Genomic DNA, 144,179 nt, shown 5'->3' with positions numbered 1-144,179 from the left:
AGTTACTATGTAGGAACAAGTTTGTATAGGTATTTCAAAGATGCCCAGAACTGAGCTAAACTTGGTATGTGTCCAACTCCTAGAAATAACTTCATGCCCCATCTCCCTTATTTCCAGCTAGTAAGGATCACATAATTCCTAACAAAGTTTTGACACAGATTCCCAATTCGGGCATTCAGAACATATAGCACGTTGCTGTAAGTAAGCACATTCTCATTCAAAGTGGCAAGTTACTATGTAGGAACAAGTTTGTATAGGTATTTCAATGATGCCCAGAACTGAACTAAACTTGGTATGTGTCCAACCTCTAGAAATAACTTCATGCCCCATCTCCCTTTCTTCCAGCTAGTAAGGATCACATAATTCCTAACAAAGTTTTGACACAGATTCCCAATTCGGGCATTCAGATCATATAGCACGTTGCTGTAAGCAAGCACATTCTCATTCAAAGTTGCAGGTTACCAGGTAGGAACAAGTTTGTATAGTTATTTCAAAGATGCCCAGAACTGAGCTAAACTTGAAATGTGTCCAACTCCTAGAAATAACTTCATGCCCCATCTCCCTTACTTCCAGCTAGTAAGTATCACATAATTCCGAACAAAGTTTTGACACAGATTCCCAATTCGGGCATTCAGAACATATAGCACGTTGCTGCAAGCAAGCACATTCTCATTCAAAGTTGCAAGTTACTATGTAGGAACAAGTTTGTATAGGTATTTCAAAGATGCCCAGAACTGAGCTAAACTTGGTATGTGTCCAACTCCTAGAAATAACTTCATGCCCCATCTCCCTTACTTCCAGCTAGTAAGGATCACATAATTCCTAACAAAGTTTTGACACAGATTCCCAATTCGGGCATTCAGAACATATAGCACGTTGCTGTAAGCAAGCACATTATCATTCAAAGTTGCAAGTTACTATGTAGGAACAAGTTTGTATAGGTATTTCAAAGATGCCCAGATCTTAGATAAACTTGGTATGTATGTGTCCACCTCCTAGAAATAACTTCATGCCCCATCTCCCTTACATCCAGCTAGTAAGGATCACATAATTCCGAACAAAGTTTTGACACAGATTCCCAATTCGGGCATTCAGAACATATAGCACGTTGCTGTAAGTAAGAACATTCTCATTCAAAGTTGCAAGTTACTATGTAGGAACAAGTTTGTATAGGTATTTCCAAGATGCCCAGAACTGAGCTAAACGTTGTATGTCTCCAACTCCTAGAAATAACTTCATGCCCCATCTCCCTTACTTCAGGCTAGTAAGGATCACATAATTCCTAACAAAGTTTTGACACAGATTCCCAATTCGGGCATTCAGAACATGTAGCACGTTGCTGTAAGCAAGCACATTCTCATTCAAAGTTGCAAGTTACTATGTAGGAACAAGTTTGTATAGGTATTTCAAAGATGCCCAGAACTGAGCTAAACTTGGTATGTCTCCAACTCCTAGAAATAACTTCATGCCCCATCTCCCTTACTTCCAACTAGTAAGGATCACATAATTCCTAACAAAGTTTTGACACAGATTCCAAATTCGGGCATTCAGAACATGTAGCACGTTGCTGTAAGCAAGCACATTCTCATTCAAAGTTGCAAGTTACTATGTAGGAACAAGTTTGTATAGGTATTTCAAAGATGCCCAGAACTGAGCTAAACGTTGTATGTCTCCAACTCCTAGGAATAACTTCATGCCCCATCTCCCTTACTTCCATCTAGTAAGGATTACATAATTTCTAACAAAGTTTTGACACAGATTCCCAATTCGGGCATTCAGAACATATAACACGTTGCTGTAAGCAAGCACATTCTCATTCAAAGTTGCAAGTTACTATGTAGGAACAAGTTTGTATAGGTATTTCAAAGATGCTCAGAACTGAGATAAACTTGGTATGTCTCCAACTCCTAGAAATAACTTCATGCTCCATCTCCCTTACTTTCAGCTAGTAAGGATCACATAATTCCTATCAAAGTTTTGACACAGATTCCCAATTCGGGCATTCAGAACATATAGCACGTTGCTGTAAGCAAGCACATTCTCTTTCAAAGTGGCAAGTTACTATGTAGGAACAAGTTTGTATAGGTATATCAAAGATGCCCAGAACTGAGCTAAACTTGGTATGTGTCCAGCCTCTAGAAATAACTTCATGCCCCATCTCCCTTACTTCCAGCTAGTAAGGATCACATAATTCCTAACAAAGTTTTGACACAGATTCCCAATTCGGGCATTCAGAACATATAGCACGTTGCTGTAAGCAAGCACATTCTCATTAAAAGTTGCAAGTTACTATGTAGGAACAAGTTTGTATAGGTATTTCAAAGATGCCCAGAACTGAGCTAAACTTGGTCTGTGTCCAACTCCTAGAAATAACTTCATGCCCCATCTCCCTTACTTCCATCTACTTATGATCATATAATTTCAAAGTTTTGACACAGATTCCCATTCGGGCATTCAGAACATATAGCACTTTGCTGTAAGCAAGTACATTTTCATTCAAAGTTGCAAGTTACTATGTAGGAACAAGTTTGTATAGGTATTTCAAAGATGCCCAGAACTGAGCTAAACTTGGTATGTGTCCAACTCCTAGAAATAACTTCATGCCCCATCTCCCTTATTTCCAGCTAGTAAGGATCACATAATTCCTAACAAAGTTTTGACACAGATTCCCAATTCGGGCATTCAGAACATATAGCACGTTGCTGTAAGTAAGCACATTCTCATTCAAAGTGGCAAGTTACTATGTAGGAACAAGTTTGTATAGGTATTTCAATGATGCCCAGAACTGAACTAAACTTGGTATGTGTCCAACCTCTAGAAATAACTTCATGCCCCATCTCCCTTTCTTCCAGCTAGTAAGGATCACATAATTCCTAACAAAGTTTTGACACAGATTCCCAATTCGGGCATTCAGATCATATAGCACGTTGCTGTAAGCAAGCACATTCTCATTCAAAGTTGCAGGTTACCAGGTAGGAACAAGTTTGTATAGTTATTTCAAAGATGCCCAGAACTGAGCTAAACTTGAAATGTGTCCAACTCCTAGAAATAACTTCATGCCCCATCTCCCTTACTTCCAGCTAGTAAGTATCACATAATTCCGAACAAAGTTTTGACACAGATTCCCAATTCGGGCATTCAGAACATATAGCACGTTGCTGCAAGCAAGCACATTCTCATTCAAAGTTGCAAGTTACTATGTAGGAACAAGTTTGTATAGGTATTTCAAAGATGCCCAGAACTGAGCTAAACTTGGTATGTGTCCAACTCCTAGAAATAACTTCATGCCCCATCTCCCTTACTTCCAGCTAGTAAGGATCACATAATTCCTAACAAAGTTTTGACACAGATTCCCAATTCGGGCATTCAGAACATATAGCACGTTGCTGTAAGCAAGCACATTATCATTCAAAGTTGCAAGTTACTATGTAGGAACAAGTTTGTATAGGTATTTCAAAGATGCCCAGATCTTAGATAAACTTGGTATGTATGTGTCCACCTCCTAGAAATAACTTCATGCCCCATCTCCCTTACATCCAGCTAGTAAGGATCACATAATTCCGAACAAAGTTTTGACACAGATTCCCAATTCGGGCATTCAGAACATATAGCACGTTGCTGTAAGTAAGAACATTCTCATTCAAAGTTGCAAGTTACTATGTAGGAACAAGTTTGTATAGGTATTTCCAAGATGCCCAGAACTGAGCTAAACGTTGTATGTCTCCAACTCCTAGAAATAACTTCATGCCCCATCTCCCTTACTTCAGGCTAGTAAGGATCACATAATTCCTAACAAAGTTTTGACACAGATTCCCAATTCGGGCATTCAGAACATGTAGCACGTTGCTGTAAGCAAGCACATTCTCATTCAAAGTTGCAAGTTACTATGTAGGAACAAGTTTGTATAGGTATTTCAAAGATGCCCAGAACTGAGCTAAACTTGGTATGTCTCCAACTCCTAGAAATAACTTCATGCCCCATCTCCCTTACTTCCAACTAGTAAGGATCACATAATTCCTAACAAAGTTTTGACACAGATTCCAAATTCGGGCATTCAGAACATGTAGCACGTTGCTGTAAGCAAGCACATTCTCATTCAAAGTTGCAAGTTACTATGTAGGAACAAGTTTGTATAGGTATTTCAAAGATGCCCAGAACTGAGCTAAACGTTGTATGTCTCCAACTCCTAGGAATAACTTCATGCCCCATCTCCCTTACTTCCATCTAGTAAGGATTACATAATTTCTAACAAAGTTTTGACACAGATTCCCAATTCGGGCATTCAGAACATATAACACGTTGCTGTAAGCAAGCACATTCTCATTCAAAGTTGCAAGTTACTATGTAGGAACAAGTTTGTATAGGTATTTCAAAGATGCTCAGAACTGAGATAAACTTGGTATGTCTCCAACTCCTAGAAATAACTTCATGCTCCATCTCCCTTACTTTCAGCTAGTAAGGATCACATAATTCCTATCAAAGTTTTGACACAGATTCCCAATTCGGGCATTCAGAACATATAGCACGTTGCTGTAAGCAAGCACATTCTCTTTCAAAGTGGCAAGTTACTATGTAGGAACAAGTTTGTATAGGTATATCAAAGATGCCCAGAACTGAGCTAAACTTGGTATGTGTCCAGCCTCTAGAAATAACTTCATGCCCCATCTCCCTTACTTCCAGCTAGTAAGGATCACATAATTCCGAACAAAGTTTTGACACAGATTCCCAATTCGGGCATTCAGAACATATAGCACGTTGCTGTAAGCAAGCACATTCTCATTCAAAGTTGCAAGTTACTATGTAGGAACAAGTTTGTATAGGTATTTCAAAGATGCCCAGAACTGAGCTAACCTTGGTATGTGTCCAACCTCTAGAAATATCTTCATGCTCCATCTACCTTACTTCCAGCTAGTAAGGATCACATAATTCCTAACAAAGTTTTGACACAGATTCCCTATTCGGGCATTCAGAACATATAGCACGTTGCTGTAAGCAAGCAATTCTCATTCAAAGTTGCAAGTTACTATGTAGGAACAAGTTTGTAAGGGATTTTAAAGATGCCCAGAACTGAGCTAAACTTGGTATTTCTCCAACTCCTAAAAATAACTTCATGCCCCATCTCCCTTACTTCCAGCTAGTAAGGATCACATAATTCCTAACAAAGTTTTGACACAGATTCCCAATTCGGGCATTCAGAACATGTAGCACGTTGCTGTAAGCAAGCACATTCTCATTCAAAGTTGCAAGTTACTATGTAGGAATAAGTTTGTATAGGTATTTCAAAGATGCCCGGAACTGAGCTAAACGTTGTATGTGTCCAACTCCTACAAATAACTTCATGCCCCATCTCACTTACTTAAATCTAGTAAGGATCACATAATTCCTAAGAAAGTTTTGACACAGATTCCCAATTCGGGCATTCAGAACATATAGCACGTTGCTGTAAGCAAGCACATTCTCATTCAAAGTGGCAAGTTACTATGTAGGAACAAGTTTGTATAGGTATTTCAAAGATGCCCAGAACTGAGCTAAACTTCGTATGTGTCCAACTCCTAGAAATAACTTCAGGCCCCATCTCCCTTACTTCCAGCTAGTAAGGATCACATAATTTGAGAATGTGCTTACTTACAGCAACGTGGTATATGTTCTGAATGCTCGAGTTACTACGTAGGAACAAGTTTGTATAGGTATTTCAAAGATGCCCAGAACTGAGCTAAACTTGGTATGTGTCCAACCTCTAGAAATAACTTCATGCCCCATCTCCCTTACTTCCAGCTAGTAAGGATCACATAATTCCTAAGAAAGTTTTGACACAGATTCCCAATTCGGGCATTCAGAACATGTAGCACGTTTCTGTAAGCAAGCACATTCTCATTCAGAGTTGCAAGTTACCTTGCAGGAACAAGTTTGTATAGGTATTTCAAAGATGCCCAGAACTGAGCTAAACTTGGTGTGTCCTCAACACCTAAAAATAACTTCATGCCCCATCTCCCTTACTTCCAGCTAGTAAAGATCACATAATTCCTAAGAAATTTTTGACACAGATTAAGAATTCGGGCATTCAGAACATGTAGCACGTTGCTGTAAGCAAGCACATTCTCATTCAAAGTTGCAAGTTACTATGTAGGAACAAGTTTGTATAGGTATTTCAAAGATGCCCAGAACTGAGCTAAACTTGGTATGTCTCCAACTCCTAGAAATAACTTCATGCCCCATCTCCCTTACTTCCAGCTAGTAAGGATCACATAATTCCTAACAAAGTTTTGACACAGATTCCCAATTCGGTCATTCAGAACATATAGCACGTTGCTGTAAGCAAGCACATTCTCATTCAAAGTTGCAAGTTACTATGTAGGAACAAGTTTGTATAGGTATTTCAAAGATGCCCAGAACTGAGCTAAACTTGGTATGTCTCCAACTCCTAGAAATAACTTCATGACCCATCTCCCTTACTTCCAGCTAGTAAGGATCACATAATTCCTAACAAAGTTTTGACACAGATTCCCAATTCGGGCATTCAGAACATATATCACGTTGCTGTAAGCAAGCACATTCTCATTCAAAGTTGCAAGTTACTATGTAGGAACAAGTTTGTATAGGTATTTCAATGATGCCCAGAACTGAGCTAAACTTGGTATGTGTCCAACCTCTAGAAATAACTTCATGCCACATCTCCCTTACTTCCAGCTAGTAAGGATCACATAATTCCTAACAAAGTTTTGACACAGATTCCCAATTCGGGCATTCAGAACATATAGCACGTTGCTGTAAGCAAGCACATTCTCATTCAAAGTTGCAAGTTACTATGTAGGAACAAGTTTGTATAGGTATTTCAAAGATGCCCACAACTGAGCTAAACTTGGTATGTCTCCAACTCCTAGAGATAACTTCATGCCCCAACTCCCTTACTTCCAGCTAGTAAGGATCACATAATTCCTAACAAAGATTTGACACAGATTCCCAATTCGGGCATTTAGAACATATAGCACGTTGCTGTAACTAAACACATTCTCATTCAAAGTTGCAAGTTACTATGTAGGAACAAGTTTGTATAGGTATTTCAAAGATGCCCAGAACTGAGATAAACTTGGTATGTGTCCAACTCCTAGAAATAACTTCATGCCCCAACTCCCTTACTTCCAGCTAGTAAGGATCACATAATTACTAACAAAGATTTGACACAGATTCCCAATTCGGGCATTCAGAACATATAGCACGTTTCTGTAAGCAAGCACATTTTCATTCAAAGTTGCAAGTTACTATGTAGGAACAAGTTTGTATAGGTGTTTCAAAGATGCCCAGAACTGAGCTATACTTGGTGTGTCTCCGACTCCTAGAAATAACTTCATGCCCCAAATCCCTTACTTCCAGCTAGTAAGGATCACATAATTCCTAACAAAGCTTTGACACAGATTCCCAATTCGGGCATTCAGATCATATAGCACGTTGCTGTAAGCAAGCACATTCTCATTCAAAGTTGCAGGTTACCAGGTAGGAACAAGTTTGTATAGGTATTTCAAAGATGCCCAGAACGGAGCTAAACTTGAAATGTGTCCAACTCCTAGAAATAACTTCATGCCCCATCTCCCTTACTTCCAGCTAGTAAGGATCACATAATTCCTAACAAAGTTTTGACACAGATTCCCAATTCGGGCATTCAGAACATATAGCACGTTGCTGTAAGCAAGCACATTCTCATTCAAAGTTGCAAGTTACTATGTAGGAACAAGTTTGTATAGGTATTTCAAAGATGCCCAGAACTGAGCTAAACGTTGTATGTCTCCAACTCCTAGAAATAACTTCATGCCCCATCTCCCTTACTTCCAGCTAGTAAGGATGACATAATTCCTAACAAAGTTTTGACACAGATTCCCAATTCGGGCATTCAGAACATATAGCACGTTGCTGTAAGCAAGCACATTCTCAATCAAAGTTGCAAGTTACTATGTAGGAACAAGTTTGTATAGGTATTTCAAAGATGCCCAGAACTGAGCTAAACTTGGTATGTCTCCAACTCCTAGAAATAACTTCATGCCCCATCTCCCTTACTTCCAGCTAGTAAGGATCACATAATTCCTAACAAAGTTTTGACACAGATTCCCAATTCGGGCATTCAGAACATATAGCACGTTGCTGTAAGCAAGCACATTCTCATTCAAAGTTGCAAGTTACTATGTAGGAACAAGTTTGTATAGGTATTTCAAAGATGCCCAGAACTGAGCTAAACTTGGTCTGTGTCCCACTCCTAGAAATAACTTCATGCCCCATCTCCCTTACTTCCAGCTAGTAAGGATCACATAATTCCTAACAAAGTTTTGACACAGATTTCCAATTCGGGCATTCAGAACATATAGCGCGTTGCTGAAGTAGGCACATTCTCATTCAAAGTGGCAAGTTACTATGTAGGAACAAGTTTGTATAGGTATTTCCAAGATGCCCAGAACTGAGCTAAACGTTGTATGTCTCCAACTCCTAGAAATAACTTCATGCCCCATCTCCCTTACTTCAGGCTAGTAAGGATCACATAATTCCTAACAAAGTTTTGACACAGATTCCCAATTCGGGCATTCAGAACATATAGCACGTTGCTGTAAGCAAGCACATTCTCATTCAAAGTTGCAAGTTACTATGTAGGAACAAGTTTGTATAGGTATTTCAAAGATGCCCAGAACTGAGCTAAACTTGGTATGTGTCCAACTCCTAGAAATAACTTCATGCCCCATCTCCCTTACTTCCAGCTAGTAAGGATCACATAATTCCTAACAAAGTTTTGACACAGATTCCCAATTCGGGCATTCAGAACATATAGCACGTTGCTGTAAGTAAGCACATTCTCATTCAAAGTGGCAAGTTACTATGTAGGAACAAGTTTGTATAGGTATTTCAATGATGCCCAGAACTGAACTAAACTTGGTATGTGTCCAACCTCTAGAAATAACTTCATGCCCCATCTCCCTTTCTTCCAGCTAGTAAGGATCACATAATTCCTAACAAAGTTTTGACACAGATTCCCAATTCGGACATTCAGAACATATAGCACGTTGCTGTAAGCAAGCACATTCTCATTCAAAGTTGCAAGTTACTATGTAGGAACAAGTTTGTATAGGTATTTCAAAGATGCCCAGAACTGAGCTAAACTTGGTATGTCTCCAACTCCTAGAAATAACTTCATGCCCCATCTCCCTTACTTCCAGCTAGTAAGGATCACATATTTCCTAACAAAGTTTTGACACAGATTCCCAATTCGGGCATTCAGAACATATAGCACGTTGCTGTAAGCAAGCACATTCCTCATTCAAAGTTGCAAGTTACTATGTAGGAACAAGTTTGTATAGGTATTTCAAAGATGCCCAGAACTTAGCTAAACTTGGTATGTCTCCAACTCCTAGAAATAACTTCATGCCCCATCTCCCTTACTTCCAGCTAGTAAGGATCACATAATTCCTAACAAAGTTTTGACACAGATTCCCAATTCGGGCATTCAGAACATATAGCACGTTGCTGTAAGCAAGCACATTCTCATTCAAAGTTGCAAGTTAGTATGTAGGAACAAGTTTGTATAGGTATTTCAAAGATGCCCATAACTGAGCTAAACGTTGTATGTCTCCAACTCCTAGAAATAACTTCAAGCCCCATCTCCCTTACTTCCATCTAGTAAGGATCACATAATTTCAAAGTTTTGACACAGAATCCCAATTCGGGCATTCAGAACATATAGCACTTTGCTGTAAGCAAGCACATTCTCATTCAAAGTTGCAAGTTACTATGTAGGAACAAGTTTGTATAGGTATTTCAAAGATGCCCAGAACTGAGCTAAACTTGGTATGAGTCCAACTCCTAGAAATAACTTTATGCCCCATCTCCCTTACTTCCAGCTACTAAGGATCACATAATTCCTAACAAAGTTTTGACACAGATTCCCAATTCGGGCATTCAGAACATATATCACGTTGCTGTAAGCAAGCACATTCTCATTCAAAGTTGCAAGTTACTATGTAGGAACAAGTTTGTATAGGTATTTCAAAGATGCCCAGAACTGAGCTAAACTTGGTATGTCTCCAACTCCTAGAAATAACTTCATGGCCCATCTCCCTTACTTCCAGCTAGTAAGGATCACATAATTCCTAACAAAGTTTTGACACAGAATCCCAATTCGGGCATTAAGAACATGTAGCACGTTGCTGTAAGCAAGCACATTCTCATTCAAAGTTGCAAGTTACTATGTAGGAACAAGTTTGTATAGGTATTTCAAAGATGCCCAGAACTGAGCTAAACTTGGTATTTCTCAAACTCCTAGAAATAACTTCATGCCCCATCTTCCTTCCTTCCAGCTAGTAAGGATCACATAATTTCTTACAAAGTTTTGACACAGATTCCCAATTCGGGCATTCAGAACATATAGCACGTTGCTGTAAGCAAGCACATTCTCATTCAAAGTTGAAAGTTACTATGTAGGAACAAGTTTGTATAGGTATTTCAAAGATGCCCAGAACTGAGCTAAACTTGGTATGTCTCCAACTCCTAGAAATAACTTCATGCCCCATCTCCCTTACTTCCAGCTAGTAAGGATCACATAAATCCTAACAAAGTTTTGACACAGATTCCCAATTCGGGCATTCAGAACATATAGCACGTTGCTGTAAGCAAGCACATTCTCATTCAAAGTTGCAAGTTACTATGTAGGAACAAGTTTGTATAGGTATTTCAAAGATGCCCAGAACTGAGCTAAACTTGGTATGTGTCCAACTCCTAGAAATAACTTCATGCCCCATCGCCCTTACTTCCAGCTAGTAAGGATCACATAATTCCTAACAAAGTTTTGACACAGATTTCCAATTCGGGCATTCAGAACATATAGCGCGTTGCTGAAGTAGGCACATTCTCATTCAAAGTGGCAAGTTACTATGTAGGAACAAGTTTGTATAGGTATTTCCAAGATGCCCAGAACTGAGCTAAACGTTGTATGTCTCCAACTCCTAGAAATAACTTCATGCCCCATCTCCCTTACTTCAGGCTAGTAAGGATCACATAATTCCTAACAAAGTTTTGACACAGATTCCCAATTGGGGCATTCAGAACATATAGCACGTTGCTGTAAGCAAGCACATTCCTCATTCAAAGTTGCAAGTTACTATGTAGGAACAAGTTTGTATAGGTATTTCAAAGATGCCCAGAACTGAGCTAAACTTGGTATGTCTCCAACTCCTAGAAATAACTTCATGCCACATCTCCCTTACTTCCAGCTAGTAAGGATCACATAATTCCTAACAAAGTTTTGACACAGATTCCCAATTCGGGCATTCAGAACATATAGCACGTTGCTGTAAGCAAGCACATTCTCCTTCTTAGTTGCAAGTTACTATGCAGGAACAAGTTTGTATAGGTATTTCAAAGATGCCCAGAACTGAGCTAAACGTTGTATGTCTCCAACTCCTAGAAATAACTTCAAGCCCCATCTCCCTTACTTCCATGTAGTAAGGATCACATAATTTCAAACTTTTGACACAGATTCCCAATTCGGGCATTCAGAACATATAGCACTTTGCTGTAAGCAAGCACATTCTCATTCAAAGTTGCAAGTTACTATGTAGGACAAGTTTGTATAGGTATTTCAAAGATGCCCAGAACTGAGCTAAACTTGGTATGTCTCCAACTCCTAGAAATAACTTCATGTCCCATCTCCCTTACTTCCAGCTAGTAAGGATCACATAATTCCTAACAAAGTTTTGACACAGATTCCCAATTCGGGCATTCAGAACATGTAGCACGTTGCTGTAAGCAAGCACATTCTCATTCAAAGTTGCAAGTTACTATGTAGGAACAAGTTTGTATAGGTGTTTCAAAGATGCCCAGAACTGAGCTAAACTTGGTATGTCTCCAACTCCTAGAAATAACTTCATGCCCCAAATCCCTTACTTCCAGCTAGTAAGGATCACATATTTCCTAACAAAGTTTTGACACAGATTCCCAATTCGGGCATTCAGATCATATAGCACGTTGCTGTAAGCAAGCACATTCTCATTCAAAGTTGCAGGTTACTATGTAGGAACAAGTTTGTATAGGTATTTCAAAGATGCCCAGAACTGAGCTAAACTTGGTATGTGTCCAACTCCTAGAAATAACTTCATGCCCCATCTCCCTTACTTCAGGCTAGTAAGGATCACATAATTTCTAACAAAGTTTTGACACAGATTCCCAATTCGGGCCTTCAGAACATATAGCACGTTGCTGTAAGCAAGCACATTCCTCATTCAAAGTTGCAAGTTACTATGTAGGAACAAGTTTGTATAGGTATTTCAAAGATGCCCAGAACTTAGCTAAACTTGGTATGTCTCCAACTCCTAGAAATAACTTCATGCCCCATCTCCCTTACTTCCAGCTAGTAAGGATCACATAATTCCTAACAAAGTTTTGACACAGATTCCCAATTCGGGCATTCAGAACATATAGCACGTTGCTGTAAGCAAGCACATTCTCATTCAAAGTTGCAAGTTAGTATGTAGGAACAAGTTTGTATAGGTATTTCAAAGATGCCCATAACTGAGCTAAACGTTGTATGTCTCCAACTCCTAGAAATAACTTCAAGCCCCATCTCCCTTACTTCCATCTAGTAAGGATCACATAATTTCAAAGTTTTGACACAGAATCCCAATTCGGGCATTCAGAACATATAGCACTTTGCTGTAAGCAAGCACATTCTCATTCAAAGTTGCAAGTTACTATGTAGGAACAAGTTTGTATAGGTATTTCAAAGATGCCCAGAACTGAGCTAAACTTGGTATGAGTCCAACTCCTAGAAATAACTTTATGCCCCATCTCCCTTACTTCCAGCTACTAAGGATCACATAATTCCTAACAAAGATTTGACACAGATTCCCAATTCGGGCATTCAGAACATATATCACGTTGCTGTAAGCAAGCACATTCTCATTCAAAGTTGCAAGTTACTATGTAGGAACAAGTTTGTATAGGTATTTCAAAGATGCCCAGAACTGAGCTAAACTTGGTATGTCTCCAACTCCTAGAAATAACTTCATGGCCCATCTCCCTTACTTCCAGCTAGTAAGGATCACATAATTCCTAACAAAGTTTTGACACAGAATCCCAATTCGGGCATTAAGAACATGTAGCACGTTGCTGTAAGCAAGCACATTCTCATTCAAAGTTGCAAGTTACTATGTAGGAACAAGTTTGTATAGGTATTTCAAAGATGCCCAGAACTGAGCTAAACTTGGTATTTCTCAAACTCCTAGAAATAACTTCATGCCCCATCTTCCTTCCTTCCAGCTAGTAAGGATCACATAATTTCTTACAAAGTTTTGACACAGATTCCCAATTCGGGCATTCAGAACATATAGCACGTTGCTGTAAGCAAGCACATTCTCATTCAAAGTTGAAAGTTACTATGTAGGAACAAGTTTGTATAGGTATTTCAAAGATGCCCAGAACTGAGCTAAACTTGGTATGTCTCCAACTCCTAGAAATAACTTCATGCCCCATCTCCCTTACTTCCAGCTAGTAAGGATCACATAAATCCTAACAAAGTTTTGACACAGATTCCCAATTCGGGCATTCAGAACATATAGCACGTTGCTGTAAGCAAGCACATTCTCATTCAAAGTTGCAAGTTACTATGTAGGAACAAGTTTGTATAGGTATTTCAAAGATGCCCAGAACTGAGCTAAACTTGGTATGTGTCCAACTCCTAGAAATAACTTCATGCCCCATCGCCCTTACTTCCAGCTAGTAAGGATCACATAATTCCTAACAAAGTTTTGACACAGATTTCCAATTCGGGCATTCAGAACATATAGCGCGTTGCTGAAGTAGGCACATTCTCATTCAAAGTGGCAAGTTACTATGTAGGAACAAGTTTGTATAGGTATTTCCAAGATGCCCAGAACTGAGCTAAACGTTGTATGTCTCCAACTCCTAGAAATAACTTCATGCCCCATCTCCCTTACTTCAGGCTAGTAAGGATCACATAATTCCTAACAAAGTTTTGACACAGATTCCCAATTGGGGCATTCAGAACATATAGCACGTTGCTGTAAGCAAGCACATTCCTCATTCAAAGTTGCAAGTTACTATGTAGGAACAAGTTTGTATAGGTATTTCAAAGATGCCCAGAACTGAGCTAAACTTGGTATGTCTCCAACTCCTAGAAATAACTTCATGCCACATCTCCCTTACTTCCAGCTAGTAAGGATCACATAATTCCTAACAAAGTTTTGACACAGATTCCCAATTCGGGCATTCAGAACATATAGCACGTTGCTGTAAGCAAGCACATTCTCATTCAAAGTTGCAAGTTACTATGCAGGAACAAGTTTGTATAGGTATTTCAAAGATGCCCAGAACTGAGCTAAACGTTGTATGTCTCCAACTCCTAGAAATAACTTCAAGCCCCATCTCCCTTACTTCCATCTAGTAAGGATCACATAATTTCAAACTTTTGACACAGATTCCCAATTCGGGCATTCAGAACATATAGCACTTTGCTGTAAGCAAGCACATTCTCATTCAAAGTTGCAAGTTACTATGTAGGACAAGTTTGTATAGGTATTTCAAAGATGCCCAGAACTGAGCTAAACTTGGTATGTCTCCAACTCCTAGAAATAACTTCATGTCCCATCTCCCTTACTTCCAGCTAGTAAGGATCACATAATTCCTAACAAAGTTTTGACACAGATTCCCAATTCGGGCATTCAGAACATGTAGCACGTTGCTGTAAGCAAGCACATTCTCATTCAAAGTTGCAAGTTACTATGTAGGAACAAGTTTGTATAGGTGTTTCAAAGATGCCCAGAACTGAGCTAAACTTGGTATGTCTCCAACTCCTAGAAATAACTTCATGCCCCAAATCCCTTACTTCCAGCTAGTAAGGATCACATAATTCCTAACAAAGTTTTGACACAGATTCCCAATTCGGGCATTCAGATCATATAGCACGTTGCTGTAAGCAAGCACATTCTCATTCAAAGTTGCAGGTTACTATGTAGGAACAAGTTTGTATAGGTATTTCAAAGATGCCCAGAACTGAGCTAAACTTGGTATGTGTCCAACTCCTAGAAATAACTTCATGCCCCATCTCCCTTACTTCAGGCTAGTAAGGATCACATAATTTCTAACAAAGTTTTGACACAGATTCCCAATTCGGGCCTTCAGAACATATAGCACGTTGCTGTAAGCAAGCACATTCTCATTCAAAGTTGCAAGTTGCTATGTAGGAACAACTTTGTATAGGTGTTTCAAACATGCCCAGAACTGAGCTAAACGTTGTATGTGTCCAACTCCTAGAAATAACTTCATGCCCCATCTCCCTTACTTCCATCTAGTAAGGATCACATAATTCCTAACAAAGTTTTGACACAGATTCCCAATTCGGGCATTCGGAACATATAGCACGTTGCTGTAAGCAAGCACATTCTCATTCAAAGTTGCAAGTTACTATGTAGGAACAAGTTTGTATAGGTATTTCAAAGATGCACAGAACTGAGCTAAACTTGGTATGTCTCCAACTCCTAGAAATAACTTTATGCCCCATCTCCCTTACTTCCAGCTAGTAAGGATCACATAATTCCTAACAAAGTTTTGACACAGATTCCCAATTTGGTCATTGAGAACATATAGCACGTTGCTGTAAGCAAGCACATTCTCATTCAAAGTGGCAAGTTCCTATGTAGGAACAAGTTTGTATAGGTATTTCAAAGATGCCCAGAACTGAACTAAACTTGGTATGTGTCCAACCTCTAGAAATAATTCATGCCCCATCTCCCTAACTTCCAGCTAGTAAGGATCACATAATTCCTAACAAAGTTTTGACACAGATTCCCAATTCGGGGATTCAGAACATATAGCACGTTGCTGTAAGCAAGCACATTCTCATTCAAAGTTGCAAGTTACTATGTAGGAACAAGTTTGTATAGGTATTTCAAAGATGCCCAGAACTGAGCTAAACTTGGTATGTCTCCAACTCCTAGAAATAACTTCATGCCCCATCTCCCTTACTTCCAGCTACTAAGGATCACATAATTCCTAACAAAGTTTTGACACAGATTCCCAATTCGGGCATTCAGAACATATAGCACGTTGCTGTAAGCAAGCACATTCTCATTCAAAGTTGCAAGTTACTATGTAGGAACAAGTTTGTATAGGTATTTCAAAGATGCCCAGAACTGAGCTAAACTTGGTCTGTGTCCAACTCCTAGAAATAACTTCATGCCCCATCTCGCTTACTTCCAGCTAGTAAGGATCACATAATTCCTAACAAAGTTTTGACACAGATTCCCAATTCGGGCATTCAGAACATATAGCACGTTGCTGTAAGCAAGCACATTCTCTTTCAAAGTTGCAAGTTACCATGTAGGAACAAGTTTGTATAGGTATTTCAAAGATGCCCAGAACTGAGCTAAACTTGGTATGTGTCCAACTCCTAGAAATAACTTCATGCCCCATCTCCCTTACTTCCAGCTACTAAGGATCACATAATTCCTAACAAAGTTTTGACACAGATTCCCAATTCGGGCATTCAGAACATATAGCACGTTGCTGTAAGCAAGCACATTCTCATTCAAAGTTGCAAGTTACTATGTAGGAACAAGTTTGTATAGGTATTTCAAAGATGCCCAGAACTGAGCTAAACGTTGTATGTCTCCAAATCCTAGAAATAACTACAAGCCCCATCTCCCTTACTTCCATCTAGTAAGGATCACATAATTTCAAACTTTTGACACAGATTCCCAATTCGGGCATTCAGAACATATAGCACTTTGCTGTAAGCAAGCACATTCTCATTCAAAGTTGCAAGTTACTATGTAGGAACAAGTTTGTATAGGTATTTCAAAGATGCCCAGAACTGAGCTAAACGTTGTATGTCTCCAACTCCTAGAAATAACTTCATGCCCCATCTCCCTTACTTCCATCTAGTAAGGATCATATAATTTCAAAGTTTTGACACAGATTCCCATTCGGGCATTCAGAACATATAGCACTTTGCTGTAAGCAAGTACATTTTCATTCAAAGTTGCAAGTTACTATGTAGGAACAAGTTTGTATAGGTATTTCAAAGATGCCCAGAACTGAGCTAAACTTGGTATGTGTCCAACTCCTAGAAATAACTTCATGCCCCATCTCCCTTACTTCCAGCTAGTAAGGATCACATAATTCCTAGCAAAGTTTTGACACAGATTCCCAATTCGGGCATTCAGAACATATAGCACGTTGCTGTAAGTAAGCACATTCTCATTCAAAGTGGCAAGTTACTATGTAGGAACAAGTTTGTATAGGTATTTTAAAGATGCCCAGAACTGAACTAAACTTGGTATGTGTCCCACCTCTAGAAATAACTTCATGCCCCATCTCCCTTACTTCCAGCTAGTAAGGATCACATAATTCCTAACAAAGTTTTGACACAGAATCCCAATTCGGGCATTAAGAACATGTAGCACGTTGCTGTAAGCAAGCACATTCTCATTCAAAGATGCAAGTTACAATGTAGGAACAAGTTTGTATAGGTATTTCAAAGATGCCCAGAACTGAGCTAAACTTGGTATTTCTCAAACTCCTAGAAATAACTTCATGCCCCATCTTCCTTCCTTCCAGCTAGTAAGGATCACATAATTTCTTACAAAGTTTTGACACAGATTCCCAATTCGGGCATTCAGAACATATAGCACGTTGCTGTAAGCAAGCACATTCTCATTCAAAGTTGAAAGTTACTATGTAGGAACAAGTTTGTATAGGTATTTCAAAGATGCCCAGAACTGAGCTAAACTTGGTATGTCTCCAACTCCTAGAAATAACTTCATGCCCCATCTCCCTTACTTCCAGCTAGTAAGGATCACATAATTCCTAACAAAGTTTTGACACAGATTCCCAATTCGGGCATTCAGAACATATAGCACGTTGCTGTAAGCAAGCACATTCTCATTCAAAGTTGCAAGTTACTATGTAGGAACAAGTTTGTATAGGTATTTCAAAGATGCCCAGAACTGAGCTAAACTTGGTATGTGTCCAACTCCTAGAAATAACTTCATGCCCCATCGCCCTTACTTCCAGCTAGTAAGGATCACATAATTCCTAACAAAGTTTTGACACAGATTTCCAATTCGGGCATTCAGAACATATAGCGCGTTGCTGAAGTAGGCACATTCTCATTCAAAGTGGCAAGTTACTATGTAGGAACAAGTTTGTATAGGTATTTCCAAGATGCCCAGAACTGAGCTAAACGTTGTATGTCTCCAACTCCTAGAAATAACTTCATGCCCCATCTCCCTTACTTCAGGCTAGTAAGGATCACATAATTCCTAACAAAGTTTTGACACAGATTCCCAATTGGGGCATTCAGAACATATAGCACGTTGCTGTAAGCAAGCACATTCCTCATTCAAAGTTGCAAGTTACTATGTAGGAACAAGTTTGTATAGGTATTTCAAAGATGCCCAGAACTGAGCTAAACTTGGTATGTCTCCAACTCCTAGAAATAACTTCATGCCACATCTCCCTTACTTCCAGCTATTAAGGATCACATAATTCCTAACAAAGTTTTGACACAGATTCCCAATTCGGGCATTCAGAACATATAGCACGTTGCTGTAAGCAAGCACATTCTCCTTCTTAGTTGCAAGTTACTATGCAGGAACAAGTTTGTATAGGTATTTCAAAGATGCCCAGAACTGAGCTAAACGTTGTATGTCTCCAACTCCTAGAAATAACTTCAAGCCCCATCTCCCTTACTTCCATCTAGTAAGGATCACATAATTTCAAACTTTTGACACAGATTCCCAATTCGGGCATTCAGAACATATAGCACTTTGCTGTAAGCAAGCACATTCTCATTCAAAGTTGCAAGTTACTATGTAGGACAAGTTTGTATAGGTATTTCAAAGATGCCCAGAACTGAGCTAAACTTGGTATGTCTCCAACTCCTAGAAATAACTTCATGTCCCATCTCCCTTACTTCCAGCTAGTAAGGATCACATAATTCCTAACAAATTTTGACACAGATTCCCAATTCGGGCATTCAGAACATGTAGCACGTTGCTGTAAGCAAGCACATTCTCATTCAAAGTTGCAAGTTACTATGTAGGAACAAGTTTGTATAGGTGTTTCAAAGATGCCCAGAACTGAGCTAAACTTGGTATGTCTCCAACTCCTAGAAATAACTTCATGCCCCAAATCCCTTACTTCCAGCTAGTAAGGATCACATAATTCCTAACAAAGTTTTGACACAGATTCCCAATTCGGGCATTCAGATCATATAGCACGTTGCTGTAAGCAAGCACATTCTCATTCAAAGTTGCAGGTTACTATGTAGGAACAAGTTTGTATAGGTATTTCAAAGATGCCCAGAACTGAGCTAAACTTGGTATGTGTCCAACTCCTAGAAATAACTTCATGCCCCATCTCCCTTACTTCAGGCTAGTAAGGATCACATAATTTCTAACAAAGTTTTGACACAGATTCCCAATTCGGGCCTTCAGAACATATAGCACGTTGCTGTAAGCAAGCACATTCTCATTCAAAGTTGCAAGTTGCTATGTAGGAACAACTTTGTATAGGTGTTTCAAACATGCCCAGAACTGAGCTAAACGTTGTATGTGTCCAACTCCTAGAAATAACTTCATGCCCCATCTCCCTTACTTCCATCTAGTAAGGATCACATAATTCCTAACAAAGTTTTGACACAGATTCCCAATTCGGGCATTCGGAACATATAGCACGTTGCTGTAAGCAAGCACATTCTCATTCAAAGTTGCAAGTTACTATGTAGGAACAAGTTTGTATAGGTATTTCAAAGATGCACAGAACTGAGCTAAACTTGGTATGTCTCCAACTCCTAGAAATAACTTTATGCCCCATCTCCCTTACTTCCAGCTAGTAAGGATCACATAATTCCTAACAAAGTTTTGACACAGATTCCCAATTTGGTCATTGAGAACATATAGCACGTTGCTGTAAGCAAGCACATTCTCATTCAAAGTGGCAAGTTACTATGTAGGAACAAGTTTGTATAGGTATTTCAAAGATGCCCAGAACTGAACTAAACTTGTTATGTGTCCAACCTCTAGAAATAATTCATGCCCCATCTCCCTAACTTCCAGCTAGTAAGGATCAGATAATTCCTAACAAAGTTTTGACACAGATTCCCAATTCGGGGATTCAGAACATATAGCACGTTGCTGTAAGCAAGCACATTCTCATTCAAAGTTGCAAGTTACTATGTAGGAACAAGTTTGTATAGGTATTTCAAAGATGCCCAGAACTGAGCTAAACTTGGTATGTCTCCAACTCCTAGAAATAACTTCATGCCCCATCTCCCTTACTTCCAGCTACTAAGGATCACATAATTCCTAACAAAGTTTTGACACAGATTCCCAATTCGGGCATTCAGAACATATAGCACGTTGCTGTAAGCAAGCACATTCTCATTCAAAGTTGCAAGTTACTATGTAGGAACAAGTTTGTATAGGTATTTCAAAGATGCCCAGAACTGAGCTAAACTTGGTCTGTGTCCAACTCCTAGAAATAACTTCATGCCCCATCTCGCTTACTTCCAGCTAGTAAGGATCACATAATTCCTAACAAAGTTTTGACACAGATTTCCAATTCGGGCATTCAGAACATATAGCGCGTTGCTGAAGTAGGCACATTCTCATTCAAAGTGGCAAGTTACTATGTAGGAACAAGTTTGTATAGGTATTTCCAAGATGCCCAGAACTGAGCTAAACGTTGTATGTCTCCAACTCCTAGAAATAACTTCATGCCCCATCTCCCTTACTTCAGGCTTGTAAGGATCACATAATTCCTAACAAAGTTTTGACACAGTTTCCCAATTCGGGCATTCAGAACATATAGCACGTTGCTGTAAGCAAGCACATTCCTCATTCAAAGTTGCAAGTTACTATGTAGGAACAAGTTTGTATAGGTATTTCAAAGATGCCCAGAACTGAGCTAAACTTGGTATGTCTCCAACTCCTAGAAATAACTTTATGCCACATCTCCCTTACTTCCAGCTAGTAAGGATCACATAATTCCTAACAAAGTTTTGACACAGATTCCCAATTCGGGCATTCAGAACATATAGCACGTTGCTGTAAGCAAGCACATTCTCATTCATAGTTGCAAGTTACAATGCAGGAACAAGTTTGTATAGGTATTTCAAAGATGCCCAGAACTGAGCTAAACGTTGTATGTCTCCAAATCCTAGAAATAACTACAAGCCCCATCTCCCTTACTTCCATCTAGTAAGGATCACATAATTTCAAACTTTTGACACAGATTCCCAATTCGGGCATTCAGAACATATAGCACTTTGCTGTAAGCAAGCACATTCTCATTCAAAGTTGCAAGTTACTATGTAGGAACAAGTTTGTATAGGTATTTCAAAGATGCCCAGAACTGAGCTAAAGGTTGTATGTCTCCAACTCCTAGAAATAACTTCATGCCCCATCTCCCTTACTTCCATCTAGTAAGGATCATATAATTTCAAAGTTTTGACACAGATTCCCATTCGGGCATTCAGAACATATAGCACTTTGCTGTAAGCAAGTACATTTTCATTCAAAGTTGCAAGTTACTATGTAGGAACAAGTTTGTATAGGTATTTCAAAGATGCCCAGAACTGAGCTAAACTTGGTATGTGTCCAACTCCTAGAAATAACTTCATGCCCCATCTCCCTTACTTCCAGCTAGTAAGGATCACATAATTCCTAACAAAGTTTTGACACAGATTCCCAATTCGGGCATTCAGTACATATAGCACGTTGCTGTAAGTAAGCACATTCTCATTCAAAGTTGCAAGTTACTATGTAGGAACAAGTTTGTATAGGTATTTCAAAGATGCCCAGAACTGAACTAAACTTGGTATGTGTCCAACCTCTAGAAATAACATCATGCCCCATCTCCCTTACTTCCAACTAGTAAGGATCACATAATTCCTAACAAAGTTTTGACACAGATTCCCAATTCGGGCATTCAGAACATATAGCACGTTGCTGTAAGCAAGCACATTCTCATTCAAAGTTGCAAGTTACTATGTAGGAACAAGTTTGTATAGGTATTTCAAAGATGCCCACAACTGAGCTAAACTTGGTATGTCTCCAACTCCTAGAAATAACTTCATGCCCCATCTCCCTTACTTCCAGCTAGTAAGGATCACATAATTCCTAACAAAGTTTTGACACAGATTCCCAATTCGGGCATTCAGAACATATAGCACGTTGCTGTAAGCAAGCACATTCTCATTCAAAGTTGCAAGTTACTATGTAGGAACAAGTGTGTATAGGTATTTCAAAGATGCCCAGAACTGAGCTAAACGTTGTATGTCTCCAACACCTAGAAATAACTTCAAGCCCCATCTCCCTTACTTCCATCTAGTAAGGATCACATAATTTCAAAGTTTTGACACAGATTCCCAATTCGGGCATTCAGAACATATAGCACTTTGCTGTAAGCAAGCACATTCTCATTCAAAGTTGCAAGTTACTATGTAGGAACAAGTTTGTATAGGTATTTCAAAGATGCCCAGAACTGAGCTAAACTTGGTATGTGTCCAACTCCTAGAAATAACATTATGCCCCATCTCCCTTACTTCCAGCTACTAAGGATCACATAATTCATAACAAAGTTTTGACACAGATTCCCAATTCGGGCATTCAGAACATATAGCACGTTGATGTAAGCAAGCACATTCTCATTCAAAGTTGCAAGTTACTATGTAGTAACAAGTTTGTATAGGTATTTCAAAGATGCCCAGAACTGAGCTAAACTTGGTATTTCTCCAACTCCTAGAAATAACTTCATGCCCCATCTTCCTTCCTTCCAGCTAGTAAGGATCACATAATTTCTAACAAAGTTTTGACACAGATTCCCAATTCGGGCATTCAGAACATATAGCACGTTGCTGTAAGCAAGCACATTCTCATTCAAAGTTGCAAGTTACTATGTAGGAACAAGTTTGTATAGGTATTTCAAAGATGCCCACAACTGATCTAAACTTGGTATGTGTCCAACTCCTAGAAATAAGTTCATGCCCCATCTCCCTTACTTCCAGCTAGTAAGGATCACATAATTCCTAACAAAATTTTGACCCAGATTCCCAATTCAGGCATTCAGAACATATAGCACGTTGCTGTAAGCAAGCACATTCTCATTCAAAGTTGCAAGTTACTATGTAGGAACAAGTTTGTATAGGTATTTCAAAGATGCCCAGAACTGAGCTAAACTTGGTATGTCTCCAACTCCTAGAAATAACTTCATGCCCCATCTCCCTTACTTCCAGCTAGTAAGGATCACATAATTCCTAACAAAGTTTTGACACAGATTCCCATTTCGGGCATTCAGAACATATAGTACTTTGCTGTAAGCAAGCATATTCTCATTCAAAGTTGCAAGTTACTATGTAGGAACAAGTTTGTATAGGTATTTCAAAGATGCCCAGAACTGAGCTAAACGTTGTATGTCTCCAACTCCTAGAAATAACTTCATGCCCCATCTCCCTTACTTCCATCTAGTAAGGATCATATAATTTGAAAGTTTTGACACAGATTCCCAATTCGGGCATTCAGAACATATAGCACTTTGCTGTAACCAAGTACATTTTCATTCAAAGTTGCAAGTTACTATGTAGGAACAAGTTTGTATAGGTATTTCAAAGATGCCCAGAACTGAGCTAAACTTGGTATGTGTACAACTCCTAGAAATAACTTCATGCCCCATCTCCCTTACTTCCAGCTACTAAGGATCACATAATTCCTAACAAAGTTTTGACACAGATTCCCAATTCGGGCATTCAGAACAATAGCACGTTGCTGTAAGCAAGCACATTCTCATTCAAAGTTGCAAGTTACTATGTAGGAACAAGTTTGTATAGGTATTTCAAAGATGCCCTGAACTGAGCTAAACTTGGTATGTCTCCAACTCCTAGAAATAACTTCATGCCCCATCTCCCTTACTTCCAGTTAGTAAGGATCACATAATTCCTAACAATGTTTTGACACAGATTCCCAATTCGGGCATTCAGAACATATAGCACGTTGCTGTAAGTAAGCACATTCTCATTCAAAGTTGCAAGTTACTATGTAGGAACAAGTTTGTATAGGTATTTCAAAGATGCCCAGAACTGAACTAAACTTGGTATGTGTCCAACCTCTAGAAATAACATCATGCCCCATCTCCCTTACTTCCAGCTAGTAAGGATCACATAATTCCTAACAAAGTTTTGACACAGATTCCCAATTCGGGCATTCAGAACATATAGCACGTTGCTGTAAGCAAGCACATTCTCATTCAAAGTTGCAAGTTACTATGTAGGAACAAGTTTGTATAGGTATTTCAAAGATGCCCACAACTGAGCTAAACTTGGTATGTGTCCAACTCCTAGAAATAACTTCATGCCCCATCTCCCTTACTTCCAGCTAGTAAGGATCACATAATTCCTAACAAAGTTTTGACACAGATACCAATTCGGGCATTCAGAACATATAGCACGTTGCTGTAAGCAAGCACATTCTCATTCAAAGTTGCAAGTTACTATGTAGGAACAAGTTTGTATAGGTATTTCAAAGATGCCCAGAACTGAGCTAAACTTATTATGTGTCCAACTCCTAGAAATAACTTCATGCCCCATCTCCCTTACTTCCAGCTGGTAAGGATCACATAATTCCTAACAAAGTTTTGACACAGATTTCCAATTCGGGCATTCAGAACATATAGCGCGTTGCTGTAAGTAAGCACATTCTCATTCAAATTGGCAAGTTACTATGTAGGAACAAGTTTGTATAGGTATTTCAAAGATGCCCAGAACTGAGCTAAACGTTGTATGTCTCCAACTCCTAGAAATAACTTCATGCCCCATCTCCCTTACTTCAGGCTAGTAAGGATCACATAATTTCTAACAAAGTTTGGACACATATTCCCAATTCGGGCATTCAGAACATATAGCACGTTGCTGTAAGCAAGCACATTCTCATTCAAAGTGGCAAGTTACTATGTAGGAACAAGTTTGTATAGGTATTTCAAAGATGCCCAGAACTGAGCTAAACGTTGTATGTCTTCAACTCCTAGAAATAACTTCATGCCCCATCTCCCTTACTACCAGCTAGTAAGGATCACATAATTCCTAACAAAGTTTTGACACAGATTCCCAATTCGGGCATTCAGAACATATAGCACGTTGCTGTAAGGAAGCACATTCCTCATTCAAAGTTGCAAGTTACTATGTAGGAACAAGTTTGTATAGGTATTTCAAAGATGCCCAGAACTGAGCTAAACGTTGTATGTCTCCAACTCCTAGAAATAACTTCTTGCCCCATCTCCCTTACTTCCATCTAGTAAGGATCATATAATTTTAAAGTTTTGACACAGATTCCCAATTCGGGCATTCAGAACATATAGCACCTTGCTTTAAGCAAGTACATTTTCATTCAAAGTTGCAAGTTACTATGTAGGAACAAGTTTTTATAGGTATTTCAAAGATGCCCAGAACTGAGCTAAACTTGGTATGTGTCCAACTCCTAGAAATAACTTCATGCCCCATCTCCCTTACTTCCAGCTACTAAGGATTCACATAATTCCTAACAAAGTTTTGACACAGATTCCCAATTCGGGCATTCAGAACATATAGCACGTTGCTGTAAGCAAGCACATTCTCATTCAAAGTTGCAAGTTACTATGTAGAAACAAGTTTGTATAGGTATTTCAAAGATGCCCAGAACTGAGCTAAACTTGGTATGTCTCCAACTCCTAGAAATAACTTCATGCCCCATCTCCCTTACTTCCAGCTAGTAAGGATCACATAATTCCTAACAAAGTTTTGACACAGATTCCCAATTCGGGCATTCAGAACATATAGCACGTTGCTGAAAGTAAGCACATTCTCATTCAAAGTGGCAAGTTACTATGTAGGAACAAGCTTGTATAGGTATTTCAAAAGTGCCCAGAACTGAACTAAACTTGGTATGTGTCCAACCTCTAGAAATAACTTCATGCCCCATCTCCCTTACTTCCAGCTAGTAAGGATCACATAATTCCTAACAAAGTTTTGACACAGATTCCCAATTCGGGCATTCAGAACATATAGCACGTTGCTGTAAGCCAGCACATTCTCATCAAAGTTGCAAGTTACTATGTAGGAACTAGTTTGTATAGGTATTTCAAAGATGCCCAGAACTGAGCTAAACTTGGTATGTGTCCAACTCCTAGAAATAACTTCATGCCCCATCTCCCTTACTTCCAGCTAGTAAGGATCACATAATTCCTAACAAAGTTTTGACACAGAGTTCCAATTCGGGCATTCACAACATATAGCACGTTGCTGTAAGTAAGCACATTCTCATTCAATGTTGCAACTTACTATGTAGGAACAAGTTTGTATAGGTATTTCAAAGATGCCCAGAACTGAGCTAAACTTGGTATGTGTCCAAATCCTAGAAATAACTTCATGCCTCATCTCCCTTACTTCCAACTAGTAAGGATCACATAATTCCTAGCAACGTTTTGACACAGATTCCCAATTCGGGCATTCAGAACATATAGCACGTTGCTGTAAGCAAGCACATTCTCATTCAAAGTTGCAAGTTACTATGTAGGAACAAGTTTGTATAGGTATTTCAAAGATGCCCAGAACTGAGCTAAACGTTGTATGTCTCCAACTCCTAGAAATAACTTCATGCCCCATCTCCCTTACTTCCAGCTAGTAAGGATCACATAATTCCTAACAAAGTTTTGACACAGATTCCCAATTCGGGCATTCAGAACATATAGCACTTTGCTGTAAGCAAGCACATTTTCATTCAAAGTTGCATGTTACTATGTAGGAACAAGTTTGTATAGGCATTTTAAAGATGCCCACAACTGAGCTAAACTTGGTATGTGTCCAACTCCTAGAGATAACTTCATGCCCCATCTTCCTTACTTCCAGCTACTAAGGATCACATAATTCCTAACAAAGTTTTGACACAGATACCCAATTCGGGCATTCAGAACATATAGCACGTTGCTGTAAGCAAGCACATTCTCATTCAAAGATGCAAGTTACTATGTAGGAACAAGTTTGTATAGGTATTTCAAAGATGCCCAGAACTGAGCTAAACTTGGTATGTCTCCAACTCCTAGAAATAACTTCATGCCCCATCTCCCTTACTTCCAGCTAGTAAGGATCACATAATTCCTAACAAAGTTTTGACACAGATTCCCATTTCGGGCATTCAGAACATATAGCACGTTGCTGTAAGTAAGCACATTCTCATTCAATGTGGCAAGTTACTATGTAGGAACAAGTTTGTATAGGTATTTCAAAGATGCCCAGAACTGAGCTAAACTTGGTATGTCTCCAACTCCTAGAAATAACTTCATGCCCCATCTCCCTTACTTCCAGCTAGTAAGGATCACATAATTCCGAACAAAGTTTTGACACAGATTCCCAATTCGGGCATTCAGAACATATAGCACGTTGCTGAAAGCAAGCACATTCTCATTCAAAGTTGCAAGTTACTATGTAGGAACAAGTTTGTATAGGTATTTCAAAGATGCCCAGAACTGAGCTAAACGTTGTATGTCTCCAACTCCTAGAAATAACTTCAAGCCCCATCTCCCTTACTTCCATCTAGTAAGGATCACATAATTTCAAAGTTTTGACACAGATTCCCAATTCGGGCATTCAGAACATATAGCACTTTGCTGTAAGCAAGCACATTCTCATTCAAAGTTGCAAGTTACTATGAAGGAACAAGTTTGTATAGGTATTTCAAAGATGCCCAGAACTGAGCTAAAGTTAGTATGTGTCCAACTCCTAGAAATAACTTCATGCCCCATCTCCCTTACTTCCAGCTACTAAGGATCACATAATTCCTAACAAAGTTTTGACACAGTTTCCCAATTCGGGCATTCAAAACATATAGCACGTTGCTGTAAGCAAGCACATTCTCATTCAAAGATGCAAGTTACTATGTAGGAACAAGTTTGTATAGGTATTTCAAAGATGCCCACAACTGAGCTAAACTTGGTATGTCTCCAACTCCTAGAAATAACTTCATGCCCCATCTCCCTTACTTCAGGCTAGTAAGGATCACATAATTTCTAACAAAGTTTGGACACATATTCCCAATTCGGGCATTCAGAACATATAGCACGTTGCTGTAAGCAAGCACATTCCTCATTCAAAGTTGCAAGTTACTATGTAGGAACAAGTTTGTATAGGTATTTCAAAGATGCCCAGAACTGAGCTAAACGTTGTATGTCTCCAACTCCTAGAAATAACTTCATGCCCCATCTCCCTTACTTCCATCTAGTAAGGATCATATAATTTTAAAGTTTTGACACAGATTCCCAATTCGGGCATTCAGAACATATAGCACTTTGCTGTAAGCAAGTACATTTTCATTCAAAGTTGCAAGTTACTATGTAGGAACAAGTTTCTTTGGTATTTCAAAGATGCCCAGAACTGAGCTAAACTTCGTATGTGTCCAACTCCTAGAAATATCTTCATGCCCCATCTCCTTTACTTCCAGCTACTAAGGATTCACATAATTCCTAACAAAGTTTTGACACAGATTCCCAATTCGGGCATTCAGAACATATAGCACGTTGCTGTAAGCAAGCACATTCTCATTCAAAGTTGCAAGTTACTATGTAGAAACAAGTTTGTATAGGTATTTCAAAGATGCCCAGAACTGAGCTAAACTTTGTATGTGTCCAACTCCTAGAAATAACTTCATGCCCCATCTCCCTTACTTCCAGCTAGTAAGGATCACATAATTCCTAACAAAGTTTTGACACAGATTCCCAATTCGGGCATTCAGAACATATAGCACGTTGCTGAAAGTAAGCACATTCTCATTCAAAGTGGCAAGTTACTATGTAGGAACAAGCTTGTATAGGTATTTCAAAGATGCCCAGAACTGAACTAAACTTGGTATGTGTCCAACCTCTAGAAATAACTTCATGCCCCATCTCCCTTACTTCCAGCTAGTAAGGATCACATAATTCCTAACAAAGTTTTGACACAGATTCCCAATTCGGGCATTCAGAACATATAGCACGTTGCTGTAAGCAAGCACATTCTCATTCAAAGATGCAAGTTACTATGTAGGAACAAGTTTGTATAGGTATTTCAAAGATGCCCACAACTGAGCTAAACTTGGTATGTCTCCAACTCCTAGAAATAACTTCATGCCCCATCTCGCTTACTTCCAGCTAGTAAGGATCACATAATTCCTAACAAAGTTTTGACACAGATTCCCAATTCGGGCATTCAGAACATAGAGCACGTTGCTGTAAGTAAGCACATTCTCATTCAAAGTTGCAAGTTACTATGTAGGAACAAGTTTGTATAGGTATTTCAAAGATGCCCAGAACTGAACTAAACTTTGTATGTGTCCAACCTCTAGAAATAACATCATGCCCCATCTCACTTACTTCCAGCTAGTAAGGATCACATAATTCCTAACAAAGTTTTGACACAGATTCCCAATTCGGGCATTCAGAACATATAGCACGTTGCTGTAAGCAAGCATATTCTCATTCAAAGTTGCAAGTTACTATGTAGGAACAAGTTTGTATAGGTATTTCAAAGATGCCCCCAACTGAGCTAAACTTGGTATGTGTCCAACTCCTAGAAATAACTTCATGCCCCATCTCCCTTACTTCCAGCTAGTAAGGATCACATAATTCCTAACAAAGTTTTGACACAGATTCCCAATTCGGGCATTCAGAACATATAGCACGTTGCTGTAAGCAAGCACATTCTCATTCAAAGTTGCAAGTTACTATGTAGGAACAAGTTTGTATAGGTATTTCAAAGATGCCCAGAACTGAGCTAAACTTGGTATGTGTCCAACTCCTAGAAATAACTTCATGCCCCATCTCCCTTACTTCCAGCTGGTATGGATCACATAATTCCTAACAAAGTTTTGACACAGATTTCCAATTCGGGCATTCAGAACATATAGCGCGTTGCTGTAAGTAAGCACATTCTCATTCAAATTGGCAAGTTACTATGTAGGAACAAGTTTGTATAGGTATTTCAAAGATGCCCAGAACTGACCTAAACGTTGTATGTCTCCAACTCCTAGAAATAACTTCATGCCCCATCTCCCTTACTTCAGGCTAGTAAGGATCACATAATTTCTAACAAAGTTTGGACACATATTCCCAATTCGGGCATTCAGAACATATAGCACGTTGCTGTAAGCAAGCACATTCCTCATTCAAAGTTGCAAGTTACTATGTAGGAACAAGTTTGTATAGGTATTTCAAAGATGCCCAGAACTGAGCTAAACGTTGTATGTCTCCAACTCCTAGAAATAACTTCATGCCCCATCTCCCTTACTTCCATCTAGTAAGGATCATATAATTTTAAAGTTTTGACACAGATTCCCAATTCGGGCATTCAGAACATATAGCACTTTGCTGTAAGCAAGTACATTTTCATTCAAAGTTGCAAGTTACTATGTAGGAACAAGTTTTTATAGGTATTTCAAAGATGCCCAGAACTGAGCTAAACTTCGTATGTGTCCAACTCCTAGAAAAAACTTCATGCCCCATCTCCCTTACTTCCAGCTACTAAGGATTCACATAATTCCTAACAAAGTTTTGACACAGATTCCCAATTCGGGCATTCAGAACTTATAGCACGTTGCTGTAAGCAAGCACATTCTCATTCAAATTTGCAAGTTACTATGTAGAAAGAAGTTTGTATAGGTATTTCAAAGATGCCCAGAACTGAGCTAAACTTGGTATGTCTCCAACTCCTAGAAATAACATCATGCCCCATCTCCCTTACTTCCAGCTAGTAAGGATCACATAATTCCTAACAAAGTTTTGACACAGATTCCCAATTCGGGCATTCAGAACATATAGCACGTTGCTGAAAGTAAGCACATTCTCATTCAAAGTGGCAAGTTACTATGTAGGAACAAGCTTGTATAGGTATTTCAAAGATGCCCAGAACTGAACTAAACTTGGTATGTGTCCAACCTCTAGAAATAACTTGATGCCCCATCTCCCTTACTTCCAGCTAGTAAGGATCACATAATTCCTAACAAAGTTTTGACACAGATTCCCAATTCGGGCATTCAGAACATATAGCACTTTGCTGTAAGCCAGCACATTCTCATTCAAAGTTGCAAGTTACTATGTAGGAACTAGTTTGTATAGGTATTTCAAAGATGCCCAGAACTGAGCTAAACTTGGTATGTGTCCAACTCCTAGAAATAACTTCATGCCCCATCTCCCTTACTTCCAGCTAGTAAGGATCACATAATTCCTAACAAAGTTTTGACACAGAGTTCCAATTCGGGCATTCACAACATATAGCACGTTGCTGTAAGTAAGCACATTCTCATTCAAAGTTGCAACTTACTATGTAGGAACAAGTTTGTATAGGTATTTCAAAGATGCCCAGAACTGAGCTAAACTTGGTATGTGTCCAAATCCTAGAAATAACTTCATGCCCCATCTCCCTTACTTCCAACTAGTAAGGATCACATAATTCCTAGCAACGTTTTGACACAGATTCCCAATTCGGGCATTCAGAACATATAGCACGTTGCTGTAAGCAAGCACATTCTCATTCAAAGTTGCAAGTTACTATGTAGGAACAAGTTTGTATAGGTATTTCAAAGATGCCCAGAACTGAGCTAAACGTTGTATGTCTCCAACTCCTAGAAATAACTTCATGCCCCATCTCCCTTACTTCCAGCTAGTAAGGATCACATAATTCCTAACAAAGTTTTGACACAGATTCCCAATTCGGGCATTCAGAACATATAGCACTTTGCTGTAAGCAAGCACATTTTCATTCAAAGTTGCAAGTTACTATGTAGGAACAAGTTTGTATAGGTATTTTTAAGATGCCCACAACTGAGCTAAACTTGGTATGTGTCCAACTCCTAGAGATAACTTCATGCCCCATCTTCCTTACTTCCAGCTACTAAGGATCACATAATTCCTAACAAAGTTTTGACACAGATACCCAATTCGGGCATTCAGAACATATAGCACGTTGCTGTAAGCAAGCACATTCTCATTCAAAGATGCAAGTTACTATGTAGGAACAAGTTTGTATAGGTATTTCAAAGATGCCCAGAACTGAGCTAAACTTGGTATGTCTCCAACTCCTAGAAATAACTTCATGCCCCATCTCCCTTACTTCCAGCTAGTAAGGATCACATAATTCCTAACAAAGTTTTGACACAGATTCCCAATTCGGGCATTCAGAACATATAGCACGTTGCTGTAAGTAAGCACATTCTCATTCAATGTGGCAAGTTACTATGTAGGAACAAGTTTGTATAGGTATTTCAAAGATGCCCAGAACTGAGCTAAACTTGGTATGTCTCCAACTCCTAGAAATAACTTCATGCCCCATCTCCCTTACTTCCATCTAGTAAGGATCACATAATTTCAAAGTTTTGACACAGATTCCCAATTCGGGCATTCAGAACATATAGCACTTTGCTGTAAGCAAGCACATTCTCATTCAAAGTTGCAAGTTACTATGTAGGAACAAGTTTGTATAGGTATTTCAAAGATGCCCAGAACTGAGCTAAACGTGGTATGTGTCCAACTCCTAGAAATAACTTTATGCCCCATCTCCCTTACTTCCAGCTACTAAGGATCACATAATTCCTAACAAAGTTTTGACACAGATTCCCAATTCGGGCATTCAGAACATATAGCACGTTGATGTAAGCAAGCACATTCTCATTCAAAGTTGCAAGTTACTATGTAGGAACAAGTTTGTATAGGTATTTCAAAGATGCCCAGAACTGAGCTAAACTTGGTATTTCTCCAACTCCTAGAAATAACTTCATGCCCCATCTTCCTTCCTTCCAGCTAGTAAGGATCACATAATTTCTAACAAAGTTTTGACACAGATTCCCAATTCGGGCATTCAGAACATATAGCACGTTGCTGTAAGCAAGCACATTCTCATTCAAAGTTGCAAGTTACTATGTAGGAACAAGTTTGTATAGGTATTTCAAAGATGCCCACAACTGATCTAAACTTGGTATGTGTCCAACTCCTAGAAATAACTTCATGCCCCATCTCCCTTACTTCCAGCTAGTAAGGATCACATAATTCCTAACAAAATTTTGACCCAGATTCCCAATTCGGGCATTCGGAACATATAGCACGTTGCTGTAAGCAAGCACATTCTCATTCAAAGTTGCAAGTTACTATGTAGGAACAAGTTTGTATAGGTATTTAAAAGATGCCCAGAACTGAGCTAAACTTGGTATGTCTCCAACTCCTAGAAATAACTTCATGCCCCATCTCCCTTACTTCCAGCTAGTAAGGATCACATAATTCCTAACAAAGTTTTGACACAGATTCCCAATTCGGGCATTCAGAACATATAGTACTTTGCTGTAAGCAAGCATATTCTCATTCAAAGTTGCAAGTTACTATGTAGGAACAAGTTTGTATAGGTATTTCAAAGATGCCCAGAACTGAGCTAAACGTTGTATGTCTCCAACTCCTAGAAATAACTTCATGCCCCATCTCCCTTACTTCCATCTAGTAAGGATCATATAATTTCAAAGTTTTGACACAGATTCCCAATTCGGGCATTCAGAACATATAGCACTTTGCTGTAACCAAGTACATTTTCATTCAAAGTTGCAAGTTACTATGTAGGAACAAGTTTGTATAGGTATTTCAAAGATGCCCACAACTGAGCTAAACTTGGTATGTGTCCAACTCCTAGAAATAACTTCATGCCCCATCTCCCTTACTTCCAGCTAGTAAGGATCACATAATTCCTAACAAAGTTTTGACACAGATTCCCAATTCGGGCATTCAGAACATATAGCACGTTGCTGTAAGCAAGCACATTCTCATTCAAAGTTGCAAGTTACTATGTAGGAACAAGTTTGTATAGGTATTTCAAAGATGCCCAGAACTGAGCTAAACTTGGTATGTGTCCAACTCCTAGAAATAACATCATGCCCCATCTCCCTTACTTCCAGCTGGTAAGGATCACATAATTCCTAACAAAGTTTTGACACAGATTTCCAATTCGGGCATTCAGAACATATAACGCGTTGCTGTAAGTAAGCACATTCTCATTCAAATTGGCAAGTTACTATGTAGTATCAAGTTTGTATAGGTATTTCAAAGATGCCCAGAACTGAGCTAAACGTTGTATGTCTCCAACTCCTAGAAATAACTTCATGCCCCATCTCCCTTACTTCAGGCTAGTAAGGATCACATAATTTCTAACAAAGTTTGGACACATATTCCCAATTCGGGCATTCAGAACATATAGCACGTTGCTGTAAGCAAGCACATTCTCATTCAAAGTGGCAAGTTACTATGTAGGAACAAGTTTGTATAGGTATTTCAAAGATGCCCAGAACAGAGCTAAACGTTGTATGTCTTCAACTCCTAGAAATAACTTCATGCCCCATCTCCCTTACTTCCAGCTAGTAAGGATCACATAATTCCTAACAAAGTTTTGACACAGATTCCCAATTCGGGCATTCAGAACATATAGCACGTTGCTGTAAGGAAGCACATTCCTCATTCAAAGTTGCAAATTACTATGTAGGAACAAGTTTGTATAGGTATTTCAAAGATGCCCAGAACTGAGCTAAACGTTGTATGTCTCCAACTCCTAGAAATAACTTCTTGCCCCATCTCCCTTACTTCCATCTAGTAAGGATCATATAATTTTAAAGTTTTGACACAGATTCCCAATTCGGGCATTCAGAACATATAGCACCTTGCTTTAAGCAAGTACATTTTCATTCAAAGTTGCAAGTTACTATGTAGGAACAAGTTTTTATAGGTATTTCAAAGATGCCCAGAACTGAGCTAAACTTGGTATGTGTCCAACTCCTAGAAATAACTTCATGCCCCATCTCCCTTACTTCCAGCTACTAAGGATTCACATAATTCCTAACAAAGTTTTGACACAGATTCCCAATTCGGGCATTCAGAACATATAGCACGTTGCTGTAAGCAAGCACATTCTCATTCAAAGTTGCAAGTTACTATGTAGAAACAAGTTTGTATAGGTATTTCAAAGATGCCCAGAACTGAGCTAAACTTGGTATGTCTCCAACTCTTGGAAATAACTTCATGCCCCATCTCCCTTACTTCCAGCTAGTAAGGATCACATAATTCCTAACAAAGTTTTGACACAGATTTCCAATTCGGGCATTCAGAACATATAGCACGTTGCTGAAAGTAAGCACATTCTCATTCAAAGTGGCAAGTTACTATGTAGGAACAAGCTTGTATAGGTATTTCAAAGATGCCCAGAACTGAACTAAACTTGGTATGTGTCCAACCTCTAGAAATAACTTCATGCCCCATCTCCCTTACTTCCAGCTAGTAAGGATCACATAATTCCTAACAAAGTTTTGACACAGATTCCCAATTCGGGCATTCAGAACATATAGCACGTTGCTGTAAGCCACCACATTCTCATCAAAGTTGCAAGTTACTATGTAGGAACTAGTTTGTATAGGTATTTCAAAGATGCCCAGAACTGAGCTAAACTTGGTATGTGTCCAACTCCTAGAAATAACTTCATGCCCCATCTCCCTTACTTCCAGCTAGTAAGGATCACATAATTCCTAATAAAATTTTGACACAGAGTTCCAATTCGGGCATTCACAACATATAGCACGTTGCTGTAAGTAAGCACATTCTCATTCAAAGTTGCAACTTACTATGTAGGAACAAGTTTGTATAGGTATTTCAAAGATGCCCAGAACTGAGCTAAACTTGGTATGTGTCCAAATCCTAGAAATAACTTCATGCCCCATCTCCCTTACTTCCAACTAGTAAGGATCACATAATTCCTAGCAACGTTTTGACACAGATTCCCAATTCGGGCATTCAGAACATATAGCACGTTGCTGTAAGCAAGCACATTCTCGTTCAAAGTTGCAAGTTACTATGTAGGAACAAGTTTGTATAGGTATTTCAAAGATGCCCAGAACTGAGCTAAACGTTGTATGTCTCCAACTCCTAGAAATAACTTCATGCCCCATCTCCCTTACTTCCAGCTAGTAAGGATCACATAATGCCTAACAAAGTTTTGACACAGATTCCCAATTCGGGCATTCAGAACATATAGCACTTTGCTGTAAGCAAGCACATTTTCATTCAAAGTTGCATGTTACTATGTAGGAACAAGTTTGTATAGGTATTTTAAAGATGCCCACAACTGAGCTAAACTTGGTATGTGTCCAACTCCTAGAGATAACTTCATGCCCCATCTTCCTTACTTCCAGCTACTAAGGATCACATAATTCCTAACAAAGTTTTGACACAGATACCCAATTCGGGAATTCAGAACATATAGCACGTTGCTGTAAGCAAGCACATTCTCATTCAAAGATGCAAGTTACTATGTAGGAACAAGTTTGTATAGGTATTTCAAAGATGCCCAGAACTGAGCTAAACTTGGTATGTCTCCAACTCCTAGATATAACTTCATGCCCCATCTCCCTTACTTCCAGCTAGTAAGGATCACATAATTCCTAACAAAGTTTTGACACAGATTCCCAATTCGGGCATTCAGAACATATAGCACGTTGCTGTAAGTAAGCACATTCTCATTCAATGTGGCAAGTTACTATGTAGGAACAAGTTTGTATAGGTATTTCAAAGATGCCCTGAACTGAGCTAAACTTGGTATGTCTCCAACTCCTAGAAATAACTTCATGACCCATCTCCCTTACTTCCAGCTAGTAAGGATCACATAATTCCGAACAAAGTTTTGACACAGATTCCCAATTCGGGCATTCAGAACATATAGCACGTTGCTGAAAGCAAGCACATTCTCATTCAAAGTTTCAAGTTACTATGTAGGAACAAGTTTGTATAGGTATTTCAAAGATGCCCAGAACTGAGCTAAACGTTGTATGTCTCCAACTCCTAGAAATAACTTCAAGCCCCATCTCCCTTACTTCCATCTAGTAAGGATCACATAATTTCAAAGTTTTGACACAGATTCCCAATTCGGGCATTCAGAACATATAGCACTTTGCTGTAAGCAAGCACATTCTCATTCAAAGTTGCAAGTTACTATGAAGGAACAAGTTTGTATAGGTATTTCAAAGATGCCCAGAACTGAGCTAAAGTTAGCATGTGTCCAACTCCTAGAAATAACTTCAATCCCCATCTCCCTTACTTCCAGCTACTAAGGATCACATAATTCCTAACAAAGTTTTGACACAGATTCCCAATTCGGGCATTCAGAACATATAGCACGTTGCTGTAAGCAAGCACATCCTCATTCAAAGATGCAAGTTACTATGTAGGAACAAGTTTGTATAGGTATTTCAAAGATGCCCACAACTGAGCTAAACTTGGTATGTGTCCAACTCCTAGAAATAACTTCATGCCCCATCTCCCTTACTTCAGGCTAGTAAGGATCACATAATTTCTAACAAAGTTTGGACACATATTCCCAATTCGGGCATTCAGAACATATAGCACGTTGCTGTAAGCAAGCACATTCCTCATTCAAAGTTGCAAGTTACTATGTAGGAACAAGTTTGTATAGGTATTTCAAAGATGCCCTGAACTGAGCTAAACGTTGTATGTCTCCAACTCCTAGAAATAACTTCATGCCCCATCTCCCTTACTTCCATCTAGTAAGGATCATATAATTTTAAAGTTTTGACACAGATTCCCAATTCGGGCATTCAGAACATATAGCACTTTGCTGTAAGCAAGTACATTTTCATTCAAAGTTGCAAGTTACTATGTAGGAACAAGTTTTTATAGGTATTTCAAAGATGCCCAGAACTTCGTATGTGTCCAACTCCTAGAAATATCTTCATGCCCCATCTCCCTTACTTCCAGCTACTAAGGATTCACATAATTCCTAACAAAGTTTTGACACAGATTCCCAATTCGGGCATTCAGAACATATAGCACGTTGCTGTAAGCAGGCACATTCTCATTCAAAGTTGCAAGTTACTATGTAGAAACAAGTTTGTATAGGTATTTCAAAGATGCCCAGAACTGAGCTAAACGTTGTATGTGTCCAACTCCTAGAAATAACTTCATGCCCCATCTCCCTTACTTCCAGCTAGTAAGGATCACATAATTCCTAACAAAGTTTTGACACAGATTCCCAATTCGGGCATTCAGAACATATAGCACGTTGCTGAAAGTAAGCACATTCTCATTCAAAGTGGCAAGTTACTATGTAGGAACAAGCTTGTATAGGTATTTCAAAGATGCCCAGAACTGAACTAAACTTGGTATGTGTCCAACCTCTAGAAATAACTTCATGCTCCATCTCCCTTACTTCCAGCTAGTAAGGATCACATAATTCCTAACAAAGTTTTGACACAGATTCCCAATTCGGGCATTCAGAACATATAGCACGTTGCTGTAAGCCAGCACATTCTCATTCAAAGTTGCAAGTTACTATGTAGGAACTAGTTTGTATAGGTATTTCAAAGATGCCCAGAACTGAGCTAAACTTGGTATGTGTCCAACTCCTAGAAATAACTTCATGCCCCATCTCCCTTACTTCCAGCTAGTAAGGATCACATAATTCCTAACAAAGTTTTGACACAGAGTTCCAATTCGGGCATTCACAACATATAGCACGTTGCTGTAAGTAAGCACATTCTCATTCAATGTTGCAACTTACTATGTAGGATCAAGTTTGTATAGGTATTTCAAAGATGCCCAGAACTGAGCTAAACTTGGTATGTGTCCAAATCCTAGAAATAACTTCATGCCCCATCTCCCTTACTTCCAACTAGTAAGGATCACATAATTCCTAGCAACGTTTTGACACAGATTCCCAATTCGGGCATTCAGATCATATAGCACGTTGCTGTAAGCAAGCACATTCTCATTCAAAGTTGCAAGTTACTATGTAGGAACAAGTTTGTATAGGTATTTCAAAGATGCCCAGAACTGAGCTAAACGTTGTATGTCTCCAACTCCTAGAAATAACTTCATGCCCCATCTCCCTTACTTCCAGCTAGTAAGGATCACATAATTCCTAACAAAGTTTTGACACAGATTCCCAATTCGGGCATTCAGAACATATAGCACTTTGCTGTAAGCAAGCACATTTTCATTCAAAGTTGCAAGTTACTATGTCGGAACAAGTTTGTATAGGTATTTCAAAGATGCCCACAACTGAGCTAAACTTGGTATGTGTCCAACTCCTAGAGATAACTTCATGCCCCATCTTCCTTACTTCCAGCTACTAAGGATCACATAATTCCTAACAAAGTTTTGACACAGATACCCAATTCGGGCATTCAGAACATATAGCACGTTGCTGTAAGCAAGCACATTCTCATTCAAAGATGCAAGTTACTATGTAGGAACAAGTTTGTATAGGTATTTCAAAGATGCCCAGAACTGAGCTAAACTTGGTATGTCTCCAACTCCTAGAAATAACTTCATGCCCCATCTCCCTTACTTCCAGCTAGTAAGGATCACATAATTCCTAACAAAGTTTTGACACAGATTCCCAATTCGGGCATTCAGAACATATAGCACGTTGCTGTAAGTAAGCACATTCTCATTCAATGTGGCAAGTTACTATGTAGGAACAAGTTTGTATAGGTATTTCAAAGATGCCCAGAACTGAGCTAAACTTGGTATGTCTCCAACTCCTAGAAATAACTTCATGCCCCATCTCCCTTACTTCAGGCTAGTAAGGATCACATAATTCCGAACAAAGTTTTGACACAGATTCCCAATTCGGGCATTCAGAACATATAGCACGTTGCTGAAAGCAAGCACATTCTCATTCAAAGTTGCAAGTTACTATGTAGGAACAAGTTTGTATAGGTATTTCAAAGATGCCCAGAACTGAGCTAAACGTTGTATGTCTCCAACTCCTAGAAATAACTTCAAGCCCCATCTCCCTTACTTCCATCTAGTAAGGATCACATAATTTCAAAGTTTTGACACAGATTCCCAATTCGGGCATTCAGAACATATAGCACTTTGCTGTAAGCAAGCACATTCTCATTCAAAGTTGCAAGTTACTATGTAGGAACAAGTTTGTATAGGTATTTCAAAGATGCCCAGAACTGAGCTAAACTTAGTATGTGTCCAACTCCTAGAAATAACTTCATGCCCCATCTCCCTTACTTCCAGCTACTAAGGATCACATAATTCCTAACAAAGTTTTGACACAGATTCCCAATTCGGGCATTCAGAACATATAGCACGTTGCTGTAAGCAAGCACATTCTCATTCAAAGTTGCAAGTTACTATGTAGGAACAAGTTTGTATAGGTATTTCAAAGATGCCCACAACTGAGCTAAACTTGGTATGTGTCCAACTCCTAGAAATAACTTCATGCCCCATCTCCCTTACTTCCAGCTAGTAAGGATCACATAATTCCTAACAAAGTTTTGACACAGATTCCCAATTCGTGGATTCAGAACATATAGCACGTTGCTGTAAGCAAGCACATTCTCATTCAAAGTTGCAAGTTACTATGTAGGAACAAGTTTGTATAGGTATTTCAAAGATGCCCAGAACTGAGCTAAACTTGGTATGTGTCCAACTCCTAGAAATAACTTCATGCCCCATCTCCCTTACTTCCAGCTGGTATGGATCACATAATTCCTAACAAAGTTTTGACACAGATTTCCAATTCGGGCATTCAGAACATATAGCGCGTTGCTGTAAGTAAGCACATTCTCATTCAAATTGGCAAGTTACTATGTAGGAACAAGTTTGTATAGGTATTTCAAAGATGCCCAGAACTGACCTAAACGTTGTATGTCTCCAACTCCTAGAAATAACTTCATGCCCCATCTCCCTTACTTCAGGCTAGTAAGGATCACATAATTTCTAACAAAGTTTGGACACATATTCCCAATTCGGGCATTCAGAACATATAGCACGTTGCTGTAAGCAAGCACATTCCTCATTCAAAGTTGCAAGTTACTATGTAGGAACAAGTTTGTATAGGTATTTCAAAGATGCCCAGAACTGAGCTAAACGTTGTATGTCTCCAACTCCTAGAAATAACTTCATGCCCCATCTCCCTTACTTCCAGCTAGTAAGGAGTATATAATTTTAAAGTTTTGACACAGATTCCCAATTCGGGCATTCAGAACATATAGCACTTTGCTGTAAGCAAGTACATTTTCATTCAAAGTTGCAAGTTACTATGTAGGAACAAGTTTTTATAGGTATTTCAAAGATGCCCAGAACTGAGCTAAACTTCGTATGTGTCCAACTCCTAGAAATAACTTCATGCCCCATCTCCCTTACTTCCAGCTACTAAGGATTCACATAATTCCTAACAAAGTTTTGACACAGATTCCCAATTCGGGCATTCAGAACTTATAGCACGTTGCTGTAAGCAAGCACATTCTCATTCAAAGTTGCAAGTTACTATGTAGAAACAAGTTTGTATAGGTATTTCAAAGATGCCCAGAACTGAGCTAAACTTGGTATGTCTCCAACTCCTAGAAATAACTTCATGCCCCATCTCCCTTACTTCCAGCTAGTAAGGATCACATAATTCCTAACAAAGTTTTGACACAGATTCCCAATTCGGGCATTCAGAACATATAGCACGTTGCTGAAAGTAAGCACATTCTCATTCAAAGTGGCAAGTTACTATGTAGGAACAAGCTTGTATAGGTATTTCAAAGATGCCCAGAACTGAACTAAACTTGGTATGTGTCCAACCTCTAGAAATAACTTCATGCCCCATCTCCCTTACTTCCAGCTAGTAAGGATCACATAATTCCTAACAAAGTTTTGACACAGATTCCCAATTCGGGCATTCAGAACATATAGCACGTTGCTGTAAGCCAGCACATTCTCATTCAAAGTTGCAAGTTACTATGTAGGAACTAGTTTGTATAGGTATTTCAAAGATGCCCAGAACTGAGCTAAACTTGGTATGTCTCCAACTCCTAGAAATAACTTCATGCCCCATCTCCCTTACTTCCAGCTAGTAAGGATCACATAATTCCTAACAAAGTTTTGACACAGATTCCCAATTCGGGCATTCAGAACATATAGCACGTTGCTGTAAGTAAGCACATTCTCATTCAATGTGGCAAGTTACTATGTAGGAACAAGTTTGTATAGGTATTTCAAAGATGCCCAGAACTGAGCTAAACTTGGTATGTCTCCAACTCCTAGAAATAACTTCATGCCCCATCTCCCTTACTTCCAGCTAGTAAGGATCACATAATTCCGAACAAAGTTTGACACAGATTCCCAATTCGGGCATTCAGAACATATAGCACGTTGCTGAAAGCAAGCACATTCTCATTCAAAGTTGCAAGTTACTATGTAGGAACAAGTTTGTATAGGTATTTCAAAGATGCCCAGAACTGAGCTAAACGTTGTATGTCTCCAACTCCTAGAAATAACTTCCAGCCCCATCTCCCTTACTTCCATCTAGTAAGGATCACTTAATTTCAAAGTTTTGACACAGATTCCCAATTCGGGCATTCAGAACATATAGCACTTTGCTGTAAGCAAGCACATTCTCATTCAAAGTTGCAAGTTACTATGTAGGAACAAGTTTGTATAGGTATTTCAAAGATGCCCAGAACTGAGCTAAAGTTAGTATGTGTCCAACTCCTAGAAATAACTTCATGCCCCATCTCCCTTACTTCCAGCTACTAAGGATCACATAATGCCTAACAAAGTTTTGACACAGATTCCCAATTCGGGCATTCAGAACATATAGCACGTTGCTGTAAGCAAGCACATTCTCATTCAAAGATGCAAGTTACTATGTAGGAACAAGTTTGTATAGGTATTTCAAAGATGCCCACAACTGAGCTAAACTTGGTATGTCTCCAACTCCTAGAAATAACTTCATGCCCCATCTCCCTTACTTAAGGCTAGTAAGGATCACATAATTTCTAACAAAGTTTGGACACATATTCCCAATTCGGGCATTCAGAACATATAGCACGTTGCTGTAAGCAAGCACATTCCTCATTCAAAGTTGCAAGTTACTATGTAGGAACAAGTTTGTATAGGTATTTCAAAGATGCCCAGAACTGAGCTAAACTTTGTATGTCTCCAACTCCTAGAAATAACTTCATGCCCCATCTCCCTTACTTCCATCTAGTAAGGATCATATAATTTTAAAGTTTTGACACAGATTCCCAATTCGGGCATTCAGAACATATAGCACTTTGCTGTAAGCAAGTACATTTTCATTCAAAGTTGCAAGTTACTATGTAGGAACAAGTTTTTATAGGTATTTCAAAGATGCCCAGAACTGAGCTAAACTTCGTATGTGTCTAACTCCTAGAAATATCTTCATGCCCCATCTCCCTTACTTCCAGCTACTAAGGATTCACATAATTCCTAACAAAGTTTTGACACAGATTCCCAATTCGGGCATTCAGAACATATAGCACGTTGCTGTAAGCAAGCACATTCTCATTCAAAGTTGCAAGTTACTATGTAGAAACAAGTTTGTATAGGTATTTCAAAGATGCCCAGAACTGAGCTAAACGTTGTATGTCTCCAACTCCTAGAAATAACTTCATGCCCCATCTCCCTTACTTCCAGCTAGTAAGGATCACATAATTCCTAACAAAGATTTGACACAGGTTCCCAATTCGGGCATTCAGAACATATAGCACGTTGCTGAAAGTAAGCACATTCTCATTCAAAGTGGCAAGTTACTATGTAGGAACAAGCTTGTATAGGTATTTCAAAGATGCCCAGAACTGAACTAAACTTGGTATATGTCCAACCTCTAGAAATAACTTCATGCCCCACCTCCCTTACTTCCAGCTAGTAAGGATCACATAATTCCTAACAAAGTTTTGACACAGATTCCCAATTCGGGCATTCAGAACATATAGCACGTTGCTGTAAGCCAGCACATTCTCATTCAAAGTTGCAAGTTACTATGTAGGAACTAGTTTGTATAGGTATTTCAAAGATGCCCAGAACTGAGCTAAACTCGGTATGTGTCCAACTCCTAGAAATAACTTCATGCCCCATCTCCCTTACTTCCAGCTAGTAAGGATCACATAATTCCTAACAAAGTTTTGACACAGAGTTCCAATTCGGGCATTCACAACATATAGCACGTTGCTGTAAGTAAGCACATTCTCATTCAATGTTGCAACTTACTATGTAGGAACAAGTTTGTATAGGTATTTCAAAGATGCCCAGAACTGAGCTAAACTTGGTATGTGTCCAAATCCTAGAAATAACTTCATGCCCCATCTCCCTTACTTCCAACTAGTAAGGATCACATAATTCCTAGCAACGTTTTGACACAGATTCCCAATTCGGGCATTCAGAACATATAGCACGTTGCTGTAAGCAAGCACATTCTCATTCAAAGTTGCAAGTTACTATGTAGGAACAAGTTTGTATAGGTATTTCAAAGATGCCCAGAACTGAGCTAAACGTTGTATGTCTCCAACTCCTAGAAATAACTTCATGCCCCATCTCCCTTACTTCCAGCTAGTAAGGATCACATAATTCCTAACAAAGTTTTGACACAGATTCCCAATTCGGGCATTCAGAACATATAGCACTTTGCTGTAAGCAAGCACATTTTCATTCAAAGTTGCAAGTTACTATGTAGGAACAAGTTTGTATAGGTATTTCAAAGATGCCCACAACTGAGCTAAACTTGGTATGTGTCCAACTCCTAGAGATAACTTCATGCCCCATTTTCCTTACTTCCAGCTACTAAGGATCACATAATTCCTAACAAAGTTTTGACACAGATACCCAATTCGGGCATTCAGAACATATAGCACGTTGCTGTAAGCAAGCACATTCTCATTCAAAGATGCAAGTTACTATGTAGGAACAAGTTTGTATAGGTATTTCAAAGATGCCCAGAACTGAGCTAAACGTTGTATGTCTCCAACTCCTAGAAATAACTTCAAGCCCCATCTCCCTTACTACCATCAAGTAAGGATCACATAATTTCAAAGTTTTAACACAGATTCCCAATTCGGGCATTCAGAACATATAGCACTTTGCTTTAAGCAAGTACATTCTCATTCAAAGTTGCAAGTTACTATGTAGGAACAAGTTTGTATAGGTATTTCAAAGATGCCCAGAACTGAGTAAACTTAGTATGTGTCCAACTCCTAGAAATAACTTCATGCCCCATCTCCCTTACTTCCAGCTACTAAGGATCACATAATTCCTAACAAAGTTTTGACACAGATTCCCAATTCGGGCATTCAGAACATATAGCACGTTGCTGTAAGCAAGCACATTCTCATTCAAAGATGCAAGTTACTATGTAGGAACAAGTTTGTATAGGTATTTCAAAGATGCCCACAACTGAGCTAAACTTGGTATGTCTCCAACTCCTAGAAATAACTTCATGCCCCATCTCGCTTACTTCCAGCTAGTAAGGATCACATAATTCCTAACAAAGTTTTGACACAGATTCCCAATTCGGGCATTCAGAACATAGAGCACGTTGCTGTAAGTAAGCACATTCTCATTCAAAGTTGCAAGTTACTATGTAGGAACAAGTTTGTATAGGTATTTCAAAGATGCCCAGAACTGAACTAAACTTTGTATGTGTCCAACCTCTAGAAATAACATCATGCCCCATCTCCCTTACTTCCAGCTAGTAAGGATCACATAATTCCTAACAAAGTTTTGACACAGATTCCCAATTCGGGCATTCAGAACATATAGCACGTTGCTGTAAGCAAGCACATTCTCATTCAAAGTTGCAAGTTACTATGTAGGAACAAGTTTGTATAGGTATTTCAAAGATGCCCACAACTGAGCTAAACTTGGTATGTGTCCAAATCCTAGAAATAACTTCATGCCCCATCTCCCTTACTTCCAGCTAGTAAGGATCACATAATTCCTAACAAAGTTTTGACACAGATTCCCAATTCGGGGATTCAGAACATATAGCACGTTGCTGTAAGCAAGCACATTCTCATTCAAAGTTGCAAGTTACTATGTAGGAACAAGTTTGTATAGGTATTTCAAAGATGCCCAGAACTGAGCTAAACTTGGTATGTGTCCAACTCCTAGAAATAACTTCATGCCCCATCTCCCTTACTTCCAGCTGGTATGGATCACATAATTCCTAACAAAGTTTTGACACAGATTTCCAATTCGGGCATTCAGAACATATAGCGCGTTGCTGTAAGTAAGCACATTCTCATTCAAATTGGCAAGTTACTATGTAGGAACAAGTTTGTATAGGTATTTCAAAGATGCCCAGAACTGAGCTAAACGTTGTATGTCTCCAACTCCTAGAAATAACTTCATGCCCCATCTCCCTTACTTCAGGCTAGTAAGGATCACATAATTTCTAACAAAGTTTGGACACATATTCCCAATTCGGGCATTCAGAACATATAGCACGTTGCTGTAAGCAAGCACATTCCTCATTCAAAGTTGCAAGTTACTATGTAGGAACAAGTTTGTATAGGTATTTCAAAGATGCCCAGAACTGAGCTAAACGTTGTATGTCTCCAACTCCTAGAAATAACTTCATGCCCCATCTCCCTTACTTCCATCTAGTAAGGATCATATAATTTTAAAGTTTTGACACAGATTCCCAATTCGGGCATTCAGAACATATAGCACTTTGCTGTAAGCAAGTACATTTTCATTCAAAGTTGCAAGTTACTATGTAGGAACAAGTTTTTATAGGTATTTCAAAGATGCCCAGAACTGAGCTAAACGTTGTATGTCTCCAACTCCTAGAAATAACTTCATGCCCCATCTCCCTTACTTCCAGCTAGTAAGGATCACATAATTCCTAACAAAGTTTTGACACAGATTCCCAATTCGGGCATTCAGAACATATAGCACTTTGCTGTAAGCAAGCACATTTTCATTCAAACTTGCAAGTTACTATGTAGGAACAAGTTTGTATAGGCATTTCAAAGATGCCCACAACTGAGCTAAACTTGGTATGTGTCCAACTCCTAGAGATAACTTCATGCCCCATCTTCCTTACTTCCAGCTACTAAGGATCACATAATTCCTAACAAAGTTTTGACACAGATACCCAATTCGGGCATTCAGAACATATAGCACGTTGCTGTAAGCAAGCACATTCTCATTCAAAGATGCAAGTTACTATGTAGGAACAAGTTTGTATAGGTATTTCAAAGATTCCCAGAACTGAGCTAAACTTGGTATGTCTCCAACTCCTAGAAATAACTTCATGCCCCATCTCCCTTACTTCCAGCTAGTAAGGATCACATAATTCCTAACAAAGTTTTGACACAGATTCCCAATTCGGGCATTCAGAACATATAGCACGTTGCTGTAAGTAAGCACATTCTCATTCAATGTGGCAAGTTACTATGTAGGAACAAGTTTGTATAGGTATTTCAAAGATGCCCAGAACTGAGCTAAACTTGGTATGTCTCCAACTCCTAGAAATAACTTCATGCCCCATCTCCCTTACTTCCAGCTAGTAAGGATCACATAATTCCGAACAAAGTTTTGACACACATTCCCAATTCGGGCATTCAGAACATATAGCACGTTGCTGAAAGCAAGCACATTCTCATTCAAAGTTGCAAGTTACTATGTAGGAACAAGTTTGTATAGGTATTTCAAAGATGCCCAGAACTGAGCTAAACGTTGTATGTCTCCAACTCCTAGAAATAACTTCAAGCCCCATCTCCCTTACTTCCATCTAGTAAGGATCACATAATTTCAAAGTTTTGACACAGATTCCCAATTCGGGCATTCAGAACATATAGCACTTTGCTGTAAGCAAGCACATTCTCATTCAAAGTTGCAAGTTACTATGTAGGAACAAGTTTGTATAGGTATTTCAAAGATGCCCAGAACTGAGCTAAACTTGGTATGTCTCCAACTCCTAGAAATAACTTCATGCCCCATCTCCCTTACTTCCAGCTAGTAAGGATCACATAATTCCTAACAAAGTTTTGAAACAGATTCCCAATTCGGGCATTCAGAACATATAGCACGTTGCTGTAAGTAAGCACATTCTCATTCAATGTGGCAAGTTACTATGTAGGAACAAGTTTGTATAGGTATTTCAAAGATGCCCAGAACTGAGCTAAACTTGGTATGTCTCCAACTCCTAGAAATAACTTCATGCCCCATCTCCCTTACTTCCAGCTAGTAAGGATCACATAATTCCGAACAAAGTTTTGACACACATTCCCAATTCGGGCATTCAGAACATATAGCACGTTGCTGAAAGCAAGAACATTCTCATTCAAAGTTCCAAGTTACTATGTAGGAACAAGTTTGTATAGGTATTTCAAAGATGCCCAGAACTGAGCTAAACGTTGTATGTCTCCAACTCCTAGAAATAACTTCAAGCCCCATCTCCCTTACTTCCATCTAGTAAGGATCACATAATTTCAAAGTTTTGACACAGATTCCCAATTCGGGCATTCAGAACATATAGCACTTTGCTGTAAGCAAGCACATTCTCATTCAAAGTTGCAAGTTACTATGTAGGAACAAGTTTGTATAGGTATTTCAAAGATGCCCAGAACTGAGCTAAACTTGGTATGTCTCCAACTCCTAGAAATAACTTCATGCCCCATCTCCCTTACTTCCAGCTAGTAAGGATTACATAATTCCTAACAAAGTTTTGACACAGATTCCCAATTCGGGCATTCAGAACATATAGCACGTTGCTGTAAGCAAGCACATTCTCATTCAAAGTTGCAAGTTACTATGTAGGAACAAGTTTGTATAGGTATTTCAAAGATGCCCAGAACTGAGCTAAACTTGGTATGTGTCCAACTCCTAGAAATAACTTCATGCCCCATCTCCCTTACTTCCAGCTAGTAAGGATCACATAATTCCTAACAAAGTTTTGACACAGAGTTCCAATTCGGGCATTCACAACATATAGCACGTTGCTGTAAGTAAGCACATTCTCATTCAAAGTTGCAACTTACTATGTAGGAACAAGTTTGTATAGGTATTTCAAAGATGCCCAGAACTGAGCTAAACTTGGTATGTGTCCAAATCCTAGAAATAACTTCATGCCCCATCTCCCTTACTTCCAACTAGTAAGGATCACATAATTCCTAGCAACGTTTTGACACAGATTCCCAATTCGGGCATTCAGAACATATAGCACGTTGCTGTAAGCAAGCACATTTTCATTCAAAGTTGCAAGTTACTATGTAGGAACAAGTTTGTATAGGTATTTTAAAGATGCCCACAACTGAGCTAAACTTGGTATGTGTCCAACTCCTAGAGATAACTTCATGCCCCATCTTCCTTACTTCCAGCTACTAAGGATCACATAATTCCTAACAAAGTTTTGACACAGATACCCAATTCGGGCATTCAGAACATATAGCACGTTGCTGTAAGCAAGCACATTCTCATTCAAAGATGCAAGTTACTATGTAGGAACAAGTTTGTATAGGTATTTCAAAGATGCCCAGAACTGAGCTAAACTTGGTATGTCTCCAACTCCTAGAAATAACTTCATGCCCCATCTCCCTTACTTCCAGCTAGTAAGGATCACATAATTCCTAACAAAGTTTTGACACAGATTCCCAATTCGGGCATTCAGAACATATAGCACATTGCTGTAAGTAAGCACATTCTCATTCAATGTGGCAAGTTACTATGTAGGAACAAGTTTGTATAGGTATTTCAAAGATGCCCAGAACTGAGCTAAACTTGGTATGTCTCCAACTCCTAGAAATAACTTCATGCCCCATCTCCCTTACTTCCAGCTAGTAAGGATCACATAATTCCGAACAAAGTTTTGACACAGATTCCCAATTCGGGCATTCAGAACATATAGCACGTTGCTGAAAGCAAGCACATTCTCATTCAAAGTTGCAAGTTACTATGTAGGAACAAGTTTGTATAGGTATTTCAAAGATGCCCAGAACTGAGCTAAACGTTGTATGTCTCCAACTCCTAGAAATAACTTCAAGCCCCATCTCCCTTACTTCCATCTAGTAAGGATCACATAATTTCAAAGTTTTGACACAGATTCCCAATTCGGGCATTCAGAACATATAGCACTTTGCTGTAAGCAAGCACATTCTCATTCAAAGTTGCAAGTTACTATGTAGGAACAAGTTTGTATAGGTATTTCAAAGATGCCCAGAACTGAGCTAAAGTTAGTATGTGTCCAACTCCTAGAAATAACTTCATGCCCCATCTCCCTTACTTCCAGCTACTAAGGATCTCATAATTCCTAACAAAGTTTTGACACAGATTCCCAATTCGGGCATACAGAACATATAGCACGTTGCTGTAAGCAAGCACATTCTCATTCAAAGATGCAAGTTACTATGTAGGAACAAGTTTGTATAGGTATTTCAAAGATGCCCACAACTGAGCTAAACTTGGTATGTCTCCAACTCCTAGAAATAACTTCATGCCCCATCTCGCTTACTTCCAGCTAGTAAGGATCACATAATTACTAACAAAGTTTTGACACAGATTCCCAATTCGGGCATTCAGAACATAGAGCACGTTGCTGTAAGTAAGCACATTCTCATTCAAAGTGGCAAGTTACTATATAGGAACAAGTTTGTATAGGTATTTCAAAGATGCCCAGAACTAAGCTAAAGGTTGTATGTCTCCAACTCCTAGAAATAACTTCATGCCCCATCTCCCTTACTTCAGGCTAGTAAGGATCACATAATTTATAACAAAGTTTGGACACATATTCCCAATTCAGGCATTCAGAACATATAGCACGTTGCTGTAAGCAAGCACATTCTCATTCAAAGTTGCAAGTTACTATGAAGTAACAAGTTTGTATAGGTATTTCAAAGATGCCCAGAACTGAGCTAAACTTGGTATGTCTCCAACTCCTAGAAATAACTTCATGCCCCATCTCCCTTACTTCCAGCTAGTAAGGATTACATAATTCCTAACAAAGTTTTGACACAGATTCCCAATTCGGGCATTCAGAACATATAGCACGTTGCTGTAAGCAAGCACATTCTCATTCAAAGTTGCAAGTTACTATGTAGGAACAAGTTTGTATAGGTATTTCAAAGATGCCCAGAACTGAGCTAAACTTGGTATTTCTCCAAATCCTAGAAATAACTTCATGCCCCATCTCCCTTACTTCCAGCTAGTAAGGATCACATAATTCCTAACAAAGTTTTCACACAGATTCCCAATTCGGGCATTCAGAACATATAGCACGTTGCTGTAAGCAAGCACATTCTCATTCAAAGTTGCAAGTTACTATGTAGGAACAAGTTTGTATAGGTATTTCAAAGATGCCCAGAACTGAGCTAAACTTGGTATTTCTCCAAATCCTAGAAATAACTTCATGCCCCATCTCCCTTACTTCCATCTAGTAAGGATCACATAATTTCTAACAAAGTTTTGACACAGATTCCCAATTCGGGCATTCAGAATATATAGCACGTTGCTTTAAGCAAGCACATTCTCATTCAAAGTTGCAAGTTACTATGTAGGAACAAGTTTGTATAGGTATTTCAAAGATGCCCAGAACTGAGCTAAACTTGGTATGTGTCCAACTCCTAGAAATAACTTCATGCCCCATCTCCCTTACTTCCAGCTAGTAAGGATCACATAATTCCTAACAAAGTTTTGACACAGATTCCCAATTCGGGCATTCAGATCATATAGCACGTTGCTGTAAGCAAGCACATTCTCATTCAAAGTTGCAAGCTACTATATAGGAACAAGTTTGTATAGGTATTTCAAAGATGCCCAGAACTGAGCTAAACTTGGTATGTCTCCAACTCCTAGAAATAACTTCATGCCCCATCTCCCTTACTTCCAGCTAGTAAGGATCACATAATTTCTAACAAAGATTTGACACAGATTTCCAATTCGGGCATTCAGAACATATAGCACGTTGCTGTAAGCAAGCACATTCTCATTCAAAGTTGCAAGTTACTATGTAGGAACAAGTTTGTATAGGTATTTCAAAGATGCCCAGAACTGAGCTAAACTTGGTATGTCTCCAACTCCTAGAAATAACTTCATGCCCCATCTCCCTTACTTCCAGCTAGTAAGGATCACATAATTCCTAACAAAGTTTTGACACAGATTCCCAATTCGGGCATTCAGAACATATAGCACGTTGCTGTAAGCAAGCACATTCTCATTCAAAGTTGCAAGTTACCATGTAGGAACAAGTTTGTATAGGTATTTCAAAGATGCCCAGAACTGAGCTAAACTTGGTATGTGTCCAACTCCTAGAAATAACTTCATGCCCCATCTCCCTTACTTCCAGCTAGTAAGGATCACATAATTCCTAACAAAGTTTTGACACAGATTCCCAATTCGGGCATTCAGAACATATAGCACGTTGCTGTAAGCAAGCACATTCTCATTCAAAGTTGCAAGTTACTATGTAGCAACAAGTTTGTATAGGTATTTCAAAGATGCCCAGAACTGAGCTAAACTTGGTATGTGTCCAACTCCTAGAAATAACTTCATGCCCCATCTCCCTTACTTCCAGCTAGTAAGGATCACATAATTCCTAACAACGTTTTGACACAGATTCCCAATTCGGGCATTCAGAACATAGAGCACGTTGCTGTAAGTAAGCACATTTTCATTCAAAGTGGCAAGTTATTATGTAGGAACAAGTTTGTATAGGTATTTCAAAGATGCCCAGAACTAAGCTAAACGTTGTATGTCTCAAACTCCTAGAAATAACTTCATGCCACATCTCCCTTACTTCAGGCTAGTAAGGATCACATAATTTATAACAAAGTTTGGACACATATTCCCAATTCAGGCATTCAGAACATATAGCACGTTGCTGTAAGCAAGCACATTCTCATTCAAAGTTGCAAGTTACTATGTAGGAACAAGTTTGTATAGGTATTTCAAAGATGCCCACAACTGAGCTAAAGTTGGTATGTGTCCAACTCCTAGAAATAACTTCATGCCCCATCTCCCTTACTTCCAGCTAGTAAGGATCACATAATTCCTAACAAAGTTTTGACACAGATTCCCAATTCGGGCATTCAGAACATGTAGCACGTTGCTGTAAGCAAGCACATTCTCATTCAAAGTTGCAAGTTACTATGTCGGAACAAGTTTGTATAGGTATTTCAAAGATGCCCAGAACTGAGCTAAACTTGGTATGTGTCCAACTCCTAGAAATAACTTCATGCCCCATCTCCCTTACTTCCAGCTAGTAAGGATCACATAATTCCTAACAAAGTTTTGACACAGAGTTCCAATTCGGGCATTCACAACATATAGCACGTTGCTGTAAGTAAGCACATTCTCATTCAAAGTTGCAACTTACTATGTAGGAACAAGTTTGTATAGGTATTTCAAAGATGCCCAGAACTGAGCTAAACTTGGTATGTGTCCAAATCCTAGAAATAACTTCATGCCCCATCTCCCTTACTTCCAACTAGTAAGGATCACATAATTCCTAGCAACGTTTTGACACAGATTCCCAATTCGGGCATTCAGAACATATAGCACGTTGCTGTAAGCAAGCACATTTTCATTCAAAGTTGCAAGTTACTATGTAGGAACAAGTTTGTATAGGTATTTTAAAGATGCCCACAACTGAGCTAAACTTGGTATGTGTCCAACTCCTAGAGATAACTTCATGCCCCATCTTCCTTACTTCCAGCTACTAAGGATCACATAATTCCTAACAAAGTTTTGACACAGATACCCAATTCGGGCATTCAGAACATATAGCACGTTGCTGTAAGCAAGCACATTCTCATTCAAAGATGCAAGTTACTATGTAGGAACAAGTTTGTATAGGTATTTCAAAGATGCCCAGAACTGAGCTAAACTTGGTATGTCTCCAACTCCTAGAAATAACTTCATGCCCCATCTCCCTTACTTCCAGCTAGTAAGGATCACATAATTCCTAACAAAGTTTTGACACAGATTCCCAATTCGGGCATTCAGAACATATAGCACGTTGCTGTAAGTAAGCACATTCTCATTCAATGTGGCAAGTTACTATGTAGGAACAAGTTTGTATAGGTATTTCAAAGATGCCCAGAACTGAGCTAAACTTGGTATGTCTCCAACTCCTAGAAATAACTTCATGCCCCATCTCCCTTACTTCCAGCTAGTAAGGATCACATAATTCCGAACAAAGTTTTGACACAGATTCCCAATTCGGGCATTCAGAACATATAGCACGTTGCTGAAAGCAAGCACATTCTCATTCAAAGTTGCAAGTTACTATGTAGGAACAAGTTTGTATAGGTATTTCAAAGATGCCCAGAACTGAGCTAAACGTTGTATGTCTCCAACTCCTAGAAATAACTTCAAGCCCCATCTCCCTTACTTCCATCTAGTAAGGATCACATAATTTCAAAGTTTTGACACAGATTCCCAATTCGGGCATTCAGAACATATAGCACTTTGCTGTAAGCAAGCACATTCTCATTCAAAGTTGCAAGTTACTATGTAGGAACAAGTTTGTATAGGTATTTCAAAGATGCCCAGAACTGAGCTAAAGTTAGTATGTGTCCAACTCCTAGAAATAACTTCATGCCCCATCTCCCTTACTTCCAGCTACTAAGGATCTCATAATTCCTAACAAAGTTTTGACACAGATTCCCAATTCGGGCATTCAGAACATATAGCACGTTGCTGTAAGCAAGCACATTCTCATTCAAAGATGCAAGTTACTATGTAGGAACAAGTTTGTATAGGTATTTCAAAGATGCCCACAACTGAGCTAAACTTGGTATGTCTCCAACTCCTAGAAATAACTTCATGCCCCATCTCCCTTACTTCAGGCTAGTAAGGATCACATAATTTCTAACAAAGTTTGGACACATATTCCCAATTCGGGCATTCAGAACATATAGCACGTTGCTGTAAGCAAGCACATTCCTCATTCAAAGTTGCAAGTTACTATGTAGGAACAAGTTTGTATAGGTATTTCAAAGATGCCCAGAACTGAGCTAAACGTTGTATGTCTCCAACTCCTAGAAATAACTTCATGCCCCATCTCCCTTACTTCCATCTAGTAAGGATCATATAATTTTAAAGTTTTGACACAGATTCCCAATTCGGGCATTCAGAACATATAGCACGTTGCTGTAAGCAAGCACATTCTCATTCAAAGATGCAAGTTACTATGTAGGAACAAGTTTGTATAGGTATTCAAAGATGCCCACAACTGAGCTAAACTTGGTATGTCTCCAACTCCTAGAAATAACTTCATGCCCCATCTCCCTTACTTCCAGCTAGTAAGGATCACATAATTCCTAACAAAGTTTTGACACAGATTCCCAATTCGGGCATTCAGAACATATAGCACGTTGCTGTAAGCAAGCACATTCTCATTCAAAGTTGCAAGTTACCATGTAGGAACAAGTTTGTATAGGTATTTCAAAGATGCCCAGAACTGAGCTAAACTTGGTATGTGTCCAACTCCTAGAAATAACTTCATGCCCCATCTCCCTTACTTCCAGCTAGTAAGGATCACATAATTCCTAACAAAGTTTTGACACAGATTCCCAATTCGGGCATTCAGAACATATAGCACGTTGCTGTAAGCAAGCACATTCTCATTCAAAGTTGCAAGTTACTATGTAGCAACAAGTTTGTATAGGTATTTCAAAGATGCCCAGAACTGAGCTAAACTTGGTATGTGTCCAACTCCTAGAAATAACTTCATGCCCCATCTCCCTTACTTCCAGCTAGTAAGGATCACATAATTCCTAACAACGTTTTGACACAGATTCCCAATTCGGGCATTCAGAACATAGAGCACGTTGCTGTAAGTAAGCACATTTTCATTCAAAGTGGCAAGTTATTATGTAGGAACAAGTTTGTATAGGTATTTCAAAGATGCCCAGAACTAAGCTAAACGTTGTATGTCTCAAACTCCTAGAAATAACTTCATGCCCCATCTCCCTTACTTCAGGCTAGTAAGGATCACATAATTTATAACAAAGTTTGGACACATATTCCCAATTCAGGCATTCAGAACATATAGCACGTTGCTGTAAGCAAGCACATTCTCATTCAAAGTTGCAAGTTACTATGTAGGAACAAGTTTGTATAGGTATTTCAAAGATGCCCAGAACTGAGCTAAAGTTGGTATGTGTCCAACTCCTAGAAATAACTTCATGCCCCATCTCCCTTACTTCCAGCTAGTAAGGATCACATAATTCCTAACAAAGTTTTGACACAGATTCCCAATTCGGGCATTCAGAACATGTAGCACGTTGCTGTAAGCAAGCACATTCTCATTCAAAGTTGCAAGTTACTATGTCGGAACAAGTTTGTATAGGTATTTTAAAGATGCCCACAACTGAGCTAAACTTGGTATGTGTCCAACTCCTAGAGATAACTTCATGCCCCATCTTCCTTACTTCCAGCTACTAAGGATCACATAATTCCTAACAAAGTTTTGACACAGATACCCAATTCGGGCATTCAGAACATATAGCACGTTGCTGTAAGCAAGCACATTCTCATTCAAAGATGCAAGTTACTATGTAGGAACAAGTTTGTATAGGTATTTCAAAGATGCCCAGAACTGAGCTAAACTTGGTATGTCTCCAACTCCTAGAAATAACTTCATGCCCCATCTCCCTTACTTCCAGCTAGTAAGGATCACATAATTCCTAACAAAGTTTTGACACAGATTCCCAATTCGGGCATTCAGAACATATAGCACGTTGCTGTAAGTAAGCACATTCTCATTCAATGTGGCAAGTTACTATGTAGGAACAAGTTTGTATAGGTATTTCAAAGATGCCCAGAACTGAGCTAAACTTGGTATGTCTCCAACTCCTAGAAATAACTTCATGCCCCATCTCCCTTACTTCCAGCTAGTAAGGATCACATAATTCCGAACAAAGTTTTGACACAGATTCCCAATTCGGGCATTCAGAACATATAGCACGTTGCTGAAAGCAAGCACATTCTCATTCAAAGTTGCAAGTTACTATGTAGGAACAAGTTTGTATAGGTATTTCAAAGATGCCCAGAACTGAGCTAAACGTTGTATGTCTCCAACTCCTAGAAATAACTTCAAGCCCCATCTCCCTTACTTCCATCTAGTAAGGATCACATAATTTCAAAGTTTTGACACAGATTCCCAATTCGGGCATTCAGAACATATAGCACTTTGCTGTAAGCAAGCACATTCTCATTCAAAGTTGCAAGTTACTATGTAGGAACAAGTTTGTATAGGTATTTCAAAGATGCCCAGAACTGAGCTAAAGTTAGTATGTGTCCAACTCCTAGAAATAACTTCATGCCCCATCTCCCTTACTTCAGGCTAGTAAGGATCACATAATTTATAACAAAGTTTGGACACATATTCCCAATTCAGGCATTCAGAACATATAGCACGTTGCTGTAAGCAAGCACATTCTCATTCAAAGTTGCAAGTTACTATGAAGTAACAAGTTTGTATAGGTATTTCAAAGATGCCCAGAACTGAGCTAAACTTGGTATGTCTCCAACTCCTAGAAATAACTTCATGCCCCATCTCCCTTACTTCCAGCTAGTAAGGATTACATAATTCCTAACAAAGTTTTGACACAGATTCCCAATTCGGGCATTCAGAACATATAGCACGTTGCTGTAAGCAAGCACATTCTCATTCAAAGTTGCAAGTTACTATGTAGGAACAAGTTTGTATAGGTATTTCAAAGATGCCCAGAACTGAGCTAAACTTGGTATTTCTCCAAATCCTAGAAATAACTTCATGCCCCATCTCCCTTACTTCCATCTAGTAAGGATCACATAATTCCTAACAAAGTTTTGACACAGATTCCCAATTCGGGCATTCAGAACATATAGCACGTTGCTGTAAGCAAGCACATTCTCATTCAAAGTTGCAAGTTACTATGTAGGAACAAGTTTGTATAGGTATTTCAAAGATGCCCAGAACTGAGCTAAACTTGGTATTTCTCCAAATCCTAGAAATAACTTCATGCCCCATCTCCCTTACTTCCATCTAGTAAGGATCACATAATTTCTAACAAAGTTTTGACACAGATTCCCAATTCGGGCATTCAGAATATATAGCACGTTGCTTTAAGCAAGCACATTCTCATTCAAAGTTGCAAGTTACTATGTAGGAACAAGTTTGTATAGGTATTTCAAAGATGCCCAGAACTGAGCTAAACTTGGTATGTGTCCAACTCCTAGAAATAACTTCATGCCCCATCTCCCTTACTTCCAGCTAGTAAGGATCACATAATTCCTAACAAAGTTTTGACACAGATTCCCAATTCGGGCATTCAGATCATATAGCACGTTGCTGTAAGCAAGCACATTCTCATTCAAAGTTGCAAGCTACTATATAGGAACAAGTTTGTATAGGTATTTCAAAGACGCCCAGAACTGAGCTAAACTTGGTATGTCTCCAACTCCTAGAAATAACTTCATGCCCCATCTCCCTTACTTCCAGCTAGTAAGGATCACATAATTTCTAACAAAGTTTTGACACAGATTTCCAATTCGGGCATTCAGAACATATAGCACGTTGCTGTAAGCAAGCACATTCTCATTCAAAGTTGCAAGTTACTATGTAGGAACAAGTTTGTATAGGTATTTCAAAGATGCCCAGAACTGAGCTAAACTTGGTATGTCTCCAACTCCTAGAAATAACTTCATGCCCCATCTCCCTTACTTCCAGCTAGTAAGGATCACATAATTCCTAACAAAGTTTTGACACAGATTCCCAATTCGGGCATTCAGAACATATAGCACGTTGCTGTAAGCAAGCACATTCTCATTCAAAGTTGCAAGTTACCATGTAGGAACAAGTTTGTATAGGTATTTCAAAGATGCCCAGAACTGAGCTAAACTTGGTATGTGTCCAACTCCTAGAAATAACTTCATGCCCCATCTCCCTTACTTCCAGCTAGTAAGGATCACATAATTCCTAACAAAGTTTTGACACAGATTCCCAATTCGGGCATTCAGAACATATAGCACGTTGCTGTAAGCAAGCACATTCTCATTCAAAGTTGCAAGTTACTATGTAGCAACAAGTTTGTATAGGTATTTCAAAGATGCCCAGAACTGAGCTAAACTTGGTATGTGTCCAACTCCTAGAAATAACTTCATGCCCCATCTCCCTTACTTCCAGCTAGTAAGGATCACATAATTCCTAACAACGTTTTGACACAGATTCCCAATTCGGGCATTCAGAACATAGAGCACGTTGCTGTAAGTAAGCACATTTTCATTCAAAGTGGCAAGTTATTATGTAGGAACAAGTTTATATAGGTATTTCAAAGATGCCCAGAACTAAGCTAAACGTTGTATGTCTCAAACTCCTAGAAATAACTTCATGCCCCATCTCCCTTACTTCAGGCTAGTAAGGATCACATAATTTATAACAAAGTTTGGACACATATTCCCAATTCAGGCATTCAGAACATATAGCACGTTGCTGTAAGCAAGCACATTCTCATTCAAAGTTGCAAGTTACTATGTAGGAACAAGTTTGTATAGGTATTTCAAAGATGCCCAGAACTGAGCTAAAGTTGGTATGTGTCCAACTCCTAGAAATAACTTCATGCCCCATCTCCCTTACTTCCAGCTAGTAAGGATCACATAATTCCTAACAAAGTTTTGACACAGATTCCCAATTCGGGCATTCAGAACATGTAGCACGTTGCTGTAAGCAAGCACATTCTCATTCAAAGTTGCAAGTTACTATGTCGGAACAAGTTTGTATAGGTATTTCAAAGATGCCCAGAACTGAGCTAAACTTGGTATGTGTCCAACTCCTAGAAATAACTTCATGCCCCATCTCCCTTACTTCCAGCTAGTAAGGATCACATAATTCCTAACAAAGTTTTGACACAGAGTTCCAATTCGGGCATTCACAACATATAGCACGTTGCTGTAAGTAAGCACATTCTCATTCAAAGTTGCAACTTACTATGTAGGAACAAGTTTGTATAGGTATTTCAAAGATGCCCAGAACTGAGCTAAACTTGGTATGTGTCCAAATCCTAGAAATAACTTCATGCCCCATCTCCCTTACTTCCAACTAGTAAGGATCACATAATTCCTAGCAACGTTTTGACACAGATTCCCAATTCGGGCATTCAGAACATATAGCACGTTGCTGTAAGCAAGCACATTTTCATTCAAAGTTGCAAGTTACTATGTAGGAACAAGTTTGTATAGGTATTTTAAAGATGCCCACAACTGAGCTAAACTTGGTATGTGTCCAACTCCTAGAGATAACTTCATGCCCCATCTTCCTTACTTCCAGCTACTAAGGATCACATAATTCCTAACAAAGTTTTGACACAGATACCCAATTCGGGCATTCAGAACATATAGCACGTTGCTGTAAGCAAGCACATTCTCATTCAAAGATGCAAGTTACTATGTAGGAACAAGTTTGTATAGGTATTTCAAAGATGCCCAGAACTGAGCTAAACTTGGTATGTCTCCAACTCCTAGAAATAACTTCATGCCCCATCTCCCTTACTTCCAGCTAGTAAGGATCACATAATTCCTAACAAAGTTTTGACACAGATTCCCAATTCGGGCATTCAGAACATATAGCACGTTGCTGTAAGTAAGCACATTCTCATTCAATGTGGCAAGTTACTATGTAGGAACAAGTTTGTATAGGTATTTCAAAGATGCCCAGAACTGAGCTAAACTTGGTATGTCTCCAACTCCTAGAAATAACTTCATGCCCCATCTCCCTTACTTCCAGCTAGTAAGGATCACATAATTCCGAACAAAGTTTTGACACAGATTCCCAATTCGGGCATTCAGAACATATAGCACGTTGCTGAAAGCAAGCACATTCTCATTCAAAGTTGCAAGTTACTATGTAGGAACAAGTTTGTATAGGTATTTCAAAGATGCCCAGAACTGAGCTAAACGTTGTATGTCTCCAACTCCTAGAAATAACTTCAAGCCCCATCTCCCTTACTTCCATCTAGTAAGGATCACATAATTTCAAAGTTTTGACACAGATTCCCAATTCGGGCATTCAGAACATATAGCACTTTGCTGTAAGCAAGCACATTCTCATTCAAAGTTGCAAGTTACTATGTAGGAACAAGTTTGTATAGGTATTTCAAAGATGCCCAGAACTGAGCTAAAGTTAGTATGTGTCCAACTCCTAGAAATAACTTCATGCCCCATCTCCCTTACTTCCAGCTACTAAGGATCTCATAATTCCTAACAAAGTTTTGACACAGATTCCCAATTCGGGCATTCAGAACATATAGCACGTTGCTGTAAGCAAGCACATTCTCATTCAAAGATGCAAGTTACTATGTAGGAACAAGTTTGTATAGGTATTTCAAAGATGCCCACAACTGAGCTAAACTTGGTATGTCTCCAACTCCTAGAAATAACTTCATGCCCCATCTCCCTTACTTCAGGCTAGTAAGGATCACATAATTTCTAACAAAGTTTGGACACATATTCCCAATTCGGGCATTCAGAACATATAGCACGTTGCTGTAAGCAAGCACATTCCTCATTCAAAGTTGCAAGTTACTATGTAGGAACAAGTTTGTATAGGTATTTCAAAGATGCCCAGAACTGAGCTAAACGTTGTATGTCTCCAACTCCTAGAAATAACTTCATGCCCCATCTCCCTTACTTCCATCTAGTAAGGATCATATAATTTTAAAGTTTTGACACAGATTCCCAATTCGGGCATTCAGAACATATAGCACGTTGCTGTAAGCAAGCACATTCTCATTCAAAGATGCAAGTTACTATGTAGGAACAAGTTTGTATAGGTATTTCAAAGATGCCCACAACTGAGCTAAACTTGGTATGTCTCCAACTCCTAGAAATAACTTCATGCCCCATCTCCCTTACTTCCAGCTAGTAAGGATCACATAATTCCTAACAAAGTTTTGACACAGATTCCCAATTCGGGCATTCAGAACATATAGCACGTTGCTGTAAGCAAGCACATTCTCATTCAAAGTTGCAAGTTACCATGTAGGAACAAGTTTGTATAGGTATTTCAAAGATGCCCAGAACTGAGCTAAACTTGGCATGTGTCCAACTCCTAGAAATAACTTCATGCCCCATCTCCCTTACTTCCAGCTAGTAAGGATCACATAATTCCTAACAAAGTTTTGACACAGATTCCCAATTCGGGCATTCAGAACATATAGCACGTTGCTGTAAGCAAGCACATTCTCATTCAAAGTTGCAAGTTACTATGTAGCAACAAGTTTGTATAGGTATTTCAAAGATGCCCAGAACTGAGCTAAACTTGGTATGTGTCCAACTCCTAGAAATAACTTCATGCCCCATCTCCCTTACTTCCAGCTAGTAAGGATCACATAATTCCTAACAACGTTTTGACACAGATTCCCAATTCGGGCATTCAGAACATAGAGCACGTTGCTGTAAGTAAGCACATTTTCATTCAAAGTGGCAAGTTATTATGTAGGAACAAGTTTGTATAGGTATTTCAAAGATGCCCAGAACTAAGCTAAACGTTGTATGTCTCAAACTCCTAGAAATAACTTCATGCCACATCTCCCTTACTTCAGGCTAGTAAGGATCACATAATTTATAACAAAGTTTGGACACATATTCCCAATTCAGGCATTCAGAACATATAGCACGTTGCTTTAAGCAAGCACATTCTCATTCAAAGTTGCAAGTTACTATGTAGGAACAAGTTTGTATAGGAATTTCAAAGATGCCCACAACTGAGCTAAAGTTGGTATGTGTCCAACTCCTAGAAATAACTTCATGCCCCATCTCCCTTACTTCCAGCTAGTAAGGATCACATAATTCCTAACAAAGTTTTGACACAGATTCCCAATTCGGGCATTCAGAACATGTAGCACGTTGCTGTAAGCAAGCACATTCTCATTCAAAGTTGCAAGTTACTATGTCGGAACAAGTTTGTATAGGTATTTCAAAGATGCCCAGAACTGAGCTAAACTTGGTATGTGTCCAACTCCTAGAAATAACTTCATGCCCCATCTCCCTTACTTCCAGCTAGTAAGGATCACATAATTCCTAACAAAGTTTTGACACAGAGTTCCAATTCGGGCATTCACAACATATAGCACGTTGCTGTAAGTAAGCACATTCTCATTCAAAGTTGCAACTTACTATGTAGGAACAAGTTTGTATAGGTATTTCAAAGATGCCCAGAACTGAGCTAAACTTGGTATGTGTCCAAATCCTAGAAATAACTTCATGCCCCATCTCCCTTACTTCCAACTAGTAAGGATCACATAATTCCTAGCAACGTTTTGACACAGATTCCCAATTCGGGCATTCAGAACATATAGCACGTTGCTGTAAGCAAGCACATTTTCATTCAAAGTTGCAAGTTACTATGTAGGAACAAGTTTGTATAGGTATTTTAAAGATGCCCAAACTGAGCTAAACTTGGTATGTGTCCAACTCCTAGAGATAACTTCATGCCCCATCTTCCTTACTTCCAGCTACTAAGGATCACATAATTCCTAACAAAGTTTTGACACAGATACCCAATTCGGGCATTCAGAACATATAGCACGTTGCTGTAAGCAAGCACATTCTCATTCAAAGATGCAAGTTACTATGTAGGAACAAGTTTGTATAGGTATTTCAAAGATGCCCAGAACTGAGCTAAACTTGGTATGTCTCCAACTCCTAGAAATAACTTCATGCCCCATCTCCCTTACTTCCAGCTAGTAAGGATCACATAATTCCTAACAAAGTTTTGACACAGATTCCCAATTCGGGCATTCAGAACATATAGCACGTTGCTGTAAGTAAGCACATTCTCATTCAATGTGGCAAGTTACTATGTAGGAACAAGTTTGTATAGGTATTTCAAAGATGCCCAGAACTGAGCTAAACTTGGTATGTCTCCAACTCCTAGAAATAACTTCATGCCCCATCTCCCTTACTTCCAGCTAGTAAGGATCACATAATTCCGAACAAAGTTTTGACACAGATTCCCAATTCGGGCATTCAGAACATATAGCACGTTGCTGAAAGCAAGCACATTCTCATTCAAAGTTGCAAGTTACTATGTAGGAACAAGTTTGTATAGGTATTTCAAAGATGCCCAGAACTGAGCTAAACGTTGTATGTCTCCAACTCCTAGAAATAACTTCAAGCCCCATCTCCCTTACTTCCATCTAGTAAGGATCACATAATTTCAAAGTTTTGACACAGATTCCCAATTCGGGCATTCAGAACATATAGCACTTTGCTGTAAGCAAGCACATTCTCATTCAAAGTTGCAAGTTACTATGTAGGAACAAGTTTGTATAGGTATTTCAAAGATGCCCAGAACTGAGCTAAAGTTAGTATGTGTCCAACTCCTAGAAATAACTTCATGCCCCATCTCCCTTACTTCCAGCTACTAAGGATCTCATAATTCCTAACAAAGTTTTGACACAGATTCCCAATTCGGGCATTCAGAACATATAGCACGTTGCTGTAAGCAAGCACATTCTCATTCAAAGATGCAAGTTACTATGTAGGAACAAGTTTGTATAGGTATTTCAAAGATGCCCACAACTGAGCTAAACTTGGTATGTCTCCAACTCCTAGAAATAACTTCATGCCCCATCTCCCTTACTTCAGGCTAGTAAGGATCACATAATTTCTAACAAAGTTTGGACACATATTCCCAATTCGGGCATTCAGAACATATAGCACGTTGCTGTAAGCAAGCACATTCCTCATTCAAAGTTGCAAGTTACTATGTAGGAACAAGTTTGTATAGGTATTTCAAAGATGCCCAGAACTGAGCTAAACGTTGTATGTCTCCAACTCCTAGAAATAACTTCATGCCCCATCTCCCTTACTTCCATCTAGTAAGGATCATATAATTTTAAAGTTTTGACACAGATTCCCAATTCGGGCATTCAGAACATATAGCACTTTGCTGTAAGCAAGTACATTTTCATTCAAAGTTGCAAGTTACTATGTAGGAACAAGTTTTTATAGGTATTTCAAAGATGCCCAGAACTGAGCTAAACTTCGTATGTGTCCAACTCCTAGAAATATCTTCATGCCCCATCTCCCTTACTTCCAGCTACTAAGGATTCACATAATTCCTAACAAAGTTTTGACACAGATTCCCAATTCGGGCATTCAGAACATATAGCACGTTGCTGTAAGCAAGCACATTCTCATTCAAAGTTGCAAGTTACTATGTAGAAACAAGTTTGTATAGGTTTTTCAAAGATGCCCAGAACTGAGCTAAACGTTGTATGTCTCCAACTCCTAGAAATAACTTCATGCCCCATCTCCCTTACTTCCAGCTAGTAAGGATCACATAATCCCTAACAAAGTTTTGACACAGATTCCCAATTCGGGCATTCAGAACATGTAGCACGTTGCTGTAAGCAAGCACATTCTCATTCAAAGTTGCAAGTTACTATGTCGGAACAAGTTTGTATAGGTATTTCAAAGATGCCCAGAACTGAGCTAAACTTGGTATGTGTCCAACTCCTAGAAATAACTTCATGCCCCATCTCCCATACTTCCAGCTAGTAAGGATCACATAATTCCTAACAAAGTTTTGACACAGAGTTCCAATTCGGGCATTCACAACATATAGCACGTTGCTGTAAGTAAGCACATTCTCATTCAAAGTTGCAACTTACTATGTAGGAACAAGTTTGTATAGGTATTTCAAAGATGCCCAGAACTGAGCTAAACTTGGTATGTGTCCAAATCCTAGAAATAACTTCATGCCCCATCTCCCTTACTTCCAACTAGTAAGGATCACATAATTCCTAGCAACGTTTTGACACAGATTCCCAATTCGGGCATTCAGAACATATAGCACGTTGCTGTAAGCAAGCACATTCTCATTCAAAGTTGCAAGTTACTATGTAGGAACAAGTTTGTATAGGTATTTCAAAGATGCCCAGAACTGAGCTAAACGTTGTATGTCTCCAACTCCTAGAAATAACTTCATGCCCCATCTCCCTTACTTCCAGCTAGTAAGGATCACATAATTCCTAACAAAGTTTTGACACAGATTCCCAATTCGGGCATTCAGAACATATAGCACTTTGCTGTAAGCAAGCACATTTTCATTCAAAGTTGCAAGTTACTATGTAGGAACAAGTTTGTATAGGTATTTTAAAGATGCCCACAACTGAGCTAAACTTGGTATGTGTCCAACTCCTAGAGATAACTTCATGCCCCATCTTCCTTACTTCCAGCTACTAAGGATCACATAATTCCTAACAAAGTTTTGACACAGATACCCAATTCGGGCATTCAGAACATATAGCACGTTGCTGTAAGCAAGCACATTCTCATTCAAAGATGCAAGTTACTATGTAGGAACAAGTTTGTGTAGGTATTTCAAAGATGCCCAGAACTGAGCTAAACTTGGTATGTCTCCAACTCCTAGAAATAACTTCATGCCCCATCTCCCTTACTTCCAGCTAGTAAGGATCACATAATTCCTAACAAAGTTTTGACACAGATTCCCAATTCGGGCATTCAGAACATATAGCACGTTGCTGTAAGTAAGCACATTCTCATTCAATGTGGCAAGTTACTATGTAGGAACAAGTTTGTATAGGTATTTCAAAGATGCCCAGAACTGAGCTAAACTTGGTATGTCTCCAACTCCTAGAAATAACTTCATGCCCCATCTCCCTTACTTCCAGCCAGTAAGGATCACATAATTCCGAACAAAGTTTTGACACAGATTCCCAATTCGGGCATTCAGAACATATAGCACGTTGCTGAAAGCAAGCACATTCTCATTCAAAGTTGCAAGTTACTATGTAGGAACAAGTTTGTATAGGTATTTCAAAGATGCCCAGAACTGAGCTAAACGTTGTATGTGTCCAACTCCTAGAAATAACTTCAAGCCCCATCTCCCTTACTTCCATCTAGTAAGGATCATATAATTTCAAAATTTTGACACAGATTCCCAATTCGGGCATTCAGAACATATAGCACTTTGCTGTAAGCAAGCACATTCTCATTCAAAGTTGCAAGTTACTATGTAGGAACAAGTTTGTATAGGTATTTCAAAGATGCCCAGAACTGAGCTAAAGTTAGTATGTGTCCAACTCCTAGAAATAACTTCATGCCCCATCTCCCTTACTTCCAGCTACTAAGGATCTCAAAATTCCTAACAAAGTTTTGACACAGATTCCCAATTCGGGCATTCAGAACATATAGCACGTTGCTGTAAGCAAGCACATTCTCATTCAAAGATGCAAGTTACTATGTAGGAACAAGTTTGTATAGGTATTTCAAAGATGCCCACAACTGAGCTAAACTTGGTATGTCTCCAACTCCTAGAAATAACTTCATGCCCCATCTCCCTTACTTCAGGCTAGTAAGGATCACATAATTTCTAACAAAGTTTGGACACATATTCCCAATTCGGGCATTCAGAACATATAGCACGTTGCTGTAAGCAAGCACATTCCTCATTCAAAGTTGCAAGTTACTATGTAGGAACAAGTTTGTATAGGTATTTCAAAGATGCCCAGAACTGAGCTAAACGTTGTATGTCTCCAACTCCTAGAAATAACTTCATGCCCCATCTCCCTTACTTCCAGCTAGTAAGGATCACATAATTCCTAACAAAGTTTTGACACAGATTCCCAATTCGGGCATTCAGAACATATAGCACGTTGCTGAAAGTAAGCACATTCTCATTCAAAGTTGCAAGTTACTATGTAGGAACAAGTTTGTATAGGTATTTCAAAGATGCCCAGAACTGAGCTAAAATTGGTATGTGTCCAACTCCTAGAAATAACTTCATGCCCCATCTCCCTTACTTCCAGCTGGTATGGATCACATAATTCCTAACAAAGTTTTGACACAGATTTCCAATTCGGGCATTCAGAACATATAGCGCGTTGCTGTAAGTAAGCACATTCTCATTCAAATTGGCAAGTTACTATGTAGGAACAAGTTTTTATAGGTATTTCAAAGATGCCCAGAACTGAGCTAAACGTTGTATGTCTCCAACTCCTAGAAATAACTTCATGCCCCATCTCCCTTACTTCAGGCTAGTAAGGATCACATAATTTCTAACAAAGTTTGGACACATATTCCCAATTCGGGCATTCAGAACATATAGCACGTTGCTGTAAGCAAGCACATTCCTCATTCAAAGTTGCAAGTTACTATGTAGGAACAAGTTTGTATCGGTATTTCAAAGATGCCCAGAACTGAGCTAAACGTTGTATGTCTCCAACTCCTAGAAATAACTTCATGCCCCATCTCCCTTACTTCCATCTAGTAAGGATCATATAATTTTAAAGTTTTGACACAGATTCCCAATTCGGGCATTCAGAACATATAGCACTTTGCTGTAAGCAAGTACATTTTCATTCAAAGTTGCAAGTTACTATGTAGGAACAAGTTTTTATAGGTATTTCAAAGATGCCCAGAACTGAGCTAAACTTCGTATGTGTCCAACTCCTAGAAATAACTTCATGCCCCATCTCCCTTACTTCCAGCTACTAAGGATTCACATAATTCCTAACAAAGTTTTGACACAGATTCCCAATTCGGGCATTCAGAACATATAGCACGTTGCTGTAAGCAAGCACATTCTCATTCAAAGTTGCAAGTTACTATGTAGAAACAAGTTTGTATATGTATTTCAAAGATGCCCAGAACTGAGCTAAACTTGGTATGTCTCCAACTCCTAGAAATAACTTCATGCCCCATCTCCCTTACTTCCAGCTAGTAAGGATCACATAATTCCTAACAAAGTTTTGACACAGATTCCCAATTCGGGCATTCAGAACATATAGCACGTTGCTGAAAGTAAGCACATTCTCATTCAAAGTGGCAAGTTACTATGTAGGAACATGCTTGTATAGGTATTTCAAAGATGCCCAGAACTGAACTAAACTTGGTATGTGTCCAACCTCTAGAAATAACTTCATGCCCCATCTCCCTTACTTCCAGCTAGTAAGGATCACATAATTCCTAACAAAGTTTTGACACAGATTCCCAATTCGGGCATTCAGAACATATAGCACGTTGCTGTAAGCCAGCACATTCTCATTCAAAGTTGCAAGTTACTATGTAGGAACAAGTTTGTATAGGTATTTCAAAGATGCCCAGAACTGAGCTAAACTCGGTATGTGTCCAACTCCTAGAAATAACTTCATGCCCCATCTCCCTTACTTCCAGCTAGTAAGGATCACATAATTCCTAACAAAGTTTTGACACAGAGTTCCAATTCGGGCATTCACAACATATAGCACGTTGCTGTAAGTAAGCACATTCTCATTCAAAGTTGCAACTTACTATGTAGGAACAAGTTTGTATAGGTATTTCAAAGATGCCCAGAACTGAGCTAAACTTGGTATGTGTCCAAATCCTAGAAATAACTTCATGCCCCATCTCCCTTACTTCCAACTAGTAAGGATCACATAATTCCTAGCAACGTTTTGACACAGATTCCCAATTCGGACATTCAGAACATATAGCACGTTGCTGTAAGCAAGCACATTCTCATTCAAAGTTGCAAGTTACTATGTAGGAACAAGTTTGTATAGGTATTTCAAAGATGCCCAGAACTGAGCTAAACGTTGTATGTCTCCAACTCCTAGAAATAACTTCAAGCCCCATCTCCCTTACTTCCATCAAGTAAGGATCACATAATTTCAAAGTTTTGACACAGATTCCCAATTCGGGCATTCAGAACATATAGCACTTTGCTGTAAGCAAGCACATTCTCATTCAAAGTTGCAAGTTACTATGTAGGAACAAGTTTGTATAGGTATTTCAAAGATGCCCAGAACTGAGCTAAACTTAGTATGTGTCCAACTCCTAGAAATAACTTCATGCCCCATCTCCCTTACTTCCAGCTACTAAGGATCACATAATTCCTAACAAAGTTTTGACACAGATTCCCAATTCGGGCATTCAGAACATATAGCACGTTGCTGTAAGCAAGCACATTCTCATTCAAAGATGCAAGTTACTATGTAGGAACAAGTTTGTATAGGTATTTCAAAGATGCCCACAACTGAGCTAAACTTGGTATGTCTCCAACTCCTAGAAATAACTTCATGCCCCATCTCGCTTACTTCCAGCTAGCAAGGATCACATAATTCCTAACAAAGTTTTGACACAGATTCCCAATTCGGGCATTCAGAACATAGAGCACGTTGCTGTAAGTAAGCAAATTCTCATTCAAAGTTGCAAGTTACTATGTAGGAACAAGTTTGTATAGGTATTTCAAAGATGCCCAGAACTGAACTAAACTTTGTATGTGTCCAACCTCTAGAAATAACATCATGCCCCATCTCCCTTACTTCCAGCTAGTAAGGATCACATAATTCCTAACAAAGTTTTGACACAGATTCCCAATTCGGGCATTCAGAACATATAGCACGTTGCTGTAAGCAAGCACATTCTCATTCAAAGTTGCAAGTTACTATGTAGGAACAAGTTTGTATAGGTATTTCAAAGATGCCCAGAACTGAGCTAAACTTGGTATGTGTCCAACTCCTAGAAATAACTTCATGCCCCATCTCCCTTACTTCCAGCTGGTATGGATCACATAATTCCTAACAAAGTTTTGACACAGATTTCCAATTCGGGCATTCAGAACATATAGCGCGTTGCTGTAAGTAAGCACATTCTCATTCAAATTGGCAAGTTACTATGTAGGAACAAGTTTGTATAGGTATTTCAAAGATGCCCAGAACTGAGCTAAACGTTGTATGTCTCCAACTCCTAGAAATACCTTCATGCCCCATCTCCCTTACTTCAGGCTAGTAAGGATCACATAATTTCTAACAAAGTTTGGACACATATTCCCAATTCGGGCATTCAGAACATATAGCACGTTGCTGTAAGCAAGCACATTCCTCATTCAAAGTTGCAAGTTACTATGTAGGAACAAGTTTGTATAGGTATTTCAAAGATGCCCAGAACTGAGCTAAACGTTGTATGTCTCCAACTCCTAGAAATAACTTCATGCCCCATCTCCCTTACTTCCATCTAGTAAGGATCATATAATTTTAAAGTTTTGACACAGATTCCCAATTCGGGCATTCAGAACATATAGCACTTTGCTGTAAGCAAGTACATTTTCATTCAAAGTTGCAAGTTACTATGTAGGAACAAGTTTTTATAGGTATTTCAAAGATGCCCAGAACTGAGCTAAACTTCGTATGTGTCCAACTCCTAGAAATAACTTCATGCCCCATCTCCCTTACTTCCAGCTACTAAGGATTCACATAATTCCTAACAAAGTTTTGACACAGATTCCCAATTCGGGCATTCAGAACATATAGCACGTTGCTGTAAGCAAGCACATTCTCATTCAAAGTTGCAAGTTACTATGTAGAAACAAGTTTGTATAGGTATTTCAAAGATGCCCAGAACTGAGCTAAACTTGGTATGTCTCCAACTCCTAGAAATAACTTCATGCCCCATCTCCCTTACTTCCAGCTAGTAAGGATCACATAATTCCTAACAAAGTTTTGACACAGATTCCCAATTCGGGCATTCAGAACATATAGCACGTTGCTGAAAGTAAGCACATTCTCATTCAAAGTGGCAAGTTACTATGTAGGAACAAGCTTGTATAGGTATTTCAAAGATGCCCAGAACTGAGCTAAACATGGTATGTGTCCAACCTCTAGAAATAACTTCATGCCCCATCTCCCTTACTTCCAGCTAGTAAGGATCACATAATTCCTAACAAAGTTTTGACACAGATTCCCAATTAGGGCATTCAGAACATATAGCACGTTGCTGTAAGCCAGCACATTCTCATTCAAAGTTGCAAGTTACTATGTAGGAACTAGTTTGTATAGGTATTTCAAAGATGCCCAGAACTGAGCTAAACTTGGTATGTGTCCAACTCCTAGAAATAACTTCATGCCCCATCTCCCTTACTTCCAGCTAGTAAGGATCACATAATTCCTAACAAAGTTTTGACACAGAGTTCCAATTCGGGCATTCACAACATATAGCACGTTGCTGTAAGTAAGCACATTCTCATTCAAAGTTGCAACTTACTATGTAGGAACAAGTTTGTATAGGTATTTCAAAGATGCCCAGAACTGAGCTAAACTTGGTATGTGTCCAAATCCTAGAAATAACTTCATGCCCCATCTCCCTTACTTCCAACTAGTAAGGATCACATAACTCCTAGCAACGTTTTGACACAGATTCCCAATTCGGGCATTCAGAACATATAGCACGTTGCTGTAAGCAAGCACATTCTCATTCAAAGTTGCAAGTTACTATGTAGGAACAAGTTTGTATAGGTATTTCAAAGATGCCCAGAACTGAGCTAAACGTTGTATGTCTCCAACTCCTAGAAATAACTTCATGCCCCATCTCCCTTACTTCCAGCTAGTAAGGATCACATAATTCCTAACTAAGTTTTGACACAGATTCCCAATTCGGGCATTCAGAACATATAGCACTTTGCTGTAAGCAAGCACATTTTCATTCAAAGTTGCAAGTTACTATGTAGGAACAAGTTTGTATAGGTATTTCAAAGATGCCCACAACTGAGCTAAACTTGGTATGTGTCCAACTCCTAGAGATAACTTCATGCCCCATCTTCCTTACTTCCAGCTACTAAGGATCACATAATTCCGAACAAAGTTTTGACACAGATTCCCAATTCGAGCATTCAGAACATATAGCACGTTGCTGAAAGCAAGCACATTCTCATTCAAAGTTGCAAGTTACTATGTAGGAACAAGTTTGTATAGGTATTTCAAAGATGCCCAGAACTGAGCTAAACGTTGTATGTCTCCAACTCCTAGAAATAACTTCAAGCCCCATCTCCCTTACTTCCATCTACTAAGGATCACATAATTTCAAAGTTTTGACACAGATTCCCAATTCGGGCATTCAGAACATATAGCACTTTGCTGTAAGCAAGCACATTCTCATTCAAAGTTGCAAGTTACTATGTAGGAACAAGTTTGTATAGGTATTTCAAAGATGCCCAGAACTGAGCTAAACTTAGTATGTGTCCAACTCCTAGAAATAACTTCATGCCCCATCTCCCTTACTTCCAGCTACTAAGGATCACATAATTCCTAACAAAGTTTTGACACAGATTCCCAATTCGGGCATTCAGAACATAAAGCACGTTGCTGTAAGCAAGCACATTCTCATTCAAAGATGCAAGTTACTATGTAGGAACAAGTTTGTATAGGTATTTCAAAGATGCCCACAACTGAGCTAAACTTGGTATGTCTCCAACTCCTAGAAATAACTTCATACCCCACCTCGCTTACTTCCAGCTAGTAAGGATCACATAATTCCTAACAAAGTTTTGACACAGATTCCCAATTCGGGCATTCAGAACATAGAGCACGTTGCTGTAAGTAAGCACATTCTCATTCAAAGTGGCAAGTTACTATATAGGAACAAGTTTGTATAGGTATTTCAAAGATGCCCAGAACTAAGCTAAAGGTTGTATGTCTCCAACTCCTAGAAATATCTTCATGCCCCATCTCCCTTACTTCAGGCTAGCAAGGATCACATAATTCCTAACAAAGTTTTGACACAGATTCCCAATTCGGGCATTCAGAACATATAACACGTTGCTGTAAGCAAGCACATTCTCATTCAAAGTTGCAAGTTACTATGTAGGAACAAGTTTGTATAGGTATTTCAAAGATGCCCACAACTGAGCTAAACGTTGTATGTCTCCAACTCCTAGAAATAACTTCATGCCCCATCTCCCTTACTTCCAGCTACTAAGGATCACATAATTCCTAACAAAGTTTTGACACAGATTCCCAATTCGGGCATTCAGAACATGTAGCACGTTGCTGTAAGCAAGCACATTCTCATTCAAAGTTGTAAGTTACTATGTAGGAACAAGTTTGTATAGGTATTTCAAAGATGCCCAGAACTGAGCTAAACTTGGTATGTGTCCAACTCCTAGAAATAACTTCATGCCCCATCTCCCTTACTTCCAGCTAGTAAGGATCACATAATTCCTAACAAAGTTTTGACACAGATTCCCCATTCGGGCATTCAGAACATATAGCACGTTGCTGTAAGCAAGCACATTCTCATTCAAAGTTGCAAGTTACTATGTAGGAACAAGTTTGTATAGGTATTTCAAAGATGCCCAGAACTGAGCTAAACTTGGTATGTGTCCAACTCCTAGAAATAACTTCATGCCCCATCTCCCTTACTTCCAGCTAGTAAGGATCACATAATTCCTAACAACGTTTTGACACAGATTCCCAATTCGGGCATTCAGAACATAGAGCACGTTGCTGTAAGTAAGCACATTTTCATTCAAAGTGGCAAGTTATTATGTAGGAACAAGTTTGTATAGGTATTTCAAAGATGCCCAGAACTAAGCTAAACGTTGTATGTCTCAAACTCCTAGAAATAACTTCATGCCCCATCTCCCTTACTTCAGGCTAGTAAGGATCACATAATTTATAACAAAGTTTGGACACATATTCCCAATTCAGGCATTCAGAACATATAGCACGTTGCTGTAAGCAAGCACATTCTCATTCAAAGTTGCAAGTTACTATGTAGGAACAAGTTTGTATAGGTATTTCAAAGATGCCCACAACTGAGCTAAAGTTGGTATGTGTCCAACTCCTAGAAATAACTTCATGCCCCATCTCCCTTACTTCCAGCTAGTAAGGATCACATAATTCCTAACAAAGTTTTGACACAGATTCCCAATTCGGGCATTCAGAACATGTAGCACGTTGCTGTAAGCAAGCACATTCTCATTCAAAGTTGCAAGTTACTATGTCGGAACAAGTTTGTATAGGTATTTCAAAGATGCCCAGAACTGAGCTAAACTTGGTATGTGTCCAACTCCTAGAAATAACTTCATGCCCCATCTCCCTTACTTCCAGCTAGTAAGGATCACATAATTCCTAACAAAGTTTTGACACAGAGTTCCAATTCGGGCATTCACAACATATAGGACGTTGCTGTAAGTAAGCACATTCTCATTCAAAGTTGCAAGTTACTATGTAGGAACAAGTTTGTATAGGTATTTCAAAGATGCCCAGAACTGAGCTAAACTTGGTATGTGTCCAAATCCTAGAAATAACTTCATGCCCCATCTCCCTTACTTCCAACTAGTAAGGATCTCATAATTCCTAGCAACGTTTTGACACAGATTCCCAATTCGGGCATTCACAACATATAGCACGTTGCTGTAAGCAAGCACATTCTCATTCAAAGTTGCAAGTTACTATGTAGGAACAAGTTTGTATAGGTATTTCAAAGATGCCCAGAACTGAGCTAAACGTTGTATGTCTCCAACTCCTAGAAATAACTTCATGCCCCATCTCCCTTACTTCCAGCTAGTAAGGATCACATAATTCCTAACAAAGTTTTGACACAGATTCCCAATTCGGGCATTCAGAACATATAGCACTTTGCTGTAAGCAAGCACATTTTCATTCAAAGTTGCAAGTTACTATGTAGGAACAAGTTTGTATAGGTATATTAAAGATGCCCACAACTGAGCTAAACTTGGTATGTGTCCAACTCCTAGAGATAACTTCATGCCCCATCTCCCTTACTTCCAGCTGCTAAGGATCACATAATTCCTAACAAAGTTTTGACACAGATTCCCAATTCGGGCATTCAGAACATGTAGCACGTTGCTGTAAGCATGCACATTCTCATTCAAAGTTGCAAGTTACTATGTAGGAACAAGTTTGTATAGGTATTTCAAAGATGCCCAGAACTGAGCTAAACTTGGTATGTGTCCAACTCCTAGAAATAACTTCATGCCCCATCTGCCTTACTTCCAGCTAGTAAGGATCACATAATTCCTAACAAAGTTTTGACAGAGATTCCCAATTCAGGCATTCAGAACATATAGCACGTTGCTGTAAGCAAGCACATTCTCATTCAAAGTTGCAAGTTACTATGTAGGAACAAGTTTGTATAGGTATTTCAAAGATGCCCAGAACTGAGCTAAACTTGGTATGTGTCCAACTCCTAGAAATAACTTCATGCCCCATCTCCCTTACTTCCAGCTAGTAAGGATCACATAATTCCTAACAACGTTTTGACACAGATTCCCAATTCGGGCATTCAGAACATAGAGCACGTTGCTGTAAGTAAGCACATTTTCATTCAAAGTGGCAAGTTATTATGTAGGAACAAGTTTGTATAGGTATTTCAAAGATGCCCAGAACTAAGCTAAACGTTGTATGTCTCAAACTCCTAGAAATAACTTCATGCCCCATCTCCCTTACTTCAGGCTAGTAAGGATCACATAATTTATAACAAAGTTTGGACACATATTCCCAATTCAGGCATTCAGAACATATAGCACGTTGCTGTAAGCAAGCACATTCTCATTCAAAGTTGCAAGTTACTATGTAGGAACAAGTTTGTATAGGTATTTCAAAGATGCCCACAACTGAGCTAAAGTTGGTATGTGTCCAACTCCTAGAAATAACTTCATGCCCCATCTCCCTTACTTCCAAATAGTAAGGATCACATAATTCCTAACAAAGTTTTGACACAGATTCCCAATTCGGGCATTCAGAACATGTAGCACGTTGCTGTAAGCAAGCACATTCTCATTCAAAGTTGCAAGTTACTATGTCGGAACAAGTTTGTATAGGTATTTCAAAGATGCCCAGAACTGAGCTAAACTTGGTATTTCTCCAACTCCTAGAAATAACTTCATGCCCCATCTCCCTTACTTCAGGCTAGTAAGGATCACATAATTCCTAACAAAGTTTTGACACAGATTCCCAATTCGGGCATTCAGAACATATAGCACGTTGCTGTAAGTAAGCACATTCTCATTCAAAGTGTCAAGTTACTATGTAGGAACAAGTTTGTATAGGTATTTCAATGATGCCCAGAACTAAGCTAAACGTTGTATGTCTCAAACTCCAAGAAATAACTTCATGCCCCATCTCCCTTACTTCAGGCTAGTAAGGATCACATAATTTCTAACAAAGTTTGGACACATATTCCCAATTCGGGCATTCAGAACATATAGCACGTTGCTGTAAGCAAGCACATTCTCATTCAAAGTTGCAAGTTACTATGTAGGAACAAGTTTGTATAGGTATTTCAAAGATGCCCAGAACTAAGCTAAACGTTGTATGTCTCCAACTCCTAGAAATATCTTCACGCCCCATCTCCCTTACTTCCGGCTAGCAAGGATCACATCATTCATAACAAAGTTTTGACACAGATTCCCAATTCGGGCATTCAGAACATATAGCACGTTGCTGTAAGCAAGCACATTCTCATTCAAAGTTGCAAGTTACTATGTAGGAACAAGTTTGTATAGGTATTCAAAGATGCCCAGAACTGAGCTAAACTTGGTATGTGTCCAACTCCTAGAAATAACTTCATGCCCCATCTCCCATACTTCCAGCTAGTAAGGATCACATAATTCCTAACAAAGTTTTGACACAGATTCCCAATTCGGGCATTCAGAACATATAGCACGTTGCTGTAAGCAAGCACATTCTCATTCAAAGTTGCAAGTTACTATGTAGGAACAAGTTTGTATAGGTATTTCAAAGATGCCCAGAACTGAGCTAAACTTGGTATGTCTCCAACTCCTAGAAATAACTTCATGCCCCATCTCCCTTACTTCCAGCTAGTAAGGATCACATAATTCCTAACAAAGTTTTGACACAGATTCCCAATTCGGGCATTCAGAACATATAGCACGTTGCTGTAAGCAAGCACATTCTCATTCAAAGTTGCAAGTTACTATGTAGGAACAAGTTTGTATAGGTATTTCAAAGATGCCCAGAACTGAGCTAAACTTGGTATGTGTCCAACTCCTAGAAATAACTTCATGCCCCATCTCCCTTACTTCCAGCTAGTAAGGATCACATAATTCCTAACAAAGTTTTGACACAGATTCCCAATTCGGGCATTCAGAGCATATAGCACGTTGCTGTAAGCAAGCACATTCTCATTCAAAGTTGCAAGTTACTATGTAGGAACAAGTTTGTATAGGTATTTCAAAGATGCCCAGAACTGAGCTAAACTTGGTATGTGTCCAACTCCTAGAAATAACTTCATGCCCCGTCTACCTTACTACCAGCTAGTAAGGATCACATAATTCCTAACAAAGTTTTGACACAGATTCCCAATTCGGGCATTCAGAACATATAGCACGTTGCTGTAAGTAAGCACATTCTCATTCAAAGTGGCAAGTTACTATGTAGGAACAAGTTTGTATAGGTATTTCAAAGATGCCCAGAACTGAGCTAAAAGTTGTATGTCTCCAACTCCTAGAAATAACTTCATGCCCCATCTCCCTTACTTCCAGCTAGTAAGGATCACATAATTCCTAACAAAGTTTTGACACAGATTCCCAATTCGGGCATTCAGAACATGTAGCACGTTGCTGTAAGCAAGCACATTCTCATTCAAAGTTGCAAGTTACTATGTCGGAACAAGTTTGTATAGGTATTTCAAAGATGCCCAGAACTGAGCTAAACTTGGTATTTCTCCAACTCCTAGAAATAACTTCATGCCCCATCTCCCTTACTTCAGGCTAGTAAGGATCACATAATTCCTAACAAAGTTTTGACACAGATTCCCAATTCGGGCATTCAGAACATATAGCACGTTGCTGTAAGTAAGCACATTCTCATTCAAAGTGTCAAGTTACTATGTAGGAACAAGTTTGCATAGGTATTTCAATGATGCATGGAACTAAGCTAAACGTTGTATGTCTCAAACTCCAAGAAATAACTTCATGCCCCATCTCCCTTACTTCAGGCTAGTAAGGATCACATAATTTCTAACAAAGTTTGGACACATATTCCCAATTCGGGCATTCAGAACATATAGCACGTTGCTGTAAGCAAGCACATTCTCATTCAAAGTTGCAAGTTACTATGTAGGAACAAGTTTGTATAGGTATTTCAAAGATGCCCAGAACTAAGCTAAACGTTGTATGTCTCCAACTCCTAGAAATATCTTCATGCCCCATCTCCCTTACTTCCGGCTAGCAAGGATCACATAATTCATAACAAAGTTTTGACACAGATTCCCAATTCGGGCATTCAGAACATATAGCACGTTGCTGTAAGCAAGCACATTCTCATTCAAAGTTGCAAGTTACTATGTAGGAACAAGTTTGTATAGGTATTCAAAGATGCCCAGAACTGAGCTAAACTTGGTATGTGTCCAACTCCTAGAAATAACTTCATGCCCCATCTCCCTTACTTCCAGCTAGTAAGGATCACATAATTCCTAACAAAGTTTTGACACAGATTCCCAATTCGGGCATTCAGAACATATAGCACGTTGCTGTAAGCAAGCACATTCTCATTCAAAGTTGCAAGTTACTATGTAGGAACAAGTTTGTATAGGTATTTCAAAGATGCCCAGAACTGAGCTAAACTTGGTATGTCTCCAACTCCTAGAAATAACTTCATGCCCCATCTCCCTTACTTCCAGCTAGTAAGGATCACATAATTCCTAACAAAGTTTTGACACAGATTCCCAATTCGGGCATTCAGAACATATAGCACGTTGCTGTAAGCAAGCACATTCTCATTCAAAGTTGCAAGTTCCTATGTAGGAACAAGTTTGTATAGGTATTTCAAAGATGCCCAGAACTGAGCTAAACTTGGTATGTGTCCAACTCCTAGAAATAACTTCATGCCCCATCTCCCTTACTTCCAGCTAGTAAGGATCACATAATTCCTAACAAAGTTTTGACACAGATTCCCAATTCGGGCATTCAGAATATATAGCACGTTGCTGTAAGCAAGCACATTCTCATTCAAAGTTGCAAGTTACTATGTAGGAACAAGTTTGTATAGGTATTTCAAAGATGCCCAGAACTGAGCTAAACTTGGTATGTGTCCAACTCCTAGAAATAACTTCATGCCCCGTCTCCCTTACTACCAGCTAGTAAGGATCACATAATTCCTAACAAAGTTTTGACACAGATTCCCAATTCGGGCATTCAGAACATATAGCACGTTGCTGTAAGTAAGCACATTCTCATTCAAAGTGGCAAGTTACTATGTAGGAACAAGTTTGTATAGGTATTTCAAAGATGCCCAGAAGTGAGCTAAACGTTGTATGTCTCCAACTCCTAGAAATAACTTCATGCCCCATCTCCCTTACTTCAGGCTAGTAAGGATCACATAATTCCTAACAAAGTTTGGACACATATTCCCAATTCGTGCATTCAGAACATATAGCACGTTGCTGTAAGCAAGCACATTCTCATTCAAAGTTGCAAGTTACTATGTAGGAACAAGTTTGTATAGGTATTTCAAAGATGCCCAGAACTGAGCTAAACTAGGTATGTCTCCAACTCCTAGAAATAACTTCATGCCCCATCTCCCTTACTTCCAACAAGTAAGTATCACATAATTCCTAACAAAATTTTGACACAGATTCCCAATTCGGGCATTCAGAACATATAGCACGTTGCTGTAAGCAAGCACATTCTCATTCAAAGTTGCAAGTTACTATGTAGGAACAAGTTTGTATAGGTATTTCAAAGATGCCCAGAACTGAGCTAAACTTGGTATGTGACCAACTCCTAGAAATAACTTCATGCCCCATCTCCCTTACTTCCAGCTAGTAAGGATCACATAATTCCTAACAAAGATTTGACACAGATTCCCAATTCGGGCATTCAGAACATATAGCACGTTGCTGTAAGAAAGCACATTCTCATTCAAAGTTGCAAGTTACTATGTAGGAACAAGTTTGTATAGGTATTTCAAAGATGCCCAGAACTGAGCTAAACTTGGCATGTCTCCAACTCCTAGAAATAACTTCATGCCCCATCTCCCTTACTTCCAGCGAGTAAGGATCACATAATTCCTAACAAAGTTTTGACACAGATTCCCAATTCGGGCATTCAGAACATATAGTACGTTGCAGTAAGCAAGCACATTCTCATTCAAAGTTGCAAGTTACTATGTAGGAACAAGTTTGTATAGGTATTTCGAAGATGCCCAGAACTGAGCTAAACTTGGTATGTGTCCAACTCCTAGAAATAACTTCATGCCCCATCTCCCTTGCTTCCAGCTAGTAAGGATCACATAATTCCTAACAAAGTTTTGACACAGATTCCCAATTCGGGCATTCAGAACATATAGCACGTTGCTGTAAGTAAGCACATTCTCATTCAAAGTGGCAAGTTATTATGTAGGAACAAGTTTGTATATGTATTTCAATGATGCCCAGAACTAAGCTAAACGTTGTATGTCTCAAACTCCTAGAAATAACTTCATTCCCCATCTCCCTTATTTCAGGCTAGTAAGGATCACATAATTTCTAACAAAGTTTATACACATATTCCCAATTCGGGCATTCAGAACATATAGCACGTTGCTGTAAGTAAGCACATTCTCATTCAAAGTGGCAAGTTACTATGTAGGAACAAGTTTGTATAGGTATTTCAAAGATGCCCAGAAGTGAGCTAAACGTTGTATGTCTCCAACTCCTAGAAATAACTTCATGCCCCATCTCCCTTACTTCAGGCTAGTAAGGATCACATAATTCCTAACAAAGTTTTGACACAGATTCCCAATTCGGGCATTCAGAACATATAGCACGTTGCTGTAAGCAAGCACATTCTCATTCAAAGTTGCAAGTTACTATGTAGGAACAAGTTTGTATAGGTATTTCAAAGATGCTTAGAACTGAGCTAAACTTGGTATGTGTCCAACTCCTAGAAATAACTTCATGCCCCATCTCCCTTGCTTCCAGCTAGTAAGGATCACATAATTCCTAACAAAGTTTTGACACAGATTCCCAATTCGGGCATTCAGAACATATAGCACGTTGCTGTAAGTAAGCACATTCTCATTCAAAGTTGCAAGTTACTATGTAGGAACAAATTTGTATAGGTATTTCAATGATGCCCAGAACTAAGCTAAACGTTGTATGTCTCCAACTCCTAGAAATAACTTCATGCCCCATCTCCCTTACTTCCAGCTAGTAAGGATCACATAATTCCTAACAAAGTTTTGACACAGATTCCCAATTCGGGCATTCAGAACATGTAGCACGTTGCTGTAAGCAAGCACATTCTCATTCAAAGTGGCAAGTTACTATGTAGGAACAAGTTTGTATAGGTATTTCAAAGATGCCCTGAACTGAGCTAAACTTGGTATGTGTCCAACTCCTAGAAATAACTTCATGCCCCATCTCCCTTACTTCCAGCTAGTAAGGATCACATAATTCCTAACAAGTTTTGACACAGATTCCCAATTCGGGCATTCAGAACATATAGCACGTTACTTTAAGCAAGCACATTCTCATTCAAAGTTGCAAGTTACTATGTAGGAACAAGTTTGTATAGATATTTCAAAGATGTCCAGAACTGAGCTAAACTTGGTATGTGTCCAACCTCTAGAAATAACTTCATGCCCCATCTCCCTTACTTCCAGCTAGTAAGGATCACATAATTCCTAAGAAAGTTTTGACACAGATTCCCAATTCGGGCATTCAGAACATATAGCACGTTGCTGTAAGCAAGCACATTGTCATTCAAAGTTGCAAGTTACTATGTATGAAGAAGTTTGTATAGGTATTTCAAAGATGCCCAGAACTGAGCTAAACTTGGTATGTGTCCAACTCCTAGAAATAACTTCATGCCCCATCTCCCTTACTTCCAGCTAGTAAGGATCACATAATTCCTAACAAAGTTTTGACACAGATTCCCAATTTGGGCATTCAGAACATATAGCACGTTGCTGTAAGCAAGCACATTCTCATTCAAAGTTGCAAGTTACTATGTAGGAACAAGTTTGTATAGGCATTTCAAAGATGCCCAGAACTGAGCTAAACGTTGTATGTCTCCAACTCCTAGAAATAACTTCATGCCCCATCCTCCTAACTTCCTGCTAGTAAGGATCACATAATTCCTAACAAACTTTTGACACAGATTCCCAATTCGGGCATTCAGAACTTATAGCACGTTGCTGTAAGCAAGCACATTCTCATTCAAAGTGGCAAGTTACTATGTAGGAACAAGTTTGTATAGGTATTTCAAAGATGCCCACAACTGAGCTAAACTTGTTATGTCTCCAACTCCTAGAAATAACTTCATGCCCCATCTCCCTTACTTCCGGCTAGTAAGGATCACATAATTCCTAACAAAGTTTTGACACAGATTCCCAATTCGGACATTCAGAACATATAGCACGTTGCTGTAAGCAAGCACATTCTCATTCAAAGTTGCAAGTTACTATGTAGGAACAAGTTTGTATAGGTATTTCAAAGATGCCCACAACTGAGCTAAACTTGGTATGTCTCCAACTCCTAGAAATAACTTCATGCCCCATCTCCCTTACTTCCAGCTAGTAAGGATCACATAATTCCTAACAAAGTTTTGACACAGATTCCCAATTCGGGCATTCAGAACATATAGCACGTTGCTGTAATCAAGCACATTCTCATTCAAAGTTGCAAGTTACTATGTAGGAACTAGTTTGTATAGGTATTTCAAAGATGCCCAGAACTGAGCTAAACTTGGTATGTGTCCAACTCCTAGAAATAACTTCATGCCCCATCTCCCTTAATTCCAGCTAGTAAGGATCACATAATTCCTAACAAACTTTTGACACAGATTCCCAATTCGGGCATTCAGAACATATAGCACGTTGCTGTAAGCAAGCACATTATCAATCAAAGTTGCAAGTTACTATGTAGGAACAAGTTTGTATAGGTATTTCAAAGATGCCCAGAACTGAGCTAAACTTGGTATGTGTCCAACTCCTAGAAATAACTTCATGCCCCATCACCCTTACTTCCAGCTAGTAAGGATCACATAATTCCTAACAAAGTTTTGACACAGATTCCCAATTCGGGCATTCAGAACATATAGCACGTTGCTGTAAGTAAGCACATTCTCATTCAAAGTGGCAAGTTACTATGTAGGAACAAGTTTGTATAGGTATTTCAAAGATGCCCAGAACTGAGCTAAACGTTGCATGTCTCCAACTCCTAGAAATAACTTCATGCCCCATCTCCCTTACTTCCAGCTAGTAAGGATCACATAATTCCTAACAAAGTTTTGACACAGATTCCCAATTCGGGCATTCAGAACATATAGCACGTTGCTGTAAGCAAGCACATTCTCATTCAAAGTGGCAAGTTACTATGTAGGAACAAGTTTGTATAGGTATTTCAAAGATGCCCAGAACTCAGCTATACTTGGCATGTCTCCAACTCCTAGAAATAACTTCATGCCCCATCTCCCTTACTTCCAGCTAGTAAGGATCACATAATTCCTAACAAAGTTTTGACACAGATTCCCAATTCGGGCATTCAGAACATATAGCACGTTGCTGTAAGCAAGCACATTCTCATTCAAAGTTGCAAGTTACTATGTAGGAACAAGTTTGTATAGGTATTTCAAAGATGCCCAGAACTGAGCTAAACTTGGTATGTCTCCAACTCCTAGAAATAACTTCATGCCCCATCTCCCTTACTTCCAGCTAGTAAGGATCACATAATTCCTAAAAAAGTTTTGACACAGATTCCCAATGCGGGCATTCAGAACATATAGCACGTTGCTGTAAGCAAGCACATTCTCATTCAAAGTTGCAAGTTACTATGTAGGAACAAGTTTGTATAGGTATTTCAAAGATGCCCAGAACTGAGCTAAACTTGGTATGTGTCCAACTCCTAGAAATAACTTCATGCCCCATCTCCCTTACTTCCAGCTAGTAAGGATCACATAATTTCTAACAAAGTTTTGACACAGATTCCCAATTCGGGCATTCAGAACATATAGCACGTTGCTTTAAGCAAGCACATTCTCATTCAAAGTTGCAAGTTACTATGTAGGAACAAGTTTGTATAGGTATTTCAAAGATGCCCAGAACTGAGCTAAACTTGGTATGTGTCCAACTCCTAGAAATAACTTCATGCCCCATCTCCCTTACTTCCAGCTACTAAGGATCACATAATTCCTAGCAAAGTTTTGACACAGATTCCCAATTCGGGCATTCAGAACATATAGCACGTTGCTGTAAGCAAGCACATTCTCATTCAAAGTTGCAAGTTACTATGTAGGAACAAGTTTGTATAGGTATTTCAAAGATGCCCAGAACTGAGCTAAACTTGGTATGTGTCCAACTCCTAGAAATAACTTCAGGCCCCATCTCGCTTACTTCCAGCTAGTAAGGATCACATAATTCCTAACAAAGTTTTGACACAGATTCCCAATTCGGGCATTCAGAACATATAGCACGTTGCTGTAAGCAAGCACATTATCAATCAAAGTTGCAAGTTACTATGTAGGAACAAGTTTGTATAGGTATTTCAAAGATGCCCAGAACTGAGCTAAACTTGGTATGTGTCCAACTCCTAGAAATAACTTCATGCCCCATCACCCTTACTTCCAGCTAGTAAGGATCACATAATTCCTAACAAAGTTTTGACACAGATTCCCAATTCGGGCATTCAGAACATATAGCACGTTGCTGTAAGTAAGCACATTCTCATTCAAAGTGGCAAGTTACTATGTAGGAACAAGTTTGTATAGGTATTTCAAAGATGCCCAGAACTGAGCTAAACGTTGCATGTCTCCAACTCCTAGAAATAACTTCATGCCCCATCTCCCTTACTTCCAGCTAGTAAGGATCACATAATTCCTAACAAAGTTTTGACACAGATTCCCAATTTGGGCATTCAGAACATATAGCACGTTGCTGTAAGCAAGCACATTCTCATTCAAAGTGGCAAGTTACTATGTAGGAACAAGTTTGTATAGGTATTTCAAAGATGCCCAGAACTCAGCTATACTTGGCATGTCTCCAACTCCTAGAAATAACTTCATGCCCCATCTCCCTTACTTCCAGCTAGTAAGGATCACATAATTCCTAACAAAGTTTTGACACAGATTCCCAATTCGGGCATTCAGAACATATAGCACGTTGCTGTAAGCAAGCACATTCTCATTCAAAGTTGCAAGTTACTATGTAGGAACAAGTTTGTATAGGTATTTCAAAGATGCCCAGAACTGAGCTAAACTTGGTATGTCTCCAACTCCTAGAAATAACTTCATGCCCCATCTCCCTTACTTCCAGCTAGTAAGGATCACATAATTCCTAAAAAAGTTTTGACACAGATTCCCAATGCGGGCATTCAGAACATATAGCACGTTGCTGTAAGCAAGCACATTCTCATTCAAAGTTGCAAGTTACTATGTAGGAACAAGTTTGTATAGGTATTTCAAAGATGCCCAGAACTGAGCTAAACTTGGTATGTGTCCAACTCCTAGAAATAACTTCATGCCCCATCTCCCTTACTTCCAGCTAGTAAGGATCACATAATTTCTAACAAAGTTTTGACACAGATTCCCAATTCGGGCATTCAGAACATATAGCACGTTGCTTTAAGCAAGCACATTCTCATTCAAAGTTGCAAGTTACTATGTAGGAACAAGTTTGTATAGGTATTTCAAAGATGCCCAGAACTGAGCTAAACTTGGTATGTGTCCAACTCCTAGAAATAACTTCATGCCCCATCTCCCTTACTTCCAGCTACTAAGGATCACATAATTCCTAGCAAAGTTTTGACACAGATTCCCAATTCGGGCATTCAGAACATATAGCACGTTGCTGTAAGCAAGCACATTCTCATTCAAAGTTGCAAGTTACTATGTAGGAACAAGTTTGTATAGGTATTTCAAAGATGCCCAGAACTGAGCTAAACTTGGTATGTGTCCAACTCCTAGAAATAACTTCAGGCCCCATCTCGCTTACTTCCAGCTAGTAAGGATCACATAATTCCTAACAAAGTTTTGACACAGATTCCCAATTCGGGCATTCAGAACATATAGCAGGTTGCTGTAAGCAAGCACATTCTCATTCAAAGTTGCAAGTTACTATGTAGGAACAAGTTTGTATAGGTATTTCAAAGATGCCCACAACTGAGCTAAACTTGGGATGTCTCCAACTCCTAGAAATAATTTCATGCCCTATATCACTTACTTCCAGCTAGTAAGGATCACATAATTCCTAACAAAGTTTTGACACAGATTCCCAATTCGGGCATTCAGAACATGTAGCACGTTGCTGTAAGCAAGCACATTCTCATTCAAAGTTGCAAGTTACTATGTAGGAACAAGTTTGTATAGGTATTTCAAAGATGCCCAGAACTGAGCTAAACGTTTTTTGTTTCCAACTCCTAGAAATAACTTCATGCCCCATCTCCCTTACTTCAAGCTAGTAAGGATCACGTAATTCTTAACAAAGTTTTGACACAGATTCCCAATTCGTGCATTCAGAACATATAGCACGTTGCTGTAAGCAAGCACATTCTCATTCAAAGTTGCAAGTTACTATGTAGGAACAAGTTTGTATAGGTATTTCAAAGAGGCACACAACTGAGCTAAACTTGGTATGTCTCCAACTCCTAGAAATAACTTCATGCCCTATCTCCCTTACTTCCAGCTAGTAAGGATCACATAATTCCTAACAAAGTTTTGACACAGATTCCCAATTCGGGCATTCAGAACATGTAGCACGTTGCTGTATGCAAGCACATTCTCATTCAAAGTTGCAAGTTACTATGTAGGAACAAGTTTGTATAGATATTTCAAAGATGCCCACAACTGAGCTAAACTTGGTATGTCTTCAACTCCTACAAATAACTTCATGCCCTATCGCCCTTACTTCCAGCTAGTAAGGATCACATAATTCCTAACAAAGTTTTGACACAGATTCCCAATTCGGGCATTCAGAACATGTAGCACGTTGCTGTAAGCAAGCACGTTCTCATTCAAAGTTGCAAGTTACTATGTAGGAACAAGTTTGTATAGGTATTTCAAAGATGACCAGAACTGAGCTAAACGTTGTATGTCTCCAACTCCTAGAAATAACTTCATGCCCCATCTCCCTTACTTCAGGCTAGTAAGGATCACATAATTTCTAACAATGTTTTGACACAGATTCCTAATTCGGGCATTCAGAACATATAGCACGTTGCTGTAAGCAAGCACATTCTCATTCAAAGTTGCAAGTTACTATGTAGGAACAAGTTTGTATAGGTATTTCAAAGATGCCCAGAACTGAGCTAAACTTGGCATGTCTCCAACTCCTAGAAATAACTTCATGCCCCATCTCCCTTACTTCCAGCTAGTAATGATCACATAATTCCTAACAAAGTTTTGACAAAGATTCCCAATTCGGGAATTCAGAACATGTAGCACGTTGCTGTAAGCAAGCACATTCTCATTCAAAGATGCAAGTTACTATGTAGGAACAAGTTTGTATAGGTATTTCAAAGATACCCAGAACTGAGCTAAACTTGGTATTTCTCCAACTCCTAGAAATAACTTCATGCCCCATCTCCCTTACTTCCATCTAGTAAGGATCACATAATTCCGAACAAAGTTTTGACACAGATTCCCAATTCGGGCATTCAGAACATATAGCACGTTGCTGTAAGCAAGCACATTCTCATTCAAAGTTGCAAGTTACTATCTAGGAACAAGTTTGTATAGGTATTTCAAAGATGCCCAGAACTGAGCTAAACTTGGTATGTCTCCAACTCCTAGAAATAACTTCATGCCCCATCTCCCTTACTTCCAGCTAGTAAGGATCACATAATTCCTAACAATGTTTTGACACAGATTCCCAATTCGGGCATTCAGAACATGTAGCACGTTGCTGTAAGCAAGCACATTCTCATTAAAAGTTGCAAGTTACTATGTAGGAACAAGTTTGTATAGGTATTTCAAAGATGCCCAGAACTGAGCTAAACGTTGTATGTCTCCAACTCCTAGAAGAAATAACTTCATGCCCCATCTCCCTTACTTCCAGCTAGTAAGGATCACATAATTCCTAACAAAGTTTTGACACAGATTCCCAATTCGGGCATTCAGAACATGTAGCACGTTGCTGTAAGCAAGCATATTCTCATTCAAAGTTGCAAGTTACTATGTAGGAACAAGTTTGTATAGGTATTTCAAAGATGCCCAGAACTGAGCGAAACTTGGTATGTCTCCAACTCCTAGAAATAACTTCATGCCCCATCTCCCTTACTTCCGGCTAGTAAGGATCACATAATTCCTAACAAAGTTTTGACACAGATTCCCAATTCGGGCATTCAGAACATATAGCACGTTGCTGTATGCAAGCACATTCTCATTCAAAGTTGCAAGTTACTATGTAGGAACAAGTTTGTATAGGTATTTCAAAGATGCCCAGAACTGAGCTAAACGTTGCATGTCTCCAACTCCTAGAAATAACTTCATGCCCCATCTCCCTTACTTCCAGCTAGTAAGGATCACATAATTCCTAACAAAGTTTTGACACAGATTCCCAATTCGGGCATTCAGAACATATAGCACGTTGCTGTAAGCAAGCACATTCTCATTCAAAGTGGCAAGTTACTATGTAGGAACAAGTTTGTATAGGTATTTCAAAGATGCCCAGAACTCAGCTATACTTGGCATGTCTCCAACTCCTAGAAATAACTTCATGCCCCATCTCCCTTACTTCCAGCTAGTAAGGATCACATAATTCCTAACAAAGTTTTGACACAGATTCCCAATTCGGGCATTCAGAACATATAGCACGTTGCTGTAAGCAAGCACATTCTCATTCAAAGTTGCAAGTTACTATGTAGGAACAAGTTTGTATAGGTATTTCAAAGATGCCCAGAACTGAGCTAAACTTGGTATGTCTCCAACTCCTAGAAATAACTTCATGCCCCATCTCCCTTACTTCCAGCTAGTAAGGATCACATAATTCCTAAAAAAGTTTTGACACAGATTCCCAATGCGGGCATTCAGAACATATAGCACGTTGCTGTAAGCAAGCACATTCTCATTCAAAGTTGCAAGTTACTATGTAGGAACAAGTTTGTATAGGTATTTCAAAGATGCCCACAACTGAGCTAAACTTGGTATGTGTCCAACTCCTAGAAATAACTTCATGCCCCATCTCCCTTACTTCCAGCTAGTAAGGATCACATAATTTCTAACAAAGTTTTGACACAGATTCCCAATTCGGGCATTCAGAACATATAGCACGTTGCTTTAAGCAAGCACATTCTCATTCAAAGTTGCAAGTTACTATGTAGGAACAAGTTTGTATAGGTATTTCAAAGATGCCCAGAACTGAGCTAAACTTGGTATGTGTCCAACTCCTAGAAATAACTTCATGCCCCATCTCCCTTACTTCCAGCTACTAAGGATCACATAATTCCTAGCAAAGTTTTGACACAGATTCCCAATTCGGTCATTCAGAACATATAGCACGTTGCTGTAAGCAAGCACATTCTCATTCAAAGTTGCAAGTTACTATGTAGGAACAAGTTTGTATAGGTATTTCAAAGATGCCCAGAACTGAGCTAAACTTGGTATGTGTCCAACTCCTAGAAATAACTTCAGGCCCCATCTCGCTTACTTCCAGCTAGTAAGGATCACATAATTCCTAACAAAGTTTTGACACAGATTAGCAATTCGGGCATTCAGAACATATAGCAGGTTGCTGTAAGCAAGCACATTCTCATTCAAAGTTGCAAGTTACTATGTAGGAACAAGTTTGTATAGGTATTTCAAAGATGCCCACAACTGAGCTAAACTTGGGATGTCTCCAACTCCTAGAAATAATTTCATGCCCTATATCACTTACTTCCAGCTAGTAAGGATCACATAATTCCTAACAAAGTTTTGACACAGATTCCCAATTCGGGCATTCAGAACATGTAGCACGTTGCTGTAAGCAAGCACATTCTCATTCAAAGTTGCAAGTTACTATGTAGGAACAAGTTTGTATAGGTATTTCAAAGATGCCCAGAACTGAGCTAAACGTTTTTTGTTTCCAACTCCTAGAAATAACTTCATGCCCCATCTCCCTTACTTCAAGCTAGTAAGGATCACGTAATTCTTAACAAAGTTTTGACACAGATTCCCAATTCGTGCATTCAGAACATATAGCACGTTGCTGTAAGCAAGCACATTCTCATTCAAAGTTGCAAGTTACTATGTAGGAACAAGTTTGTATAGGTATTTCAAAGAGGCACACAACTGAGCTAAACTTGGTATGTCTCCAACTCCTAGAAATAACTTCATGCCCTATCTCCCTTACTTCCAGCTAGTAAGGATCACATAATTCCTAACAAAGTTTTGACACAGATTCCCAATTCGGGCATTCAGAACATGTAGCACGTTGCTGTATGCAAGCACATTCTCATTCAAAGTTGCAAGTTACTATGTAGGAACAAGTTTGTATAGGTATTTCAAAGATGCCCACAACTGAGCTAAACTTGGTATGTCTTCAACTCCTACAAATAACTTCATGCCCTATCGCCCTTACTTCCAGCTAGTAAGGATCACATAATTCCTAACAAAGTTTTGACACAGATTCCCAATTCGGGCATTCAGAACATGTAGCACGTTGCTGTAAGCAAGCACGTTCTCATTCAAAGTTGCAAGTTACTATGTAGGAACAAGTTTGTATAGGTATTTCAAAGATGCCCAGAACTGAGCTAAACGTTGTATGTCTCCAACTCCTAGAAATAACTTCATGCCCCATCTCCCTTACTTCAGGCTAGTAAGGATCACATAATTTCTAACAATGTTTTGACACAGATTCCTAATTCGGGCATTCAGAACATATAGCACGTTGCTGTAAGCAAGCACATTCTCATTCAAAGTTGCAAGTTACTATGTAGGAACAAGTTTGTATAGGTATTTCAAAGATGCCCAGAACTGAGCTAAACTTGGCATGTCTCCAACTCCTAGAAATAACTTCATGCCCCATCTCCCTTACTTCCAGCTAGTAAGGATCACATAATTCCTAACAAAGTTTTGACAAAGATTCCCAATTCGGGAATTCAGAACATGTAGCACGTTGCTGTAAGCAAGCACATTCTCATTCAAAGATGCAAGTTACTATGTAGGAACAAGTTTGTATAGGTATTTCAAAGATACCCAGAACTGAGCTAAACTTGGTATTTCTCCAACTCCTAGAAATAACTTCATGCCCCATCTCCCTTACTTCCATCTAGTAAGGATCACATAATTCCGAACAAAGTTTTGACACAGATTCCCAATTCGGGCATTCAGAACATATAGCACGTTGCTGTAAGCAAGCACATTCTCATTCAAAGTTGCAAGTTACTATCTAGGAACAAGTTTGTATAGGTATTTCAAAGATGCCCAGAACTGAGCTAAACTTGGTATGTCTCCAACTCCTAGAAATAACTTCATGCCCCATCTCCCTTACTTCCAGCTAGTAAGGATCACATAATTCCTAACAATGTTTTGACACAGATTCCCAATTCGGGCATTCAGAACATGTAGCACGTTGCTGTAAGCAAGCACATTCTCATTAAAAGTTGCAAGTTACTATGTAGGAACAAGTTTGTATAGGTATTTCAAAGATGCCCAGAACTGAGCTAAACGTTGTATGTCTCCAACTCCTAGAAATAACTTCATGCCCCATCTCCCTTACTTCAGGCTAGTAAGGATCACATAATTTCTAACAATGTTTTGACACAGATTCCTAATTCGGGCATTCAGAACATATAGCACGTTGCTGTAAGCAAGCACATTCTCATTCAAAGTTGCAAGTTACTATGTAGGAACAAGTTTGTATAGGTATTTCAAAGATGCCCAGAACTGAGCTAAACTTGGCATGTCTCCAACTCCTAGAAATAACTTCATGCCCCATCTCCCTTACTTCCAGCTAGTAAGGATCACATAATTCCTAACAAAGTTTTGACACAGATTCCCAATTCGGGCATTCAGAACATGTAGCACGTTGCTGTAAGCAAGCACATTCTCATTCAAAGTTGCAAGTTACTATGTAGGAACAAGTTTGTATAGGTATTTCAAAGATGCCCAGAACTGAGCTAAACTTGGTATTTCTCCAACTCCAAGAAATAACTTCATGCCCCATCTCCCTTACTTCCAGCTAGTAAGGATCACATAATTCCTAACAAAGTTTTGACACAGATTCCCAATTCGGGCATTCAGAACATGTAGCACGTTGCTGTAAGCAAGCATATTCTCATTCAAAGTTGCAAGTTACTATGTAGGAACAAGTTTGTATAGGTATTTCAAAGATGCCCAGAACTGAGCGAAACTTGGTATGTCTCCAACTCCTAGAAATAACTTCATGCCCCATCTCCCTTACTTCCGGCTAGTAAGGATCACATAATTCCTAACAAAGTTTTGACACAGATTCCCAATTCGGGCATTCAGAACATATAGCACGTTGCTGTATGCAAGCACATTCTCATTCAAAATTGCAAGTTACTATGTAGGAACAAGTTTGTATAGGTATTTCAAAGATGCCCAGAACTGAGCTAAACTTGGTATGTCTCCAACTCCTAGAAATAACTTCATGCCCCATCTCCCTTACTTCCAGCTAGTAAGGATCACATAATTCCTAAAAAAGTTTTGACACAGATTCCCAATGCGGGCATTCAGAACATATAGCACGTTGCTGTAAGCAAGCACATTCTCATTCAAAGTTGCAAGTTACTATGTAGGAACAAGTTTGTATAGGTATTTCAAAGATGCCCAGAACTGAGCTAAACTTGGTATGTGTCCAACTCCTAGAAATAACTTCATGCCCCATCTCCCTTACTTCCAGCTAGCAAGGATCACATAATTTCTAACAAAGTTTTGACACAGATTCCCAATTCGGGCATTCAGAACATATAGCACGTTGCTTTAAGCAAGCACATTCTCATTCAAAGTTGCAAGTTACTATGTAGGAACAAGTTTGTATAGGTATTTCAAAGATGCCCAGAACTGAGCTAAACTTGGTATGTGTCCAACTCCTAGAAATAACTTCATGCCCCATCTCCCTTACTTCCAGCTACTAAGGATCACATAATTCCTAGCAAAGTTTTGACACAGATTCCCAATTCGGGCATTCAGAACATATAGCACGTTGCTGTAAGCAAGCACATTCTCATTCAAAGTTGCAAGTTACTATGTAGGAACAAGTTTGTATAGGTATTTCAAAGATGCCCAGAACTGAGCGAAACTTGGTATGTCTCCAACTCCTAGAAATAACTTCATGCCCCATCTCCCTTACTTCCAGCTACTAAGGATCACATAATTCCTAGCAAAGTTTTGACACAGATTCCCAATTCGGGCATTCAGAACATATAGCACGTTGCTGTAAGCAAGCACATTCTCATTCAAAGTTGCAAGTTACTATGTAGGAACAAGTTTGTATAGGTATTTCAAAGATTCCCAGAACTGAGCGAAACTTGGTATGTCTCCAACTCCTAGAAATAACTTCATGCCCCATCTCCCTTACTTCCGGCTAGTAAGGATCACATAATTCCTAACAAAGTTTTGACACAGATTCCCAATTCGGGCATTCAGAACATATAGCACGTTGCTGTAAGCAAGCACATTCTCATTCAAAGTTGCAAGTTACTATGTAGGAACAAGTTTGTATAGGTATTTCAAAGATGCCCAGAACTGAGCTAAACTTGGTATGTCTCCAACTCCTAGAAATAACTTCATGCCCCATCTCCCTTACTTCCAGCTAGTAAGGATCACATAATTCCTAAAAAAGTTTTGACACAGATTCCCAATGCGGGCATTTAGAACATATAGCACGTTGCTGTAAGCAAGCACATTCTCATTCAAAGTTGCAAGTTACTATGTAGGAACAAGTTTGTATAGGTATTTCAAAGATGCCCAGAACTGAGCTAAACTTGGTATGTGTCCAACTCCTAGAAATAACTTCATGCCCCATCTCCCTTACTTCCAGCTAGTAATGATCACATAATTTCTAACAAAGTTTTGACACAGATTCCCAATTCGGGCATTCAGAACATATAGCACGTTGCTTTAAGCAAGCACATTCTCATTCAAAGTTGCAAGTTACTATGTAGGAACAAGTTTGTATAGGTATTTCAAAGATGCCACGAACTGAGCTAAACTTGGTATGTCTCCAACTCCTAGAAATAACTTCATGCCCCATCTCCCTTACTTCCAGCTACTAAGGATCACATAATTCCTAGCAAAGTTTTGACACAGATTCCCAATTCGGGCATTCAGAACATATAGCACGTTGCTGTAAGCAAGCACATTCTCATTCAAAGTTGCAAGTTACTATGTAGGAACAAGTTTGTATAGGTATTTCAAAGATGCCCAGAACTGAGCTAAACGTTTTTTGTTTCCAACTCCTAGAAATAACTTCATGCCCCATCTCCCTTACTTCAAGCTAGTAAGGATCACGTAATTCTTAACAAAGTTTTGACACAGATTCCCAATTCGTGCATTCAGAACATATAGCACGTTGCTGTAAGCAAGCACATTCTCATTCAAAGTTGCAAGTTACTATGTAGGAACAAGTTTGTATAGGTATTTCAAAGAGGCACACAACTGAGCTAAACTTGGTATGTCTCCAACTCCTAGAAATAACTTCATGCCCTATCTCCCTTACTTCCAGCTAGTAAGGATCACATAATTCCTAACAAAGTTTTGACACAGATTCCCAATTCGGGCATTCAGAACATGAAGCACGTTGCTGTATGCAAGCACATTCTCATTCAAAGTTGCAAGTTACTATGTAGGAACAAGTTTGTATAGGTATTTCAAAGATGCCCACAACTGAGCTAAACTTGGTATGTCTTCAACTCCTACAAATAACTTCATGCCCTATCGCCCTTACTTCCAGCTAGTAAGGATCACATAATTCCTAACAAAGTTTTGACACAGATTCCCAATTCGGGCATTCAGAACATGTAGCACGTTGCTGTAAGCAAGCACGTTCTCATTCAAAGTTGCAAGTTACTATGTAGGAACAAGTTTGTATAGGTATTTCAAAGATGCCCAGAACTGAGCTAAACGTTGTATGTCTCAAACTCCTAGAAATAACTTCATGCCCCATCTCCCTTACTTCAGGCTAGTAAGGATCACATAATTTCTAACAATGTTTTGACACAGATTCCTAATTCGGGCATTCAGAACATATAGCACGTTGCTGTAAGCAAGCACATTCTCATTCAAAGTTGCAAGTTACTATGTAGGAACAAGTTTGTATAGGTATTTCAAAGATGCCCAGAACTGAGCTAAACTTGGCATGTCTCCAACTCCTAGAAATAACTTCATGCCCCATCTCCCTTACTTCCAGCTAGTAAGGATCACATAATTCCTAACAAAGTTTTGACAAAGATTCCCAATTCGGGAATTCAGAACATGTAGCACGTTGCTGTAAGCAAGCACATTCTCATTCAAAGATGCAAGTTACTATGTAGCAACAAGTTTGTATAGGTATTTCAAAGATACCCAGAACTGAGCTAAACTTGGTATTTCTCCAACTCCTAGAAATAACTTCATGCCCCATCTCCCTTACTTCCATCTAGTAAGGATCACATAATTCCGAACAAAGTTTTGACACAGATTCCCAATTCGGGCATTCAGAACATATAGCACGTTGCTGTAAGCAAGCACATTCTCATTCAAAGTTGCAAGTTACTATCTAGGAACAAGTTTGTATAGGTATTTCAAAGATGCCCAGAACTGAGCTAAACTTGGTATGTCTCCAACTCCTAGAAATAACTTCATGCCCCATCTCCCTTACTTCCAGCTAGTAAGGATCACATAATTCCTAACAATGTTTTGACACAGATTCCCAATTCGGGCATTCAGAACATGTAGCACGTTGCTGTAAGCAAGCACATTCTCATTAAAAGTTGCAAGTTACTATGTAGGAACAAGTTTGTATAGGTATTTCAAAGATGCCCACAACTGAGCTAAACTTGGTATGTCTCCAACTCCTAGAAATAACTTCATGCCCTATCTCCCTTACTTCCAGCTAGTAAGGATCACATAATTCCTAACAAAGTTTTGACACAGATTCCCAATTCGGGCATTCAGAACATGTAGCACGTTGCTGTAAGCAAGCACATTCTCATTCAAAGTTGCAAGTTACTATGTAGGAACAAGTTTGTATAGGTATTTCAAAGATGCCCAGAACTGAGCTAAACTTGGTATGTGTCCAACTCCTAGAAATAACTTCATGCCCCATCCCCCTAACTTCCAGCTAGTAAGGATCACATAATTCCTAACAAAGTTTTGACACAGATTCCCAATTCGGGCATTCAGAACATATAGCACGTTGCTGTAAGCAAGCACATTCTCATTCAAAGTGGCAAGTTACTATGTAGGAACAAGTTTGTATAGGTATTTCAAAGATGCCAACAACTGAGCTAAACTTGGTATGTCTCCAACTCCTAGAAGAAATAACTTCAGGCCCCATCTCCCTTAATTCCGGCTAGTAAGGATCACATAATTCCTAACAAACTTTTGACACAGATTCCCAATTCGGGCATTCAGAACATATAGCACGTTGCTGTAAGCAAGCACATTCTCATTCAAAGTTGCAAGTTACTATGTAGGAACAAGTTTGTATAGGTATTTCAAAGATGCCCAGAACTGAGCGAAACTTGTTATGTCTCCAACTCCTAGAAATAACTTCATGCCCCATCTCCCTTACTTCCGGCTAGTAAGGATCACATAATTCCTAACAAAGTTTTGACACAGATTCCCAATTCGGGCATTCAGAACTTGTAGCACGTTGCTGTAAGCAAGCACATTCTCATTCAAAGTTGCAAGTTACTATGTAGGAACAAGTTTGTATAGGTATTTCAAAGATGCCCAGAACTGAGCTAAACGTTGTATGTCTCCAACTCCTAGAAATAACTTCATGCCCCATCTCCCTTACTTCCAGGTAGTAAGGATCACATAATTCCTAACAAAGTTTTGACACAGATTCACAATTCGGGCATTCAGAACATGTAGCACGTTGCTGTAAGCAAGCACATTCTCATTCAAAGTTGCAAGTTACTATGTAGGAACAAGTTTGTATAGGTATTTCAAAGATGCCCACAACTGAGCTAAACTTGGTATGACTCCAACTGCTAGAAATAACTTCATGCCCTATCTCCCTTACTTTCAGCTAGTAAGGATCACATAATTCCTAAAAAGTTTTGACACAGATTCCCAATTCGGGCATTCAGAACATGTAGCACGTTGCTGTAAGCAAGCACATTCTCATTCAAAGTTGCAAGTTACTATGTGGGAACAAGTTTGTATAGGTATTTCAAAGATGCCCAGAACTGAGCTAAACTTGGTATGTGTCCAACTCCTAGAAATAACTTCATGCCCCATCCCCCTAACTTCCAGCTAGTAAGGATCACATAATTCCTAACAAAGTTTTGACACAGATTCCCAATTCGGGCATTCAGAACATATAGCACGTTGCTGTAAGCAAGCACATTCTCATTCAAAGTGGCAAGTTACTATGTAGGAACAAGTTTGTATAGGTATTTCAAAGATGCCCAGAACTGAGCTAAACGTTGTATGTCTCCAACTCCTAGAAGAAATAACTTCATGCCCCATCTCCCTTACTTCCAGCTAGTAAGGATCACATAATTCCTAACAAAGTTTTGACACAGATTCCCAATTCGGGCATTCAGAACATGTAGCACGTTGCTGTAAGCAAGCACATTATCATTCAAAGTTGCAAGTTACTATGTAGGAACAAGTTTGTATAGGTATTTCAAAGATGCCCAGAACTGAGCGAAACTTGGGATGTGTCCAACTCCTAGAAATAACTTCATGCCCCATCTCACTTACTTCCGTCTAGTAAGGATCACATAATTCCTAACAAAGTTTTGACACAGATTCCCAAATCGGGCATTCAGAACATATAGCACGTTGCTGTAAGCAAGCACATTCTCATTCAAAGTTGCAAGTTACTATGTAGGAACAAGTTTGTATAGGTATTTCAAAGATGCCCAGAACTGAGCTAAACTTGGTATGTCTCCAACTCCTAGAAATAACTTCATGCCCCATCTCCCTTACTTCCAGCTAGTAAGGATCACATAATTCCTAACAAAGTTTTGACACAGATTCCCAATTCGGGCATTCAGAACATATAGCACGTGGCTGTAAGCAAGCACATTCTCATTCAAAGTTGCAAGTTACTATGTAGGAACAAGTTTGTATAGGTATTTCCAAGATGCCCAGAACTGAGCTAAACTTGGTATGTCTCCAACTCCTAGAAATAACTTCATGCCCCATCTCCCTTACTTCCAGCTAGTAAGGATCACATAATTTCTAACAAAGTTTTGACACAGATTCCCAATTCGGGCATTCAGAACATATAGCACGTTGCTGTAAGTAAGCACATTCTCATTCAAAGTGGCAAGTTACTATGTAGGAACAAGTTTTGTATAGGTATTTCAAAGATGCCCAGAACTGAGCTAAACTTGGTATGTGTCCAACTCCTAGAAATAACTTCATGCCCCATCCCCCTAACTTTCAGCTAGTAAGGATCACATAATTCCTAACAAAGTTTTGACACAGATTCCCAATTCGGGCATTCAGAACATGTAGCACGTTGCTGTAAGCAAGCACATTCTCATTCAAAGTTGCAAGTTACTATGTAGGAACAAGTTTGTATAGGTATTTCAAAGATGCCCACAACTGAGCTAAACTTGGTATGTCTCCAACTCCTAGAACAAATAACTTCATGCCCCATCTCCCTTATTTCCGGCTAGTAAGGATCACATAATTCCTAACAAAGTTTTGACACAGATTCCCAATTCGGGCATTCAGAACATATAGCATGTTGCTGTAAGCAAGCACATTCTCATTCAAAGTGGCAAGTTACTATGTAGGAACAAGTTTGTATAGGTATTTCAAAGATGCCCAGAACTGAGCTAAACTTGGCATGTCGCCAACTCCTAGAAATAACATCATGCCCCATCTCCCTTACTTCCGGCTAGTAAGGATCACATAATTCCTAACAAAGTTTTGACACAGATTCCCAATTCGGGCATTCAGAACATATAGCACGTTGCTGTAAGCAAGCACATTCTCATTCAAAGTTGCAAGTTACTATGTAGGAACAAGTTTGTATAGGTATTTCAAAGATGCCCAGAACTGAGCTAAACTTGGTATTTCTCCAACTCCTAGAAATAACTTCATGCCCCATCTCCCTTATTTCAGGCTAGTAAGGATCACATAATTTCTAACAATGTTTTGACACAGATTCCTAATTCGGGCATTCAGAACATATAGCACGTTGCTTTAAGCAAGCACATTCTCATTCAAAGTTGCAAGTTACTATGTAGGAACAAGTTTGTATAGGTATTTCAAAGATGCCCAGAACTGAGCTAAACTTGGGATGTCTCCAACTCCTAAAAATAACTTCATGCCCTATCTCCCTTACTTCCAGCTAGTAAGGATCACATAATTCCTAACAAAGTTTTGACACAGATTCCCAATTCGGGCATTCAGAACATGTAGCACGTTGCTGTAAGCAAGCACATTCTCATTCAAAGTTGCAAGTTACTATGTAGGAACAAGTTTGTATAGGTATTTCAAAGATGCCCAGAACTGAGCTAAACTTGTTATGTCTCCAACTCCTAGAAATAACTTCATGCCCCATCTCCCTTACTTCCGGCTAGTAAGGATCACATAATTTCTAACAATGTTTTGACACAGATTCCTAATTCGGGCATTCAGAACATATAGCACGTTGCTGTAAGCAAGCACATTCTCGTTCAAAGTTGCAAGTTACTATGTAGGAACAAGTTTGTATAGGTATTTCAAAGATGCCCAGAACTGAGCTAAACTTTGCATGTCTCCAACTCCTAGAAATAACTTCATGCCCCATCTCCCTTACTTCCAGCTAGTAAGGATCACATAATTCCTAACAAAGTTTTGACAAAGATTCCCAATTCGGGAATTCAGAACATGTAGCACGTTGCTGTAAGCAAGCACATTCTCATTCAAAGATGCAAGTTACTATGTAGGAACAAGTTTGTATAGGTATTTCAAAGATGCCCAGAACTGAGCTAAACTTGGTATTTCTCCAACTCCTAGAAATAACTTCATGCCCCATCTCCCTTACTTCCATCTAGTAAGGATCACATAATTCCGAACAAAGTTTTGACACAGATTCCCAATTCGGGCATTCAGAACATATAGCACGTTGCTGTAAGCAAGCACATTCTCATTCAAAGTTGCAAGTTACTATGTAGGAACAAGTTTGTATAGGTATTTCAAAGATGCCCAGAACTGAGCTAAACTTGGTATGTGTCCAACTCCTAGAAATAACTTCATGCCCCATCTCCCTTACTTCCAGCTAGTAATGATCACATAATTCCTAACAAAGTTTTGACACAGATTCCCAATTCGGGCATTCAGAACATGTAGCACGTTGCTGTAAGCAAGCACATTCTCATTCAAAGTTGCAAGTTACTATGTAGGAACAAGTTTGTATAGGTATTTCAAAGATGCCCAGAACTGAGCGAAACTTGGGATGTGTCCAACTCCTAGAAATAACTTCATGCCCCATCTCCCTTACTTCCGGCTAGTAAGGATCACATAATTCCTAACAAAGTTTTGACACAGATTCCCAAATCGGGCATTCAGAACATATAGCACGTTGCTGTAAGCAAGCACATTCTCATTCAAAGTTGCAAGTTACTATGTAGGAACAAGTTTGTATAGGTATTTCAAAGATGCCCAGAACTGAGCTAAACTTGGTATGTCTCCACCTCCTAGAAATAACTTCATGCCCCATCTCCCTTACTTCCAGCTAGTAAGGATCACATAATTCCTAACAAAGTTTTGACACAGATTCCCAATTCGGGCATTCAGAACATATAACACGTTGCTGTAAGCAAGCACATTCTCATTCAATGTTGCAAGTTACTACGTAGGAACAAGTTTGTATAGGTATTTCAAAGATGCCCAGAACTGAGCTAAACTTGGTATGTCTCCAACTCCTAGAAATAACTTCATGCCCCATCTCCCTTACTTCCAGCTAGTAAGGATCACATAATTTCTAACAAAGTTTTGACACAGATTCCCAATTCGGGCATTCAGAACATATAGCACGTTGCTGTAAGTAAGCACATTCTCATTCAAAGTGGCAAGTTACTATGTAGGAACAAGTTTTGTATAGGTATTTCAAAGATGCCCAGAACAGAGCTAAACTTGGTATGTGTCCAACTCCTAGAAATAACTTCATGCCCCATCCCCCTAACTTTCAGCTAGTAAGGATCACATAATTCCTAACAAAGTTTTGACACAGATTCCCAATTCGGGCATTCAGAACATGTAGCACGTTGCTGTAAGCAAGCACATTCTCATTCAAAGTTGCAAGTTACTATGTAGGAACAAGTTTGTATAGGTATTTCAAAGATGCCCACAACTGAGCTAAACTTGGTATGTCTCCAACTCCTAGAAGAAATAACTTCATGCCCCATCTCCCTTATTTCCGGCTAGTAAGGATCACATAATTCCTAACAAAGTTTTGACACAGATTCCCAATTCGGGCGTTCAGAACATATAGCACGTTGCTGTAAGCAAGCACATTCTCATTCAAAGTGGCAAGTTACTATGTAGGAACAAGTTTGTATAGGTATTTCAAAGATGCCCAGAACTGAGCGAAACTTGTTATGTCTCCAACTCCTAGAAATAACTTCATGCCCCATCTCCCTTACTTCCGGCTAGTAGGGATCACATAATTCCTAACAAAGTTTTGACACAGATTCCCAATTCGGGAATTCAGAACATGTAGCACGTTGCTGTAAGCAAGCACATTCTCATTCAAAATTGCAAGTTACTATGTAGGAACAAGTTTGTATAGGTATTTCAAAGATGCCCAGAACTGAGCTAAACGTTGTATGTCTCCAACTCCTAGAAATAACTTCATGCCCCATCTCCCTTACTTCCAGCTAGTAAGGATCACATAATTCCTAACAAAGTTTTGACACAGATTCCCAATTCGGGCATTCAGAACATGTAGCACGTTGCTGTAAGCAAGCACATTCTCATTCAAAGTTGCAAGTTACTATGTAGGAACAAGTTTGTATATGTATTTCAAAGATGCCCACAACTGAGCTAAACTTGGTATGACTCCAACTGCTAGAAATAACTTCATGCCCTATCTCCCTTACTTCCAGCTAGTAAGGATCACATAATTCCTAAAAAGTTTTGACACAGATTCCCAATTCGGGCATTCAGAACATGTAGCACGTTGCTGTAAGCAAGCACATTCTCATTCAAAGTTGCAAGTTACTATGTAGGAACAAGTTTGTATAGGTATTTCAAAGATGCCCAGAACTGAGCTAATCTTGGTATTTCTCCAACTCCTAGAAATAACTTCATGCCCCATCTCCCTTATTTCAGGCTAGTAAGGATCACATAATTTCTAACAATGTTTTGACACAGATTCCTAATTCGGGCATTCAGAACATATAGCACGTTGCTTTAAGCAAGCACATTCTCATTCAAAGTTGCAAGTTACTATGTAGGAACAAGTTTGTATAGGTATTTCAAAGATGCCCACAACTGAGCTAAACTTGGGATGTCTCCAACTCCTAAAAATAACTTCATGCCCTATCTCCCTTACTTCCAGCTAGTAAGGATCACATAATTCCTAACAAAGTTTTGACACAGATTCCCAATTCGGGCATTCAGAACATGTAGCACGTTGCTGTAAGCAAGCACATTCTCATTCAAAGTTGCAAGTTACTATGTAGGAACAAGTTTGTATAGGTATTTCAAAGATGCCCACAACTGAGCTAAACTTGGTATGACTCCAACTGCTAGAAATAACTTCATGCCCCATCTCCCTTACTTCCAGCTAGTAAGGATCACATAATTCCTAAAAAGTTTTGACACAGATTCCCAATTCGGGCATTCAGAACATGTAGCACGTTGCTGTAAGCAAGCACATTCTCATTCAAAGTGGCAAGTTACTATGTAGGAACAAGTTTGTATAGGTATTTCAAAGATGCCCAGAACTGAGCTAAACGTTGTATGTCTCCAACTCCTAGAAGAAATAACTTCATGCCCCATCTCCCTTACTTCCAGCTAGTAAGGATCACATAATTCCTAACAAAGTTTTGACACAGATTCCCAATTCGGGCATTCAGAACATGTAGCACGTTGCTGTAAGCAAGCACATTCTCATTCAAAGTTGCAAGTTACTATGTAGGAACAAGTTTGTATAGGTATTTCAAAGATGCCCAGAACTGAGCTAAACTTGGTATGTCTCCAACTCCTAGAAATAACTTCATGCCCCATCTCCCTTACTTCCAGCTAGTAAGGATCACATAATTTCTAACAAAGTTTTGACACAGATTCCCAATTCGGGCATTTAGAACATATAGCACGTTGCTGTAAGTAAGCACATTCTCATTCAAAGTGGCAAGTTACTATGTAGGAACAAGTTTTGTATAGGTATTTCAAAGATGCCCAGAACTGAGCTAAACTTGGTATGTGTCCAACTCCTAGAAATAACTTCATGCCCCATCTCCCTTATTTCAGGCTAGTAATGATCACATAATTTCTAACAATGTTTTGACACAGATTCCTAATTCGGGCATTCAGAACATATAGCACGTTGCTTTAAGCAAGCACATTCTCATTCAAAGTTGCAAGTTACTATGTAGGAACAAGTTTGTATAGGTATTTCAAAGATGCCCACAACTGAGCTAAACTTGGGATGTCTCCAACTCCTAAAAATAACTTCATGCACTATCTCCCTTACTTCCAGCTAGTAAGGATCACATAATTCCTAACAAAGTTTTGACACAGATTCCCAATTCGGGCATTCAGAACATGTAGCACGTTGCTGTAAGCAAGCACATTCTCATTCAAAGTTGCAAGTTACTATGTAGGAACAAGTTTGTATAGGTATTTCAAAGATGCCCACAACTGAGCTAAACTTGGTATGACTCCAACTGCTAGAAATAACTTCATGCCCTATCTCCCTTACTTCCAGCTAGTAAGGATCACATAATTCCTAAAAAGTTTTGACACAGATTCCCAATTCGGGCATTCAGAACATGTAGCACGTTGCTGTAAGCAAGCACATTCTCATTCAAAGTGGCAAGTTACTATGTAGGAACAAGTTTGTATAGGTATTTCAAAGATGCCCAGAACTGAGCTAAACGTTGTATGTCTCCAACTCCTAGAAGAAATAACTTCATTCCCCATCTCCCTTACTTCCAGCTAGTAGGATCACATAATTCCTAACAAAGTTTTGACACAGATTCCCAATTCGGGCATTCAGAACATGTAGCACGTTGCTGTAAGCAAGCACATTCTCATTCAAAGTTGCAAGTTACTATGTAGGAACAAGTTTGTATAGGTATTTCAAAGATGCCCAGAACTGAGCGAAACTTGGGATGTGTCCAACTCCTAGAAATAACTTCATGCCCCATCTCACTTACTTCCGGCTAGTAAGGATCACATAATTCCTAACAAAGTTTTGACACAGATTCCCAAATCGGGCATTCAGAACATATAGCACGTTGCTGTAAGCAAGCACATTCTCATTCAAAGTTGCAAGTTACTATGTAGGAACAAGTTTGTATAGGTATTTCAAAGATGCCCAGAACTGAGCGAAACTTGGGATGTGTCCAACTCCTAGAAATAACTTCATGCCCCATCTCCCTTTTTTCCGGCTGGTAAGGATCACATAATTCCTAACAAAGTTTTGACACAGATTCCCAAATCGGGCATTCAGAACATATAGCACGTTGCTGTAAGCAAGCACATTCTCATTCAAAGTTGCAAGTTACTATGTAGGAACAAGTTTGTATAGGTATTTCAAAGATGCCCAGAACTGAGCTAAAATTGGTATGTCTCCACCTCCTAGAAATAACTTCATGCCCCATCTCCCTTACTTCCAGCTAGTAAGGATCACATAATTCCTAACAAAGTTTTGACACAGATTCCCAATTCGGGCATTCAGAACATATAACACGTGGCTGTAAGCAAGCACATTCTCATTCAAAGCTGCAAGTTACTATGTAGGAACAAGTTTGTATAGGTATTTCAAAGATGCCCAGAACTGAGCTAAACTTGGTATGTCTCCAACTCCTAGAAATAACTTCATGCCCCATCTCCCTTACTTCCAGCTAGTAAGGATCACATAATTTCTAACAAAGTTTTGACACAGATTCCCAATTCGGGCATTCAGAACATATAGCACGTTGCTGTAAGTAAGCACATTCTCATTCAAAGTGGCAAGTTACTATGTAGGAACAAGTTTTGTATAGGTATTTCAAAGATGCCCAGAACTGAGCTAAACTTGGTATGTGTCCAACTCCTAGAAATAACTTCATGCCCCATCCCCCTAACTTTCAGCTAGTAAGGATCACATAATTCCTAACAAAGATTTGACACAGATTCCAAATTCGGGCATTCAGAACATGTAGCACGTTGCTGTAAGCAAGCACATTCTCATTCAAAGTTGCAAGTTACTATGTACGAACAAGTTTGTATAGGTATTTCAAAGATGCCCACAACTGAGCTAAACTTGGTATGTCTCCAACTCCTAGAAGAAATAACTTCATGCCCCATCTCCCTTATTTCCGGCTAGTAAGGATCACATAATTCCTAACAAAGTTTTGACACAGATTCCCAATTCGGGCATTCAGAACATATAGCACGTTGCTGTAAGCAAGCACATTCTCATTCAAAGTTGCAAGTTACTATGTAGGAACAAGTTTGTATAGGTATTTCAAAGATGCCCAGAACTGAGCGAAACTTGTTATGTCTCCAATTCCTAGAAGAACTTCATGCCCCATCTCCCTTACTTCCGGCTAGTAAGGATCACATAATTCCTAACAAAGTTTTGACACAGATTCCCAATTCGGGCATTCAGAACATGTAGCACGTTGCTGTAAGCAAGCACATTCTCATTCAAAGTTGCAAGTTACTATGTAGGAACTAGTTTGTATAGGTATTTCAAAGATGCCCAGAACTGAGCTAAACGTTGTATGTCTCCAACTCCTAGAAATAACTTCATGCCCCATCTCCCTTACTTCCAGCTAGTAAGGATCACATAATTCCTAACAAAGTTTTGACACAGATTCCCAATTCAGGCATTCAGAACATGTAGCACGTTGCTGTAAGCAAGCACATTCTCATTCAAAGTTGCAAGTTACTATGTAGGAACAAGTTTGTATAGGTATTTCAAAGATGCCCACAACTGAGCTAAACTTCGTATGACTCCAACTGCTAGAAATAACTTCATGCCCTATCTCCCTTACTTCCAGCTAGTAAGGATCACATAATTCCTAAAAAGTTTTGACACAGATTCCCAATTCGGGCATTCAGAACATGTAGCACGTTGCTGTAAGCAAGCACATTCTCATTCAAAGTTGCAAGTTACTATGTAGGAACAAGTTTGTATAGGTATTTCAAAGATGCCCAGAACTGAGCTAAACTTGGTATGTGTCCAACTCCTAGAAATAACTTCATGCCCCATCCCCCTAACTTCCAGCTAGTAAGGATCACATAATTCCTAACAAAGTTTTGACACAGATTCCCAATTCGGGCATTCAGAACATATAGCACGTTGCTGTAAGTAAGCACATTCTCATTCAAAGTGGCAAGTTACTATGTAGGAACAAGTTTGTATAGGTATTTCAAAGATGCCCAGAAATGAGCTAAACGTTGTATGTCTCCAACTCCTAGAAGAAATAACTTCATGCCCCATCTCCCTTACTTCCAGCTAGTAAGGATCACATAATTCCTAACAAAGTTTTGACACAGATTCCCAATTCGGGCATTCAGAACATATAGCACGTTGCTGTAAGTAAGCACATTCTCATTCAAAGTGGCAAGTTACTATGTAGGAACAAGTTTGTATAGGTATTTCAAAGATGCCCAGAAATGAGCTAAACGTTGTATGTCTCCAACTCCTAGAAGAAATAACTTCATGCCCCATCTCCCTTAATTCCAGCTAGTAAGGATCACATAATTCCTAACAAAGTTTTGACACAGATTCCCAATTCGGGCATTCAGAACATGTAGCACGTTGCTGTAAGCAAGCACATTCTCATTCAAAGTTGCAAGTTACTATGTAGGAACAAGTTTGTATAGGTATTTCAAAGATGCCCACAACTGAGCTAAACTTGGTATGTCTCCAACTCCTAGAAATAACTTCATGCCCTATCTCCCTAACTTTCAGCTAGTAAGGATCACATAATTCCTAACAAAGTTTTGACACAGATTCCCAATTCGGGCATTCAGAACATGTAGCACGTTGCTGTAAGCAAGCACATTCTCATTCAAAGTTGCAAGTTACTATGTAGGAACAAGTTTGTATAGGTATTTCAAAGATGCCCACAACTGAGCTAAACTTGGTATGTCTCCAACTCCTCGAAGAAATAACTTCATGCCCCATCTCCCTTATTTCCGGCTAGTAAGGATCACATAATTCCTAACAAAGTTTTGACACAGATTCCCAATTCGGGCATTCAGAACATATAGCACGTTGCTGTAAGCAAGCACATTCTCATTCAAAGTTGCAAGTTACTATGTAGGAACAAGTTTGTATAGGTATTTCAAAGATGCCCAGAACTGAGCTAAACTTGTTATGTCTACAATCCTAGAAATAACTTCATGCCCCATCTCCCTTACTTCAGGCTAGTAAGGATCACATAATTCCTAACAATGTTTTGACACAGATTCCCAATTCGGGCATTCAGAACATATAGCACGTTGCTGTAAGCAAGCACATTCTCATTCAAAGTTGCAAGTTACTATGTAGGAACAAGTTTGTATAGGTATTTCAAAGATGCCCAGAACTGAGCTAAACTTGGTATGTGTCCCACTCCTAGAAATAACTTCATGCCCCATCTCCCTTACTTCCAGCTAGTAAGGATCACATAATTTCTAACAAAGTTTTGACACAGATTCCCAATTCGGGCATTCAGAACATATAGCACGTTGCTTTAAGCAAGCACATTCTCATTCAAAGTTGCAAATTACTATGTAGGAACAAGTTTGTATAGGTATTTCAAAGATGCCCAGAACTGAGCTAAACTTGGTATGTGTCCAACTCCTAGAAATAACTTCATGCCCCATCTCCCTTACTTCCAGCTAGTAAGGATCACATAATTCCTAACAAAGTTTTGACACAGATTCCCAATTCGGGCATTCAGAACATGTAGCACGTTGCTGTAAGCAAGCACATTCTCATTCAAAGTTGCAAGTTACTATGTTGGAACAAGTTTGTATAGGTATTTCAAAGATGCCCACAACTGAGCTAAACTTGGTATGTCTCCAACTCCTAGAAATAACTTCATGCCCTATCTCCCTTACTTCCAGCTAGTAAGGATCACATAATTCCGAACAAAGTTTTGACACAGATTCCCAATTCGGGCATTCAGAACATGTAGCACGTTGCTGTAAGCAAGCACATTCTCATTCAAAGTTGCAAGTTACTATGTAGGAACAAGTTTGTATAGGTATTTCAAAGATGCCCAGAACTGAGCTAAACGTTGTATGTCTCCAACTCCTAGAAATAACTTCATGCCCCATCTCCCTTACTTCAGGCTAGTAAGGATCACATAATTTCTAACAATGTTTTGACACAGATTCCTAATTCGGGCATTCAGAACATATAGCACGTTGCTGTAAGCAAGCACATTCTCATTCAAAGTTGCAAGCTACTATGTAGGAACAAGTTTGTATAGGTATTTCAAAGATGCCCAGAACTGAGCTAAACTTGGCATGTCTCCAACTCCTAGAAATAACTTCATGCCCCATCTCCCTTACTTCCAGCTAGTAAGGATCACATAATTCCTAATAAAGTTTTGACACAGATTCCCAATTCGGGCATTCAGAACATATAGCACGTTGCTGTAAGGAAGCACATTCTCATTCAAAGTTGCAAGTTACTATGTAGGAACAAGTTTGTATAGATAGTTTAAAGATGCCCAGAACTGAGCTAAACTTGGTATGTCTCCAACTCCTAGAAATACTTCATGCCCCATCTCCCTTACTTCCAGCTAGTAAGGATCACATAATTTCTAACAAAGTTTTGACACAGATTCCCAGTTCGGGCATTCAGAACATATAGCACGTTGCAGTAAGCAAGCACATTCTCATTCAAAGTTGCAAGTTACTATGTAGGAACAAGTTTGTATAGGTATTTCAAAGATGCCCAGAACTGAGCTAAACTTGGTATGTCTCCAACTCCTAGAAATAACTTCATGACCCATCTCCCTTACTATCAGCTAGTAAGGATCACATAATTCCTAACAAAGTTTTGACACAGATTCCCAATTCGGGCATTCAGAACATATAGCACTTTGCTGTAAGCAAGCACATTCTCATTCAAAGTGGCAAGTTACTAGGTAGGAACAAGTTTGTATAGGTATTTCAAAGATGCCCAGAACTGAGCTAAACGTTGTATGTCTCCAACTCCTAGAAAGAACTTCATGCCCCCTCTCCCTTAAATCCATCTAGTAATGATCACATAATTCCTAACAAAATTTTGACACAGATTCCCAGATCGGGCATTCAGAACATATAGCACGTTGCTGTAAGCAAGCACATTCTCATTCAAAGTTGCAAGTTACTATGTAGGAACATGTTTGTATAGGTATTTCAAAGATGCTCAGAACTGAGCTAAACTTGGTATGTGTCCAACTCCTAGAAATAACTTCATGCCCCATCTCCCTTACTTCCAGCTAGTAAGGATCACATAATTCCTAACAAAGTTTTGACACAGATTCCCAATTCGGGCATTCAGAACATATAGCACGTTGCTGTAAGCAAGCACATTCTCATTCAAAGTGGCAAGTTACTATGTAGGAACAAGTTTGTATAGGTATTTCAAAGATGCCCAGAACTGAGCTAAACTTGGTATGTCTCCAAGTCCTAGAAATATCTTCATGCCCCATCTCCCTTACTTCCAGCTAGTAAGGATCACATAATTCCTAACAAAGTTTTGACACAGATTCCCAATTCGGGCATTCAGAACATATAGCACGTTGCTGTAAGTAAGCACATTCTCATTCAAAGTGGCAAGTTACTATGTAGGAACAAGTTTGTATAGGTATTTCAAAGATGCCCAGAAATGAGCTAAACGTTGTATGTCTCCAACTCCTAGAAGAAATAACTTCATGCCCCATCTCCCTTAATTCCAGCTAGTAAGGATCACATAATTCCTAACAAAGTTTTGACACAGATTCCCAATTCGGGCATTCAGAACATGTAGCACGTTGCTGTAAGCAAGCACATTCTCATTCAAAGTTGCAAGTTACTATGTAGGAACAAGTTTGTATAGGTATTTCAAAGATGCCCACAACTGAGCTAAACTTGGTATGTCTCCAACTCCTAGAAATAACTTCATGCCCTATCTCCCTAACTTTCAGCTAGTAAGGATCACATAATTCCTAACAAAGTTTTGACACAGATTCCCAATTCGGGCATTCAGAACATGTAGCACGTTGCTGTAAGCAAGCACATTCTCATTCAAAGTTGCAAGTTACTATGTAGGAACAAGTTTGTATAGGTATTTCAAAGATGCCCACAACTGAGCTAAACTTGGTATGTCTCCAACTCCTCGAAGAAATAACTTCATGCCCCATCTCCCTTATTTCCGGCTAGTAAGGATCACATAATTCCTAACAAAGTTTTGACACAGATTCCCAATTCGGGCATTCAGAACATATAGCACGTTGCTGTAAGCAAGCACATTCTCATTCAAAGTTGCAAGTTACTATGTAGGAACAAGTTTGTATAGGTATTTCAAAGATGCCCAGAACTGAGCTAAACTTGTTATGTCTCCAATCCTAGAAATAACTTCATGCCCCATCTCCCTTACTTCAGGCTAGTAAGGATCACATAATTCCTAACAATGTTTTGACACAGATTCCCAATTCGGGCATTCAGAACATATAGCACGTTGCTGTAAGCAAGCACATTCTCATTCAAAGTTGCAAGTTACTATGTAGGAACAAGTTTGTATAGGTATTTCAAAGATGCCCAGAACTGAGCTAAACTTGGTATGTGTCCCACTCCTAGAAATAACTTCATGCCCCATCTCCCTTACTTCCAGCTAGTAAGGATCACATAATTTCTAACAAAGTTTTGACACAGATTCCCAATTCGGGCATTCAGAACATATAGCACGTTGCTTTAAGCAAGCACATTCTCATTCAAAGTTGCAAATTACTATGTAGGAACAAGTTTGTATAGGTATTTCAAAGATGCCCAGAACTGAGCTAAACTTGGTATGTGTCCAACTCCTAGAAATAACTTCATGCCCCATCTCCCTTACTTCCAGCTAGTAAGGATCACATAATTCCTAACAAAGTTTTGACACAGATTCCCAATTCGGGCATTCAGAACATGTAGCACGTTGCTGTAAGCAAGCACATTCTCATTCAAAGTTGCAAGTTACTATGTTGGAACAAGTTTGTATAGGTATTTCAAAGATGCCCACAACTGAGCTAAACTTGGTATGTCTCCAACTCCTAGAAATAACTTCATGCCCTATCTCCCTTACTTCCAGCTAGTAAGGATCACATAATTCCGAACAAAGTTTTGACACAGATTCCCAATTCGGGCATTCAGAACATGTAGCACGTTGCTGTAAGCAAGCACATTCTCATTCAAAGTTGCAAGTTACTATGTAGGAACAAGTTTGTATAGGTATTTCAAAGATGCCCAGAACTGAGCTAAACGTTGTATGTCTCCAACTCCTAGAAATAACTTCATGCCCCATCTCCCTTACTTCAGGCTAGTAAGGATCACATAATTTCTAACAATGTTTTGACACAGATTCCTAATTCGGGCATTCAGAACATATAGCACGTTGCTGTAAGCAAGCACATTCTCATTCAAAGTTGCAAGCTACTATGTAGGAACAAGTTTGTATAGGTATTTCAAAGATGCCCAGAACTGAGCTAAACTTGGCATGTCTCCAACTCCTAGAAATAACTTCATGCCCCATCTCCCTTACTTCCAGCTAGTAAGGATCACATAATTCCTAATAAAGTTTTGACACAGATTCCCAATTCGGGCATTCAGAACATATAGCACGTTGCTGTAAGGAAGCACATTCTCATTCAAAGTTGCAAGTTACTATGTAGGAACAAGTTTGTATAGATAGTTTAAAGATGCCCAGAACTGAGCTAAACTTGGTATGTCTCCAACTCCTAGAAATACTTCATGCCCCATCTCCCTTACTTCCAGCTAGTAAGGATCACATAATTTCTAACAAAGTTTTGACACAGATTCCCAGTTCGGGCATTCAGAACATATAGCACGTTGCAGTAAGCAAGCACATTCTCATTCAAAGTTGCAAGTTACTATGTAGGAACAAGTTTGTATAGGTATTTCAAAGATGCCCAGAACTGAGCTAAACTTGGTATGTCTCCAACTCCTAGAAATAACTTCATGACCCATCTCCCTTACTATCAGCTAGTAAGGATCACATAATTCCTAACAAAGTTTTGACACAGATTCCCAATTCGGGCATTCAGAACATATAGCACTTTGCTGTAAGCAAGCACATTCTCATTCAAAGTGGCAAGTTACTAGGTAGGAACAAGTTTGTATAGGTATTTCAAAGATGCCCAGAACTGAGCTAAACGTTGTATGTCTCCAACTCCTAGAAAGAACTTCATGCCCCCTCTCCCTTAAATCCATCTAGTAATGATCACATAATTCCTAAAAAGTTTTGACACAGATTCCCAGATCGGGCATTCAGAACATATATCACGTTGCTGTAAGCAAGCACATTCTCATTCAAAGTTGCAAGTTACTATGTAGGAACATGTTTGTATAGGTATTTCAAAGATGCTCAGAACTGAGCTAAACTTGGTATGTGTCCAACTCCTAGAAATAACTTCATGCCCCATCTCCCTTACTTCCAGCTAGTAAGGATCACATAATTCCTAACAAAGTTTTGACACAGATTCCCAATTCGGGCATTCAGAACATATAGCACGTTGCTGTAAGCAAGCACATTCTCATTCAAAGTTGCAAGTTACTATGTAGCAACTAGTTTGTATAGGTATTTCAAAGATGCCCAGAACTGAGCTAAACTTGGTATGTCTCCAAGTCCTAGAAATATCTTCATGCCCCATCTCCCTTACTTCCAGCTAGTAAGGATCACATAATTCCTAACAAAGTTTTGACACAGATTCCCAATTCAGGCATTCAGAACATGTAGCACGTTGCTGTAAGCAAGCACATTCTCATTCAAAGTGGCAAGTTACTATGTAGGAACAAGTTTGTATAGGTATTTCAAAGATGCCCAGAACTGAGCTAAACGTTGTATGTGTCCAACTCCTAGAAATAACTTCATGCCCCATCTCGCTTACTTTCATCTAGTAAGGATCACATAATTTCTAACAAAGTTTTGACACAGATTCCCAGTTCGGGCATTCAGAACTTATAGCACGTTGCTGTAAGCAAGCACATTCTCATTCAAAGTTGCAAGTTACTATGTAGGAATAAGTTTGTATAGGTATTTCAAAGATGCTCAGAAGTGAGCTAAACTTGGTATGTCTCCAACTCCTAGAAATAACTTCATGCCCCATCTCCCTTACTTCCAGCTAGTAAGGATCACATAATTTCTAACAAAGTTTTGACACAGATTCTCAGTACGGGCATTCAGAACATATAGCACGTTGCTGTAAGCAAGCACATTGTCATTCAAAGTTGCAAGTTACTATGCAGGAACAAGTTTGTATAGGTATTTCAAAGATACTCAGAACTGAGCTAAACTTGGTATGTGTCCAACTCCTAGAAATAACTTCATGCCCCATCTCCCTTACTTCCAGCTAGTAAGGATCACATAATTCCTAACAAAGTTTTGACACAGATTCCCAATTCGGGCATTCAGAACATATAGCATGTTGCTGTAAGCAAGCACATTCTCATTCAAAGTGGCAAGTTACTATGTAGGAACAAGTGTGTATAGGTATTTCAAAGATGCCCAGAACTGAGATAAACTTGGTATGTCTCCAACTCCTAGAAATAACTTCATGCCCCATCTCCCTTACCTCCATCTAGTAAGGATCACATAATTCCTAACAAAGTTTTGACACAGATTCCCAATTCGGGCATTCAGAACATATAGCACGTTGCTGTAAGCAAGCACATTCTCATTCAAAGTTGCAAGTTAATATGTAGGAACAAGTTTGTATAGGTATTTCAAAGATGCCCAGAACTGAGCTAAACTTGGTATGTGTCCAACTCCTAGAAATAACTTCCTGCCCCATCTCCCTTACTTCCAGCTAGTAAGGATCACATAATTCCTAACAAAGTTTTGACACAGATTCCCAATTCGGGAATTCAGAACATATAGCACGTTGCTGTAAGCAAGCACATTCTCATTCAAAGTTGCAAGATACTATGTAGGAACAAGTTTGTATAGGTATGTCAAAGATGCCCAGAACTGAGCTAAACTTGGTATGTGTCCAGCCTCTAGAAATAACTTCATGCCCCATCTCCCTTACTTCCAGCTAGTAAGGATCACATAATTCCTAAGAAAGTTTTGACACAGATTCCGAATTCGGGCATTCAGATCATATAGCACGTTGCTGTAAGCAAGCACATTCTCATTCAAAGTTGCAAGTTACTATGTAGGAACAAGTTTGTATAGATATTTTAAAGATGCCCAGAACTGAGCTAAACTTGGTATGTCTCCAACTCCTAGAAATAACTTCATGCCCCATCTCCCTTATTTCCAGCTAGTAAGGATCACATAATTTCTAACAAAGTTTTGACACAGATTCCCAATTCGGGCATTCAGAACATATAGCCCGTTGCAGTAAGCAAGCACATTCTCATTCAAAGTTGCAAGTTACTATGTAGGAACAAGTTTGTATAGGTATTTCAAAGATGCCTAGAACGGAGCTAAACGTTGTATGTCTCCAACTCCTAGAAATAACTTCATGCCCCATCTCCCTTACTTTCAGCTAGTAAGGATCACATAATTTCTAAAAAAGTTTTGACACAGATTCCCAGTTCGGGCATTCAGAACATATAGCACGTTGCTGTAAGCAAGCACATTCTCATTCAAAGTTGCAAGTTACTATGTAGGAACAAGTTTGTATAGGTATTTCAAAGATGCTCAGAACTGAGCTAAACTTGGTATGTCTCCAACTCCTAGAAATAACTTCATGCCCCATCTGCCTTACTTCCAGCTAGTAAGGATCACATAATTCCTAACAAAGTTTTGACACAGATTCCCAATTCGGGCATTCAGAACATATAGCACGTTGCTGTAAGCAAGCACATTCTCATTCAAAGTTGCAAGTTACTATGTAGGAACAAGTTTGTATAGGTATTTCAAAGATGCCCAGAACTGAGCTAAACGTTGTATGTCTCCAACTCCTAGAAATAACTTCATGCCCCATCTCCCTTACTTCCTGCTAGTTAGGATCACATAATTTCTAACAAAGTTTTGACACACATTCCCAATTCGGGCATTCAGAACATATAGCACGTTGCTGTAAGGAATCACATTCTCATTCAACGTTGCAAGTTACTATGTAGGAACAAGTTTGTATAGGTTTTCAAAGATGCCCAGAACTGAGCTAAACTTGGTATGTCTCCAACTCCTAGAAATAACTTCATGCCCCATCTCCCTTACTTCCAGCTAGTAAGGATCACATAATTCCTAACAAAGTTTTGACACAGATTCCCAATTCGGGCATTCAGAACATATAGCATGTTGCTGTAAGCAAGCACATTCTCATTCAAAGTTGCAAGTTACTATGTAGGAACAAGTTTGTATAGGTATGTCAAAGATGCCCAGAACTGAGCTAAAATTAGTATGTGTCCAGCCTCTAGAAATAACTTAATGCCCCATCTCCCTTACTTCCAGCTAGTAAGGATCACATAATTCCTAACAAAGTTTTGACACAGATTCCCAAGTCGGGCATTCAGAACATATAGCACGTTGCTGTAAGCAAGCACATTCTCATTCAAAGTTGCAAGTTACTATGTAGGAACAAGTTTGTATAGGTAATTCAAAGATGCCCACAACTGAGCTAAACTTGGTATATGTCCAACTCCTAGAAATAACTTCATGCCCCATTTCCCTTACTTCCAGCTAGTCAGGATCACATAATTTCGAACAAAGTTTTGACACATATTCCCAATTCGGGCATTCAGAACATATAGCACGTTGCTGTAAGCAAGCACATTCTCATTCAAAGTGGCAAGTTACTATGTAGGAACAAGTTTGTATAGGTATTTCAAAGATGCCCCGAACTGAGCTAAACTTGGTATGTCTCCAACTCCTAGAAATAACTTCATGCCCCATCTCCCTTACTTCCAGCTAGTAAGGATCACATAATTTCTAACAAAGTTTTGACACAGATTCCCAATTCGGGCATTCAGAACATATAGCACGTTGCTGTAAGCAAGCACATTCTCATTCAAAGTGGCAAGTTACTATGTAGGAACAAGTTTGTATAGGTATTTCAAAGATGCCCAGAACTGAGCTAAACTTGGTATGTCTCCAACTCCTAGAAATAACTTCATGCCCCATCTCCCTTACTTCCAGCTAGTAAGGATCACATAATTCCTAACAAAGTTTTGACACAGATTCCCAATTCGGGCATTCAGAACATATAGCACATTGCTGTAAGCAAGCACATTCTCATTCAAACTTGCAAGTTACTATGTAGGAACAAGTTTGTATAGGTATTTCAAAGATGCCCACAACTGAGCTAAACGTTGTATGTCTCCAACTCCTAGAAATAACTTCATGCCCCATCTCCCTTACTTCCAGCTAGTAAGGATCACATAATTCCTAACAAAGTTTTGACACAGATTCCCAATTTGGGCATTCAGAACATATAGCACGTTGCTGTAAGCAAGCACATTCTCATTCAAAGTGGCAAGTTACTATGTAGGAACAAGTTTGTATAGGTATTTCAAAGATGCCCAGAACTGAGCTAAACGTTGTATGTCTCCAACTCCTAGAAAGAACTTCATGCCCCATCTCCCTTACTTCCAGCTAGTAAGGATCACATAATTTCTAACAAAGTTTTGACACAGATTCCCAATTCGGGCATTCAGAACATATAGCACGTTGCTGTAAGCAAGCACATTCTCATTCAAAGTTGCAAGTTACTATGTAGGAAAAAGTTTGTATAGGTATTTCAAAGATGCCCAGAACTGAGCTAAACTTGGTATGTGCCCAACCTCTAGAAATAACTTCATCTCCCATCTTCCTTACTTCCAGCTAGTCAGGATCACATAATTCCTAACAAAGTTTTGACACAGATTCCAAATTCGGGCATTCAGAACATATAGCACGTTGCTGTAAGCAAGCACATTCTCATTCAAAGTTGCAAGTTACTATGTAGGAACAAGTTTGTATAGGTATTTCAAAGATGCCCAGAACTGAGCTAAACTTGGTATGTCTCCAACTCCTAGAAATAACTTCATGCCCCATCTCCCTTACTTCCAGCTAGTAAGGATCACATAATTCCTAACAATGTTTTGACACAGATTCCCAATTCAGGCATTCAGAACATATAGCACGTTGCTGTAAGGAAGCACATTCTCATTCAAAGTGGCAAGTTACTATGTAGGAACAAGTTTGTATAGGTATTTCAAAGATGCCCACAACTGAGCTAAACTTGGTATGTCTCCAACTCCAAGAAATAACTTCATGCCCCATCTCCCTTACTTCCAGCTACTAAGGATCACAGAATTCCTAACAAAGTTTTGACACAGATTCCCAATTCGGGCATTCAGAACATATAGCACGTTGCTGTAAGCAAGCACGTTCTCATTCAAAGTGGCAAGTTACTATGTAGGAACAAGTTTGTATAGGTATTTCAAAGATGCCCAGAACTGAGCTAAACATTGTATGTCTCCAACTCCTAGAAATAACTTCATGCCCCATGTCCCTTACTTCCAGCTAGTAAGGATCACATAATTCCTAACAAAGTTTTGACACAGATTCCCTATTTGGGCATTCAGAACATATAGCACCTTGCTGTAAGCAAGCACATTCTCATTCAAAGTGGCAAGTTACTATGTAGGAACAAGTGTGTATAGGTATTTCAAAGATGCCCAGAACTGAGCTAAACGTTGTATGTCTCCAACTCCTAGAAATAACTTCATGCCCCATCTCCCTTACTTCCAGCTAGTAAGGATCACATAATTTCTAACAAAGTTTTGACACAGATTCCCAATTCGGGCATTCAGAACATATAGCACGTTGCTGTAAGCAAGCACATTCTCATTCAAAGTTGCAAGTTACTATGTAGGAACAAGTTTGTATAGGTATTTCAAAGATGCCCAGAACTGAGCTATACTTGGTATCTGCCCAACCTCTAGAAATAACTTCATGCAACATCTTCCTTACTTCCAGTTAGTAAGGATCACATAATTCCTAACAAAGTTTTGACACAGATTCCAAATTCGGGCATTCAGAACATATAGCACGTTGCTGTAAGCAAGCACATTCTCATTCAAAGTTGCAAGTTACTATGTAGGAACAAGTTTGTATAGGTAATTCAAAGATGCCCACAACTGAGCTAAACTTGGTATATGTCCAACTCCTAGAAATAACTACATGCCCCATTTCCCTTACTTCCAGCTAGTCAGGATCACATAATTTCGAACAAAGTTTTGACACATATTCCCAATTCGGGCATTCAGAACATATAGCACGTTGCTGTAAGCAAGCACATTCTCATTCAAAGTGGCAAGTTACTATGTAGGAACAAGTTTGTATAGGTATTTCAAAGATGCCCCGAACTGAGCTAAACTTGGTATGTCTCCAACTCCTAGAAATAACTTCATGCCCCATCTCCCTTACTTCCAGCTAGTAAGGATCACATAATTTCTAACAAAGTTTTGACACAGATTCCCAATTCGGGCATTCAGAACATATAGCACGTTGCTGTAAGCAAGCACATTCTCATTCAAAGTGGCAAGTTACTATGTAGGAACAAGTTTGTATAGGTATTTCAAAGATGCCCAGAACTGAGCTAAACTTGGTATGTCTCCAACTCCTAGAAATAACTTCATGCCCCATCTCCCTTACTTCCAGCTAGTAAGGATCACATAATTCCTAACAAAGTTTTGACACAGATTCCCAATTCGGGCATTCAGAACATATAGCACATTGCTGTAAGCAAGCACATTCTCATTCAAACTTGCAAGTTACTATGTAGGAACAAGTTTGTATAGGTATTTCAAAGATGCCCACAACTGAGCTAAACGTTGTATGTCTCCAACTCCTAGAAATAACTTCATGCCCCATCTCCCTTACTTCCAGCTAGTAAGGATCACATAATTCCTAACAAAGTTTTGACACAGATTCCCAATTTGGGCATTCAGAACATATAGCACGTTGCTGTAAGCAAGCACATTCTCATTCAAAGTGGCAAGTTACTATGTAGGAACAAGTTTGTATAGGTATTTCAAAGATGCCCAGAACTGAGCTAAACGTTGTATGTCTCCAACTCCTAGAAAGAACTTCATGCCCCATCTCCCTTACTTCCAGCTAGTAAGGATCACATAATTTCTAACAAAGTTTTGACACAGATTCCCAATTCGGGCATTCAGAACATATAGCACGTTGCTGTAAGCAAGCACATTCTCATTCAAAGTTGCAAGTTACTATGTAGGAAAAAGTTTGTATAGGTATTTCAAAGATGCCCAGAACTGAGCTAAACTTGGTATGTGCCCAACCTCTAGAAATAACTTCATGCCCCATCTTCCTTACTTCCAGCTAGTCAGGATCACATAATTCCTAACAAAGTTTTGACACAGATTCCAAATTCGGGCATTCAGAACATATAGCACGTTGCTGTAAGCAAGCACATTCTCATTCAAAGTTGCAAGTTACTATGTAGGAACAAGTTTGTATAGGTATTTCAAAGATGCCCAGAACTGAGCTAAACTTGGTATGTCTCCAACTCCTAGAAATAACTTCATGCCCCATCTCCCTTACTTCCAGCTAGTAAGGATCACATAATTCCTAACAATGTTTTGACACAGATTCCCAATTCAGGCATTCAGAACATATAGCACGTTGCTGTAAGGAAGCACATTCTCATTCAAAGTGGCAAGTTACTATGTAGGAACAAGTTTGTATAGGTATTTCAAAGATGCCCACAACTGAGCTAAACTTGGTATGTCTCCAACTCCAAGAAATAACTTCATGCCCCATCTCCCTTACTTCCAGCTACTAAGGATCACAGAATTCCTAACAAAGTTTTGACACAGATTCCCAATTCGGGCATTCAGAACATATAGCACGTTGCTGTAAGCAAGCACGTTCTCATTCAAAGTGGCAAGTTACTATGTAGGAACAAGTTTGTATAGGTATTTCAAAGATGCCCAGAACTGAGCTAAACATTGTATGTCTCCAACTCCTAGAAATAACTTCATGCCCCATGTCCCTTACTTCCAGCTAGTAAGGATCACATAATTCCTAACAAAGTTTTGACACAGATTCCCTATTTGGGCATTCAGAACATATAGCACCTTGCTGTAAGCAAGCACATTCTCATTCAAAGTGGCAAGTTACTATGTAGGAACAAGTGTGTATAGGTATTTCAAAGATGCCCAGAACTGAGCTAAACGTTGTATGTCTCCAACTCCTAGAAATAACTTCATGCCCCATCTCCCTTACTTCCAGCTAGTAAGGATCACATAATTTCTAACAAAGTTTTGACACAGATTCCCAATTCGGGCATTCAGAACATATAGCACGTTGCTGTAAGCAAGCACATTCTCATTCAAAGTTGCAAGTTACTATGTAGGAACAAGTTTGTATAGGTATTTCAAAGATGCCCAGAACTGAGCTATACTTGGTATCTGCCCAACCTCTAGAAATAACTTCATGCAACATCTTCCTTACTTCCAGTTAGTAAGGATCACATAATTCCTAACAAAGTTTTGACACAGATTCCAAATTCGGGCATTCAGAACATATAGCACGTTGCTGTAAGCAAGCACATTCTCATTCAAAGTTGCAAGTTACTATGTAGGAACAAGTTTGTATAGGTATTTCAAAGATGCCCAGAACTGAGCTAAACTTGGTATGTCTCCAACTCCTAGAAATAACTTCATGCCCCATCTCCCTTACTTCCAGCTAGTAAGGATCACATAATTCCTATCAAAGTTTTGACACAGATTCCCAATTCGGGCATTCAGAACATATAGCACGTTGCTGTAAGCAAGCACATTCTCATTCAAAGTTGCAAGTTACTATGTAGGAACATGTTTGTATAGGTATTTCAAAGATGCCCGGAACTGAGCTAAACTTGGTATGTGTCCAACTCCTAGAAATAACTTCATGCCCCATCTCCCTTACTTCCAGCTAGTAAGGATCACATAATTCCTAACAAAGTTTTGACACAGATTCCCAATTCGGGCATTCAGAACATATAGCACGTTGCTGTCAGCAAGCACATTCTCATTAAAGTTGCAAGTTACAATGTAGGAACAAGTTTGTATAGGTATTTCAAAGATGCCCAGAACTGAGCTAAACTTGGTATGTCTCCAACTCCTAGAAATAACTTCATGCCCCATCTCCCTTACTTCAGGCTAGTAAGGATCACATAATTTCTAACAAAGATTTGACACAGATTCCCAATTCGGGCATTCAGAACATATAGCACGTTGCTGTAAGCAAGCACATTCTCATTCAAACTGGCAAGTTACTATGTAGGAACAAGTTTGTATAGGTATTTCAAAGATGCCCAGAACTGAGCTAAACTTGGTATGTCTCCAACTCCTAGAAATAACTTCATGCCCCATCTCCCTTACTTCAGTCTAGTAAGGATCACATAATTCCTAACAAAGTTTTGACACAGATTCCCAATTCGGGCATTCAGAGCATATAGCACGTTGCTGTAAGCAAGCACATTCTCATTCAAAGTTGCAAGTTACTATGTAGGAACAAGTTTGTATCGGTATTTCAAAGATGCCCAGAACTGAGCTAAACTTGGTATGTCTCCAACTCCTAGAAATAACTTCATGCCCCATCTCCCTTACTTCCAGCTTGTAAGGATCACATAATTCCTAACAATGTTTTGACACAGATTCCCAATTCGGACATTCAGAACATGTAGCACGTTGCTGTAAGCAAGCACATTCTCATTCAAAGTTGCAAGTTACTATGTAGGAACAAGTTTGTATAGGAATTTCAAAGATTCCCAGAACTGAGCTAAACTTGGTATGTCTCCAACTCCTAGAAATAACTTCATGCCCCATCTCCCTTACTTCCAGCTAGTAAGGATCACATAATTCCTAACAAAGTTTTGACACAGATTCCCAATTCAGGCGTTCAGAACATATAGCACGTTGCTGTAAGGAAGCACATTCTCATTCAAAGTGGCAAGTTACTATGTAGGAACAAGTTTGTATAGGTATTTCAAAGATCCCCACAACTGAGCTAAACTTGGTATGTCTCGAACTCCTAGAAATAACTTCATGCCCCATCTCACTTACTTCCAGCTAGTAAGGATCACATAATTCCTAACAAAGTTTTGACACAGATTCCCAATTTGGGCATTCAGAACATATAGCACGTTGCTGTAAGCAAGCACATTCTCATTCAAAGTGGCAAGTTACTATGTAGGAACAAGTTTGTATAGGTATTTCAAAGATGCCCAGAATTGAGCTAAACGTTGTATGTCTCCAACTCCTAGAAAGAACTTCATGCCCCATCTCCCTTACTTCCAGCTAGTAAGGATCACATAATTTCTAACAAAGTTTTGACACAGATTCCCAATTCGGGCATTCAGAACATATAGCACGTTGCTGTAAGCAAGTACATTCTCATTCAAAGTTGCAAGTTACTATGTAGGAACAAGTTTGTATAGGTATTTCAAAGATGCCCAGAACTGAGCTAAACTTGGTATGTGCCCAACCTCTAGAAATAACTTCATGCCCCATCTTCCTTACTTCCAGCTAGTCAGGATCACATAATTCCTAACAAAGTTTTGACACAGATTCCAAATTCGGGCATTCAGAACATATAGCACGTTGCTGTAAGCAAGCACATTCTCATTCAAAGTGGCAAGTTACTATGTAGGAACAAGTTTGTATAGGTATTTCAAAGATGCCCAGAACTGAGCTAAACTTGGTATGTCTCCAACTCCTAGAAATAACTTCATGCCCCATCTCCCTTACTTCCAGCTATTAATGATCACATAATTCCTAACAATGTTTTGACACAGATTCCCAATTCAGGCATTCAGAACATATAGCACGTTGCTATAAGGAAGCACATTCTCATTCAAATTGGCAGGTTACTATGTAGGAACAAGTTTGTATAGGTATTTCAAAGATGCCCAGAACTGGGCTAAACATCGTATGTGTCCAACTCCTAGAAATAACTTCATGCCCAATCTCCCTTACTTCCAGCTAGTAAGGATCACATAATTCCTAAGAAAGTTTTGACACAGATTCCCAATTCGGGCATTCAGAACATATAGCACGTTGCTGTAAGCAAGCACATTCTCATTCAAAGTGGCAAGTTACTATGTGGGAACAAGTTTGTATAGGTATTTCAAAGATGCCCAGAACTGAGCTAAACGTTGTATGTCTCCAACTCCTTGAAATAACTTCATGCCCCATCTCCCTTACATCCAGCTAGTAAGGATCACATAATTTCTAACAAAGTTTTGACACACATTCCCAATTCGGGCATTCAGAACATATAGCACGTTGCTGTAAGCAAGCACATTCTTATTCAAAGTGGCAAGTTACTATGTAGGAACAAGTTTATATAGGTATTTCAAAGATACCCAGAACTGAGCTAAACATGGTATGTGTCCAACTCCTAGAAATAACTTCATGCCCCATCTCCCTTACTTCCAGCTAGTAAGGATCACATAATTCCTAACAAAGTTTTGACACAGATTCCCAATTAGGGCATTCAGAACATATAGCACGTTGCTGTCAGCAAGCACATTCTCATTAAAGTTGCAAGTTACTATGTAGGAACATGTTTGTATAGGTATTTCAAAGATGCCCAGAACTGAGCTAAACTTGGTATGTGTCCAACTCCTAGAAATAACTTCATGCCCCATCTCCCTTACTTCAGGCTAGTAAGGATCACATAATTTCTAACAAAGTTTTGACACAGATTCCCAATTCGGGCATTCAGAACATGTAGCACGTTGCTGTAAGCAAGCACATTCTCATTCAAAGTGGCAAGTTACTATGTAGGAACAAGTTTGTATAGGTATTTCAAAGATGCAGAGAACTGAGCTGAACTTGGTATGTCTCCAACCTCTAGAAATAACTTCATGCCCCATCTTCCTTACTTCCAGCTAGTAAGGATCACATAATTCATAACAAAGTTTTGACACAGATTCCCAATTCGGGCATTCAGAACATATAGCACGTTGCTGTAAGCAAGCACATTCTCATTCAAAGTTGCAAGTTACTATGTAGGAACAAGTTTGTATAGGTATTTCAAAGATGCCCAGAACTGGGCTAAACTTCGTATGTGTCCAACTCCTAGAAATAACTTCATGCCCCATCTCCCTTACTTCCAGCTAGTAAGGATCACATAATTCCTAACAAAGTTTTGACACAGATTCCCAATTCGGGCATTCAGAACATATAGCACGTTGCTGTAAGCAAGCACATTCTCATTCAAAGTTGCAAGTTACTATGTAGGAACAAGTTTGTATAGGTATTTCAAAGATGCCCGGAACTGAGCTAAACTTGGTATGTGTCCAACTCCTAGAAATAACTTCATGCCCCATCTCCCTTACTTCCAGCTAGTAAGGATCACATAATTCCTAAGAAAGTTTTGACACAGATTCCCAATTCGGGCATTCAGAACATATAGCAGGTTGCTGTAAGCAAGCACATTCTCATTCAAAGTGGCAAGTTACTATGTAGGAACAAGTTTGTATAGGTATTTCAAAGATGCCCAGAACTGAGCTATACTTGGTATGTGCCCAACCTCTAGAAATAACTTCATGCCCCATCTTCCTTACTTCCAGCTAGTAAGGATCACATAATTCCTAACAAAGTTTTGACACAGATTCCAAATTCGGGCATTCAGAACATATAGCACGTTGCTGTAAGCAAGCACATTCTCATTCAAAGTTGCAAGTTACTATGTAGGAACAAGTTTGTATAGGTATTTCAAAGATGCCCAGAACTGAGCTAAACTTGGTATGTCTCCAACTCCTAGAAATAACTTCATGCCCCATCTCCCTTACTTCCAGCTAGTAAGGATCACATAATTCCGAACAAAGTTTTGACACAGATTCCCAATTCGGGCATTCAGAACATATAGCACGTTGCTGTTAGCAAGCACATTCTCATTCAAAGTTGCAAGATACTATGTAGGAACAAGTTTGTATAGGTATTTCAAAGATGCCCGGAACTGAGCTAAACTTGGTATGTGTCCAACTCCTAGAAATAACTTCATGCCCCATCTCCCTTACTTCCAGCTAGTAAGGATCACATAATTCCTAAGAAAGTTTTGACACAGATTCCCAATTCGGGCATTCAGAACATATAGCACGTTGCTGTAAGCAAGCACATTCTCATTCAAAGTGGCAAGTTACTATGTGGGAACAAGTTTGTATAGGTATTTCAAAGATGCCCAGAACTGAGCTAAACGTTGTATGTCTCCAACTCCTTGAAATAACTTCATGCCCCATCTCCCTTACATCCAGCTAGTAAGGATCACATAACTTCTAACAAAGTTTTGACACACATTCCCAATTCGGGCATTCAGAACATATAGCACGTTGCTGTAAGCAAGCACATTCTTATTCAAAGTGGCAAGTTACTATGTAGGAACAAGTTTATATAGGTATTTCAAAGATACCCAGAACTGAGCTAAACATGGTATGTGTCCAACTCCTAGAAATAACTTCATGCCCCATCTCCCTTACTTCCAGCTAGTAAGGATCACATAATTCCTAACAAAGTTTTGACACAGATTCCCAATTAGGGCATTCAGAACATATAGCACGTTGCTGTCAGCAAGCACATTCTCATTAAAGTTGCAAGTTACTATGTAGGAACAAGTTTGTATAGGTATTTCAAAGATGCCCAGAACTGAGCTAAACTTGGTATGTGTCCAACTCCTAGAAATAACTTCATGCCCCATCTCCCTTACTTCAGGCTAGTAAGGATCACATAATTTCTAACAAAGTTTTGACACAGATTCCCAATTCGGGCATTCAGAACATGTAGCACGTTGCTGTAAGCAAGCACATTCTCATTCAAAGTGGCAAGTTACTATGTAGGAACAAGTTTGTATAGGTATTTCAAAGATGCAGAGAACTGAGCTAAACTTGGTATGTCTCCAACCTCTAGAAATAACTTCATGCCCCATCTTCCTTACTTCCAGCTAGTAAGGATCACATAATTCATAACAAAGTTTTGAAACAGATTCCCAATTCGGGCATTCAGAACATATAGCACGTTGCTGTAAGCAAGCACATTCTCTTTCAAATTTGCAAGTTACTATCTAGGAACAAGTTTGTATAGGTATTTCAAAGATGCCCCGAACTGAGCTAAACGTTGTATGTCTCCAACTCCTAGAAATAACTTCATGCCCCATCTCCCTTTCTTCCAGCTAGTTAGGATCACATAATTCCTAACAAAGTTTTGACACAGATTCCCAATTCGGGCATTCAGAACATATAGCACGTTGCTGTAAGCAAGCACATTCTCATTCAAAGTTGCAAGTTACTATGTAGGAACAAGTTTGTATAGGTATTTCAAAGATGCCCAGAACTGAGCTAAACTTGGTATGTCTCCAACTCCTAGAAATAACTTCATGCCCCATCTCCCTTACTTCCAGCTAGTAAGGATCACATAATTCCTAACAAAGTTTTGACACAGATTCCCAATTCGGGCATTCAGAACATATAGCACGTTGCTGTAAGCAAGCACATTCTCATTCAAAGTGGCAAGTTACTATGTAGGAACAAGTTTGTATAGGTATTTCAAAGATGCCCAGAACTGAGCTAAACTTGGTATGTCTCCAACTCCTAGAAATAACTTCATGCCCCATCTCCCTTACTTCCAGCTAGTAAGGATCACATAATTCCTAACAAAGTTTTGACACAGATTCCCAATTCGGGCATTCAGAACATATAGCACGTTGCTGTAAGCAAGCACATTCTCATTCAAAGTGGCAAGTTACTATGTAGGAACAAGTTTGTATAGGTATTTCAAAGATGCCCAGAACTGGGCTAAACTTGGTATGTGTCCAACTCCTAGAAATAACTTCATGCCCCATCTCCCTTACTTCCAGCTAGTAAGGATCACATAATTCCGAACAAAGTTTTGACACAGATTCCCAATTCGGGCATTCAGATCATATAGCACGTTGCTGTAAGCAAGCACATTCTCATTCAATGTTGCAAGTTACTATGTAGGAACAAGTTTGTATAGGTATTTCAAAGATGCCCAGAACTGAGCTAAACTTGGTATGTCTCCAACTCCTAGAAATAACTTCATGCCCCATCTCCCTTACTTCCAACTAGTAAGGATCACATAATTCCTAACAAAGTTTTGACACAGATTCCCAATTCGGACATTAAGAACATGTAGCACGTTGCTGTAAGCAAGCACATTCTCATTCAAAGTGGCAAGTTACTATGTAGGAACAAGTTTGTATAGGTATTTCAAAGATGCCCAGAACTGAGCTAAACTTGGTATGTATCCACTCCTAGAAATAACTTCATGCCCCATCTCCCTTACTTCCAGCTAGTAAGGATCACATAATTCCTAACAAAGTTTTGACACAGATTCCCAATTCGGGCATTCAGAACATATAGCACGTTGCTGTAAGCAAGCACATTCTCATTCAAAGTGGCAAGTTACTATGTAGGAACAAGTTTGTATAGGTATTTCAAAGATTCCCAGAACTGAGCTAATCTTGGTATGTGTCCAACTCCTAGAAATAACTTCATGCCCCATCTCCCTTACTTCCAGCTAGTAAGGATCACATAATTCCTAACAAAGTTTTGACACAGATTCCCAATTCGGGCATTCAGAACATATAGCCCGTTGCTGTAAGTAAGAACATTCTCATTCTAAGTGGCAAGTTACTATAGAGGAACAAGTTTGTATAGGTATTTCAAAGATGCCCAGAACTGAGCTAAACGTTGTATGTTCCAACTCCTAGAAATAACTTCATGCCCCATCTCCCTTACTTCCAACTAGTAAGGATCACATAATTCCTAACAAAGTTTTGACACAGATTCCCAATTCGGGCATTCAGAACATATAGCACGTTGCTGTACGTAAGAATATTCTCATTCAAAGTTGCAAGTTACTATCTAGGAACAAGTTTGTATAGGTATTTCAAAGATGCCCCGAACTGAGCTAAACGTTGTATGTCTCCAACTCCTAGAAATAACTTCATGCCCCATCTCCCTTTCTTCCAGCTAGTTAGGATCACATAATTCCTAACAAAGTTTTGACACAGATTCCCAATTCGGGCATTCAGAACATATAGCACGTTGCTGTAAGCAAGCACATTCTCATTCAAAGTTGCAAGTTACAATGTAGGAACAAGTTTGTATAGGTATTTCAAAGATGCCCAGAACTGAGCTAAACTTGGTATGTCTCCAACTCCTAGAAATAACTTCATGCCCCATCTCCCTTACTTCCAGCTAGTAAGGATCACATAATTCCTAACAAAGTTTTGACACAGATTCCCAATTCGGGCATTCAGAACATATAGCACGTTGCTGTAAGCAAGCACATTCTCATTCAAAGTGGCAAGTTACTATGTAGGAACAAGTTTGTATAGGTATTTCAAAGATGCCCAGAACTGGGCTAAACTTGGTATGTGTCCAACTCCTAGAAATAACTTCATGCCCCATCTCCCTTACTTCCAGCTAGTAAGGATCACATAATTCCGAACAAAGTTTTGACACAGATTCCGAATTCGGGCATTCAGATCATATAGCACGTTGCTGTAAGCAAGCACATTCTCATTCAATGTTGCAAGTTACTATGTAGGAACAAGTTTGTATAGGTATTTCAAAGATGCCCAGAACTGAGCTAAACTTGGTATGTCTCCAACTCCTAGAAATAACTTCATGCCCCATCTCCCTTACTTCCAACTAGTAAGGATCACATAATTCCTAACAAAGTTTTGACACAGATTCCCAATTCGGACATTAAGAACATGTAGCACCTTGCTGTAAGCAAGCACATTCTCATTCAAAGTTGCAAGTTACTATGCAGGAACAAGTTTGTATAGGTATTTCAAAGATGCCCAGAACTGGGCTAAACTTGGTATGTGTCCAACTCCTAGAAATAACTTCATGCCCCATCTCCCTTACTTCCAGCTAGTAAGGATCACATAATTCCTAACAAAGTTTTGACACAGATTCCCAATTCGGGCATTCAGAACATATAGCACGTTGCTGTAAGCAAGCACATTCTCATTAAAGTTGCAAGTTACTATGTAGGAACAAGTTTGTATAGGTATTTCAAAGATGCCCAGAACTGAGCTAAACTTGGTATGTGTCCAACTCCTAGAAATAACTTCATGCCCCATCTCCCTTACTTCCAGCTAGTAAGGATCACATAATTCCTAACAAAGTTTTGACACAGATTCCCAATTCGGGCATTCAGAACATATAGCACGTTGCTGTAAGCAAGCACATTCTCATTCGAAGTTGCAAGTTACTATGTAGGAACAAGTTTGTACAGGTATTTCAAAGATGCCCAGAACTGAGCTAAACTTGGTATGTGTCTAACTCATAGAAATAACTTCATGCCCCATCTCCCTTACTTCCAGCTAGTAAGGATCACATAATTCCTAACAAAGTTTTGACACAGATTCCCAATTCAGGTATTCAGAACATATAGCACGTTGCTGTAAGCAAGCACATTCTCATTCAAAGTGGCAAGTTACTATGTAGGAACAAGTTTGTATAGGTATTTCAAAGATTCCCAGAACTGGGCTAAACATGGTATGTGTCCAACTCCTAGAAATAACTTCATGCCCCATCTCCCTTACTTCCAGCTAGTAAGGATCACATAATTCCTAACAAAGTTTTGACACAGATTCCAAATTCGGGCATTCAGAACATATAGCACGTTGCTGTAAGTAAGAACATTCTCTTTCAAAGTTGCAAGTTACTATCTAGGAACAAGTTTGTATAGGTATTTCAAAGATGCCCAGAACTGAGCTAAACGTTGTATGTCTCCAACTCCTACAAATAACATCATGTCCCATCTCCCTTACTTCCAGCTAGTAAGGATCACATAATTCCGAACAAAGTTTTGACACAGATTCCCAATTCGGGCATTCAGAACGTATAGCACATTGCTGCAAGCAAGCACATTCTCATTCAAAGTGGCAAGTTACTAGGTAGGAACAAGTTTGTATAGGTATTGCTAAGATGTCCAGAGCTGAGCAAAACTTGGTATGTGTCCAACTCCTAGAAATATCTTCATGCCCCATCTCCCTTACTTCCAGCTAGTAAGGATCACATAATTCCTAACAAAGTTTTGACACAGATTCCCAATTTGGACATTAAGAACATGTAGCACCTTGCTGTAAGCAAGCACATTCTCATTCAAAGTTGAAAGATACTATGTTGGAACAAGTTTGTATAGGTATTTCAATGATGCCCAGAACTGAGCTAAACGTTGTATGTCTCCAACTCCTAGAAATAACTTCATGCCCCATCTCCCTTACTTCCATCTAGTAAGGATTACATAATTTCTAACAAAGTTTTGACACAGATTCCCAATTCGGGCATTCAGAACATGTAGCACGTTGCTGTAAGCAAGCACATTCTCATTAAAGTTGCAAGATACTATGTAGGAACAAGTTTGTATAGGTATTTCAAAGATGCCCAGAACTGAGCTAAACGTTGTATGTCTCCAACTCCTAGAAATAACTTCATGCCCCATCTCCCTTACTTCCAGCTAGTAAGGATCACATAATTCCTAACAAAGTTTTGACACAGATTCCCAATTCGGGCATTCAGAACATATAGCACGTTGCTGTAAGCAAGCACATTCTCATTCAAAGTTGCAAGTTACTATGTAGGAACAAGTTTGTACAGGTATTTCAAAGATGCCCAGAACTGAGCTAAACTTGGTATGTGTCCAACTCATAGAAATAACTTCATGCCCCATCTCCCTTACTTCCAGCTAGTAAGGATCACATAATTCCTAACAAAGTTTTGACACAGATTCCCAATTCGGGCATTCAGAACATATAGCACGTTGCTGTAAGCAAGCACATTCTCATTCAAAGTTGCAAGTTACTATGTAGGAACAAGTTTGTATAGGTATTTCAAAGATGCCCAGAACTGAGCTAAACTTGGTATATGTCCAACTCCTAGAAATAACTTCATGCCCCATCTCACTTACATCCAGCTAGTAAGGATCACATAATTCCTAACAAAGTTTTGACACAGATTCCCAATTCGCGCAGTCAGACATATAGCACGTTGCTGTAAGCAAGCACATTCTCATTCAAAGTGGCAAGTTACTATGTAGGAACAAGTTTGTATAGGTATTTCAAAGATTCCCAGAACTGGGCTAAACATGGTATGTGTCCAACTCCTAGAAATAACTTCATGCCCCATCTCCCTTACTTCCAGCTAGTAAGGATCACATAATTCCTAACAAAGTTTTGACACAGATTCCCAATTCGGGCATTCAGAACATATAGCACGTTGCTGTAAGTAAGAACATTCTCTTTCAAAGTGGCAAGTTACTATCTAGGAACAAGTTTGTATAGGTATTTCAAAGATGCCCAGAACTGAGCTAAACGTTGTATGTCTCCAACTCCTACAAGTAACATCATGCCCCATCTCCCTTACTTCCAGCTAGTAAGGATCACATAATTCCTGACAAAGTTTTGACACAGATTCCCAATTCGGGCATTCAGAACGTATAGCACATTGCTGCAAGCAAGCACATTCTCATTCAAAGTGGCAAGTTACTAGGTAGGAACAAGTTTGTATAGGTATTGCTAAGATGTCCAGAGCTGAGCAAAACTTGGTATGTGTCCAACTCCTAGAAATATCTTCATGCCCCATCTCCCTTACTTCCAGCTAGTAAGGATCACATAATTCCTAACAAAGTTTTGACACAGATTCCCAATTTGGACATTAAGAACATGTAGCACCTTGCTGTAAGCAAGCACATTCTCATTCAAAGTTGCAAGTTACTATGTAGGAACAAGTTTGTATAGGTATTTCAAAGATGCCCAGAACTGAGCTAAACGTTGTATGTCTCCAACTCCTAGAAATAACTTCATGCCCCATCTCCCTTACTTCCATCTAGTAAGGATTACATAATTTCTAACAAAGTTTTGACACAGATTCCCAATTCGGGCATTCAGAACATGTAGCACGTTGCTGTAAGCAAGCACATTCTCATTCAAAGTTGCAAGTTACTATGTAGGAACAAGTTTGTATAGGTATTTCAAAGATGCCCAGAACTGAGCTAAACTTTGTATGTGTCCAACTCCTAGAAATAACTTCATGCCCCATCTCCCTTACTTTCAGCTAGTAAGGATCACATAATTCCTAACAAAATTTTGACACAGATTCCCAATTCGGGCATTCAGAACATATAGCACGTTGCTGTAAGCAAGCACATTCTCATTCAAAGTGGCAAGTTACTATGTAGGAACAAGTTTGTATAGGTATTTCCAAGATGCCCAGAACTGAGCTAAATTTGGTATGTGTCCAGCCTCTAGAAATAACTTCATGCCCCATCTCCCTTACTTCAAGCTAGTAAGGATCACATAATTCCTAACAAAGTTTTGACACAGATTCCCAATTCGGACATTCAGAACATGTAGCACGTTGCTGTAAGGAACCACATTCTCATTCAAAGTTGCAAGTTACTATGTAGGAACATTTTTGTGTAGGTATTTCAAAGATGCCCAGAACTGAGCTAAACTTGGTATGTCTCCAACTCCTAGAAATAACTTCATGCCCCATCTCGCTTACTTCCAGCTAGTAAGGATCACATAATTCCGAACAAAATTTTGACACAGATTCCCAATTCGGGCATTCAGAACATATAGCACGTTGCTGTAAGCAAGCTCATTCTCATTCAAAGTGGCAAGTTACTATGTAGGAACAAGTGTGTATAGGTATTTCAAAGATGCCCAGAACTGAGCTAAACTTGGTATGTGTCCAACTCCTAGAAATAACTTCATGCCCCATCTCCCTTACTTCCAGCTAGTAAGGATCACATAATTCCTAAGAAAGTTTTGACACAGATTCCCAATTCGGGCATTCAGAACATACAGCACGTTGCTGTAAGCAAGCACATTCTCATTCAAAGTTGCAAGTTACTATGTAGGAACAAGTGTGTATAGGTATTTCAAAGATGCCCAGAACTGAGCTAAACTTGGTATGTGTCCAACTCCTAGAAATAACTTCATGCCCCATCTCCCTTACTTCCAGCTAGTAAGGATCACATAATTCCTAACAAAGTTTTGACACAGATTCCCAATTCGGGCATTCAGAACATATACCACGTTTCTGTAAGCAAGCACATTCTCATTCAAAGTTGCAAGTTACTATGTAGGAACAAGTTTGTATAGGTATTTCAAAGATGCCCAGAACTGAGATAAACTTCGTATATGTCCAACTCCTAGAATTAACTTCATGCCCCATCTCCCTTACTTCCAGCTAGTAAGGATCACATAATTCCTAACAAAGTTTTGACACAGATTCCCAATTCGGGCATTCAGAACATATAGCACGTTGCTGTAAGCAAGCACATTCTCATTCAAAGTGGCAAGTTACTATGTAGGAACAAGTTTGTATAGGTATTTCAAAGATTCCCAGAACTGAGCTAATCTTGGTATGTGTCCAACTCCTAGAAATAACTTCATGCCCCATCTCCCTTACTTCCAGCTAGTAAGGATCACATAATTCCTAACAAAGTTTTGACACAGATTCCCAATTCGGGCATTCAGAACATATAGCCCGTTGCTGTAAGTAAGAACATTCTCATTCTAAGTGGCAAGTTACTATGGAGGAACAAGTTTGTATAGGTATTTCAAAGATGCCCAGAACTGAGCAAAACGTTGTATGTCCCAACTCCTAGAAATAACTTCATGCCCCATCTCCCTTACTTCCAGCTAGTAAGTATCACATAATTCCTAACAAAGTTTTGACACAGATTCCCAATTCGGGCATTCAGAACATATAGCACGTTGCTGTACGTAAGAACATTCTCATTCAAAGTTGCAAGTTACTATCTAGGAACAAGTTTGTATAGGTATTTCAAAGATGCCCCGAACTGAGCTAAACGTTGTATGTCTCCAACTCCTAGAAATAACTTCATGCCCCATCTCCCTTTCTTCCAGCTAGTTAGGATCACATAATTCCTAACAAAGTTTTGACACAGATTCCCAATTCGGGCATTCAGAACATATAGCACGTTGCTGTAAGCAAGCACATTCTCATTCAAAGTTGCAAGTTACTATGTAGGAACAAGTTTGTATAGGTATTTCAAAGATGCCCAGAACTGAGCTAAACTTGGTATGTCTCCAACTCCTAGAAATAACTTCATGCCCCATCTCCCTTACTTCGAGCTAGTAAGGATCACATAATTCCTAACAAAGTTTTGACACAGATTCCCAATTCGGGCATTCAGAACATATAGCACGTTGCTGTAAGCAAGCACATTCTCATTCAAAGTGGCAAGTTACTATGTAGGAACAAGTTTGTATAGGTATTTCAAAGATGCCCAGAACTGGGCTAAACTTGGTATGTGTCCAACTCCTAGAAATAACTTCATGCCCCATCTCCCTTACTTCCATCTAGTAAGGATCACATAATTCCAAATAAAGTTTTGACACAGATTCCCAATTCGGGCATTCAGATCATATAGCACGTTGCTGTAAGCAAGCACATTCTCATTCAATGTTGCAAGTTACTATGTAGGAACAAGTTTGTATAGGTATTTCAAAGATGCCCAGAACTGAGCTAAACTTGGTATGTCTCCAACTCCTAGAAATAACTTCATGCCCCATCTCCCTTACTTCCAACTAGTAAGGATCACATAATTCCTAACAAAGTTTTGACACAGATTCCCAATTCGGACATTAAGAACATGTAGCACCTTGCTGTAAGCAAGCACATTCTCATTCAAAGTTGCAAGTTACTATGTAGGAACAAGTTTGTATAGGTATTTCAAAGATGCCCAGAACTGAGCTGAACGTTGTATGTCTCCAACTCCTAGAAATAACATCATGCCCCATCTCCCTTACTTCCAGTTAGTAAGGATTACATAATTTCTAACAAAGTTTTAACACAGATTCCCAATTCGGGCATTCCGAACATGTAGCACGTTGCTGTAAGCAAGCACATTCTCATTCAAAGTTGCAAGTTACTATGTAGGAACAAGTTTGTATAGGTATTTCAAAGATGCCCAGAACTGAGCTAAACTTGGTATGTCTCCAACTCCTAGAAATAACTTCATGCCCCATATCCCTTACTTCAGGCTAGTAAGGATCACATAATTTCTAACAAAGTTTTGACACAGATTCCCAATTCGGGCATTCAGAACATATAGCACGTTGCTGTAAGCAAGCACATTCTCATTCAAAGTTGCAAGTTACTTTGTAGGAACAAGTTAGTATAGGTATTTCAAAGATGCCCAGAACTGAGCTAAACTTGGTATGTCTCCAACTCCTAGAAATAACTTCATGCCCCATCTCCCTTACTTCCAGCTAGTAAGGATCACATAATTCCTAACAAAGTTTTGACACAGATTCCCAATTCGGGCATTCAGAACATATAGCACGTTGCTGTAAGCAAGCACATTCTCATTCAAAGTTGCAAGTTACTATGTAGGAACAAGTTAGTATAGGTATTTCAAAGATGCCCAGAACTGAGCTAAACGTTGTATGTCTCCAACTCCTAGAAATAACTTCATGCCCCATCTCCCTTACTTCCAGCTAGTAAGGATCACATAATTCCTAACAAAGTTTTGACACAGATTCCCAATTCGGGCATTGAGAACGTATAGCACGTTGCTGTGAGTAAGAACATTCTAATTCAAAGTGGCAAGTTACTATGTAGGAACAAGTTTGTATAGGTATTTCAAAGATGCCCAGAACTGAGCTAATCTTGGTATGTCTCCAACTCCTAGAAATAACTTCATGCCCCTCTCCCTTACTTCAGGCTAGTAAGGATCACATAATTTCTAACAAAGTTTTGACACAGATTCCCAATTCGGGCATTCAGAACATATAGCACGTTGCTGTAAGCAAGCACATTCTCATTCAAAGTTGCAACTTACTATGTAGGAACAAGTTAGTATAGGTATTTCAAAGATGCCCAGAACTGAGCTAAACTTGGTATGTCTCCAACTCCTAGAAATAACTTCATGCCCCATCTCCCTTACTTCCAGCTAGTAAGGATCACATAATTCCTAAAAAGTTTTGACACAGATTCCCAATTCGGACATTCAGAACATGTAGCACGTTGCTGTAAGCAACCACATTTTCATTCAAAGTTGCAAGTTACTATGTAGGAACAAGTTTGTATAGGTATTTCAAAGATGCCCAGAACTGAGCTAAACTTGGTATGTCTCCAACTCCTAGAAATAACTTCATGCCCCATCTCCCTTACCTCCATCTAGTAAGGATCACATAATTCCTAACAAAGTTTTGACACAGATTCCCAATTCGGGCCTTCGGAACATATACCTCGTTGCTGTAAGCAAGCACATTCTCATTCAAAGTTGCAAGTTACTATGTAGGAAGAAGTTTGTATAGGTATTTCAAAGATGCCCAGAACTGAGCTAAACTTGGTATGTCTCCAACTCCTAGAAATAACTTCATGCCCCATCTCCCTTACTTCCAGCTAGTAAGGATCACATAATTCCTAACAAATTTTTGACACAGATTCCGAATTTGGGCATTCAGAACATATAGCACGTTGCTGTAAGCAAGCACATTCTCATTCAAAGTTGCAAGTTACTATCTGGGAACAAGTTTATATAGGTATTTCAAAGATGCCCAGAACTGAGCTAAACTTGGTATGTGTCCAACTCCTAGAAATAACTTCATGCCCCATCTCCCTTACTTCCAGCTAGTTAGGATCACATAATTCCTAACAAAGTTTTGACACAGATTCCCATTTCGGGCATTGAGAACATATAGCACGTTGCTGTAAGCAAGCACATTCTCATTCAAAGTTGCAAGTTACTATGTAGGAACAAGTTTGTATAGGTATTTCAAAGATGACCAGAACTGAGCTAAACTTGGTATGTGTCCAACTCCTAGAAATAACTTCATGCCCCATCTCCCTTACTTCCAGCTAGTAAGGATCACATAATTCCTAACAACGTTTTGACACAGATTCCCAATTCGGGCATTCAGAATATAGCACGTTGCTGTAAGCAAGCACATTCTCATTCAAAGTTGCAAGTTACTATGTAGGAACAAGTTTGTATAGGTATTTCAAAGATGCCCAGAACTGAGCTAAACTTGGTATGTGTCCAAATCCTAGAAATAAGTTCATGCCCCATCTCCCTTACTTCCAGCTAGTAAGGATCACATAATTCCTAACAAAGTTTTGACACAGATTCCCAATTCGGACATTCAGAACCTGTAGCACGTTGCTGTAAGCAAGCACATTCTCATTCAAAGTTGCAAGTTACTATGTAGGAACAAGTTTGTATAGGTATTTCAAAGATGCCCAGAACTGAGCTAAACTTGGTATGACTCCAACTCCTAGAAATAACTTCATGCCCCATCTCCCTTACTTCCATCTAGTAAGGATTACATAATTTCAAACAAAGTTTTGACAGAGATTCCCAATTCAAGCATTCAGAACATGTAGCACGTTGCTGTAAGCAAGCACATTCTCATTCAAAGTTGCAAGTTACTATGTAGGAACAAGTTTGTATAGGTATATTAAAGATGCCCAGATCTGAGATAAACTTGGTATGTCTCCAACTCCTAGAAATAACTTCATGCCCCATCTCCCTTAATTTCAGCTAGTAAGGATCACATAATTCCTAACAAAGTTTTGACACAGATTCCCAATTCGGGCATTCAGAACATATTGCACGTTGCTGTAAGCAAGCACATTCTCATTCAAAGTGGCAAGTTACTACGTAGGAACAAGTTTGTATAGGTATTTCAAAGATGCCCAGAACTGAGCTAAACTTGGTATGTGTCCAGCCTCTAGAAATAACTTCATGCCCCATCTCCCTTACTTCCAGCTAGTAAGGATCACATAATTCCTAACAAAGTTTTGACACAGATTCCAAATTCGGGCATTCAGAACATATAGCACGTTGCTGTAAGCAAGCACATTCTCATTCAAAGTTGCAAGTTACTATGTAGGAACAAGTTTGTATAGGTATTTCAAAGATGCCCAGAACTGAGCTAAACTTGGTATGTCTCCAACTCCTAGAAATAACTTCATGCCCCATCTCCCTTACCTCCATCTATTAAGGATCACATAATTCCTAACAAAGTTTTGACACAGATTCCCAATTCGGGCCTTCGGAACATATACCTCGTTGCTGTAAGCAAGCACATTCTCATTCAAAGTTGCAAGTTACTATGTAGGAAGAAGTTTGTATAGGTATTTCAAAGATGCCCAGAACTGAGCTAAACTTGGTATGTCTCCAACTCCTAGAAATAACTTCATGCCCCATCTCCCTTACTTCCAGCTAGTAAGGATCACATAATTCCTAACAAATTTTTGACACAGATTCCGAATTTGGGCATTCAGAACATATAGCACGTTGCTGTAAGCAAGCACATTCTCATTCAAAGTTGCAAGTTACTATCTGGGAACAAGTTTATATAGGTATTTCAAAGATGCCCAGAACTGAGCTAAACTTGGTATGTGTCCAACTCCTAGAAATAACTTCATGCCCCATCTCCCTTACTTCCAGCTAGTTAGGATCACAAAATTCCTAACAAAGTTTTGACACAGATTCCCATTTCGGGCATTCAGAACATATAGCACGTTGCTGTAAGCAAGCACATTCTCATTAAAGTTGCAAGTTACTATGTAGGAACAAGTTTGTATAGGTATTTCAAAGATGCCCAGAACTGAGCTAAACTTGGTATGTGTCCAACTCCTAGAAATAACTTCATGCCCCATCTCCCTTACTTCCAGCTAGTAAGGATCACATAATTCCTAACAAAGTTTTGACACAGATTCCCAATTCGGGCATTCAGAATATAGCACGTTGCTGTAAGCAAGCACATTCTCATTCAAAGTTGCAAGTTACTATGTAGGAACAAGTTTGTATAGGTATTTCAAAGATGCCCAGAACTGAGCTAAACTTGGTATGTGTCCAACTCCTAGAAATAACTTCATGCCCCATCTCCCTTACTTCCATCTAGTAAGGATTACATAATTTCAAACAAAGTTTTGACAGAGATTCCCAATTCAAGCATTCAGAACATGTAGCACGTTGCTGTAAGCAAGCACATTCTCATTCAAAGTTGCAAGTTACTATGTAGGAACAAGTTTGTATAGGTATATTAAAGATGCCCAGATCTGAGATAAACTTGGTATGTCTCCAACTCCTAGAAATAACTTCATGCCCCATCTCCCTTAATTTCAGCTAGTAAGGATCACATAATTCCTAACAAAGTTTTGACACAGATTCCCAATTCGGGCATTCAGAACATATTGCACGTTGCTGTAAGCAAGCACATTCTCATTCAAAGTGGCAAGTTACTATGTAGGAACAAGTTTGTATAGGTATTTCAAAGATGCCCATAACTGAGCTAAACTTGGTATGTGTCCAGCCTCTAGAAATAACTTCATGCCCCATCTCCCTTACTTCCAGCTAGTAAGGATCACATAATTCCTAACAAAGTTTTGACACAGATTCCCAATTCGGGCATTCAGAACATAGAGCACGTTGCTGTAAGCAAGCACATTCTCATTCAAAGTTGCAAGTTACTATGTAGGAACAAGTTTGTATAGGTATTTCAAAGATGCCCGGAACTGAGCTAAACGTTGTATGTGTCCAACTCCTAGAAATAAATTCATGCCCCATCTCCCTTACTTCCAGCTAGTAAGGATCACATAATTCCTAACAAAGTTTTGACACAGATTCCCAATTCGGGAATTCAGAACATATAGCACGTTGCTGTAAGCAAGCACATTCTCATTCAAAGTTGCAAGTTACTATGTAGGAACAAGTTTGTATAGGTATTTCAAAGATGCCCAGAACTGACTAAACGTTGTATGTCTCCAACTCCTAGAAATAACTTCATGCCCCATCTCCCTTACTTCAGGCTAGTAAGGATCACATAATTTCTAACAAAGTTTTGACACAGATTCCCAATTCGGGCATTCAGAACATATAACACGTTGCTGTAAGCAAGCACATTCTCATTCAAAGTTGCAAGTTACTATGTAGGAACAAGTTTGTATAGGTATATCAAAGATGCCCAGAACTGAGCTAAACGTTGTATGTCTCCAACTACTACAAATAACTTCATGCCCCATCTCCCTTACTTCCAGCTAGTAAGGATCACATAATTTCTAACAAAGTTTTGACAGAGATTCCCAGTTCGGGCATTCAGAACATATAGCACGTTGCTGTAAACAAGCACATTCTCATTCAAAGTTGCAAGTTACTATGTAGGAACAAGTTTGTATAGGTATTTGAAAGATGCTCAGAACTGAGCTAAACTTGGTATGTCTCCAACTCCTAGAAATAACTTCATGCCCCATTTCCCTTACATCCAGCTAGTAAGGATCACATAATTCCTAACAAAGTTTTGCCACAGATTCCCAATTCGGACATTCAGAACATGTAGCACGTTGCTGTAAGCAAGCACATTCTCATTCAAAGTGGCAAGTTACTATGTAGAAACAAGTTTGTATAGGTATTTCAAAGATGCCCAGAACTGATCTAAACTTGGTATGTCTCAAACTCCTAGAAATAACTTCATGCCCCATCTCCCTTACCTCCATCTAGTAAGGATCACATAATTCCTAACAAAGTTTTGACACAGATTCCCAATTCGGGCATTCAGAACATATAGCACGTTGCTGTAAGCAAGCACAATCTCATTCAAAGTGGCAAGTTACTATGTAGGAACAAGTTTGTATAGATATTTCAAAGATGCCCACAACTGAGCTAAACTTGGTATATGTCCAACTCCTAGAAATAACTTCATGCCCCATTTCCCTTACTTCCAGCTAGTAAGGATCACATAATTCCTAACAAAGTTTTGACAGAGATTCCCAGTTCGGGCATTCAGAACATATAGCACGTTGCTGTAAGCAAGCACATTCTCATTCAAAGTTGCAAGTTACTATGTAGGAACAAGTTTGTATAGGTATTTGAAAGATGCTCAGAACTGAGCTAAACTTGGTATGTCTCCAACTCCTAGAAACAACTTCATGCCCCATTTCCCTTACTTCCAGCTAGTAAGGATCACATAATTCCTAACAAAGTTTTGCCACAGATTCCCAATTCGGACATTCAGAACATGTAGCACGTTGCTGTAAGCAAGCACATTCTCATTCAAAGTGGCAAGTTACTATGTAGGAACAAGTTTGTATAGGTATTTCAAGGATGCCCAGAACTGAGCTAAACGTTGTATGTCTCCAACTCCTAGAAATAACTTCATGCCCCATCTCCCTTACTTCCATCTAGTAAGGATTACATAATTCCTAACAAAGTTTTGACACAGATTCCCAATTCGGGCATTCAGAACATACAGCACGTTGCTGTAAGCAAGCACATTCTCATTCAAAGTGGCAAGTTACTATGTAGGAACAAGTTTGTATAGGTATTTCAAAGATGCCCAGAACTGAGCTAAACTTGGTATGTCTCCAACTCCTAGAAATAACTTCATGCCACATATCCCTTACTTCAGGCTAGTAAGGATCACATAATTTCTAACAAAGTTTTGACACAGATTCCCAATTCGGACATTCAGAACATATAGCACGTTGCTGTAAGCAAGCACATTCTCATTCAAAGTTGCAAGTTACTATGTAGGAACAAGTTAGTATAGGTATTTCAAAGATGCCCAGAACTGAGCTAAACTTGGTATGTCTCCAACTCCTAGAAATAACTTCATGCCCCATCTCCCTTACTTCCAGCTAGTAAGGATCACATAATTCCTAACAAAGTTTTGACACAGATTCCCAATTCGGGCATTCAGAACATATAGCACGTTGCTGTAAGCAAGCACATTCTCATTAAAGTTGCAAGTTACTATGTAGGAACAAGTTTGTATAGGTATTTCAAAGATGCCCAGAACTGAGCTAAACTTGGTATGTGTCCAACTCCTAGAAATATCTTCATGCCCCATCTCCCTTACTTCCAGCTAGTAAGGATCACATAATTCCTAAGAAAGTTTTGACACAGATTCCCAATTCGGGCATTCAGAACATATAGCACGTTGCTGTAAGCAAGCACATTCTCATTCAACTTTGCAAGTTACTATGTAGGAACAAGTTTGTATAGGTATTTCAAAGATGCCCAGAACTGGGCTAAACTTGGTATGTGTCCAACTCCTAGAAATAACTTCATGCCCCATCTCCCTTACTTCCAGCTAGTAAGGATCACATAATTCCTAACAAAGTTTTGACACAGATTCCCAATTCGGGCAGTCAGAACATATAGCACGTTGCTGTAAGCAAGCACATTCTCATTCAAAGTGGCAAGTTAGTATGTAGGAACAAGTTTGTATAGGTATTTCAAAGATGCCCAGAACTGAGCTAAACTTGGTATGTGTTCAACTCCTAGAAATAATTTCATGCCCCATCTCCCTTACTTCCAGCTAGTAAGGATCACATAATTCCTAACAAAGTTTTGACACAGATTCCCAATTCGGGCATTCAGAACGTATAGCACGTTGCTGTAAGCAAGCACATTCTCATTCAAAGTTGCAAGTTACTATGTAGGAACAAGTTTGTATAGGTATTTCAAAGATGCCACGAACTGAGCTAAACTTGGTATGTCTCCAACTCCTAGAAATAACTTCATGCCCCATCTCCCTTACTTCCAGCTAGTAAGGATCACATAATTCCTAACAAAGTTTTGACACAGATTCCCAATTCGGGCATTCAGAACATATAGCACGTTGCTGTAAGCAAGCACATTCTCATTCAAAGTTGCATGTTACTATGTAGGAACAAGTTTGTATAGGTATTTCAAAGATTCCCAGAACTGGGCTAAACTTGGTATGTGTCCAACTCCTAGAAATAACTTCATGCCCCATCTCCCTTACTTCCAGCTAGTAAGGATCACATAATTCCTAACAAAGTTTTGACACAGATTCCCAATTCGGGCATTCAGAACATATAGCACGTTGCTGTAAGCAAGCACATTCTCATTCAAAGTGGCAAGTTACTATGTAGGAACAAGTTTGTATAGGTATTTCAAAGATTGCCAGAACTGGGCTAAACATGGTATGTGCCCAACTCCTAGAAAAAACTTCATGCCCCATCTCCCTTACTTCCAGCTAGTAAGGATCACATAATTCCTAACAAAGTTTTGACACAGATTCCCAATTCGGGCATTCAGAACATATAGCACGTTGCTGTAAGTAAGAACATTCTCATTCAAAGTTGCAAGTTACTATCTAGGAACAAGTTTGTATAGGTATTTCAAAGATGCCCAGAACTGA

This window comes from Diceros bicornis, chromosome 41, assembly GCF_020826845.1.
Source record: "Diceros bicornis minor isolate mBicDic1 chromosome 41, mDicBic1.mat.cur, whole genome shotgun sequence".
NCBI lineage: Eukaryota > Metazoa > Chordata > Mammalia > Perissodactyla > Rhinocerotidae > Diceros > Diceros bicornis.
The sequence above is the reverse complement of the archived record's forward strand: the minus strand, read 5'-3'. Positions refer to the sequence as shown.